At 42.4% G+C, this 132,035-nt stretch overlaps 5 protein-coding genes across 5 annotated transcripts in view; 4 read left to right on the top strand and 1 right to left on the bottom strand.

Moving 5' to 3' along the window:
* LOC310875590 (uncharacterized protein) overlaps window positions 1-6,085 on the top strand; it is a gene marked incomplete at its 3' end in the record, with an annotated part of 16,546 nt that extends 10,461 nt beyond the window's left edge. The window contains exons 12-16 of the mRNA XM_083788882.1: window positions 1-74; window positions 793-960; window positions 1,857-2,851; window positions 4,432-4,533; window positions 5,882-6,085. The exon at window positions 1-74 is cut by the window's left edge and continues 636 nt beyond it. Of these exons, the coding sequence (XP_083645008.1) occupies window positions 1-74; window positions 793-960; window positions 1,857-2,851; window positions 4,432-4,533; window positions 5,882-6,085 (1,543 nt within the window). The remainder of the gene's footprint in view (window positions 75-792; window positions 961-1,856; window positions 2,852-4,431; window positions 4,534-5,881) is intronic.
* A 32,561-nt stretch (window positions 6,086-38,646) lies between these two features.
* LOC310875354 (O-phosphoseryl-tRNA(Sec) selenium transferase-like) lies at window positions 38,647-56,970 on the top strand. Its single transcript, XM_083788559.1, has 12 exons — window positions 38,647-38,735; window positions 40,018-40,149; window positions 41,023-41,177; window positions 42,950-43,068; window positions 43,726-43,884; window positions 45,634-45,787; window positions 46,375-46,477; window positions 46,579-46,708; window positions 47,613-47,704; window positions 52,622-52,715; window positions 54,047-54,137; window positions 56,589-56,970. Exons 2-12 carry the CDS (start codon window positions 40,036-40,038, stop codon window positions 56,878-56,880), a joined length of 1,503 nt encoding a protein of 500 aa, XP_083644685.1. The 5' UTR covers window positions 38,647-38,735; window positions 40,018-40,035; the 3' UTR covers window positions 56,881-56,970.
* Window positions 56,971-61,886: 4,916 nt separating this feature from the next.
* lgi2a (leucine-rich repeat LGI family, member 2a) lies at window positions 61,887-78,393 on the top strand (the record flags this gene model as incomplete). Its single annotated transcript, XM_083789235.1, has 8 exons — window positions 61,887-62,113; window positions 67,263-67,334; window positions 70,897-70,968; window positions 72,128-72,199; window positions 72,637-72,708; window positions 74,388-74,557; window positions 75,948-76,112; window positions 77,576-78,393. Exons 1-8 carry the CDS (start codon window positions 61,899-61,901, stop codon window positions 78,391-78,393), a joined length of 1,656 nt encoding a protein of 551 aa, XP_083645361.1. The 5' UTR covers window positions 61,887-61,898.
* Window positions 78,394-83,639: 5,246 nt separating this feature from the next.
* On the bottom strand, window positions 83,640-86,687 carry LOC310875588 (uncharacterized protein; the record flags this gene model as incomplete). Its single annotated transcript, XM_083788880.1, has 8 exons — window positions 83,640-83,806; window positions 83,975-84,012; window positions 84,210-84,270; window positions 84,498-84,618; window positions 84,750-84,946; window positions 85,157-85,206; window positions 85,298-85,360; window positions 86,498-86,687. The coding sequence occupies 8 exons, from the start codon at window positions 86,685-86,687 to the stop codon at window positions 83,699-83,701; spliced, it is 828 nt and encodes a 275-aa protein (XP_083645006.1). The 3' UTR covers window positions 83,640-83,698.
* Window positions 86,688-93,424: 6,737 nt separating this feature from the next.
* LOC310875587 (uncharacterized protein) lies at window positions 93,425-120,212 on the top strand (the record flags this gene model as incomplete). Its single annotated transcript, XM_083788879.1, has 12 exons — window positions 93,425-93,499; window positions 96,838-96,999; window positions 98,013-98,051; window positions 100,807-100,914; window positions 101,712-101,828; window positions 103,860-104,032; window positions 104,674-104,746; window positions 105,177-105,255; window positions 105,790-105,934; window positions 108,975-109,051; window positions 115,710-115,868; window positions 119,170-120,212. The coding sequence occupies exons 1-12, from the start codon at window positions 93,434-93,436 to the stop codon at window positions 120,210-120,212; spliced, it is 2,241 nt and encodes a 746-aa protein (XP_083645005.1). The 5' UTR covers window positions 93,425-93,433.
* Between the last annotated feature and the right edge of the window lie 11,823 nt (window positions 120,213-132,035).

Genomic DNA, 132,035 nt, shown 5'->3' with positions numbered 1-132,035 from the left:
TGCTGGGAAGAAGGGAACGGAGGAGAAGAAGGAGGAGAAGAAAGAGGAGAAGAAGGAGGAGAGGAGGATCATAGGTGGGGCTGCGGCTATCGAGTGTCTTGTTGGCGATTATTCTATCAATTATTATTGTGATTAATCGAATAATCGTGTTATTAGTGTGGTTGGTACTCCTCCCACAGATTTGGCAGCACGCACTTGAGCCATATCTCAAATTGACCGGCTTCATCGGGAATGGTGTGCTTGTATTTTGTTAAGGGAAATGTTCTATAGTTTAATTGATATGAATTAAATTTCCCCATTGACATGAATGGGAAAATGCAAAAAATCCACATTCAAGTATTTTTTCCTCAGAGACTGTAAGCACTATAGTTACAAAACTTGGAGGGTAGGTTCATAATAATTACTAAAATTAATTAACTTATAATGTTATTGGTCGGCCTCATGTTGGCGCTATAACAGCCCACTTTACGTTTTGGCTTATAACTCTTGAACCGTAGGTCGTAAAATCAATTAAAATTTTTCCCTGGATTCCTTGGGTTTTTATTATATCAATGGATCGACGCATGCGTCGCATAGTCGATTCTTTCTTTTTCTTTTTTATAATTGACTAAGATTGGTTTTATCAACCACTTAATACCTGTTTTATATACAAAATTAGTTGCAGGACAGCTCACTATTTTGTGGCAGGAAAAAAAAGTAAATTTAAATAATATCCTTGAAAATCGATTACATAAAAAAAAGTACATTCATTATATTTTATGTTGATTATAACTGTTGCACGACTCATTCTAGGCATGATCGTTAAAGCATCTCCTGGTCAGGGAACCAAAGTGAAGAAGATGGGAGGAGGACCGGAGGAGAGGAAAGAGGACAAGAAGATGGCAGGAGAACAGAGAAAAGAACGAGAGGAGGAGGAGAGAAAGAGAGAGCGAGAGAAAACCACAGTGGAAAAGACTGACAGTAAGTCTAAGAGATTATCCCTTCTCTTTAAAGTCATTTATCGAGTATCTTTATCTTTTTTATCTTCTCGGTTGACTATATGTATATATTTATTTTTCTTCATGTCATGTGAAAGCAGGGAATCATAGCTTCAAATTGACATATTGGTTGTTCAGTTTGACCAACCAGTTTTGGAGATATGGCTTATAGAGTAATGTCTTGCAGAAAACAGCGAGTTGAGAAAACAGGCTTGAAAGGTTCACTTCTGTGGACTCTTAACATTACACCTAGCTACATGTTTAATCATTTATTTCATATTTACATGTCTTCTGTGGTCTCTAACATTACACCTAGCTACATGTTTAATCATTTATTTCATATTTACATGTCTTCTGTGGTCTCTAACATTACACCTAGCTACATGTTTAATCATTTATTTCATATTTACATGTCTTCTGTGGTCTCTAACATTACACCTAGCTACATGTTTAATCATTTATTTCATATTTACATGTCTTCTGTGGTCTCTAACATTACACCTAGCTACATGTTTAAGCATTTATTGCATATTTACATGTCGATTTCAGCTCTGACATTTATTGCAGACATGCTCTAGTATGTGAAGAGTCTGCCTGTGCTATTAACTCATTTTGGATAAAAAATAATATAATAAAATAGTTTTTCTCTTCTGCTGAACAGTTAGTCTTGCCGCCATGACTGTCTCTGTATCAAAAAGAGTCATTCACACAGCGACCATTTTGCTTTCATGTCATATTTGTTGGTGGGGAAGAAATTCCACCCAGGGTGGCCTTGTCATTATAACGGCAAGGTGTGTGAATGTGGGTAAGCATTGTGCAATGGACTAAACCTAGATGAACCCAAATTAACTTCACTTACTGTGTCTTAACTCATCTCAGAGAAGACGACGGAAGAGAAGAAAGCAGACAAGAGGAAGACGAGGGGGTCAGAGGAAGAGCGGAGGGAACAGGAAAGGAGTGAAAAGGGAGGGAAAATGCCAGAGGAGACGGAGAGAGAGAAGACCGGAGGAGAGACGGCGAAGAAAAACGAGAGAACCAGTGCCGTAGAGGAAGACAATAATAATAAAACGGACAAACCTCCCAAAATGACCGCAGGAGAGAAGACGCATGAAAAGAGGAGAGCAGCCGAAGACGCGGTGACGACGTCGCCCCCGAAAACGGCGAAACAACTCCGGACGCCAGGAACGACCACAGACGAGATGAAGACGCACGAAAGGAAGAGTGCAGAAGACGAGACGTCCGCCCCGAAAGCGACGACGCGGCATCTCCGGACGTCAGCCACGGGAGAGAAGACGGACGAAAGACAGAGTACAGAGGACTCCAAGACGGCCCCGAAGATTACAAGACAGCTCCGGACACCGGGACCAGTAGAGAAGACACCGGGACCAGTAGAGAAGACACCGGGACCAGCAGAAAAGATGGATGAAAAAAAGAGCAGTGCAGAAGAGAAGAAACCAGAGAAGAGGAAAACCAGGGTATCACAGTTGGAGAAGAGAGAACAGGAGAGAGAAGAGAGAGAGAAGACCCCGAAAACGACAAGACAGCTCCGGACGGCGGGAACGAGTTCTGGAGAAAAGACCGACGCTGAGCGGAAGACCGCCGCAGAAGGCGGCGCGGCGGCGGCGGCGGCAGCTACGGCCCCGAAATCGACGAGCCAGCCTCAGTCGCCAGGAAGGTCGCTTGCTGCGCGAGGAGAGAAGGATGAAGCGCCGGTGAGGGGGGGAGGAAGTGTGGAGGAACGACAGAAGAACATGCAGCCGGTGGTGCAGCTGCAGAAGAAACAGGCCGAGGCCAGACCGGTCGTCAGTCTGACCGACTCCACCCTGCACAAGATACACGGAGACATCAGGATCGCTCTGAAGAACGACAAACCTGTGAGCTGAAGCACATGCATGCAGGCTCTCTCTCTCTCTCTCTCACACACACACACACACACACACACACACACACACACACACACGTTCGCACACCCATACATACATACACAAGCCCACATTAGAAAGTAACTGGGTAAGCATCAATCCTAGAACCAGTGGTTCTCAAAGGCTTTTTGCCACAGCGGGCCCAGATAACTCTTAAATGTACAAATGGAACCAAATGCACACTTATTCCATGTAGGCACTCTGTCGAGTGCCTACTTCACTCTGTCGAGTGCCTACTTCACTCTGTCGAGTGCCTACTTCAAGAAATGCCCTGCATTTCTTTCCCCCACAGTTTTGTTTATTCAAGATTTCAGGGTATACAGTTAATCAGATAACATAACAATACATGTGACACACCCATACGGGACATTACCAAAAAGATAACATATTGTGGTAGCAAAAAATAAAAATAAATTGTATAGTCCTATACTAACAAGGAAGTGACACTGACCGTTAGGAACCGGAATCTAGTTTTGAAACAAGACAAACATACGACAGCATACAACAGATGCAGTACTTAGTTTAGACAGTTTTTGGTTAAGACTAGTCATTGTTTGACCAGTCATTAGTCCTACAACTACCACCTATCTCAAACCCTCACCCTAAACCTAACCTCCCACGTGGCAGCACACCTAAACCTAACCTTAACCTGGCCATGTCTAACCAATGACTAGTCTAAACTAAGTATGCACCCCCCCACGACAACATGGCATGGTCAGTTGGTCACCCCTCCAAAACATAATGGACAGTGAGTGGGGGTGCATACTTATTTTAGACTAGTCATCAGTTAGACGTGGGTTAAGGTTAGGTTTAGGTGTGCTGCCCCGTGGGAGGTTAGGTTTAGGGGGTGCATACTTATTTTAGACTAGTCATTGGTTAGACATGGGTTAAGGTTAGGTTTAGGTGTGCTGCCCCGTGGGAGGTTAGGGTTAGGGTGAGGGTTTGAGATAGGTTGTAGTTGTAGGACTCATAATGACTGGTCTAACCAAATGACTAGACTAAACTAAGTACAGTCTAAACTAAGTACTGCACCCCTAATAATAAATATACTGAACAACCCCCAGCTGCGTCGGAGGTCGCGTCTATCATGATCAGAGTCGGGTTTAAAACTAATCCAATCTGGAAGATCTTGAAACTAAGTTATTTACCAGGTGCCCCAGGTGTCCTCAAATTTGGATACCGAGCCTCTCAGGGTACATATTTTTTTGTTTAATAAAGTAAGAGTACATCTCTAATCCAGTGAAGAAGATGGGTTGGGGGAGCAGAGGACTTCCATTGCATCAGAATTAGACGCCTAGCTAAGCACAGTGCTGCTTTAATCTGATACACATTAAATCTGTCATTCTTTGTTTTACGTGTGTGTGTGTGTGTGTGTGTGTGTGTGTGTGTGTGTGTGTGTGTGTGTGTGTGTGTGTGTGTGTGTGTGTGTGTGTGTGTGTGTGTGTGTGTGTGTGTGTGTGTGTGTGTGTGTGTGTGTGTGTGTGTGTGTGTGTGTGTGTGTGTGTGTGTGTGTGTGTGTGTGTGTGTGACAGGACGTGAGCGGGTGTCTGCTGGCCTTGGACCAGCTCAGCATGGTGTACGTGACAACGCAACACGTCCAGAGACACAGTGAGCTGATCGCTACGCTCAGAAAGGTAACGACACACACAGTACATCCATTACACACATACAAATACAGAGAACACACACATCAAATAGTGGAAATAGCAAACGCATTGTGTGTGTGTGTAGATTATTGGTGGAAAATAAAATTGATTCTTGGATTAATTGCGATAAAGTAATAGTGATTATTGATAGATTCACAAATGTCAATCTATTATTTAAAAATATATATTTGATATTATTTTACAAAAAAGGACTAGTTTTCTGCAATTGTTGATGTTGTCAAATATGACCTTCCTAGTTGACAGTGACACATCTCTTCTCTTATTAGCAATACAAGATGATGGAAGTAATATATCCATCGTACCTAGGCTGCCAGGATTGTATTATTACCTTTTGGAGCATAACGCCGAAGTATTTGCAGCTTTAATCCATGAAAATCCCCTTGAAAATAGTCCCATGGGTCCCATAGTCCAACAGGCTGCGATGGCTCGCAGAGCCCAGTCTAAACCACCGTCCACATGCATTGAACTCATTTTCCCAGAAGCCCTTGCAGCCCGGAGCACTGCTCGATTTGCGGTTTCGTCGTCATAACGCGACGGCCTCGTCACCGGGCCAAATTTCGTTTTAATAATAAAAAACGGCAAAATTACCGGTAAACACATTAAACAAATAGCGGGTTTAGCGTAATAAGCGGCACCGAAACATGGATTAAATAGCGGGGAACACGGGTTATGCAGTAAAACTGTTTTAACCCATTTTGGGCGGGAACCCCTTTTGGTGTTAGCATTATGTTATGCTTTAGCTATTCAAAAACAGCAGATCTACAAGCTCATAGCGCGCTACGAGCTTGTAGGTCTGCTATTTTTTTTAAATCGAAGAACGACTGACATAGAAACATAGCTTTTTCAAAAAACTGTCAGGATGTAGAAGACATTTTTTGAATCTGATCTCAGGTCATCGGTAATCAAATCGTCATCTGATTATAGCCCAATTAACCGGAATTAATCGAATCATAGCTCTCTGAATCGGAATAGAATCGTCAGCTACTTAGCGATTTCCGCCTCTAGTGCAGATTGTCTATGTTCACTATATTTGTATGACAACCGCCGTGGTGGTCTTCAATTCGGTTCTTATATAAAAAAAGTTATGTGTTTCTCAGTTATTCTATTAATTGGAAAAGTAGGAACTGTCGAGAATAAATAAAACTTGAATGAATGAATGAATTATATTAATTGGAAAAGTAATCAAAAGAATGTCAAATAAAAGAATCAATTGTCCCAGCACACACACACACACACACACACACACACACACAGTGATAAGAGACAGACACACGTTGACATGTGCGTGTTTGTGTGTGCCTGTGTGTGCGTTCAGATGCGTAGTTACCGTGCCAACCAGGCGGTGATGGACAAGGCGTCCATGCTGTATCACCGCTTCAAACACACCTACCTGTTGGAGGAGAAAGAGATCGTCAGCCCCGCCTTCCTCCGCTCCCTATTGGAGGAGAAGGAGCGGGAGGAGGAGCAAAGGGCGGAGAGGTGGCAGGAGAAGAAGAGGAGGAGAGAGGAGGAGAAGAAGGGGAGGAGAGAGGAGGAGAAGGGGAGAAGAGAGGAGGAGGAGGGGAGGAGAGAGGAGGAGGAGAAGGAGGGGACAAGAGAGGAGGAGGGGAGGAGAGAGGAGGAGAAGGAGGGGAGGAGAGAGGAGGAGGAGGGGAGGAGAGAGGAGGAGGAGAAGGAGGGGAGGAGAGAGGAGAAGGAGGGGAGGAGAGAGGAGGAGGGGAGGAGAGAGGAGCAGGAGAAGAAGGAGAGGAGAGAGGAGGAGGAGAAGAAGGAGAGGAGAGAGGAGGAGGAGAAGGAGGGAAGGAGAGAGGAGGAGGAGAAGGGGAGGAGAGAGGAGGAGGAGAAGGGGAGGAGAGAGGAGGAGGAGAAGGAGAGGAGTGAAGGACAGAGTGAAAAGGTGAAAGAAGAAGTAAAGAAAGAAGCAATGGTTGTTGGGGAAGGAGAGATGACAGCAGGTGAGTCTGTCTGAGTTTCTTTATTCTTTATTATTCTGAGTAGCAGCTACTCTTCCTGAGGTCCACAACAAACATGACAATACATACAATTACAACACAGTCCAAACGTTTGCAGCGATATTGGGCTAATAGAGCTACCAATATGTACGACACAGTAGTCGGCGACAGAGCCAAATATCAAACCTGCTAGATATTCAGAAACGCTCGGGAAGGAGTCTGCGAGCGCTTTTATCTGCGCTGGATCTTCTCGCAGCTCCTTTCACACACAGCCAGCAAAAACTCGCCGATCGAAGCCCCGATCTTGCGTCAGATCTGGAGTTTTGTCGGCGAGCGCCAAAAACAGCATAAATATCGTGCAGTTTGTACGAGCCATAAGGAACCTCTTCAGTGATCATAGTGGGTAATGTGTTCCATATTGTAATGGCCCTAAATCATTACATTATATCTGCAGTGCATACTGCATTTTCTTCTGGGATTTTCTTTAACGTGACCCCTAGTAGCCTGCCTGGCAGCATCATGACTATTATATGACCATCTCTCACATGCTGTACATGTGAATACATGTACAGACAAACTGATCGTTTACTGTGACAAATATTCCTAAAGAAACTGTTGTTGTCTTTCCTCTGTTTCAGTGGAGTGTTCCTGATGCTGCAGTCTGGATTGGTGGGACAGACTGAGGAAGGTCACACCTCTGTGGAATCATACTGTGTGTGTGTGTACACACACACACACACACACACACACACACACACACACACACACACACACACACACACACACACAGTATATTCCACAAAATGTATAAATATACATTTATATATATAAATGGTGCATTTATATAGCGCCTTTGTCCAAGGCGCTTTACATAGATTCACACACACATTCATACACCTCTACATAGATTGTGCTTTACATTCACCCATACACACACACGCGCACACACACACACACATTCATACACAGATGGTGGAGGAAACCATGCAAGGAACCAACCTGCACATCTGGAGCAATTATGGGTTCGGAGTTTTGCTCAAGGACACTTCCACATTAACTCTGGGGGAGCCCACAGGGATCGAACTGGCAACCACACAGTTCTCATTCCTGAGACACTGCCGCCCCCAAAACGTATTGTTTTATCTGAGGGAGAACCACTTAACTCATTTTATTATTTTATTATTTTTTCATAAATCAACTCTATTGAACACCTTTTAAGTCTGTGTGTTGGTTAAGAAAATATGTAACCAATTAAGTATTAAAAAGCACTTCTTAACAAACCTCTGAACTCCATTGGATCCTCAAACTATCTGCAAAGGAGAAAAAAAAAAAAAAAAGGTGGTTTCCTCCTGACAGCAACGATATATTTTTATATACACAGATAATATAAAGCAAATCCTTTGCACACCAACATGGTGCTTCAAGTGCTTCAGATGTGACCAAACTAGAGCTGATAAAAGAGAAGAATTCCCCCACCACATTTCCCCCACTTTAAAAAAAATCATTTTCAAAGTTAAAGTATTCAAGTTTCTGTGAGTTTTATATATGTTACCAATGAAAAGTTTGAATAAGTTCTAATTATGTTGGATAACATGTCCAACAATGTCCTAAAAAAAGTAAGGCTTTTGGACATACACGGTGTGAGTGTGAGTTTTTATGTTTTCTTCAATGTTCACAAATCATGGCAGAAAGAGTTCTTCCTTTTTAAGGTGGTCCTACAAGTGGTACACATTTTAAGAAATGTACAAAAGACAACCGGGTGTTGAAGTTATTTTCTTTTTTTTCTTTTTCTGTTAGAAGGCACACCACAGATCAGCCAAATTATGTAAGTTCAATTTGATTGTACTGTAATTTTGTGTTTAGGCTCCATGTTTTTTTTTTTGATGAGTAACACACACACACAATAACTGCAAGCCTTAACTGTAAACTGATAATATTTAACGTTGGCAGTATTATCTTCTCTCAAGTCAACACATTATATTGATCATTCAAATCACATGTCCTATTCTTGTACATTTGAGATCTTTATACTCTGTCTATGTTTTATATACAGGTGTCGTGAGAGTTCCACCACTGTCTTTTTAGAGACGGACAATAGGAAAGGTTTTTATTTACATTTGAACACGTTTTCGTCTGTACAGCTGTTTTAAGGACTAACTCTGTGAAGAAGTTGGTCTCGGGATCAATAAAATGTGATTTGTTTAAATGTTGCGCTTTTTGTGAACATTTCTTACGTTTTCACGTGGCTGTCATTCCCTTCTGTGACCAATATCTCCTTTGAGTTAATTCTCATCTACTTTAACATTCAGTGCCACCAGGTGGACACCAGATTTAGCCACCGAAGCCCATTATAAATAAAAGAAAGAAAATGTAATTCTATTGTGCATGTAATGTGCATATCATCACCTGCACACCAGATTAGTTGAATTTTCAAAATATGGATTCATATTTTTTTAGGCGCCATTGACACTCTTGGCCACCAGGGGGAGGCGTCCAAAGGCGTCATGTGGCACTGAGACAGTTTCAAGCCTTGATATCATAGCTATGAGCTTGTAGATCTATTTTTGAAAAATCGTCAACATCTGGCGCAAATGTGAATGTTTTCAACTCAAATCTTTGTTTCTGATGGGGGTCAGTGGCCAATTTCATATATTTTTGGACATAATTATTAACAGGGTTTTTCAGAAAACTGTCAGGATTTAGAAGACATTTGTAGAATCAATCTCCGGTCTAAATGGGTTGACTTGTGAGTATGAGTGGCTAACTTTTAGGAGGAGCCAGGCTGGCTGCTGATTGGCTGAACTATAAAGCAGGCTGGAAGCAGCATTCCGATGTCTTCGGCCTCCAAACACCGGCGTTGTGTCTTTGGTTTGATTCAGGAGGGATGGAACGCTGCGCTATACCATACACTGCATCACGAAGGTAACTAAACATCAACCTTTAACTTTGTTTAACCCATTCTGACCTGAGATCAGATTCTAAAAATGTCTTCTACATCCTGACAGTTTTCCATTCTGACCCGAGTTCAGATTCTAAAAATGTCTTCTACATCCTGACAGTTTTCTGAAAAAGCTATGTTTCTATGTTTGTCGTTTGTTCCCCCCCCTCTGCCTCCCAGGTGGTAGAGCCATCACTGCATGCCTGGCTGACATCTCACAGTGGATGACTTCCAACCACCTCAAGCTGAACCCAGACACGACTGAGCTTCTGTTCTTCCCAGCTAAGTCCTGCCCTATGCGGGAGCTAACTTTTGCTCCCATCTGTCCTGTCACCCCCATCTCTCTCCCCATTTCCTGTCAGCCTACTTTCTATCCCTCCATAAAAGCCACAAAAAAACCCATTAAAAAATAAAGTTCTCAAAGAGTATTTACGGGTGGCTGCAAATTGAAACTCAAAAATCTCAAAAGTCCCCCCCCCCCTCTTCTGTACTTCTGGGGGGGGGGGGGGGGGGGAATCACACCCGTGTGAAGTGAAGGGCTCTCTTATCATCGTACATCATCCAATATTGACCATATACCGACCTTGAAACAGTTACGTCACCAATAATAGTGGTCCCTTATTGGCCAAGGGTCTCCACCGACATACCGACAGCTGCAATGAGATGTTGAAGTCTCAGTTCAACATCTCATTTATGATGAGTTGATTGTTTGTTTTTGTCTCCTATAACCTCACCTGTTCCTGTTACTTAGCAGCCTTTATTCTTTATTCAGATACAGTAGTTCCCCATTAGCTGCCACAGAAGTAGAAGTAGCAGCTATTCTTCCTGGGGTCCATGACAAACAATACATATAGAACATATAATAAAATACATACATAAATGGATGCACCTGGGACGTATCCTCAGTGATGTATCCCAAGGTCATCGGGGTTTCGGGTCTCGCAACATCATACCCCTCACTCAGGTGACCCAGCCGGGAGTGATCAAGTCCCGACTTACGTCCCAGTAGCTACCCTCGATAAGTCCCATTAGGGAAAAACCAGGGCCACACAATCCATTCCTCCTGAACTACTCTGCCGGGACTGGGAGGTACCATTCTGGCACATGGAAGGATTAGGCTCTGTGGGTTGACACCTGTCCGGGCCCCTCCTACGTCTCACCAGGTCCACTCCTGCTCTCACCAGGTCAGGCCCTGTGTGTTGCACCAGACTCCCAGCACCAGGCACTTCATTCAGGAATGGTGGATTCTCAAGCCGCAACAGTTCCGCAGGCTCCACCTTGCCCTTGGTGGTGCCGCAGGCTCCGCTTGAGGCTTGCATGGCCCTCCTAAAGGCCTCACCGTGGGTTTGTTGGGCTTCTTCCTCACGGAAGACACAGGCTGGGGCGCTAACCCATACTGCTCCCGGGTGCCGTCTAATTTCCGGCTGCCACCCGTCTCTCCGGTGGTCACCAAACTATTCCTGGTTGTCACTTAGTCTATTCCTATGAGTCACTATAAATAGAAGAACTAAATACATACATAAATGGATGCACCTGGGACGTATCCTCAGTGATACAACACAACACAATCAAAAAATAACACTGCACAATAAAAACAGGTGCAATCTTGAAAAAAATACATTCATCATACAAATGCATTTAACCCATTTAGGCCTGAAAAAAATGACAGTTTTCTGAAATACCTATATGTTTCTAGGCCTATATCACTCAATATTTCAGGTCAAGGACCCCAAAAATTATCTGTAATTGGCCTCCGACCAACCATCTGAAAATATGTTGTTCCAGGGACCCTCCAGAAGCAAAGATTAGTTAGTTAATTAGTTAAAAAATATATTCCAAATTTGAGGCACATTTTCACGATTTTTCAAAAATAGCAGACCTACAAGTTCGTAGCTACGAGCTTGTAGATCTGCTATTTTTCAATAGCTAAATTATAACATAATGTTTAAAACACCAAAAGGGGTTCCCGCCCAAAATGCATTTAAGACAGCCTCCTGCTGTTGCAGCTATACACACATTGTTCCCATGCGGGGATTAATAATACGTGCCGGTTATGTTATCTAAATTACACATACTTGATGAGTTTATTGGTGTGAGAAACTGAACAAGAGAGAGAAACATGACGCAGGCGCCATGCACGACAAACAAGCCCCTCCTTTAACCCATTTTGGGCGGGAACCCCTTTCTGGTGTTGTAAGCATTATGTTATGCTTTAGCTCAGGGGTTTTCAACTGATTATGAACCAGGGACCACTACCCTGACTGAGAATCAACCTGGGGACCACTGTTGTGTTGGGAGGGGGGATAATATGGACGTGGTGTGGGGGGGAAATTAACCTTCCATATTAAAATCATGTTGCTGTTCATTGTAACTTACTGTATGTATGCGCGAGCAGACCACCTTATAATGGTGACTCAACCAGGCAAACCGGTACAGTTTCCCTTGAGATTCTACCTCCCTGACAACTGACAACATCGATCGAGCGTCATCGTATGTCACCACGTCATTTACTGCATTGTTTCTCAACTTGTGGTCAATACAATAAATTAAAATACAAATCTTCACTTTCCTACATTAGGCCTACTAAATGCATGGTCAGGGACCACATGCAATACCTTCACGGACCACCAGCGGTCCACGGACCACCTGTTGAAAACCCATGCTTTAGCTATTTAAAAATAGCAGATCTACAGGCTCATAGCGCGGCACTATGAGCTTGTAGGTCTGCTATTTTTTTTTTATCGTGAAAATGTGCCTCAAATCTATATATTATTACAGAGTGAACATTTTAACTCAAATCTTTGCTTCTGGGGAGGGGGTCCCTGGAACAACATATATTCATATATTCAGATGGGGGGGGGGGGGGGGAGGCATATTACATATAATTTTTGGGATCCTTGACATGAAATATTGAGCACCACTGATACACAAACATAAGGTTTTTCAGAAAACTGTCAGGATTTTTGAAGACATTTTTAATGGGCTAAATGGGTTAACATGACTTTTATTGTTACCCTTACCCCTGGCAAATATTTGCACAAGATGTTTCCAGTGCAAGGCCTTTCCCATGTCCAATCCATTCAGGACTCAGATGTCATATATATATATATCTTGTGCAGTCCATTATCAAATCAAATTTCTATAGCACATTTAAAAACGACTCTCATCGTACCAAAGTGCTTCACAGGTCAAAGAAAACAATATGATACAGTGCAATACAATACATCAGTGAAACAATAAAAATAAAAAAATAAAAAAAAATAGAAGAGAGCAGTTAAAAGGCAGTACGGAGAACGTATCCTATAAAGTGCAAGAGTAAATTAGGGGGACTGGAAGGCTTGAGAGTAGAGGAACGTTTTGAGCCTAGACTTAAAACTCTCAGTGGAGGGGGCAGATCTAATAGTCTTATAATAGTCCGGCAGTCGAGGTGGACGGGTGGGAAATTTGGTACAGTATATAGTCTTTTTTTTTATTGGCCTAAAATATTGTCTATATTATATATACTGTGACGGCCCCTGTACCTTTAAGGAGTCTGCATGCTGTTCTGTGTCAGGCATGCTTAACCCAATCCCTTTGCAGTGTCGGATTGAGAGGGCGGAGCTTGCAATCTGCAGAAGGGGAGACACCTGGCCAGTGTCCTCCCCAAACACTATTAAAGCACCTGCTGTGATAATGTTCTGGTCTCCCCATTCCTCCTCAGGCAGGCTGCAGGGTAGCCACACCAGGGCAACTGTAATTTTGGTTACCTTTTGTTAATTGGGCAGTGTTCCCTGCCAGCTTAATTTGGAACGTTACAATGACTTGTTTGTTTACCTTTATTAATTAATTATTTAAATAAATATTTTTTTCTGCTTAAAACTCCGTCTGGTCTCCCCTCTTTGTTAAGGCCCAAGAGCCAGCCTTAACAATACACACACTGAATCCACTTGCTGAACGGCTGTCAGTATTGAGCAATGTTTTTTATAGGGGTTTCTTGTGACCCTACCATAAACAAACTTTCCTTATGCTTTAATATTTAATAATAATAATACATTTTATTTATAGCGCACTTTACGTTACGATACTTATTTAAGTATCATGTGACAAACTAGGGGGGTTTCATGATTCTGACCTCATCACATTTTGTGCTGACCGCATCACATTTGTCATGACGTCTACGAGTGTTTTTTGTGCAAAACTAATGCTTGGAATGGATTCAGAATCATGAAAACGCCCTAGTTTGACATGTCAGATGCTACTTAAAGCTAAAGGAAAGTTTGACATTTTTACCTGCCATAGGATGTTAATGGTAGGGTCACAAGAAACCCCTATAAAAACATTGCTCAATACTAACAGCTGGTCAGGAAGTGGATTCATGAATGTATGTATTATAGACAATATTTTAGGCCAATAAAAAAAGACTATTATTCCAAATTTCCCAACTGATTAACTTGAATAATTATGAACCTCCCCTCCAAGTGTTGTAACTGTTGGCCAAGCTCCGACGGTTTCTGAGAGAAAAATACCTGATGTGAATATGTGATGTGAGTTTTCGCATTTTCCAAGTAGATGGCAAATTTTAATGCACTAATAAATTAGTGCATAAATCAATAATTTGTTAAAGTGAAAAAAGGGCTTTGTTAAGACCTCCGTAATATTGTGGTCAATGACAGACAGACATTGAGTGAATTATAGTATGATGATTATATCAATTGTTTTTAATTATTATTCATGTCATGATTGTGTGTGAGTGTGTACTGTATGGGACCCGAATGGAAACAAGACAAAGGTCTTTCTTCGGTGAAATCCTTTTGGACAAAACGCCTGACTGTACATTGTGCTGTTTGCATTTATATGTAGTCTAATAAAATATTAAATCAATCAATGTTTATACATAAAAATAAAAAAATGACTACATCCTTTTTTTTTCCAGGGCTGGTATGGTAGATTTGACTGATTTAACTAAATTTAGAAACTTTTAGCTGGCTGTATTAGGGTCTTTGCCTATGCGTGTTCCAGTGTTGTTTTCGTCGACTAAAACTAAGACGAAAAATGTTCGTCAACTACCTTTTTCCACTGACGAAAACTAAATGGAAACTAAATAAAAACTAAGCTATGATGACTAAAACTAAGACTAAATATACTGACAACAAATAAAAATAAAAACTAGACTAAAATGACTAGTAGACAAGAGATCCACTATAAGTCATTTTACAATTAGTTGCATGCTGAAAATAGCCGATCTACAAGCTCACAACGCGTTGTGGAATGTAGATCTGCTATTTTCAGCAAGTGTAAAAACAGTCTTTATACGACGGCATCAAGGCCCACCAAAATACATTTTAGTCGACTAAAATCTTATGATATTTAGTTGACTAAAACTATAACACTAAAACATTCCAGGTGACTAAAATGTGACTCAACTAAGTGAAAACTATTCAAGAGACTAATGAGACTAATGACTAAAATCAAAATCTGCTGCCAAAAACAACACTGGTGTGTTCTCCGTTTTCCTGGGAAACTGGTTTAGCTTTACCTTTGTCTGAGTCATAATTATGGAAAATAGTTTTGCATCTGAACGCGCCCCCGTATCGTAAAACTGGCGAGCAGTGCATAATCCAGCAGCATCATCTCTGTCCTACAACTAGTGCTCGTTCCTTGTTACTTGTTCCTTAAATTCAGATATACCTAGAGCTACGTCTGGATTAAATGACATCAACCAGAACAGATTACCTTTTTTTTGTTTACCGACAATTGGACTATACTTTCCTGAACCAGACTGAGCACCACTCTCCTCCTGCAAGGCTCCTTTATATGTGCCATTCAGTAAGTTGCATTTTTTTTATATAAAGTTTGGACGCAACCTTCCATTCAATGGCTTTTTCTTTATTTGTATGTTATATTTTCTATGCGTAGATTGAAAGTCCTACTGAACACATCAAAAGTATGACAGAACATATCAATCAGAAACCAACTAAATACTCAAGTAAAGTGCAAATATTGTGATTTGTGCGGTCCCCCTTATTTTATCTACTTGTGGAAGTACATTTTATTGGTGTATTTGACTACTATTTTAGCGGTGCATTGGAATACTTATTAATTTATTCATGGATTGAGATGACTTGACTGGACTGGACTATGACGGACTAACAGTTTTATGCCAGTTTTATGCCCATCAGTGTTTTTCTTTGTCTTTGTGTTCTCTCTGTTGATACTGTTATATGTTGTGGTTGCACTAAACGGAATTTCGTTGTATGTCTCATACAGTGACAATAATTTAGTTTAGTTTATTTGATCATCCTTCAGTTTCAAATACAATATTTAAAGACAATGAATAGAATAGAATAGACTTTTATTTGTCATTGCACACAAAGCATACACTGAGCATACAAGGAAATTTCTAGGGAGCTCCCACATAACCGTAGTACATAAAAACACTGTATACAAAACAGAGTAAAGTGCATGGTGATATTTAAAGTGCATGATGGATTAATGAAAGTAAGCTGTTATGAAAACAAACCAAAACATGAAGATGATCAAAAGGAGTAGGCAGAAGCTAAAAGCTTATAAATGCCTATCCTACTTACATTTAATCGTATAATACTCATTACATTAACAGATTCACAAAACAAAAGTCAGATACGAGAATTCCACCCAACACAAAATCTTTCTCAAATGTCATAAATACCTAACATCTGAAACAAGTACTGGTGCCTTAGTTTACTCATATGTGAATCTAGATCATGAAATGTAGCAAATTTGTTAAAGAAAATGCTTCAACTTAAAAGGTATATTCAGTGATTTCACTTAATTCAAATATCACTTATTTTTTTGTTTTGTTGTGATAATCCTCCCTACTATAGAGTGTGCTGGCCATATAAGGAGTTCCTCCCTGTCCCCAGTTAACCCCTGGGGGTCAAAAAACCTTAGGTTTCGTTTTTGACTCTCTATCCTGATTGGACGAAAGGCTGGGTCCCACAGCCAAAAACGAAACCTAAGGTTATTTGAGTGAAATCACTGAATATGCCTTTAAGTCAGGGATTTTCAACAGGTGGTCCGTGGACCACTGGTGGTCCGTGAAGGTATTGCATGTGGTCCCTGACCATGCATTTAGTATTGTAGCAAAGTGAAGATTTTGTATTTTCTTCCACGGAACGATGCACTACTTTTGGCGGACGTGGAAGTGCATAAATGTTATCAGTTACTGGGAAGTCTGAGGTTAAGACATTCCAGTTCTCAAGAAGGGTGCAGTCTACCAGCTTACCTGATGGAGTCATCATTATTAGGAAATGTGCCCATTTGTCTGCTCAAGTGTAACCGTGGGATAGGAATAGATCAGTGGTTCTCAAAAGATATATCTTTTGGCTCTACAATTTGTTGCACATATATAGTATCGTGCAATGAATGGAATCAAGCCCTTAACGGTCATGATTTAATTTAAATATTTTTATTAGCTATCGATTCAAATATTTTCTTACATTTGATGGACTTTTGAAATACTGTATTATTTAAACATATTTTAATACATCTAACAAAGACATTTTATTTATATTTTAAAACATTTCCCATGGACCACCTGCAGGCCTATTATGCCATGGACCACTAGTAGTCCGTGGACCATCTGTTAAGAAACAGTGGTATGGATATATTGCATAGCATTAGCAAGTGTTATGAAAGGGCTAAGCTTAGCCCATATACCCTCCCAACACAACAGTGGTCCCTAGCTTGATTCTTAGTCAGGGTGGTGGTTCCTGGTTCAGTTTCAGTTGAAAACCCCTGACTTAAGTGATTGGCACATAGCATACACATAGTAAATTTAGCCAAAAGCTTATATTTCATACATAAACATTGTCACAACCTACTGTGTAATGAAAGGTAGAAAAGAAAAGCAGTGCACCTCGGCCCACAAAGGCTACAAATCTATCAAATTGTTACCACACCCCCCTAAATTGAATGGTTACTTTGGTCCGACATAGGTTCAAGTTCAAGTTTATTGGTCATTTAAAATAAACACACCTTATACAATGTATTCAGGGTTATTCTTTTGTTGACCAAAAGGGAGTGTTTGGCAGAAGCCTCAGCTTATAATGCCAGCCCTTTTAATATTCAAAATAGCTATAAAAAGGATGAAGATACAACAAAAAAACTAAACAGACAGAAAAACAAAACAAGCATAACAAAAAAAATCAAGACAAAACAAAAACAAAACATACAAACAAGGACAACAAAAATAATAATAATGATAAACGCAAAGGAGGAAGGAGTATTTTGGTTATCCTTTTGATATCAATCCACTTTGTAATTGTCTATCATATTGTTTTTAAGAGTTTTTTTAAATAAATGTAATGAGCTGCTTAATTTTACCTCTTTATTGAGGCTGTTCCATAATGTTACTCCTGCGAATGTTAAAGATCTTTGTTTGCCATTTGTTCTGTTTTCAATCAGACCAGAGCCATTGAGTCATTTAGATGCTACTTTAAATGCTTAGCATACTAAGCATACTAAGCATCACTGCTTCGTCTCAGCCATTACTCAATGGCTCTGGTTTCAGACCCCGCGGTGGATATTTTGACATTCTGTTTTTTTTCTTCCTTTTTGGAATGTTGTCACTGCTGTTAAAGCAGCCATAAACTAAACAGGTTCATCTCGATGTTCTGGGCATCTTTGTAATTATAGTGTATAGAGTAAAAAGCAGGTAAAAGAGTAACGTTTGACTTGAGGCAGACTAACATCAGTCACTCTACCGTTCACTGTAGTAGAAGAGCTGCGCCTGGTGAGGGTTTAAACCCTGCAGCTATGTCGATCTATGTCGAGAATAATAATTCTTCTTAACCGTGCACTTGCACGACAGCAAACCTATTCATGGGGAACATTCACCAAAAGCTGTCATGATGTTGTGCAGCCTATATATTTTGGTTATTTGATTTTATATAGTGCTTAAATTAGTCCTTTAATGCAGACCGATACAAATAAGGCAACATAAACCCATAATAATTGAATAAATCTGGAAAACATCATTGGTTTGTGATCAGTTTGACTGCTTAATGAACAGTAAAGACATCAGGATTAGGTTAAACCTGGCTGTTAGCCTGGTCCGGAGCAGGCTAAGTCCAAAGCATTAGTTTCCATGGTAACTAATGTAGCATCACTTTCATGAAACCAAATCAAGCCTCAACATATCCAGGTTAACTGGTTAAGTTAATCTGGCAAGATCAACCAGCTTTCATGAAACCGGTTAATCACTGATCCAGGATATATTAAGCCAGGATATGTGTTAAAGCCCGGCTTAATCCCTAATCCAAGTTTCGTGGAACGGGCCCCTGGGCTACATCCGGGCCAAAATATTGTCATGTGTATGTTTCATTGTGCTGGGTGCCAATAGCGTTAATTGAAGCGGTTTCTTTTAAACAAATTTGCTACATTTCATGATCTAGATTCACATATGAGTAAACTAAGGCACTTGTTTCAGATGTTAGGTATATGTATTTATGACATATAAAGATGTTGTGTTGCCAAAATCAATATAACACATTTTACAAGCAAAAACAGCAGCACAAGATTTTCGTTTTTTGGTTATATACTTTTATATACATTTCTGGCCTGTGACAAAATACTGCAGGATATTATGAGTAGAGCTTTTAACCCAAAGTTCAGAAGGGTATTATCTATGAAAAAATACATTGAATGAGTAGTGCCCATGACGTGGGAACGAAATTCATTTTCTAGGCACTTTTTCTGGGGTCCCAACACGGCCTAACCCTACCTTATGCACTAATCTTATGGCTCTCTTTTGTATTATGACAAGATCTTATCTTATCTTAAAAATAACCTATCTCAAAATTGTACTTAACCCATTCTGGGCGGAAACCCATTTTGGTGTTTTAAGCATTATATGTTATGCTTTGTAAGTCTGCTATTTTTGAAGAATCGTGGAAATGTGTGTGAACCACTGACATAGAAACATAGGGTTTTTCAGAAAACTTTAGAAGACATTTGTAGAATCGTCCTCAGGTCTAAATGGTTAAGTACAGTATAATGTACTTAGTAACTTTCCACCACTGCCTGTGTGTTCGTTTTATCCTCCCTGCAGTGCTGCTTTGACAGTATAAACATGTTGCAGCCCAAACTGAGGAGCCTGAAGTGGCTGATGTGCCTGAGTCCCGTCCTCGCTCTCCCTCTGCTGCTCTGGGCGTACGGGTATGTCAAACACGGGCGGCAATGTGCAAATCATAATGAATATCGACATTTTGAGGCAGTGTTAATTTTGAAGACTTAAGATTTTAATATTTAGTTGACCAAGACTATACTATAAACAATTTCAGATGACTAAATAGGACTAAAACTAATTGGTGTGTCATTCAAAGAGACAAGACCATCTGCATTTGCTGTCAAAATTAACACTGGCTCGAGGAGACATACTGTACAGTACACGCGTATACAGAAAACGGTTGTTTTAGATCAGGGGTGTCCAAAGTGCGGCCTGCAGGCCAAATGCGGCTTCATGTACCTCAATTGTATTATGAACGGCCCCGCCCAACAGTATAAGTACCTTTTTTATTTTTTTATCCCGTGATTTTGTAACCCATTTTTCACCCCTGTGACAATTATCTAATGTGATCCTGGTCTCTACACACCCTCCACCAACCTAGTCCCCATATATGGGGGACAAGGGGAGAGCAACGGACTTGAACTCGTTGCTCCTTTACACCTGACAGGGGGGAGTTTCCCTGGTTGGACGTAGTGCGTGGAAGGAACCAGTTCCTTTCCCCTCCATCAGGCGCCCGGCTGGCTAGAGGGAGGCATTCAAGTTTTTTAACCTGGGCCTTTCCAGAATATAATTTGTTTGTATGTTCCTTGTTCCTTCTTCCTTGTATTATTATTTCTACGTTGCTCGTCTGGTTACATTTGGTAATGTGACATATGGCTGAAAAAAGGCTGAGAGACACTTTTTGTTCACAGCACACACCCGACAAAAGACCATTGATATGAAATATTGATGATGATATGATGAGTTCAATAGAATCGTTTAAATGCAATGCACATGTACAGTATGTGACTTTGTTATAGACTAGTCTGACGCTACATTATGACTTTGTTATAGACTATAGTACGACGCTACATTATGTCAGGAGATATAGTAAGGTTGGCCCTTGGGTGTTTTAATATTTTCTAATATGGCCGCCTTTGGAAAAAGCTTGGACACCCCTGTTTTAGATGGTTTGGCCTATAGTGTTGTAGTCCAGACAGTCCACCTAAAGCCAGTACAAGTCCAGACCAAGTCCTATCATCATTCTAAGCCAGCGGTCCCCAAACTTTTTTGGCCGTGCACCCCCGCGGGTTACCTCCTCCTGACCTATAGCTGACGCACCCTCCAGCGCTCATGTCTCGTTGTATTTGGCCACAAATTATACATTTTTTATATGATTATGTCAAATAATCACAGAATGTCACTGCACTGAGAGACATGCAGATGCTCTATACATCTCCTTACAACCATGCTTTACGGGATTTTGCCGTTTGTGTTAAATAACACCATAAAACCGCCATTATCCTTCATGTCACGCACCCCCTAGAGCACGCGTTCGCACACCACACGAGGTGCACGCACCACAGTTTGGGAACCCCTGATCTAAGCTATATAATATGGATATTAGATGATTTTGATTTATATTAGGATAAATTTTGCGCGACTGTAAAGACGGAACGGAAGTGGGGAGGAGGCTCCACTTCCGCTTTATACTTTACTCATGATAGAACTCCCATTGCTCCAGACTGTATATAAGGGGTGGGCAACTGGCGGCCCGGGGGCCACATGCGGCCCCCACCTTCACTTAATGCGGCCCGCATGTTAATACCAGCAAACTGATAGTACTAGTACTATCAGTAATGATTGAAATAGTATTGATTTCAGCTGTTACAATTCCAAACCCGCTTTAATTACTTCACGACTAGTATTAAATGACTAGTACTTAATGACTAGTATTAGTCTTTTTGTGTCCAATGTAGTTATGTTAACAGTTCATAAAGTTAACTAATATAACTAAATGCATTTGAAATTCAATAAAAGGTAACTTTTCAGGATTCCAATTCAAAAATAGCAAAAAAATATTCAACTTTTTAATTCAAATATAGCAAAAATAGCTGATCTACAAGCTCAAAACGCGTCGCAATGCTTGTAGATCGGCTAGAATTATGCAACAGTAATATGCAATGTGGCCCCTCTGGAGTTAGAGTGGAAATATAGTGGCCCTCTCCATCGTCAATGTTGCCCACCCTTCAAATTGCGAGAAAGGCAACAGTCTGACAACGTGAGACTATAGTTTGGCCTCAACTCAGACGTGTTCTCATTGGACCTCCTGTACTGTATTTACAGTCCTCCTAGAACTGGCTTCCTACAGGCCATGCAGAACCCAGCCACGTTACCTCCAGGACCGGTCCCTCCTCGGGAGGTCAATGGGACACACACACTGCTGCTGTCGGCATACATGGACCACCGAACACAAAAGGTAGGTCAGGCTGTCAGCAGACTATGTTTATGTTTATTTATTTTAGCATGCTCATAAAGCACAGAGCACTTTATGAGCATGATAAAATAAAGGGAAAAAATATTTTCTTAAAGGACCACTTCACCACTTTTCAACCTATCGTCATATAATAGGTCCTCACTAATAATCTTGAAAGAATGGTGCAAACTTTTTTCTACTCTGTCTGTGTCTCATAGGAGGGCTGTGGGCAGTTCAGAAACCTTCTTCCAGTGACATCATTGATGGGGAATACAAGCTAATAAAAACTCCAGGCTTTCTAGTCCTGAAATGTTGCAATGCGAAAATCCGAAGCCATCGTTCTCACGATAATGAAAATCTGAACATTTTTGTAAAGAAATCTTGTTTAAAAAATAATATGCCTAATGATGATGTCACTGGAAGACGGTTTCTAAACTGCCCACAGCCCTCCTATGAAACACACACCGAGTAGAAAAAAATCGTGCCATTTTATCATGGTTATTAGTGAGGACCTATTATATGAAGATAGGTTGAAAAGTGGTGAAGTGGTCCTTTAAGTCTCAGTCTAAGGAGTTTTACTTCTATTTTCTATACGGTGAGCGAGTCTTTTCCTGTCAAAGTTTCCCGTATGTTTTTGAGACCACCGCTACCGTAGTCAAGTTTGAAAAAAAGGACGAAGAAAGGCGCAACAGTTTTCTCAGTGCTTCTTTATTTGATATGGACATAACAATTACATTGCTCATTGCACAGTACAAATTGTATAGATCATGTATAGAGCATCGTTTACAGTGTGCTAGTTTTCACAGGAGACTTTTCAAAATAAAAACAGTGACACTATAGTTTATAAAACAACCAATCAAATACAACAAAATATACATTCTAATAATATTTACAGCAACATTACAATACCCATTACATAATCTCTCTATAGACAAATGCTTGTTTTAATTTCTTACTGAAAGACAATATTCTCTGTGCCAAATGCAGTCCTCCTCCTCCTATATGAATGATTTTATGTAAGCGTTATGCTGCCACCTTGTGGCCCATCATCCCTCACGACACCTCTTCATGAACCCATTCTGACCTGAGATCAGGTTCTAAAAAATGACAGTTTTCTGAAAAAGCCATGTTTCTGTGTCAGTCGTTCTTCGGTTTTTCAAAAATAGCAGATCTACAAGCTCGTAGCACGCCACTCGGTGGCACGCTATGAGCTTGTAGATCTACTATGGACTAGGACCACAAGGCCTCATTCACACGTATGACGAATCATTACCAAACACCAATCAAGTAAATTTATTTGGGGTTTTTTTTTGGGCCACCCACCACAATGCTTTTCCAATGGGAGTCACATGGTTTGACCAAAACAAATTGTTTGAGGGGGGATGGGGCAGAACACCACCAGCAATCAGCAATGTGACAAACCATGTGGCACCCATTGGAAAAGCATTGTATGGTGGCCCCCAAAAAACGAAAAAAATAAAACGACCAAACATTTGCTTGATTGGTGTTTGGTACGTGTTGTGATTGTGAATGAGGCCCAAGGCCACTAGCTGTTGTATGAACTGTTTGAACTGTTTTATCTATAGGTTGTCACGTGACGTGACGACCTACATAAAAGGGAGGTTGTCACGTACTAACTAGCCTACTATCACCTGATGAAGGCCGCCTGCGGCCCAAACGTTGTGTCTTATTTATGGTTAAATAAAGGAAAACACCATTGGAGCAAACCTGTGTGCCTGTGGACTCTCTTCTCTTCACTGTTTGAAAAGGTGTCATGAGGGATGGCCCACGAAGCGGCCTGGACCTTAAATAATTTAGACCTGACGTCGAAATTTATAAAATGTCTTCTAAATCCTGACAGTTTTCTGTCAGGATTTGCGCCACATTTTCACGATAAAAAAATATATTTGCAGACCTACAAGCTCGTAGCGCGCCACTCGGTGGCGCGCTATGAGCTTGTAGATCTGCTATTTTTCAATAGCTAAATTATAACATAATGTTTAAAACACCAAAAGGGGTTCCCGCCCAAAATGAGTTAAATCATTAATTAATTAATTAATTCATTCATTCACTCATTCATTCACTTAAGTACATGTACTTAGTTACTTTACACCACTGCTAGTGCTACCAGTCAAATTTTTTGATTGATTGAAATATTTATTAACAGTTTGCAGAATTACAGTATACATTTCAAGCACAAACTCAATACAAAGACTGTTAACTGTGAGTGAGTGCATGACGACCCAATAAAAAGCATTACACTTGTTTACAAGAGGGTCCACCTTGTTCAATTAAGCAATATTACACGAGAGGGTGTTGTTTAACGTGGTTATTGCCACGACAGTGATGCGGTCAGGAACGAGACGAAGTCGAGTTCCGCAAGCATCACTGAAGTGGCAATAATCACGTTAAACAACACCCTCGAGTGTAATATTGCTATTCTACAACAGTTACCCTTAAAACAAAGAGAATCGCTGAAAAAATATATTTTTTTAATGACAGATGTAGTCACTACGACCACAAATGTCCAAAGAAACTAGCTAGCCTAGCCACCGAGTTTGCTAGCGCTCTGGGAGAACAGAGCAGCTGAATTCTTTGTTTTGATTAGGTGGTGGTGTGTGCTGGTTAAACCACCGGCTAGAAGGCTGTTTCAACCAATCAGATTGCTTCCTCTTAACGACCTGTTGTAGAATTCATCAAAGTGATGACTGCAGTCAGCTGGTTTAATTGGCTGCAGGGATGAAAGCCTCTTCATCGCATGTCGTGAACAGAGGACATGTAGCACTGAGCGAAACGCCTTCGTTTCATTCCGTCTCCCTCGTCCTCTCAGGTCCGGGTCATCGCCGTGGCGAAGCGGACGGAAGTCGTGGCCTATCGATGCATCCTCTCGTGCCAAAAGAGACCGGGGGAATGGAATACTACTGAGGCTATAATTCCCGCCCTGAGTGGGTACATATACTAATGTGTAATCAATGACTGCAACGCAATGTTCTATAATCTAGGCGGGCGAGGCTGTTCTCTTTAAATTAATCACAAAATAAATGCATGTATTTGAATTCATTCATTCAAGGACGGTATCACATCTCTGTGGGTGACAGCAGCTTCCACTCTGACCACTACGGCTTTGAGTATGGAACCGTGGACATCCTGTGTCCCCTCCCCGCCGGCTGTGGGTCCCCCTTTCACGTCGCCGTGACTTCTACTGGAAAAGACGGTACAAGAGTCATAATATGTGACTAGATTTGACTGAGAGACTGCCCATTGGACCTTTTTCTATTTTCGTTTTTTCATGTCATATATAAAAGCAGGGAATAATAGCTTCAAATTGACATATTGCTTGTTCAGTTTGACCCACCAGTTTTGGAGATATGGCTTATATATTGCAATGTCTTGCATAGAAACAGCGAGTTGAGAAAACAGGCATGAAAGGTTCACTTCTGTTACACCTAGCTACATGTTTAAGCATTTATTTCATATTTACATGACGATTTCAGCTCTGACACTTATTTCAGACATGCTCTAGTATGTGAAGAGTCTGTTTGTGCTATTAACTCATTTAAAAAAATTAAAAAGCTGGAATTTGCGCGATGGCAGTCTCTCAGTCAAATCTGGTCACATATGTCTTCAAGTGAACAACATACATTGTCAAAGTGATGCATTTTAACTTAACTAAATTTTGATTCAATTGAAAACAACAGTACGGAGCATGAACTATTACGAATTGGTCTTTAAAGGGACACTTCACCACTTTTGCAACCAGATCTTATTTTAGTTGTTTGGAAGACAAGAGACACTTTCCTGGGGTTTTTATGTGGGTAATTTGTGTTTCTTTAGACAAGTGTCCATGATGTCATGGACACTGGGCTCACAGCCCCTATCCACAAGGAGGAGCAGTGCACCAAAGCATTATGGGAATTGTAGTCCAGGAAGTAAAGTGACATCTGGACACTTATAATATAAAATATAAAATATCTAAAAACACATGATATTACCCACATAAAAACCCCATGCCGGAAAGTGTTTCTTGTCTCCAAAACGTTCAAATAACATTAAAATAAGATCTGGTTGCAAAAAGGGGTGAAGTGTCCCTTTAAATACTCCTTTAAAGATTTTAGCTGTAGAAAGTTGATTTGTTTTTGTCTGTCCTTCCAGTGAAGCATGGAGAGCAGCGTCCAGTGTTTCTGGAGGTGTTGAACCGGCAGATGAGAAATGACTTTCCTCACAATTTCACCGTCTGCTTCTCTGCCATGTTTAACTTCAACAACGTGCTGCAGGTATACACTGCCAGTGGCGGAAAGTAACTGAGTTAATTTACCTAAGTACTGTATACTGTACTTTACCTCAGTATTTCCAATTTCCAGTACGTTTCCTTCAGAGTGTAGAGTAGGAGAGTAGCGACACGCTTTGATCTCGCCGCAAAGCAGGTGCCGCTATAGTTCCAAACATTGGAACTATCCCATTGAGATAGAATGAGCACTTCCGCATTCAAATGTTATACAATGGGAGTCAACGCTATAGTGTCGCCACTCTCTTACTATATTACTCTGGTTTCCTTCTACTCCACTACATCTCAGATTGGCAAATATTGTACTTTTACTCCACTACATTTATTTGAAAACTTCAGTTACTTTGTAGATTTTTCATTTGTATTGTACAAAACATACGGTAACCAACTTCAGCCCTGTATACATTACGGGCCAAAACATAGGATTTGTACACATTTGGAAATGAGACATTCTGCATAATGGGTACTTTTGGTCAATACTTTTGTACTTTTACTCAGGTCCATTTTGAATTCCAGACTTGTAACGGACTATTCTATATTGCAGTATTAATACTTTTACTGAAGTAAAACATTTGAGTGCTTTTCCCCCAACTGGGTACTGCTCCTCAACACCCAGCGTAACTGTGGCACGCGGGTGAAATCACCCCTCAACGGCTTCTGACAGACATACTAGGGTTTGGAACATGCATCCAACAAGCCCAATCCAGTAGTCACTTTGAGTGGCACCACACAAAGCCACAAACGGACCCCTCACCAACCTTAATCCGGTCGTTTTAACGCACCCCTCACCAACCTTAATCCGGTCGTTTTAACGCACCCCTCACCAACCTTAATCCGGTCGTTTTAACGCACCCCTCACCAACCTTAATCCGGTCGTTTTAACGCACCCCTCACCAACCTTAATCCGGTCGTTTTAACGCACCCCTCACCAACCTTAATCCGGTCGTTTTAACGCACCCCTCACCAACCTTAATCCGGTCGTTTTAACGCACCCCTCACCAACCTTAATCCGGTCGTTTTAACGCACCCCTCACCAACCTTAATCCGGTCGTTTTAATGCACCCCTCACCAACCTTAATCTGGTCGTTTTAACGCACCCCTCACCAACCTTAATCCGGTCGTTTTAATGCACCCCTCACCAACCTTAATCCGGTCGTTTTAACGCACCCCTCACCAACCTTAATCCGGTCGTTTTAACGCACCCCTCACCAACCTTAATCCGGTCGTTTTAACGCACCCCTCACCAACCTTAATCCGGTCGTTTTAACGCACCCCTCACCAACCTTAATCCGGTCGTTTTAACGCACCCCTCACCAACCTTAATCCGGTCGTTTTAATGCACCCCTCACCAACCTTAATCTGGTCGTTTTAACGGACACCTCACCAACCTTAATCCGGTCGTTTTAACGGACCCCTCACCAACCTTAATCCGGTCGTTTTAACTGACCCCTCACCAACCTTAATCCGGTCGTTTTAACGGACCCCTCACCAACCTTAATCCGGTTGTTTTAACGGACCCCTCACCAACCTTAATCCAGTCGTTTTAACGGACCCCTCACCATCCTTAATCTGGTCGTTTTAACGCAACCCTCACCAACCTTAATCCGGTCGTTTTAACGGACCCCTCACCAACCTTAATCCGGTCATTTTAATGCACCCCTCACCAACCTTAATCTGGTCGTTTTAACGGACACCTCACCAACCTTAATCCGGTCGTTTTAACGGACCCCTCACCAACCTTAATCCGGTCGTTTTAACGGACCCCTCACCAACCTCAATCCGGTCATTTTCCCACTATTACTAACCCTACACCGTTGCTGCAACACATGTCGGACCAAAAAAATAAATTGTTTGCGGTGGACACAAAACCCCATCCCCTCCCATATGTCTGTCAGAAAGCCATGAGGGTTGATTTCACCCAACACCGTAACGGACGGTGCTGTCAAAGCTCAGGTGAGCCGTGTCTTGTTGCGAGTCATTAATTCATAAAGTGTGTGGTCGAAACCTTTCAGCTGGTCCAGAGCATGGAGATGCTGAGACTATTGGGGGTGACCAGAGTGGTCATCTATAGGACCAGCTGTAGCCCACACACACAGATGGTTCTGGACTACTACACACACACAGGTATGACCAACTGTAGCCCACACACACAGAGGGTTCTGGAATACTACACACACACAATTTATAATACAAGATAAAAAGGTTTAGGCACTATAAGCTACGGCTTCAGCCTACTCCTTTTCGGTCAAATATTCTATGTAAAATGTCTTGTAATTAACATTGTATACATGATTTAAGACCGAAATAAACCATTCATTCATTCATACATACCAGAGCCATCTAATAGAAGAGGTACGACATTGAGGGGCAGAAACCGAGCGCTCGAGCACTGTTCATGCAGCCTGAACTGAGACAAGCTGGAGTTGGAAATACATTGTTTTCAACAAGGGTGGCGCAAACGAGAGCTATTTTAAGCATCTGTGCAACATGACAACTGTTTTAAAGTATTGTACAGTAACAACTAAAGTCTCTTTAATGTTTATGTTGTACTATTACTACAAAAAAAATCTAAAATAAAGCGATTTAAGATCATTAAAGATGGGCTGTTGCCCTGAGTCCAATCCATTTCTGCCTACTTCCGGTCCAGGACTTGTCCCTATTTGTTGTTCCCCATTCTCAATAGAAGTCTATGTAGGAGAGCCGCCATTGGACTGAAGCCCCATGGAGTGAACACAGTTTGCGTAACTCTGTCTATATCTAAGGCTCTGATTCATACATAGAACTAAATATTTTTCTTTCTTTCCGACTCCCTCCACAGGACTGGTGGAGGTGATTCCTTGGTCTATGTCCAGCGTTCTGAACATGTCTGCTGGCTGGAACGCTGACCTCAGTCCCGGTCAGATGCATTACTACGGCCAGATCCCTGCTCTGAATGACTGCGTCTACAGATACATGTACCAGACACGGTACATCGCCCTGCACGACATAGATGAGCTCATACTGCCTCAGCAAGTGGACAGGTAATTATTTTTTAAATAATATGGAGTGCTGTGATTTTCTTCTGTTTTGTATGTGTCTATGGAGTTAACATCTTAACCCATTCTGGGCGGGAACTCCTTTTGGTGTTTTATGCATTATGTTATACTTTAGCTATTGAAAAATAGCAGATCTACAAGCTCATAGTGCTCATAGAGCTTGTAGATCTGCTATTTTAGAAAAAGCGCAAATCTTTGAATATATATTCTTTCAGAGTGAACTTTTTACGTCAAATCTTTGCTTTGCATGGCACTCCGTCTTTAAGCCTGGAACCAAGCCATCCAGAATCATGACCATACATTTATTTTTATTCTGTGTCGAAAGATATCTTAAAACCTAAAACCTAAAAAGGGGTTTTATTAAATGTATTAAAATATTCCAAAATTTGACTGAGAATCAAATGTTTTCTGGTCATGATTCACCAGGCGCCTGGATGGCATAATTGGTTCCAACCAGGCTTAAAATAATTATTATAAATATTTTCGGAAATCTCTATAGGAAGAATGAATGGACTTTCTATCTGTGGAACCATGCACTGCTACGCTCTATACTGGATCTCCACCTCCAGTCTCCGCGCTTCTAGTTCAGTTTCTCACATGGCTATAAAGTTAAACTGACATTAATTGCCTTGCTTTGGGTCTGCTCTTGTAATACTCATGGGGGGTTTCTGCATTGCTTTCCCTGATTTACTTTAGCATGCTGCTTGGCTAATTCAGGGAGCACCTTAGGAACAGAGCGATCAACGGCAAGTATATAACTGTATTCCATATATTCATTAAGATAAGCAACCTACCAGTATCTCAAAACAAATACAAATTCTCTCACCAGCTGGAGAGGAGCCAGGCAGGCGGAGACTCACTCCTTGTACACAGACCACCGGTTAAAGATGGAGTGCCACAATTCTTCCAGTTTTTCATGTGTCTATGAGGTGACAGTACTTCATTAGACACCCTGGAGTCGTTTTTATGTACAATTATGTCTTCCCTTTGTATTTAGGGTTTCTTCCTGGAGGTTGAACCCTTGACAGTCAAACGTGCCAATGAAAAAAAACAGTAATATAGTGACATCACATTATCAGCCCCTCCCCTAACCCCTCCCCCTTTATCATACAACTACAGCTGTGGGTGCGGCTTAAGTTTTGGTGGATCACCACCCACAGGGTTGGGAAGTAACGGATTACATGTAATCCGTTACTGTAATCAGAGTAAAAAAAACACGTAACTGTAACGTCTTAGAGTACATTTTAAAATGTGTAATCTGGATTACAGTAACGGGGGTGTTGTAACGGGGGTTACATGATGATTACATTCTCCCCTTCCCTTCATTAATTTGACAAACAAGTTATAAATTATTATAACACCAAACGGAATGGATTGGAGTTGAGCGCAGCGCGCACCTCTCTGACTCTGTGTAAAATCCTCACAGTGGAGGCTACTGCTGCGTCAGGGCGGTGTTGCCAATTTGCGAGAAAAACCAGGTCTATGAAAACAAGCCCAAAAGAAGCGACTATAAAAGGCCACACGAGCACTTCAAAGCTATATATATCGTCCATTAAACAATGTGCATATTTATATATGTTGGCTATTTGAAAATAGACGATCTACAAGCTCACAACCGTTCTACCATTATTTACAAGCAACTTCAGAAAAATAAGCCCAATGTGGCTTATAATAATCAGACCAGGCAACACTGCAGAGATACTAGATAGGAGAGCATATCGTCACCTTATTAAACAAATTGCCTAAGTCATTTTTTCAAGGTTTTCAGGAAACATGTAGAATATATTATATTTCTTAATTATTTAAATTCCAAAAAATATGAAAAAATATGACTATTGACATACAAATAATGGTGTATGTCAATCATGTAACATGTAGGCAGGGTTGGGAGGGTTACTTTTAAAAAGGAATCCCCTACAGTTACAAGTTACTTGCTAAAACATGTAGTCAGTAACGTAATCCCGATTACTAAAAGTAACTACAAGTTACTTTCAGTTACTTTTGGATTACTTTTAAGTAAAACTCAATTTAATTAGATAATACAAGTTTTACCATTGATAGACAAGAATGTTGAGCCTATGAAATTAAGATAAGGACAACTGAAATATGGTTAAGGTCATTTAATTAAGAATTTGACCTCTCTGAACAGTTACATTACTGTAGAGTCATTGTGTCAACTTATAACAATGCATCTTGACCTACAGAACCATTTTGATTGTTTGATTGACAACAACCAACAACCAACAACTTTGACAACCAACAACTCCATCCATGTGTGGTCAAAGTGGCAAATAAAAACTCTTTTTTACATTCCTGGCTGACACTCATTTAGATAGACATGGCATGAGTTTAAAACATTGTAAAGACTCATTTATATAGTCTACAAAGAACTCAGCCCTATACAATTATATTTATACCCCGTAGGCTACTCTTTAAATAAAAAGCCTCATTGTATTTGACCTAAAAGAGAAGACTGCGCAACCCATTATTTATCCCCAATCCAATATATCATATCGTCACCTTATTAAACTAATGGCCTAAGTCATTTTTTTGCTATGTTGGCCTGTCGCGTGTCCCCCCACTGTAGTGCGTGCATGTGCACATCTTGTTACCGGGGCGGACCGGGGGGTTTTCCCAATCACCCAAATCACTGAATGCTCCTTTAAAGATTCCATATTTGTGGTTTCAATAATTGGGTCTTATCACTATCAGTACAGTTAGTGCTTCCATCACACGTTACATAACATGAGAAAAGGGCCATTTAGGTGCAGAGGTGAGTGGGTGCGTGTCATACGGTTATTAGAGGTTGCTTGCTTTTCAGAGGACAGTGTTACTTGAGGTCAGGAGGAGATCAAGTTCTACCAGTTCTACCTTATCAAACCCAAACTATTTGGTTTGGTACGGTAGCTTCGATAGTTTGTGACATCTTGATGAGACATCCTAGAGACAGTCTTAGACCTTGCATAGTTGTGATGTCATGCATGAGAATGGACAATGGAAACAGAAAGATAAGAGTCAAAACCATCATGTGCATGTACGTACATGATGGGTGATTAGATAACGATAAAAAGAGCATGCCAGGATTTAAAGAAATGCACCGTCACACCTAGTTCCATGCTAGGGCTACTAACTTTGATCAGAGGTGAACAAGCTTCTAAGTGGATATTGTGGACGCCCAGGCTGCGGATCACTGGTCTCCACGGATTAGGATTGTGGAGAGTTATTATAGTTGGAGGTTCTGGGTCTTTAAACTCAGTGAGCAGATGGAGGTTCTGGGTCTTTAAGCTCAGTGAGCAGATGTAGGTTCTGGGTCTGTAAGCTCAGTGAGCAGATGGAGGTTCTGGGTCTGTAAGCTCAGTGAGCAGATGGAGGTTCTGGGTCTTTGCTGTTTTTCTCAAAGCCTGTATCTGCCTAAACTTAAGAAAAAAGAAGGAAACACTTTCTCTCAACGGTGAAATCGTTTTTCAGCAAATGTATTTGCTCTGTACTGCCCTCATTTGCTTTTGTAGCAAATACATCCTTCTGAATAGAAGTGTTTTTGCTGCACCATTTTCCACTGTAAATAATACATAATAATAGGCTACAGACACATGTGGCTGTGTACAGACATGTTGATGACCCCTGGTCAGGAGACTGATTATAATAATAATGTTGAGGCTGAGGTTGTGATTGATGTGCACTTTGAGATCAAAGTTAAGAGACTAGGGGCTCCATTTCCGTCACCGCTAAACCCCTTATCCCTAAACCCCTTATCCCTAAACCCCTTATCCCTCAACCCCTTTGCCTTTTTTAGTATTTTGAAAAACATTTTTGAATAGTTCAACTAGCCAATCTACATTGACACGTTGTGAGCTTGTAGACTGGCCATTTTAACTATTAAAAAATGTTATGCAAAATAGTTTAAAAAAAAGGCAAAGAAGTTTAGGGATAAGGGGTTTAGCGGTGACAAAAATGGAGCCCTATATCTCTAAAGAACTACATACATCATATTAGATTATGATCATCTTTACAGTGCTAGCCTATTACCAACTGCAATCAATGGCAAACCACTTCACCTGTGGGCAGTGTACAATTTGCAACTTGCATTCAACTGCATGTGGCATATTATCACATTATTCTGTTGTATCTGTTGTGAGATCTTAATTTTATTGCATATTAAAATAATAACTCTAGTTTTTGTATAAGGCAGTGAGGGCAGTACTGAGCAAATACATTTGCTGAAAAACGATTTCACCGTTGAGAGAAAGTGTTTCCTTCTTTTTTCTTAAGTTTAGGCAGATACAGGCTTTGAGAAAAACAGCAAAGACCCAGAACCTCCATCTGCTCACTGAGCTTACAGACCCAGAACCTCCATCTGCTCACTGAGCTTAAAGACCCAGAACCTCCATCTGCTCACTGAGCTTAAAGACACTGAACCTCCAACTATAATAACTGGGCGTCCACAATATCCACTTAGAAGCTTGTTCACCTCTGATCAAAGTTAGTAGCCCTAGCATGGAACTAGGTGTGACGGTGCATTTCTTTAAATCCTGGCATGCTCTTTTTATCGTTATCTAATCACCCATCATGTACGTACATGCACATGATGGTTTTGACTCTTATCTTTCTGTTTCCATTGTCCATTCTCATGCATGACATGCATACCGTACCAAACCAAATAGTTTGGGTTTGATAAGGTAGAACTGGTAGAACTTGATCTCCTCCTGACCTCAAGTAACACTGTCCTCTGAAAAGCAAGCAACCTCTAATAACCGTATGACACGCACCCACTCACCTCTGCACCTAAATGGCCCTTTTCTCATGTTATGTAACGTGTGATGGAAGCACTAACTGTACTGATAGTGATAAGACCCAATTATTGAAACCACAAATATGGAATCTTTAAAGGAGCATTCAGTGATTTGGGTGATTGGGAAAACCCCCCGGTCCGCCCCGGTAACAAGATGTGCACATGCACGCACTACAGTGGGGGGACACGCGACAGGCCAACATAGCAAAAAAATGACTTAGGCCATTAGTTTAATAAGGTGACGATATGATATATTGGATTGGGGATAAATAATGGGTTGCGCAGTCTTCTCTCAAATACAATGAGGCTTTTTATTTAAAGAGTAGCCTACGGGGTATAAATATAATTGTATAGGGCTGAGTTCTTTGTAGACTATATAAATGAGTCTTTACAATGTTTTAAACTCATGCCATGTCTATCTAAATGAGTGTCAGCCAGGAATGTCAAAAAGAGTTTTTATTTGCCACTTTGACCACACATGCCACTTTTGACCACACAAGTTGTTGGTTGTCAAAGTTGTTGGTTGTCAAAGTTGTTGGTTGTTGTCAATCAAACAATCAAAATGGTTCTGTAGGTCAAGATGCATTTTTCTTATGATCTGTTATAAGTTGACACAATGACTCTACAGTAATGTAACTGTTCAGAGAGGTCAAATTCTTAATTAAATGACCTTAACCATATTTCAGTTGTCCTTATCTTAATTTCATAGGCTCAACATTCTTGTCTATCAATGGTAAAACTTGTATTATCTAATTAAATTGAGTTTTACTTAAAAGTAATCCAAAAGTAACTGAAAGTAACTTGTAGTTACTTTTTAAATGGAGTAATCGGGATTACGTTACTGACTACATGTTTTAGCAAGTAACTTGTAACTGTAGGGGATTCCTTTTTAAAAGTAACCCTCCCAACCCTGACCACCCACCAGGCAAACCAGGCATACTTAATGAACTGGTGGGGGTGCCCACATAAAAGCATGATTTTAATAAACACCGTACACTTTTTTTTTTTTTTAACTCCTTATATAACAATATGACCTGATAATCATGTTTTAGGGTGGGAAAGAAAATAATGGCACTCCATCTTTAAGAGTAACATTCATTCATCTGATGGAGGGGAAAGGAACTGGTTGGAATAACGTGTTCCTTCCACGCGCTACGTCCAACCAGGGAAACTCCCCCCCTGTCAGGTGTAAAGGAGCAACTTGGACACTCAGGCATGAAGGAAGCATGAGTTCAAGTCCGTTGCTCTCCCCTTGTCCCCCATATATGGGGACTAGGTTGGTGGAGGGTGTGTAGAGCCCAGGATCACATTAGATGATTGACACGGGGGTGAAAAATGGGTTACAAAATCGTGGGATCAAAAAATATATATAAAAAAAAAAGATTAACATTCATTCCTTAATTCATTCCCTGACCATAATAATTTGTCACCACCACCAGCTGGCCAGAGCTCCTTCCACTGCTGGAGCAGAAACACGGCGCAGACTTCGGCTACATGTTTGAGAACAACGTGTTTCCTACCACTGTGGTGGTCGCCGCCGCCGCCACCGCGCCTCCCCCCGCCTCCGGACCCCGTGGACCTCTACACGCAGGTTGGTGGCGCCCCCAGTGGCGGGGCGTGCCCGGGGTCGACATCCTGGCACACCTGCTGCACGAACCCCCCCTCTCCCACACCCCTCCCAGCTTCAACAACTTCAAGGTCATCGTCAACCCCCGGGTGGTGGTCAGAGCCACGGTCCACGGCCTGCTGGACTCCCAGAAGGACTGCGTTTGGGTCGACAGCGCCATGGCAAAGATCTATCATACTAGGTTAGGAAGAAGGGTCGCTGCATGGCTTTGTGTGTGTGTGTGTGTGTGTTCTGTAATCTGTTATGTACTTCACACCAGTGGTGGAAAGTAACTAAGTACTGTACTTAAGTACAATTTTGAGTTATTTGTACTTTACTTGAGTATTTCCAATTTCCAGTACTTTAACTTCTACTCCACTACATCTCAGAGCCTCTCAGAAACTTTAGTTACTCGTAGTTACTTTGGAGATTTTAATTTTGATTAGAAAACATCCATTAACCACTTCAACCCTATACATTTCGGCCATTTGAAAATAGCCGATCTACAAGCTCACAATGCGTCACGTTGCGACGCATTGCGAGCTTGTAGATCTGCTATTTTCAAAATATTTTGTACACAGTTTGAACTTGTGAAATGGAACATTCTGCAATATGAGTATTTACTTTTAGTACTTTAAGTACATTTTGATGCCGATACTTTTGTACTTTTACTCAAGTGCATTTTCAATTCCGTAATTTTACTTTACAAAGTAGTTCTAAATTGCACTATTGGTACCTTTACTTAAGTAAAACAATTGAGTGCTTTTTCCACCACTGCTTCACACATTGCGAATTATGTGAAGACTTAAGAGACACTGCAGGGCCAGTGTATAAGTTAGAGAGTCCATTATGATGTGTAGCTACTGTACTTATACTGTATATGTTCTCTCTCTTCGCTGTAGATCTCCAGAGCAGACCAATTTAACAGCAGACAAGCTGGTGTATGATGGCCGACTGCTGCTCTACAGCACGCGTCTCATCCCCGCTGTTAACACTGTGCTCAGGGAGACTGGACTCATACCACTGGACCACAGCGAGTAGCAGGGACACAGACTGGACTCATACCACTGGACCACAGCGAGTAGCAGGGGGACAGACTGGACTCATACCACTGGACCACAGCGAGTAGCACGGGGACAGACTGGACTCATACCACTGGACCACAGCGAGTAGCAGGGACACAGACTGGACTCATACCACTGGACCACAGCGAGTAGCAGGGGGACAGACTGGACTCATACCACTGGACCACAGCGAGTAGCAGGGGGACAGACTGGACTCATACCACTGGACCACAGCCAGTAGCAGGGCGACAGACTGGACTCATACCACTGGACCACAGCCAGTAGCAGGGGGACAGACTGGACTCATACCACTGGACCACAGCCAGTAGCAGGGGGACAGACTGGACTCATACCACTGGACCACAGCGAGTAGCAGGGGGACAGACTGGACTCATACCACTGGACCACAGCCAGTAGCAGGGCGACAGACTGGACTCATACCACTGGACCACAGCCAGTAGCAGGGAGTGAGCTGTGTCCCAAATCCGGGACTGCATCCTACTATAAATGCGCCACGTCTCTTGTCTGCAATCTGCATGTGTGTGTAATGTACGTAAGTTGAGTTTAAGTTTACTTGTGTACTTGGCTCAGTGTTTGTATGGCCTGCAGTGCTGGCACTTTAAGAAGGGAGGGAAGGTGCCAAGTACTGTTGAGGAGTAGGGGTGTTTCACAATGTACATTATGAAAGTATGTCTATTATCTGGGGAAATGAATGTAACCCCATATGATGATTAATCTAAAATAGAACATATATGTAGGGGGTTACGTATTCATGTTCATCTGATATCTGTGAGCTTGTAGATAAGCTGTACGGTTAAGTGCTTCTCTGTGGGTGGTAGGATCCTCTCCTATAAAGGGGAGACTGCAGGCAGAGCTATATTCTTACACTATTATATTATATACTCTCTTGTAAACAACGAACATATAAGCGATGAGATTAACTAAATATTTCTTTGTATCAAAGTACTCTAATGCTAACCTAAACCAAATTAACTGCTGGCCATGGTATAGTGACAATATTTGACGGAACAAATGATCCATCTTGTTGCTATTTTGCGTGTAATAGCCTACCCTGTTTTTGTGTTGTTTTGTAACTGTTTTGTTACAAAAGAAAACCCCTGTTTTTTTCCTTTTGTTTTTTATGTTACAATTACCTTGTATTGACTGCCTATGTGAGGACCCTCTCTCAAATGCCGAATGAATAAAAATAATGGACCTTGATATGAAAAAGGTTGAAAACCTCAGTCTGGTCAGTTCAGTTCCATATGATGCAATATTACAATATTTGCATGCAAGCAGTGCGATCAGGTGACACAGCACACCTCCTCCACTCCAGAGCCTTAGATATAGACAGAGTTACGCAAACTGTGTCACTTCATGGGGCCAGTCCAATGGCGGCTCTCCTACATAGACTTCTATTGAGAATATAGGGACAACCAACTGGGACAATTAAGTCTCAATGCATTGGACTCAGGCAACAGCCCAGCTTTAATGATCTTATAAATCCCTTTATTTTAGATTGGTTTTGTATAGCACAACATAAACATTAAACTAGAGACTATAGTTGTTACTGTACAGTACTTTAAAACAGTTGTCACGTCGCACACATGCTTAAAATAGCTCTTATTTGCGCCGCCCTCGTTGAAAACAATGTATTTGCTATGTGTGTATGATGTATCATTGCATGTATGCCTCTTTAAAGTGTAATGCCAGTTAATTTTGCTTTAAAAAAAAAGATGAACTGCGAGAAAATGAACATGAACAAAATGAAACAAATTGCCTGTAAATAAGCTTATAATGGCAATAAATAAACACGTTTTAAAAAGAAAATAAGTGGATTTATTGCATGGTGGTTTCTGGTTTGACAGAGGAACTGTTTTAACTTGGCCGCTAGATGGCACTGTGACCCATGGTGTGTTTTGTAGTTCAGCTGGCTGTTGTTTACATGCAGCCCAATGCTAATGCTTTACCTTTCCCTTTGACAGACACAAGCACTGACGCACCCCATAATACTAAAGGTAAGACTACTAACTACACCATGACGCTGTCTGCCAGGGAACAGAAACGGTCTTTTAAACACGGTTATTTAGACTCGTTTATTTAAGCTCCATTCTGTGAATGGAAAGTTTAGCCTAGCCTCCCAGAGCTGAGCATGGTAGCCTTTATTGTTGCTTGCTAGCACGTTCAGCTGTCAGTGTCAGGTTCCCAAACGTTTTCATGTCAAGGACCCCCAAATCGACACTCATTGGCCCGTGGACCCCCATTACAAAATATATGGCAAGGAGGCTGGAGGACCCTAGATTTCTATGATTTCTATGAATTCAGAATCATAGAAGCATTAGGGCTATGGATGGACCAGAGCTAGGAGGAGCTAGATTTTCAACCATTTTCATTTCAAGGACCCCCAGTTTACTGTTCCAGAGACTGACATGCAATTATGCTACGGACGGACCCCCATCTAATGGCATTTCTATCTCTCGGACCCCAAATTATATCGATGTTAATGTGAGAGTGTACAAATGGAAGGAACCCATTTGTACACTCTTATTTGTTACAGACCCATGTCTGTAACGGATGACTCGCTCTCAAGGACCACTAGGGGTCCCCGGACCCCACTTTGTATACATTTGCTAAGGTGAAATTCTGCACAATGAACAAACATTTTGATGCCAATACCTAGACCTCTGTACTTTTGGTCAAGTACACATTGAATTCAGGACTTTGACATTTGAGTATGTTTTTCCACCACTGGCCAATTAATTACTAAGTAGGTTTCTAGCTGTCTGATATTGTGTGGTCTGTGGTTGGGCAACTTTACATTATTTTCTTAGAGATTATTCTATTGATTACTTTTCTGATTAATCGTATTATCAAGAAGTGTATTTTGAAGTGATTGATTATTAATCGATCAATTATCTTTTTTTTATCGAACAGTTTTCTGAAATACCTCATGTTTCTGTATCTGTGGTGCTCAATATTTCATGGCAAGGACCCCCAAAAATTATATGTATTTGGCCGCCGACCCATCTGAAAATATGCTGTTCCAGGGAACCCCCCAGAAGCAAAGATTTGAGTTAAAAACTTTCACTCTGAAAGAATATATATTCAATGATTTGAGGCACATTTTCAAGATTTTTCAAAAATGGCAGACCTACAAGCTCGTAGTGTGGCACTCGGTGCCGCGCTACGAGCGTGTAGATCTGCTATTTTTCAATAGCTAAAGTATAACATAATGCTTAACACACCAAAAGGGGTTCCCGCCCAGAATAGGTAAATTATGACATGTTATGTCATTGACAGCCCTTAAAGTAAGCAGAGATGAACGCTGACAACTTCACCCTGAGTGAGAAGATAGTCTCGCCTTCCTACGTCCGACAAGGGAGTCAGGCACGTCGCGGCCATGAGCAGCTGATCAGGCACTTATTGGAACAGGTAAAAAAAATCAATCCATAAGAAAATCATGAATCGCTTCCCCAAGAGAATGAAGAGATCATGATGTGACCGTAATTAATAATGTGTCATCATTTCTGACTTTAATGCTAAAATGAACTACTGTATGGCAGGAATGCATTTTATTTGAGACATCGAAGAGTGCATGTGATGCTTTTCAGTTCAATTTGAAAACCTCTTTATGAAAAAGGCATATCACGTCACATTTATCCCAGAAGCAGCCCCATCTCTTGAACTAGACTTCAGCACACCATAGGTGTAATATATACTTTCATATCATTCTTAGTTCATCACAGTTTTTTTTTCTTGGTCTGGGAACAAAAGAAGGTATAGACTGAAGCCTATAAGCTTATTACGTCTACCCTTTTGTCATTTAACTTAAAAAATTAAATATATACTTTTACAAGTTTTCAAACTAAAACAGTTCATGTGTCTCATTTCTACGGAATTTGTATTTGTATTTATTTATCCAGCACAGTATAAAAACAACACAGGGAACATATAAATATAAGAAGGGTAAAGTGCTAGGCTGAGGCAAAAAACCCAAGGGGCTTAAACATTGTACATATATAGATATAGAATATCCAGAAAACATGATTGCAGTATATAAAACATGATCAAAACAACAAAACAAAAACACAACAAGAACATGATTAGAATTTTTGGTTATCTATTCTACATGATTAGAGAAAAGAATAGATGATACAAAGAAATAATAATTAAGTGATCTGGTCAATTAAGTGGGTCCTGAACTTATGTTTGAAATGTTTTAATGAAGAAGAGTTTGCTGTAAAGGTGTTCCATAGCTGAACAATGTCATATTCAAATAAAATAAAAGTGCTTCCATGCTTCCAGGGCAAGTGTCCAGAGGAAGGCTGGAACGAGAGCACCATAGAGCTCTTCCTGAACGAGCTGGCCGTGATGGACAGCAACAACTTCCTGGGAAACTGTGGCGTGGGAGAGCGGGAAGGCAGGGTGGCGTCCAGCCTGGTGGCAAGACGACACTACAGGTCAGTCGTTTGACCCCCCCGACGTCTTACTGTGGTTCAGTACTAGAGTCTTACTGTGGTTCAGTACTAGAGTCTTACTGTGGTTCAGTACTAGAGTCTTACTGTGGTTCAGTACTAGAGTCTTACTGTGGTTCAGTACTAGAGTCTTACTGTGGTTCAGTACTAGAGTCTTACTGTGGTTCAGTACTAGAGTCTTACTGTGGTTCAGTACTAGAGTCTTACTGTGGTTCAGTACTAGAGTCTTAGGTCACATTCTCACCTAATACTTCGGTAGACTCATGCGTATGGGCGGAGATTTGGGGATTCTTGCATATTTAATTTGCTGCGGTTTGCCTTCACACTGTCATCCGTAGCAATTGGAAACGCAGCAGGGGGGACCTTTATCAATGTGTTCCATTCATAAACCTAGCCTACAACACAGCCTACAACACAGTGAAATCTATTGTGATAAAATTATACTCATAACGTGCATGTGTCGTGCCGTCTGGGACTGGACCCCCCCCCCTCTCTCTCTCTCTCACTATACGCACGCAGCCACAGTGTCACACACTGTTCTTTTGGGCATGCAGGCACAGTGCTGAGCGCACTGATATAACAGACAGCAGCAAAATGTTTACACGTTTATTGAGATGAAAGTTCCAGTCCCCACTAGTCCCCACACAGTGACAGCACTCCATGTTTACGGCACGCACAGACAGACAGAATATTCTGTAGGCTATAATACTATTACACTGCACTGCAGTGTTCTTCTTTCTTAAGCAATTGATTAATGTACTCGTCCTCATTTCGATCAGGGCTTCAGTCTCCTCATTCGACCACGTCTAATCGTCTATCCACGGTAACGGGACATCTTTGCGCTGCGTAAAAATGCTTTCTCTGTCTCCAACTGTGTTCAGCTCCTCACCCGCCACATTGTTTGCTTCATTTCCTTTATTTACTGCGGATTGCATTCACACCTGCACCGAATCGTAATCAAGTGCGATTGGAAGCGAAGCTAAACCCCCGAGTATAATGCGGTTCTTTGATACGCATTACGATTCGAATGAGCCTTCACACCTGCCAAACGAAGTGCACTTTCTGAAAATGCGCAGCAGAATTCGTTTTAATCGCAGCAAAGCTCTCTGGTATGAATGTGACCTTACTGTGGTTCAGTACTAGAGTCTTACTGTGGTTCAGTACTAGAGTCCGGGAGACGTTCTAGAGCGTCGCAGTCCCGCCAACCCTTTCATGACGACGACGAGAGACCCGGAAAATAACTCCCTGACGATCAAATAATTTGTAAGAAGAAAAACGAAACAAAAAGTGTTGTATCCTGCCTTTTTTCTGATCTGCCTTCTTTCTAATTATTTGATCATCCCAAAACATTAAAGTTGATTTATTGTCATGATTTGTCACAACTCAAGTTGGCTTTGTCTGCGGCGTAAACGTCTTTAAATAAATACTTTTCTGAAAAGTCTATGAGGAAAATTAACGGGGAATTATTTTCCGTGTCTCTCGAGGGGGCGGGACTGCGACACTACTTTGTCGATTGAGCAGAATAACTGTCTTTCAGTTGGAAAAACATTTGTACTTCATACAATGAAGTACAAATTAAACTTTAGTTTATGTTCTCATATCATATCTGTTCAAAACTACTGTATATGCTTGTTTTTTTTCCAATTCCTCGCCAAGGGAGGGCCCAGATCTGTTCAGAAATTATTATTATAATTATTATATTGCTCAACATTTTAACATTTGATGGCTCTAACAAGGACCTGTGCATTGCAACGCAGGTTGATCCATGGCATAGGTCGATCTGGAGACATTGCTGCGGTTCAGCCCAAAGCAGCAGGATCCAGCCTGCTTAATAAGTTGACCAACTCGGTTGTGTTGGACATTTTAAAACTGTCAGGTGTGTACTACAGATTATGTTGGGTGTTTGAACCGCCATCTTCACAGACAACCCAACAAGATTCAAATATCTGAAACCCTTCTACTTTTACTGTTTTTGTGGAAAAAAGCACTTTCTTCTTTCCTTTCTTTGTTTTCTTGGAAATATGATATGATGGGAACAATGACTAAGACAGAAAAGAGGCCGCACCGTTTATATAGTCACGATGCTAGGAACTTTATTTAACCAACGTTTCGGCGAGCAGGTTGCCTTCTTCAGGGTATGAATACCCTCTTTATACCCTGACCCTCTTTTCTCTCTTAGTCAAAGTTTTACCTCCTGCGGTCAGCAGCACCTCCCCACCACTGGTGTGCACTCCTACCTTTGTTTGTTCTATGATTGGGAACTAATGCACAAAACGAATTTCACCCACTTTCTTTTTGTGATGTGACAATAAAGATGATTCTGTTTCTGAACATTGCCACTCCAATGAAAGCATCCTGTTTTTTTTCTAGAATGTTGAAAAGCTGTTGAAAATCATCTGGTAAATGTTTCCTAGTTGAGCAAGATGTTAATAGAGCTCTCAATTCAGATTTTTAAACATCTCGGGTGCGAATGAAAAATATATGGTAAGGTTTTGTTATTTCACTGTTGATTGTTTTGGTTTTTTTGTAACAGGCGTGCGCAGTGTGGCTAGTTGCTTTGTGGTTCCCATGGCGACCGGGATGAGCTTGACCCTGTGTTTCCTGACCCTACGCCATCAGAGGCCCACGGCCCGCTACATCATCTGGCCGCGCATCGACCAGAAGTCCTGCTTCAAAGCCATGATCACTGCAGGTAAGAGCACAGCAGTGGTGTACTGTACTTACTTTTCTTTTATTTAACCCATTTAGACCTGAGGACGATTCTACAAATGTCTTTTAAATCCTGACAGTTTTCTGAAAAACCCCCTGTTTCTATGTGTCAGTGGTTCTCAAACATTTTCATGTCAAGGACCCCTAGAATTATATGTAATTGGCCGCCGACCCCCCATCTCAAAATATGTAATTCAAGGGACCCCCCCCAAAAAAGCAAAGATTTTAGTTAAAAACGTTGGCTCTGAAAGAATATATATTCAAAGTTTGCACTACATTTTCACGATCTTTCAAAAATAGCAGACCGCTACGACCTTGTAGATCTGCTATTTTTCAATAGCATTACTGCTCTACAAACACACTCTGTTACAACTGGGTAATGTATGTTTTGTAATAATAATCAAAAAAGTTAATTTGTTAACTAAAGTTTTTCTAATAATTGTAGAGGAGTTTCTTTTTTTTTTTACAGACAGACAGAGGCAAATATACAGACAGACAAGACAAGACAAGACAGACAAGGTAGATAGATACACAAATGGATAGATAGGTTGTTTGATCCCAGTGGGGAAATCCAGCTATGACAAATGCTTCTAATTCAATAAAAGCAAGGGAAGGTGTGTAGAGCCCAGGATCACAATAGATAATTGACACAGGGCTGAAAAATGGGTTACAAAACCGTATGATAAAAATGATATACTGTATCTAAAAAAAGAGTCTTTCTAATTATCACATCCTGCGCAGTTGTTTATTTTACAGAAACTCACAGGCTAGAATAATGCTACATAATAATGCTACACACTTTGTCTGGTTTGTACAGCAGATTACAGGAACGGATGAAAATGTCAGTCATTACAATCTGATCTCTACAGTGATGCACAGGATGTAATTTCACACGGTCATTTTCCGGTTACAAATCTGATCGCGTAATATAATGTTCTGTGTTAAATCTCACGTGGTTTTTATGACCAGACTTGCGATGAGATGACCTGGTGGAAGATCAACAGTGTGTGACCCTCCCCCTCACTGCACAGTGATCCAATTTACAATTTAGGCATTTATCAGACGCTCTTAATCCAGAGCGATTTACAAAAAGCATGGCAATACATCATACATAAAAACTAGTTATCATGAAACATGGGTAAGCTAAGAACATAACAGTGGAATATCTATATAATGAAACTATAGTATAAATATAAACTCAGGCATGAAGGAAGCATGAGTTCAAGTCCGTTGCTCTCCCCTTGTCCCCCATATATGGGGACTAGGTTGGTGGAGGGTGTGTAGAGCCCAGGATCACATTAGATGATTGACACAGGGGTGAAAAATGGGTTACAAAATCGTGGGATAAAAGAATATGGAAAAAAAAAATATATATAAACTATACATACTATACTATTCATATACTATAAAGTGCTATGACTATATAAAAAAGCAATTCTAGTGCGGTCTACATAACATGCTATAAGTCTGTATAAAGTGCTAAGGGGGTAGGGTAAGTGCTACGGGCCATGATGGAGTCTGAAAAAGTGGGTTTTCAGACTACGACTAGCTCATTTGGAACTGTATGGTCTCCACCGTTGTCAGGGTTCCAGCCAGTGGTGGTGGAGAACACTGTGGAAAGGGACAAGTTGTAACTGTATGGTCTCCACCGTTGTCAGGGTTCCAGCCAGTGGTGGTGGAGAACACTGTGGAAAGGGACAAGTTGTAACTGTATGGTCTCCACCGTTGTCAGGGTTCCAGCCAGTGGTGGTGGAGAACACTCTGGAAGGGGACGAGTTGCGGACGGACTTGGAGGCGGTCGAGCACAAGATCGAGGAGCTCGGTCCAGAGAACATCCTGTGTGTCCACTCTACGACGTCCTGTTTTGCTCCACGCGTCCCCGACAGGTAATTAGGAGGCTTTTTCACGTACATTTTTTTATTATGCAAGTTTTCCCTGAAAAACGTTCAATGCCTGCAATCTGAAACTAAATAAATTATGTAATGAATAGACAAATATTTTAACCCATTTCGACCTGAGGACGATTCTACAAATTCTACAAAAATATATGTAATTGGCCGCCGACCCCCATCTGAAAATATGTTCTTCCAGGGACCCCCCCCCCCCCCCCCCCAGAAGCAATGATTTGAGTTAAAAACGTCCGCATTCAAAGATTTGCGCCACATTTTCACGGGTTTAAAAAAATAGAAGATACAAGATATACAAGCTCGTATTTTTTAATAGCTAAAGTATAACATAATCCTTAAAACACCAGAAGGGGTTCCCGCCCATCAAACCTTGTGCCTGCTTCTAACAAAGTGTTACAGAGAGTGTTTGTTTCCGTGTGAAGCTTTACCGAAATGCCTCTCAAAGTGTATTGTGATCTGATCTCAGACAAAGTGTCTTTAATTTGCCCAATACAAGGTTATGTTGGGAATAATAATCATGTCTAAGAAGGTGAGTCCCATTCTCTTCTTGTCTTCTTGTCATGCAGGATTGAGGAATTGGCCACTATGTGTTCCAAATACAACATCCCCCACATCGTTAACAATGCCTATGGAGTGCAGTCGTCCAAATGCATGCACCTGATACAGCAGGTTGGTACTACTAAAAACTATTTAACTTGTTTATAAAGCCTGGGTATTGTTGTGTGTAGGCTATCTATCTAATCATTCCATTGAACTGTCTTCACCCACAGGGTGCTCGTGTTGGAAGAATTGATGCCTTTGTCCAGAGCTTAGACAAGAACTTCATGGTGCCAGTGGGGGGCGCCATAATCGCAGGTTTCAATGAGTCCTTCATACAGGAGATAAGCCAGATGTACCCAGGTTAGTGTCCGTTGTATTGTTCTTAATTAACTTTTAAAACGTTGAACTTTTAAATCTGTTTAAATCAATGACCCTTCCCTTCCTTGCATTGTATTTTTGTTCTTTGATATGTTATATGCTATTTTTTGTACTACGTGCTAAATAAATAAACCTAAACCTACACATTCTTCAGAGACATTTGTTGAGTTAGGAAGTCCAAGGTAGTTTCCTAATTTTACTTTTTGTTTATCGGGGTCTCTGGATTATCTGATAGCAGTAGTTTTTCCCATGAGAACTTACACTACACAGTGTCCGAATTGTCGAATTGCTGTTTTTCCAAAATTTTTCTGGGAGAGCAGACTGTTTATTATCAATTTCTACACAAAAATTATACTAGTAGTATTGACAAAAAAAAAAAAAAAGTTATGTTCTCTCACGGTTGTAGTGTGAGTTTGGGCCACAGAAAGAATTCAGCATAAACTTTTTATTTGGGGTTTTTTTAACCCATTTTGGGCGGGAACCCATTTTGGTGTTAGCATTATGTTATGCTATAGCTATTGAAAAATAGCAGATCTACAAGCTTGTAGGTCTGCTATTTTTGAAAAATTGAAGAACGACTGACATAGACACATAGCTTTTTCAGAAAACTGTCAGGATGTAGAAGACATTTTTTTTAATCTGATCTCAGGTCAAAATGGGTTATAAGAACCCCGGGTTAGCACAGACCTTACAGGAGAGGGAAACAACAACAATGATATAGTATACGTATAACATAATACATGTTTCTTTTTCTAGCAAAACAAATAAGACTCAGCATCATTTCTGAAGTGAACGCCAACACTTCCCAGATTGTCTTACGTAGTGTTTGAACATTGAGCTGAAGGTGAACCATGTTGTGTATTTGTTACCTCTGTGTTCCGTCCAGGTCGGGCGTCGGCCTCACCTTCCCTTGATGTTCTGATCACCCTGCTCACCCTGGGGGCCAGCGGCTGGAAGAAACTCCTGGCAGAGAGAAAGGTGACCAAATGCTGCACGCACACACGCACTAGGGTGGGGAAGTGATTGTCATCACTCACCCAACACCGCTGAAGTGCCCTTGAGCAAGGCACTGAACCCCCAACTGCTCCCCCTGGAGCTGCTTAGTGGCCAACAGTATAAGACTGTGGTTGTACTGGTCAGCTCCCAGGTTTGTGTGTGTGTGTGTGTGTGTGCGTGTGTTTCTATGTGCAGGGCGTTGCTGAAAATGAGCACCTGTGCTCAGCTACTTCCCTGGGTAAATAAAGAATAAAAGAATAATAATAATTTAAAAAAAAATCAACTAGTCGACTAGTAAATCCACTAGTCGACCTTGCTGGTACTAGTTGATAAGATGTTTTTTTGTAGGCCTATCAGCTAGAATGCTAGATTATAGTCACCAATGTAGAGTTTTTAAATGTACAAATATCATTAAAAAAAAAGTCGACTAATAAACTAGGCAACTAGTAAAAAAGTCAACTAGTAAAAATCTTAAATTTCGACGTCAGGCCTAAATGGGTTAAAGTACCAACGTACTCGTAGCCATATAAGAATACTAACAACAACAACAGCCGGGGCGCCCGATGGAGGGGAAAGGAACTGGTTGGAATAACGTGTTCCTTCCACGCGCTACGTCCAACCAGGGAAACCCCCCCCCCCCCCTGTCAGGTGCAAAGGAGCAACCTGGACACTCGGGCATGAAGGAAGCATGAGTTTTTTTGATTGAAATATTTATTAACAGTTTGTAGAATTTACAGTACATTTTAAGCACAAACTCAATACAAAGACTGTCAACTGTGAGTGGACGACCCAATTAAGCATTACACTTGTTTACAACAGGGTCCACATTGTTCAATTCATCAAAACATTTAAAGACATACAACCATTTAGAGACATACAAATAGACATTTCTATGTAGCTAAAGAACAGAACAGGAATTCATCATATGGGAAGCAAAAAAGGGAAAATATACAAGCACTGGGAAAATATACAATATACAGTGAGGGAAATGGGGTGGGGGGGTGGGGGGGATTCAGATTTTACAGAGGCCAGTTTCGAATTGCAGCCATCCGTAGGTGCCCTTTGAGAGCGGTTTTGAAGGAGTCAAGGGATTCACATGTCTTAATGACTGTTGGTAGGGCGTTCCACATTTTGGTGGCATAGGAGCGAAAATAATTTAGTCCCTTGTTTGTGCCGAATCTGGGTTGTACATGGTTTGTTGCACTCCCTCTGGTGTTGTGGGTGTGGACTTCGTTTACATTAAGGAAGTATTTAGACAGGTACATGGGTATCTTGGTGGTGTATCGAATCTTGTGGACCAGACCCATTGCAAGATGCTGTACTCTGTCGACGACCCTAAGCCATCCCAGCCTGTCAAAGTGGGCAGGGGTGAGGTGGGTTCGGGTCCGTTGCTCTCCCCTTGTCCCCCATATATGGGGACTAGGTTGGCGGAGGGTGTGTAGAGCCCAGGATCACATTAGATGATTGACACAGGGGTGAAAAATGGGTTACAGATAAAAAATATATAAAAAAAAAACAACAACAGCAGCACCACTACAGCCTGCAGCCATCCGGCTCAACGACCAAGCCTGATATAGAGAACTGAAGACCTGCACTGGCGGTCACCGACTATTGACTTCTTGACGGGGATTCTGGCACTCTTAAAATACAAACTGGTATAGGATGTACAGTACAGCTGCCAAACATTGACATTATGCTTATTAGGGCAATTGTTTTTATAGACTGTACGTATTGTCTATTCATTGGTGGTAGACTATACATAATATTCCTTATTTAACTGGTCTTAGTTTATAATCCATCGCTTGCGGAATAATTTGCCCAAAAGACCACAAGCTGACGAGGTGTCACGATGCTGCCATGTCGACTAACTCAGCTTGTAGATCTGCTCTTTTTATGATGAGCGGGTACAAATACAAACACATTATTTGCTCCACTGGGAGCCAGGGTGGCTCCCAGCGGCAGTGGCTCACGGGTAGAGTTGGGATGGTAAACCGCAAGGTTGCCAGTTCGAACCCTGTGGGCTCCCCCAGAGTTAGTGTCCTTGAGCCGGAGTGAAACAGGGGTGATGTTTTCAGACTTCTTTGGGTTTTAGTTCAAAGTGTGGCTGCTCGCTGCAGCATTCTCATCAAGCTGGTGGATTATGTAACACCTGATTTGTCAGACCAGCAGTGAGTGCTTTATACAGTAATCAAGTCTACTGGAAACAAAAAGCACAAACAAAGCTATTCGGAAACTGACTGTGAAAGGGAGCATATAACTTTATTATTATGTATCATTATTTTTAAGGCTTTATTTAATTTGGTACTTTTATTTAAGACTCTTCAGGGACTTAAAAATTGGTCACCAAGATTAGTTTTTGCTCGTTTTAAATTACTCCTAGTTACTGTTTATTAGTTATCCTGAACTATATCCAGAGCCTCTCACATAATAATATATCTAATGTAGGTTATTTTCAACTCTTCACCGGTGTTCTGACAACATGCCAAACTCCAGTGAGTGTGAGCCATTCGAGAGCCAGAAGAGAGACATATTTTTCAGCTTCCATTCCAGATCGTCCCCCTGTGGCATCCCTCTCTCCATAGCAGAGTTGGCTAACAATGCAGTATTCTGCTCTCCTCGTCATGCTGTTATGCACTGCACCAATCCCACACACACACCCTGGACCTGATGTAGAATATTAATATCTCTTTTTGCTAGACTTAACCCAGTTATGCCTGATGTTGGAAAAAAAAAAGGTTTTCTGAAATACCTCATGTTTCTATATCGGTGGTTCTCAATATTTCATGTCAAGGAGGACCCCAAAAATGATATGTATTTGGCCGTCGACCCCCATCTGAAAATATGTTTTTCCAGGGACCCCCCCAGAAGCAAAGATTTCAGTTAAAAACGTTCTCTTTCTGAAAGAATATATATTCAAAGATTTGTGCCGAGATTTTCACGATTTTTCAAAAATAGCTAAAGTATAACATAATGCTATAAACACCAAAAGGGGTTCCCGCCCAGAATGGGTTAAAAGAAAACAACACGAACTCTAGTTTTTCAAACATTTCGTGAGACCACAACTGCATTATGTATCTTTCCAGCTGACATGCTGTCGATAGATTCCACAGGACATTTGCTGTGTGTGTAAAGACTTTCTTAGTAAAATGCCTTTGAGCACGCAGTGTCCGATTACATAATTAATGTACATGGTATAAAGTGACCCTGTGGATATCTAAAAATGGCTCTCCCCACAGGCTGGCATGCAATACCCCAAATACTATTAGCCGAAATATACCGCTGGCCCCAAATGGTCTCGGAAATTCCTCTGGCTGGCGGTGTCACCTGACCCAGTACTGTCAGGTCTTATTGATTTTTGCCGGTCCAGATAATGCATAATTTAACCGGTTTGCCATAGTGTGTCTGCACAACTGAGTGACTTCCATAACCCCCCCACCCCCCGCTACATAGTCCATGGCTTTTAATAATTCAAGTCACAGATATGCTTTGCTTTTCTTTTTTTTCTAGCCGATGCTGTATGGCTATGCGGACATCACCACTTAGTCATCTTAGTAGTGGCCATCAGTGCTTGACCTGTGTCTCTGTCGTGGTCATCATATACCAGTGTAATCACTATCAAATCTGAATCTAGAAAATAAGGAGAATAAGGATAAGATCATTAAGTAAATTTTCAATTTAGGCATTTAGCAGACGCTCTTAATCCAGAGCGATTTTAACTAGAACATATCTATATAATGACACTATACATATATACTATACTATGCTATACATATGTACTATGAAGTGCTATGACTACATGCAATGCAGATACATTATTTATATCATTCTGTTAGGCATGCGACTTAACTATTACACAGTACAGTACACACGTGCGTGCGTGCGTGCGTGCCTGCATGCGTGCACACGCACTAAATTGTCTGTCGTGTACACCACAAGGAACAAATACATTGTTTTAAGTTTTCTTGCTATTCATTGTTCATCAAAGTCAAGTAATGTTTTCCAGCACTGCTCAACGCTGTGGCGAGATTTAATGCTCCCCAAGAGATGCTGAGAATATGACTCATATTGTATGTTTGCTACAACGAAGAACCTGCCACTGCAGTTAATATCTACTAATGTAGTACTAGATAAAAGCACCCCCCCCCCCCCCCCCCCACACACACACACACACACACACACACACACACACACACACACACACACAGTCAGCACTTTAGAGACTCATGTGCAAATCTAAGGTTAAAAGCCTGCTTTCTTCCTCTCATGCCTCCGTAATTGATCCCAGGGGCAGAACTAACTACAACCATGATCCCAACTAACAGCCAGATAGGGATTGGATGCAGGTCCAGATTTCTTCTTTTTTTTTAAGATATCTTTTTGCGGCTTACGCCTTTTATTGGTTTTTTGAAGGGACAGACAGTAGGCTGACAGGAAACGGGAGAGAGATGGGGGGGGGAAGACATGCAGTAAAGGCTGTGTCGGGCTCGGGAGTCGAACCCGCGGCACACTGCGACTTGGATCACCAGTCGGGTGCCCAGACGGTTACGCCACCGCCTGGGCCAGGGCCAGATTTCTGTCTATTTAATAGACAGGTGAGCTACTGCGTTGAAGCTTGGAGAGAGAGAGAGAGCAGGCAAGACAGGACAGGGGGGTGAAGAATGGAGGCAAGCTGCTCCGGGGCAGATTAGCTTGATTTGCAATAAACTGAAGCTGCATGCTGCTAAATTAAGCTTGTGGTGGGTTGGGGCGCAGAAGGGGAGCATTGGTGCTTCTATTAATAGTGCTTTGTGTGTGTGTGTGTGTGTGTGTGTGTGTGTGTGTGTGTGTGTGTGTGTGTGTGTGTGTGTGTGTGTGTGTGTGTGTGTGTGTGTGTGTGTGTGTGTGTTCCCCGGGCTGAAGGAGATGTACTCCTTCTTGGCTCAGGAGCTGAAGACTCTGGCTGAGGCTCACGGGGAGAGACTGCTGCACACGCCACATAATCCTATTTCACTGGGTGAGCTGGAAACAATGGATTACTGTACACTATGACATTTAAATATCCTCCCTACTGTATAATACTTGGCTTTGTGTATCATATATATATAATAAAACAAAGCTGAGCTTTGCGTCCACGTTACGTCCAACGACATGTTTCTATGTCAGTCGTTCTTCAATTATTTAAAAAATAGCAGACCTACAAGCTCGTAGCGTGCCACTCGGTGGCGCGCTATGAGCTTGTATATCTGCTATTTTTCAATAGCTAAAGCATAACATAATGCTAACACCAAAAGGGGTTCCGCCTAAAATGGGTTAATAACACAAAAAATGACACTACCTGTTGGTGACGGTTATACTGTATGGTGTTGCGTGGTACAGTACTAGCCCAGTGGTTCCCAAACTTTTTCGTGTCAAGGACCCCCAAATCAACATTTATTAGGCCGCGGACCCCCCATTTGAAAACGTATGCCAGTGACCCCGATAAGGGATCACGGCTCTAGTAGTGATTCCGAAACGTATTCATTTCATGGACCCCCTGCAGTTTCACACGCATTATGCTACGGACCCCCGATTTAATGGCATTTCTATCTCTGGTACCCCATTTATAATGTAAAACCACTGTTAATTTAACTCGGAGTGTTCAAATGGAACCAAATGGACCCATTTGTACAGACCCATAATGGTCCATTTGCTTCCCAACTATCTCTAATTGAGCTATAGGTACCCCCTGGAACTCCCTCAAGGACCCCTATAGGGGTCCCCGGACCCCACTTTGTGGAACCACTAGCCTACGTCACTCATAGTAAAAGTCATTTGTTTCGCGAGGCAGCATTTCATGAATGGAAGGAGAGAGAGGGGCTGAATGGTGGGAATGTCCAACTTTGTTGACCGCAATCGTTCCTCGCTAACCCGTTTGAAAAGCCCTTTAGGCTTGAGCACACCACCAGAGGCACGCAAAGATTGTAGTTGTGCACAAAGCCTGGCATGTCACACTTTTTTTTTTTATCTTTCAAATGACTTAAGGCTCATACATAGTCTGGATTTTCGGTGGTGGGGGTGACCACCGAACTACAACATGACGTCACTGAGCCGCGGTGAAGAGCAAACCACCGCCACCGCTCCAGCCCTTCTCTCTGTTTTTACTCACCACCGCTCAACGTTATTTCAGCTCCGGTGGTCAGCTCACCACCGGAGCGGTGGTCAGTTCACCACCGAAAAACCAGACTATGAATAGGCCTTTACTGTGTGTGTGTGTGTGTGTGTGTGTGTGTGTGTGTGTGTGTGTGTGTGTGTGTGTGTGTGTGTGTGTGTGTCTGTGTGCGTGTGTGTGTGTGCGTCCTCCTCCAGCCATGTCTCTGGACGGCCTCCAGTCCCTGGATAAGGAGGCAGTGACTCAGCTGGGCTCCATGCTGTTCACGCGGCAGGTGTCCGGGGCCAGGTAGGAAGAGAGACTCGCTCACGCAGCCGCACAAGCACCACGAACAGCCGGTTCCCTGTTAGGAAAACTGGAGGGCTTAATAACACTAAAAATGAGAGCTTTCCTAAAGTAGTTTTTTTTGCCTGCTCCCTTTTCGAACGCCCCACCCGCCCACCCACCCCAGCATCCTTTGTAATCTTGTCACCGAGTGGCGCGCTACGAGCTTGTAGGTCTGCTGTTTTTGAAAAATCAAGAAGAACGACTGACATAGAAACATAGCTTTTTCAGAAAACTGTTTAGGATTTAGAAGCACATTTTTAGAATCGTCTTCAGATCTAAATGGGCTAAGCAGACTGCTGTAGACCAAAGGCTTGCTGTGTGTGTGTGTGTGTGTGTGTGTGTGTGTGTGTGTGTGTGTGTGTGTGTGTGTGTGTGTTGAGCAGCGGATGTAATGCTGCAGTGCCTCGTGTGTCTTTCAGCTCTGCTGTTTGACACAAAGCACAAGGATAGCCTGCATAAAGAGAGAGAGAGGTGCGTTGCTGGGTGACTGACTGGTGAATTCACTTCCTCTACAGTCAAGCCTCATTCATAGTCTGGTTTTTCGGTGGTGAGGTGACCACCGCTCCGGTGGTGAGGTGACCACCGCTCCGGCGGTGAGGTGACCACCGCTCCGGTGGTGAGGTGACCACCGCTCCGGTGGTGAGGTGACCACCGCTCCGGTGGTGAGGTGACCACCGCTCCGGTGGTGAGGTGAGAGCTGTAATAACGTTGAGCGGTGGTGAGTAAAAACAGAGAGAAGGGCTGAGGGGCGGTGGCGGTGGTTTGCTCTTCACCGCGGCTCGTGACGTCATGTTGTAGTTCGGTGGTCACCTCAGTGACGTCATGTTGTAGTTCGGTGGTCACCTAAGTGACGTCATGTTGTAGTTCGGTGGTCACCTCACCACCGAGAATCCAGACTATGTATGAGCCTTCACGAGAACTATAATGGGACGAGCACGTTCGTTGACATGCTTGGACATAATTGGTTTTCAGGTTTTGTGCTACTGTCTAAAAGTCATTGATAAGAGTTGGTTCCGTCTTGCTGCCTTCTGGAGATCCTTTTTTTTACAGTTAATCCCCCCCCTCCCTGCCTAGTGGAGCTGCCATTTGCGTACGTTGCAGTATTTCTCATTGTACTTATTGTTCTTCTTAGATCCCAGAAGATCCCAGTGATCAAACCATTGAATTAATAAACCAGTGGACCTGAGTTTTCCCTTCCCTGTGTTGCGGACTCTTATTTCTTTCTCCGGTGCTGCACCATTTGTCCAGAACCAGAACCTGGTCGAGAGTGGATGTGCATATGCTCCGTTACCTTTGTTTACATCTATCCATTAACCAACCACTTGAACCCCAGCGTCACTATTCTGGGGATATAAACGTTCCATCTCCATCTACAGTCCAGCTCCGACTCTTAAGCTGTTTGCACATGGGACGCGTTTTTTCCGCGTCCCCCCCCCCCCCCCCCCCCCCTTTCCCCCCCAAAAATGTCACGCGAAACATCCCTGCACACTGAGTGCAGATGCGTAACTATTTATATTCCTAGCAATGTTCCCGCAGGACGAAATGGAGCGGAGAAGCACGATAAGTTGAACGTACAACACTGTTTTATAAGAGCCTTCAGTGGGTCCCTGCTTCACTAGAAGTTGATTAGATACGATGCCATCTCTCTCTCTCTCTCCGTTTCTCTCACTGTGTGTGTGTGTGTGTGTGTGTGTGTGTGTGTGTGTGTGTGTGTGTGTGCGCGTCCTTGCGTGTACACACACCCTTTCAATGTTATTTTACTTAAAGGACCACTTCACCACTTTTCAACCTATCTTCATATAATCGGCCCTCACAAATAATCATGATAAAACGGCACGATTTTTTTTCATGATTATTAGTGAGGACCTATTATAGGAAGATAGGTTGAAAAGTGGTGAAGTGGTCCTTTAACCCATTTTGGGTGGGAACCCATTTTGGTGTTAGCATCATGTCGTGCTTTAGCTATTGAAAAATAGCAGATCTACAAGCTCATAGCGCACCACCGAGTGGCGTGCTACGAGCTTGTAGGTCTGCTATTTTTGAAAAATCGAAGAGCGACTGACATAAGAAAGACATTTTTAGAATCTGATCTCAGGTCAGAATGAAAATTGTCAGGATGTAGAAGACATTTTTAGAATCTGATCTCAGGTCAGAATGGGTTAACTTCACTAGTTTTAATCCCAGTTATAACTAGACGAGTCGAAGAATAAAGAGCAGAAATGGCACTGTGCGTTATCGTCATGCTGCTCCAACCATAATGAATAATTGCTCAGCCCTGGTACTATACTACTAAACCATTATTTTATGTCTCCAGGGTGATCCCCCTGGTACTAAACCACCCTGCTGGTTATTTTTGTTTCCAGGGTGATCCCCCTGGTACTAAACCACCCTGCTGGTTCTTTTTGTTTCCAGGGTGATCCCGCTGGGCAAGGAGCAGACGGTGAACGGACACACGTTCCGCGGCTTCATGTCCCACTCGGAGGCGTACCCGTGCCCTTACCTCAACGCCGCCGCGGCCGTGGGCATCGCGCGGGAAGACGTGACGCTGTGCGTCAAGAGGCTGGACAAGAGCCTGAAGACGCTGAAGAAAGAACGCAGCGGTGCCGCTGCCGCCCGAAGCAGTTCACTGTCGTTGACCGCTGCCGCCCGAAGCAGTTCACCGCCGTTGACCGACACAGGCACGGAAGACTCTACTGGAGAGTAGAGACTCTGCCCCCGGGGTCTCCTCCCAGTGGGACGTGCCTCGAGGACCTCTCTAGGGAGACGCCCGAGAGGCATCCTAACCAGATGCCTCGAGGACCTCCCTATAGGTAGACGCCCGAGAGGCATCCTGACCAGATGCCCCCGGGGTCTCCTCCCAGTGGGACGTGCCTCGAGGACCTCACTAGGGAGACGCCCGAGAGGCATCCTAACCAGATGCCTCGAGGACCTCCCTAGGGAGGCGCCCGAGGACCTGTTCTTGCCAGCTTATAAGCGTAGACAACCGTTTAATCCATATATAAACACACCGTCCGTCTGTTTACCTTTCAGCATTGCTCTTGCTCGTGTGGAGTACCTCCTCCGACACCACCAGCGATGCGGGACTTTAAGAAGTTATGGCCCTATTAATAAATCTTCTCTTTTGATGACTTTTAACTAAGTCCTCTTTGTTCCTGTAATACTAGATTAAAGATACTAGGCAAGAAAACAGAAAGAACATGTATTTGAAATGAATAGTTGTCCATGTGATCCACACACACACACACACACACACACACACACACACACACACACACACACAAGTATCCATTTAATTACAGAGAATAAAATGTATTTATATAATAATGCTGTTTGTATAACTTTGTGTGTTCTGGTATGCCTCTCTAAGTCGTAATATGATACGAATGATCCCGTTGGGAACATTGACCCACATTTTATCACCACTCTATTGAATTCACTTATTCATTTTCCTCGTGTAACTGATATGACGTCTCAACAGAGGCAAATCAGGGAATCAATGACGCACACAGCCATCGTGGATCTGTACTAAAGCACGACAGAGCTCAGGGCAGTGTTGTTTTTGTAGACAAAAACTAAGACGAAAAATGATCGACTACCTTTTTTCACTGACGAAAACTAAATGAAAACTAAGCTATGATGACTAAGACTAAAAAATTGTCAATTTCGTCGACGGATGAAAAGTAGACTGAAATGTTAGGAAGGGACTAGAGGACAACAGATCCAGTATAAGTCATTTTACACTTGGTTGCATGCTGAAAATAGCAGATCTACAAGCTCACAATCGGCTATTTTCAGCAAGTGTAAAAACAATCATTACGACGACATCAAGGCCCGCCAAAATACATTTTAGTCGACTAAATCAACAGTCTAGTTTTATTCGACTAAATGTCATAAGATTTTAGTCGACTATATATACAAACACTAATACATTCCAGTTGACTAAAATGTGACTAAAACGAAGTGAAAACTATTCAAGCGACTACGACAAAAACTAAAATTTTAATTTGCTGCCAAAAACAACACTGGCTTCTCAGGGATGTGCTCACATAGACATCAAAGGGGGCTTCAGCCCCTGCCCTTTTATACCCGTCTGTAAAAACAACTGCCCTCTCCAGACCACGGATGCAGCATTAACTACATGGTGAAAGAAATGCTAAATGCCACTCCTTTCCTTTCCTTTCTTCCATGCCATGCCGGAAGGAAGGCAGCATTCAGAAGAATTGCTTTTTTTTTCTTTGTGAGCTTGTAGATCTGCTATTTTTGTACAAAAGTGCCCTCTTAACAGGATTTCTGCCCCTGCACCCCTCTTAACACTCTGCACGTCCCTGGCGGAGCTTATTCTCAGTGGAGGTCGCTATCTCGTTCATATCAAGAAATCGCAAAGCTTTCTCTTGCTATAAGTGTAGAACTGAGAATCTAGGTCTCGAAGTAGACCCATGTGGGGATTGTAGCTGTAACTAAAACACTGTCTGGTGTACTATGCGTAATCTTTCCTTCAATTAAGCCCAAGTTATATATATATATATATATATATATATATATATATATATATATATACTGCATCTTCACTATGTAAAATCTTCTATGTTTTCTATTTCTGAAAATAACTGAAAAAATTGATATATTGATATAGGGATGGCAGGTTGGGTGTCGGAACACACACTGCCTCACGAAAATAGACTCCCAAACTATATTTTGATGTTTTCGACTGCATTCACTACCAAAGTCGTCCATTTGTACGCAACTGCTGACATCTTATGGAGAGCATTGAGGTTGATTGTGCTTTGAGAATTCTAGGTTATTAATATGTGTTTGTTTGTTTGTATCACTCAGCCTCACAAGCAACCTTTCCTTTGTTAATGTGGTCTGCTTTCCCCCTGCATCATCAACACAAGCAGAGTGCATTGAAGTGGTTACTAGACTCACTGCACTGAGGTAGTATATATTCCTCGCTGTCTCCCAACTCCACCTTCCTCCTCGACTGGTGCTCTGCTGATGTTGCATTGGATGCTGTGAGGCACATTTTATTTATTTTTAAACCCATTTAGGCCTGATGTTGAAAAAAAAGTCATCTGAAAGAATATATATTGAAAGATTTGTGCCGCATTTTCACGAGTTTTAAAAAATAGCAGACCTACAAGCTCGTATGAGCTTGTAGATCTGCTATTTTTTCAATAGCTAAAGTATTACATAATGCTTGGAACACCAAAAGAGGTTCCCGCCCAAAATGGGTTTAAAGGTGACCTTATTGATGTATATAGGGCTGAAGTGGTTAATATGTTTTGTAAATGTACAAAGTCACTAGTAACCAAAGTTTTCAAATAAATGTAGTGGAGTAAAAAGTACAATATTTGCCTCTGAGATGTAGTGGAGTAGAGTTGTAGTGGCGCGCTACGAGCTTGTGGGTCTGCTATTTTTGAAAAATCGAAGAACCACTGACATAGAAACATAGCTTTTTTCAGAAAACTGTCAGGATGTAGAAGACATTTTTAGAATCTGATCTCAGGTCAAACATGTCACCTCCTCTAGATCTATAGCTGGCCAATGTAAATAAGAGCTTTGGTACCCTGAAGAAACCAAACAAAGCTCTTTACTCGCGTCATCCTCACCTAAATAGAATGCCCTTTAAAAATAGCGCACCTGGCACTAGGCTGGCACTACGCTGGCATTGTGCTGCACTCGATCATAAGGGTTAGGGTACCCCAGGGACACCATCGCCAGATTACAAATCGCCCCCAGCTCTGCAGTTGCCAGGTAGACTATAATACGGTTCAGTGACGATGCCCAGTTTGTGCAGTGGTGGAAAGTAACAAAGTACATTTACTTAAGTACTGTCCTTATAAATACAATTTGAGGTATTTGCACTTTTACTTGAGCTGACTTGACTTCCTCAAGTGATTTTCCTTGGTTAAAATAAGTGTTAAATAGCTCTATATTGTGACAGTACTCGTTGCGATAGAGTGTGTGTTCAGTAACAGTGTTAAATAGCTCTATATTGTGACAGTACTCATTGCTATAGAGTGTGTTCAGTAACAGTGTTAAATATCTCTATATTGTGACAGTACTCGTTGCTGTATAGAGTGTGTGTTCAGTAACGGTGTTAAATAGCTCTATATTGTGACAGTAATCATTGCTATAGAGTGTGTGTTCAGTAACAGTGTTAAATAGCTCTATATTGTGACAGTAATCATTGCTATAGAGTGTGTTCAGTAACAGTGTTAAATATCTCTATATTGTGACAGTACTCGTTGCTGTATAGAGTGTGTGTTCAGTAACGGTGTTAAATAGCTCTATATTGTGACAGTAATCATTGCTATAGAGTGTGTGTTCAGTAACAGTGTTAAATAGCTCTATATTGTGACAGTACTCATTGCTATAGAGTGTTTGTTTACTAGTATCAGGATCAAGTCTCCAAGTCTCTCCAGCTTCTTCAGTTTCTGAAACTGAAACTGGGATAGCAATTTTATCCAATCGGGATAGAGAACACAGTCAGGATACAGATTAAACAAGTGGAATTGTGATGACACAAAGAAGGTTAGGATTACTCCACTACATTTATTTGAAATCTTTGATTATTATTACGAAACATACATTAAACAGCTTCAACCCTATATACATTTTTGCCATTTGAAAATATGAAACTTTGAATTCTGGACTTTAGTATTTCTACATTGCAGTATTGATACTTTTACTTAAGTAAAAACAATTGAGTACTTTTTTCCACCACTGTGTTTGTGTCAGCATGAGGGGGTGCCCTATATGTTGGCTCCTGAATTATGTAACAGTGTATATAGAACGGGCTACATTTAACAGTGTATACCAGACGCCATCATTCTACAGGCCCTTCATATTAAATCATCACTGGATGATGTGATTGTTCTGGTTTAATAAGGTTGCCATGATGAACTGCCCACTTGGAACTGTCCATGGTGCTGAAATAATGCTGTGTGAGCCATGATCGGTTCATATAATACTTCAACGCAGGTAGTAGTAGTAGTAATAAAATCAGACCCGTCTGAAGTGAGTGGTACTGTACTGTACTGTACTGTACTGTACTGTACTGTACTGTACTGTACTGTACTTTAAAGCCCTCCTCCCTGGCCTGTGTGTGTCTGTCTGCGTACTTGTGTGTTAGGCTGTGCGACAGTGACACTTGGTGGTGAACAGACGCTATAACGCTATTTTCGTGCTTGCACAGACCCAGGGACCCACTGTCTAGGAGTGGTTGCACCGCTCAAAAACAGTACAATTAAGTAACTCTACGAATAGTAATGATAATTTCATCACGATGATGACTGCATGGTGGAGTCACCCAATCACATCATCTCCACCAACCAACATCATGGCACCAAATTGAACCACTGAAATATAGAAATAAAAAAAATAAGACATCTTGAGTGTTAAGGGAGGTATCGTGCCATGGCACACTCTTTCACCCACATTATAATATAGCCCTAAAGGAATATGTTGGGCCAAACACACTCTAGTCTAGTCTCTCTCCGACAAGCCTTGTTTAATAAATAATTAAATCGTGCGACGTACGGCTGGGGGGGGGGGGGGGGGGAGGAGCTGATTCGCTGATGTCAGGCATCCCACTTCCAGTGCAGCATTTCGTGGTGCAGGAGGAGGGTGTAAACGGCCCGGCGGTGCGTTCATCCTTTCCGTCTCAAAGCCTCCAGTGAGTCCACACACACACACATGCTGCGGCCGTCAGAAAGAAAGATGCCGCCTGCTTCACTGCTTCACGTCTGGACTCGGTTGTTCTCCTCCTCCTCGGCGTCATTGTTGTGCCTGCTGCTGTTGTTGTTGTTGTCTCCGCCGGTCCATCTGAAGAAGGTGTTCCGATGCCCGTCGGCGTGCAGCTGCTCCAAGGAGTCCATCATCTGCGTCGGGTCCTCGAACGTCCCGAGGATTTCCCCCAACGACGTCAATTCTTTGTAAGTAAACGTAAACAACGCCGACCTGTAAATGCTTTCAGCTATTAGGCTATAAAGGCTATATATAATGTTTGTTTGGTGACGACAAGCCGTGTAGTATAATAGGCCTATAGTGGCTAATTATTACCTGTATCTCAATATCTTGTTGACATAATGAAGTGACATTATTCCGGTAGTATAGTCCAGTGGTTCCCAAACTTTTTCATGTCAAGGACCCCCAAATTGACATTTCTTTGGCCCACGGACCCCCATTTGAAAAGACATGCCAGGGACCCCCATATGAGAAGATGTTTATGGCTCTATAGCAGTGATTCTCAACCCGTTTAGTTTCAAGGACCCCCAGTTTGACATGCATTAGTCTACGGACGGACCCCCATTAAATGGCATTTCTATCTCTGGGACCCCCAATTTATATTGTAAAATCAATGTTCATTTAACTCTGAGAGTGTACCAATGGAACCAAATGGGCCCTTGTGGGATTGTAACTCTACACATTTGGTTCCATTTGTACACACTCAGAGTTACAGACCCACAAGGGTCCATTTGGTTCCATTTGTACACTCTCAGAGTTACAGACCCACAAGGGGTCCAAACTATCATTTAGCTGGGGACCCCCTGGAACTCCCTCAATTACCCCTGGGGGTCCCCGGACCCCACTTTGGGGACCACTGCTCTAGTCTACAAGTTACAACTACAAGCTATCTCTGGTCCATATTGACTTGAGGGGGAAGTCCTAATGGAGCAGAGCTATACTACAAGCTAAAAATAAATAAATATTTAAAGACATTTCTAAACATTTTGAATATATCTTTTAAACAAAATAACACACATTTTGTATGGTGTCCCTGGCATGAAATGTTTTCAGATGGGTGTCGGCGGCCCGCAGATACATTTTGGAGTCCTTGACTTGAAGATCGAAAACACTGGTTTAACAATATTAGGAAACGAGCCCAAAGTCGCTTATTATATTAGCGGGCATGGCAACACTGATTAGAACACACAGGCATGCACACAGAGGCGGAGCGTATTGCAATCAGCGGTAGTAGATAAAGCCTGGTGAGGCTCAGGGAAGGTCACCAAACACCTGGTGAGGCTCAGTAACCTGACTCCGCCAGATTGCGGCAGTACTGACTTTAGCCCTGGTCCAGGGCTTGACTCGCTGTAAGCCCTGGTCCAGGTCTATACTGACTTCAGCAGTTCCCTCCTCCTGCCTGCATCTGGGATCTCTCAAGCAGAAACGATGAACCCGGAAGCAGCGGGACAAAAATCTGATATCTTCAATAATAATTTTGAGTTGTAGTCTTGTTGGGTTGTGTTTACATTAGAGTTGTAGTCTTGTTAGGTTGTGTTTACATTGCGCTGTGGCAGCGCTTCAATATGTCATAAGTCTCGCGTTACAGCCACGCATATCGCTCCGGCCAGAATTGGTCCGGACATCGTCTCTGCCTGGGAGATCCCAGACTCACCCTTAGCCGGCAGAATGCAAATGTTGTCCAGCAGGGAAAGTGGTTCCACCAGGCTAGAGGCTCAGGCGAGGTTACCAAACAACCGTTCAGGTTGAAATTCAAACGGCTGCAGCCAATAAGAAGCCTCTGAAGTCAGCCGGGCGTCGCCGACGACACTTTCAAGTCAGCACTGTTACAACAAGCAATACTCTGAAGCAAACACGGTAGGAAAACTTATTATTAATCTACTACACATTATTCACAACGGGCAATTGCGGTACTGATTTCTGTCTCATGTTGACGATGAAAATGTTAGTTTGTTTTTAAATGGCCTACTGTAACTGATGTACCGTATACTGTGTGTGTGTGTGTGTGTGTGTGTGTGTGTGTGTGTGTGTGTGTGTGTGTGTGTGTGTGTGTGTGTGTGTGTGTGTGTGTGTGTGTGTGTGTGTGTGTGTGTGTGTGCGTGTGCGTGTGCGTGTGCGCGTTCCCCTCCGGACAAGTGGGGCAAACGAGAAAGAGCTCAGATTTTGCATTTGTACAAGGTAAGAGTGATTTTGAGGCAAAATTGTTCGCCCGCTCCCAAAATTGGAAGTAGTACCACTTAGACTCTCGTAGTGCGATATCGTCAGAATCGAAAAAAACTAAATCTTGGGCTAAGATAGGCCTACAAACGAAAAAAATTGAGGTGGGTCACCGTTGGTGATGAATCTATTTATCCGACACAGTCTATCATGGTAACTTTTTTCGTTCTTAGCTCTAAGATTTAACTATCTTTGTGTATAATATACAACAGAACGTGGATCCGCCCACGTCCGTCCGTCGCTCGTCTCCCCTTCATGCCAATGAGCTTCACAAATGGACCGATCCTGGCAAACCATGAACGCCAGCCTGCCCAGGTTTATGTTGCAACTTGCAAACACTCGTCGGAACTATACCTGAAATGTGTCTTTTTGTAAATTTCCTGCTAAATATCACAACCACGAGGGCTGGGAAAAAGTTGTGGTTGTACTATTAATATGTTCTGACCCCTAACCCATTATGTTCTGACCCCTAACCCATTATTGATGCAGAAAGAAAGGCAGCGCAAGGAGCGTGAGGCGGTGGTCAGACCAAAGATCGTATACTCAACAAGAGACTCTCCCCCTCCAGTAAGTTGATTACACCCCAGCAGTAGCTCTGGGCGTCTGCCAGAGACCCATGTTGTCTTTGTGCTGCCCTGCACAAAAATAAGCCAAGCAACAAAATGGCCTAGCCTTAATATGCCTGAACTGTGGTTAATGGTTCCAACACCAAAGCCAACTTTTTGGCTTGATTTGCACTTAGTTAATTACATTGTTAACTTGCTTTCCCCACCCAAGGTTCGCAACTTCACATATGGTCAAGCCAAGGGTTCAAAGCCATGACAGCCTAGATTTAAAAAATCTAAATGCAGATGGAAGCCTGTATGAACCCATTGTTCTTAAAATGTCTCTCCGCTTCTCTCAAAGGAGAAGCTGTGTCTGTGGCCGAGTCCAGCCTGGCTTGTACACATGCAGATAGCACTCAGAGAGACAGAGGAGAAGCTGTGTCTGTGGCCGAGTCCAGCCTGGCTTTAATGTACACACTCAGAGAGACAGAGGAGAAGCTCTCCTCTTGCCAGGAGACTGAAGCCCGCCAGAGGGATGAGAGCCAGTCTGGTGAGATGGAGCGAAGGCGCCTACATGATGTCATGCAGGAAGTCTTATTTGAAAATGTATGTAAAATTGGAACAAAGGGAGTCTACCGACGCGCCTCAAGCCTGAAACGGCTGATCCGGTGTTTCACACTTCACAGGTACAAGGACATGAGTTGAGGAGAAGAGACTGGAGCAGCACGGACATTTAGAGCCTTTTATTTAGGTGCTGAGTATACAACAACGACTAACGTTTCGACCTTGCAGTCTTCATCAGAGTCATTGCTCATGATTCTATATTTGCTGATTCTATATTTGGGAAAACCCAACACTAAAATATATTAAGCAGATACATCTTTTTCCTTCAAAAAAAAAGAAAAAGTGAACCAATATGCTTCTTGTGTTGCTGCGGGGCTTGTTTTGACTTTTGTTCATTCAGTGTTGGTGGTCTTCAAATCAATGCAACATTCTGTTCTCTTTCAGGTTAATGACTGTCATTGGCCCGGCTTCAGCCAATGGGAAGTAGTCGTCGGACTCGTCTATGCCTCCGAGGACAGTCCAACACGACCTGTTGACTTTCCAAATGAACGTTTGCCTCCCTCCAGGAAGTTTTGACCTGAGATCAGATTCTAAAAATGTCTTCTACATCCTGACAGTTTTCTGAAAAAGCTATGTTTCTATGTCAGTCGTTCTTCGATTCTTCAAAAATAGCAGATCTACAAGCTCATAGCGCGCCACCGAGTGGCACCCTATGAGCTTGTAGATCTGCTATTTTTCAATAGCTAAAGCATAACATAATGCTAACACCAAAAGGGGTTCCCGCCCAGAATGGGTTAACTAGAGCGTCGCAGTCCCGCCCCCTACCAGGGCCCAGGAAATGATTCCCCGTTTTTTTCCTCATAGACATTTCAAAAAGTATTTATTTAAAGACCTTTTAAGCCTCGTACAAAGCCGACTCGAGTTGTGAGGAAATCATGACAACAAATAAAACTATTCGGGCCGAACAAAACGACGAAAACGGCAGGTTACAACACTTTTTTTCTTGTTTTTGTAATGATTTGTTTGGTCCAAAATGTGTTTATTGTCATGATTTGTCACGACTCCAGTTGGCTTTGTACGACGCTTAAAAGGTCTTTAAATAAATACTTTTTGAAATGTCTATGGGGAAAATGCATTGGGAATTATTTCCTGGGCCTGGCGTCGTCATGATGGGGGCGGGACTGCGACGCTCTATAGTGAGGGATTATTGTGCTTTATTTAAACCAAGCAACATTTTTGGAAATGGCCTGTGAACCATGTAGTTTAATACTTTCATTATTTTTATAAACATTTTCAATAAAAGTTTTTGACAAATGTTCAGTGTGTGTGAATGACAATAATGTCAAGTGCTTTAGATGAAAGCGCTATATAAATGCATTTAATGCACCATTACTGTCTGAATGGAAAGTTTTGTTTAATCAATTCAGTACACATATTTGCACAAATGCTATATGACGGTTAAACTTATATTTCTGGTGTGTGTGAACCCTTGGGTTGACAACTGGTTATGATGTATTGCCATATTTTTGGTGACTTTCTTTCTTGAATACCTTAAATATGACCTCAGCAATGATGCTGTGAGGAAATACCTTGGAAACAAATGGAATTCTTTAGAACTCCGACATGATGTTAGGTTTTAGTCCACTTGCCAGAATGTGAACCATTTTCAGCACCCGCCTAAAGTGTTGTTAGAAATGTATGTGTATGGGTCCCCAGCATTTAAAAACTGCCGGATGATAACTTGCATATGTTGGGCAATTTTCATAATTAGCATACAGTAATAAGCTCTGGGGAAAGCAGATGCCCTTTTCAAATGCCCTTTGCTGCAGCAAAGGGCATTAGGGCTACTGTACCCAGATTGGGGGTCCTTGCAATTAAATATCGCAAGTTAGGCTATTCTTGTCTTCTTCAGGTATAGCCTATACTAATGCTTTTCCTTTTTCAGTTCTTAAACGGTTATTAGAATATAACATTTAATTGTGTTCCTTCTTTTTGACTTGTTTCCCAACAGGAGCATCGTCAACGGGACGTTCTCTGAGGTCAAGGAGGCCATGTTCTCCCACATGCCTTCACTGCAACTACTGTAAGCCTCTTTCTCCCTCTCTATGATCCCTGCAGTGTTACTGATATTGTATAAACATAACGTTATTATAATTAACCTATCGTGCAGCATCTAGTAAACCTAGTTTCACCCCCTATGATCCATGTAGCATTGTTGTATAGCTTATATGCTAAATAGTTAGCATATGGACTGCCCTTTTCTTGTTTTCAAAGGCACACCTTTTCACAAACCTGGATTCAATTTAAAAACAACCAAAAAAAACCACATTGAGACTAAAGTCTCTTTTACAAGTGTGAACTGGCCAAGAGAAGAGGCGAAATATTAAGTAACACAGCTCTGCCAGTACCAATACATACGCCAATAAGACAATTATAACGAGGGCAGACATATATAATATTCATAAACACAATACCCACTCCTTGTAACGCCAATAAAAGCTAATGTAAAAAAAAGCTAAGCAACAAAATGAAATAAGAAACAGCAGATCTATACTGTTTGTATAACGGCTCACACAACGCACGACACCACACCACACCGCGCTGTGAGCTTGTAGATCGGACGTGAGTGGGCGAGTTATGCATTCTTCCACTGTAGCTGTAGTGGATTTGAGCTTGAGAGCAAGATCACGCCATACTCATAATCTTCATGCTTACAGTAAGCACAACAATATTGATTGTTATGTCAGCGTAAACATATAGGCGTGGCAGGTTATGCTAAGAGCATTTCACCCCCTTGCATCAAGGGGAAAGTGCAACATCTCTCCTTTCCATTTGTCAATTATTTTGCTATTAAAACCTTTACTTTTCCCCTCATACTATTCCCCCAGAACAATTATCTGAAGATTAAAGCGGGTGTGGGTCATATTTATTTTGTTAAAACACGTGTTGAATTGCTCTATATTGCGATAGCAGCCATTTGCTGAAGAGTGTTTGTTCCGTAACAGGGCTTTCCATGTCCCGAAAATTCTTTAATAAATATTCAGGTTAATTGGTATACCAGTTTTATCCAATCAGGAGTGGGAACTCAACTCATACAGCAGTGGTTCCCAAAGTGTGGTCCGGGGTCCCTGAGAGAGTTCCAGGGTGTCTCCAGCTAAATAATGATTAGCAACCAAATAATACCTTTTATGGGTCTGTAACTCAGAGACCGTACAAATGTAGCGCTAGAACAACACAGTCTCTTCAATGTTGAAGATTTGCTTATAGACGAAATGACAAAAAAACAGTGACATTAATTATATATAGGGGGTATCCATCCGTAGCTTGTACCTCTGAGGGAGGACATGCACAGCTTAATTGCACATTCTAAAACTAGGCCTTTTATTTTTTGCTTACAAGTAGTGTTGTGTAACTGGAGCATTCTGCTGATCACGACGTTTCACAGCACCAAAAATACAATGGAAAGGTTAAGCGTGGGCAGAAAGTAAGCATATGATATGATCGCCCTCTTCAGTCTTTGTCTAACAGCCAAGTATGAGAGCATTATCTCTGCTATTATCTCTGCTATTATTATCGGAAGCGATGGTTCTCTCCTGCAGTCCATACGAAACTCAGACTCATGTTTGGCCCTGTCACAATTATTACATCGCCATCTGCTCGCCTTTATTTGAGATAATCGCAAATAATTTTACATAATTATCGTTTCCATTAATCTCTATATAAAAATGGCTGGATTAAATTGACATAAATTACATATTTCCACCATGTTAAGTCAAAGTCAGAGTCGTATAATTAGTCACACGTGTTACTGCAGTGAAATTTGTTCTCTGCATTTGACCCATCTCTTGGAGCGGTGAGCCACAGCGTGCGCCGTGCTCCGGAATCATTTGTTGATTTGACCCCCCAATCCAACCCATTGGGGGGCCGGGGATCGAACCCCCGACCTCCCAGTTTCAGGGCGGACACTCTAACGGTTCACGAGTGTGAACAACAACATGACAGACAGTGGCCTTGTCTAACCTCAAGGCCACTGTCTGTCATGTTGTTGTTCATGAGCTGCTTACGTGACCTCTCTCCCAGTCTCTGGCCCTGCCCTGCCCTGCCCTGCCCGATAATGCAAGCAGGTGACTTTTGTTTGGGGGTCAGAGCAGCAAGATGGCGTTTAGCCCTTTGTAACACAATAGTCACTACAGGGACGGGACGTGCACACATAGACATCAAAGGGGGCTTCAGCCTCTGCCCTTTTACCCGTCTGTAAAACAACTGCCCTCTTACCCGTCTGTAAAACAACTGCCCTTTTACCCGTCTGTAAAACAACTGCCCTTTTACCCGTCTGTAAAACAACTGCCCTTTTACCCGTCTGTAAAACAACTGCCCTTTCCAGACCACAAATGCATTTACTACATGGTGAAAGAAATGCAAATGCCCTCCTCTCCTTTCCATGCCATGCCATGAAGGAAGGCAGCATTCAGGAGAATTCCTTTTTTTCCTGAAGTCTCCTGAACGTGAACACAGTATTTTGCGTTGAACTAATTAGTTTAGAAATCCATGTTGTTACACCGCATCTCCACTAGCTAAAGAGTGCTGGGTTGCGCCCCCAAAAATAGCTGATCTACAAGCTCGCAACGTTTCGCAGCGTTGCGAGCTTGTCGCAAAAGTGCCCTCTTAACAGGATTTCAACCCCTGCCCCTCTAACACTCTCTACACGTCCCTGGCAATAGTCACTGTATAGGAGACAATAACAAGTGTTCACCAGGATCGATAGGCTGTACATGCACTGCGATGCAGAATAGCGCATGAAGAGATGATGCATAGGTAGTTTTGTGTGCATCAGTGATATTGAAAGATGCAGACAACTTGTAATAGGCCTATCCATATTTCATCTTTTTATGACTTCGTCATATGACAGTGTGTTGCAAAAGTAGCTAAATAAATCACACCCGTGTGAAGTGAGGGGCGCTTTACCAACCCTTAATTATCATCTTACATCATCGCAATATATTATTATCATATTGCTTTATTTGTCATTCTTTCCAACTGCAGCAGCAGAAAAAAACTGAATTATTTTTCTCCTAGTTAAAAGAGAACACAGACTCGTACAAGAATAAATATATCAAGTGCAAGACAATACTCTGAATATAAATAAGTCCTACAAAAAATCCATAAAAAAGCACAGCCAGATAAAAAAAAAAAAAAAAACTGTCAGTTCATGAAACTGTCAGTTCATGTCCTATCTGCCAGGGAGACTAGAGTTCAAAAGTCTGATCGCCTGGGGAAAGTCCAGGCACTGATGCTCATTGTTGTTCATACAAGGCCTGCAAAAGCACACAGAGTGAGTAAAGTGTGCAAAAGAACATCTACAAATCAACCAGATGGTATCATTTGATCACCATGATGGGTGAAATTGTACACTAGCTCATGGGTGCTATACTGTATACGTTTGGCAAGGTGTGCATCTTTTGGACTATATAACGGGTGCCGAATTGCTAGGCAAGCAAAAGTGAACGACCTTCCAAAATAATGTTGATGATAATGTTGATGTGCATCCACTCTGTTCATCACAGGAAAACATGCTTTCAATGATCACGCTCATTAGGTCTTGTTGTGATACAGTATGTGATTTTTTTTCTCTCTCTTTTTTCCAGGCTTTTGAATTCAAATTCTCTTACAACTATAAGGGATGACGCATTCACTGGCCTTCCTCATCTGGAATACTTGTAAGTACTGGCTTAGGCTGTGTTCTTCTACCAAGACCTTTATACACTTTATACACTCTTTACATTTACATTTTAGTACTTATTCAGTGCTCTTGTATGATAACTTTGTTTTTTTTAATCATACCTTTAAAAATAAAGTTTGTGTTTTGTTGTCTCCGCCAGACCGAAGGCATGGCCGAGACTCTATTTTCGGCCCTGTCCCTCCATTCATGTATCCGTCCGTCCGTCCGTTTTTCTGCCCTCTATTATCACGATGTATCTCTCATGTTTGTTTCATTCTATTCTGATTGACTACGATTGGCTTTCAAAGTTTTGCCGGAGGAGCCTGTTTTGCACAACATGCTACAAGGCACCAATAGACTTGTCAGATCTCATTCCAATTGGCCATGATGACTGCCTTTCAAAGTTTGTATATGCAACCCGGCCTGGCGGAGACATGATGTGCTCACTGCTTCGAGGAGTTTTCACAGTTTTCTAGTTCTATACCTGTATGCTGGACTAAGCACAGTCTGGTGGGGTATGCTACACCAACATCTCACTGCACACGTATACTGTACTTGTATGAGCATGTGACAAATCAACTGTAGCCCCAGAATAGCTACGCTAGGGTCCATGTGGTTAAATGCCATGGCATTGTCAGCCAGCAAATTATAATGGAGAGAAGTTTATGAAAGTGGCTGTACAGTATATATATATATATATATATATAAATGTCTCTTCCAGGCATCTGAGTTTGGAGCTATACTCTCTGTGGTTGGCAAATGGCCCAAAGTAGAAAAGATCATTGCATTCTGATTACTACTGGGAATGTTATGTAAGCAGCGGATATTCTGGCTTTAAAGACCTTTTAAGCCAACTTTAAGACAACGTACAAAGCCAACTCGAGTCGTGACAAATCATGACAACAAACACATTTTGTTGGGGCCGAACAAATAATTAGAAAGAAGAAAAAAACGCTTTTTTGTTGCTTTTCTTCTTTGTAATTATTTGTAATTTATTTGTTTTACTGCTAGAGCATTGTCTCTTCAAATGGGGGTCCGCAGGCAAATTAGTGTCCATTTGGGGGTCCTTGACGTGAAAAGGTTTGGGAAGCACAACCACTGTGCTCCATAGTGTTTCCTCTGATTTAACTGTGCTGTTGTTGTGCTCTGCTCCACAGGTTCATTGAGAGCAATAAGCTGGAAACTGCTTCCAAATATGCCTTCCGAGGACTCAGAGACTTGACTCACCTGTAAGTTTCACATGCTGTCATCTCTCATAAAGAAGACTTAAAGGACTGTCACATGCTGTCATCTCTCATAACACATGCTGTCACATGGCACATGCTGTCATATAGCACTCTCTCATAACATGTCATATAGCACTCTCTCATAACATGTCATATAGCACTCTCTCATAACATGTCATATAGCACATCTCTCATAACACATGCTGTCACATAGCACATGCTGTCATCTCTCATAAAGACATAAAGGACTCAGGGACTTAACTCACCTGTAGGTTTCACATGCTGTCATCTCTCATAAAGAAATACAATGTGGGGAATGTTTTGTACTATAAATAGCTATTGAATATGAAGCCTTATATCCTATCCTATAGCAAGCATACTTGTTTGAAACCCAGCTGGATGCCATTGGTCACATTGACATAGCTGCTGTCTCACTGCAGGTCTTTGGCCAACAACAACCTAAAGGCGCTGCCCAGGGACCTCTTCACTGACATGGACTCACTCATAGAGCTGTAAGTCTGTCTTCTGGTCGCTCCTACACACCCGTACAATTGGCCATATTCAGACCGCAGCCATCTTGCCAGCAAGTGTGATACTTCCCATAGACAGCCCATTCATCCAAACAGAAAAGTCCTCTCTAATTATATTAAACAACGTCAAAATCACCAACATTGCACCTGTAGGGAAAGCTTGAATTATCCTCTTTCAATCTGTAAAGTTTTTGTTTAATAAAAATCCACCGTAGACATTGTATGAGCTACTGATCCTGTCAAGAAATGCCTTGCGGATGATGTCAGAGTATGGAAGCGCTCGTTATCAGTAAAACAACCTCCTGCATTATGTGCACATTCAAAACAGGTGGTACACACGGGCTGTTGAGTGATAGTCAACGAGCGCTTCCAAACTCCAGCACTTAGGAAGAATATCATCTGCAAGGAATTTCTTGATAGGGAGTAGCTCATAAAAGGTCTACGGTGGATTTTTATGAAACAAACACTTAGAAACGCAGATAGAAAGAGGATAATTCAAGCTTTCCCTACAGCTGCAATGTTGATGATTTTGACGTTGTTTAATATAATTAGAGAGGACTTTTCTGTTTGGATGAATGGGTTGTCTATGGGAAGTGTCACCTAGGTATCACCTTGCTGGCAAGATGGCTGCGGTCTGAATATGACTCTCCAGTTCATGAAGAAATCTGCTTAGAAAGGTTTGCATCGGGATGCACGGACCATGTTGTCAGTGTTGGACAGAAACGTTCTCCATATTTTTCAATATACTGTATGTTTTTTCATAAATGAATGCCCTCTTTTATGCTGTAGCGAATATAGCCAATCTACGGGAGGACTATTATTTTATTTTTTTATATCTCGAAAAAGATATGTAATGACATGACCAAAATATGGACACACCATATAGGTAGAAAGTGTGGATTGTATTTAAATATTTTTACCAATGCAAGCCTTTTTAAGTACATTGGATTTATTGGAACAAAGGTTCTCTTTTTCTATTTACTAAATGGTTTTATACATAAATAAATAATACAGTACAATCTGTGCCCCGACAGACAGTGATGATATGCACATTCTGGGTTTGAATCCAACCCTTCTTGTGTCTCGAATGTCTGTCCTCTCTGGCTCTCTCTCACTCTCTCTCTGTCTCTCTCTCTCTCTCTCTCTCTCTCTCTCTCTCTCTCTCTCTCTGCGATTGGTTTCCGGTCTCTCTCTGACATCTCTCCATGACATCCTAATTTGTTTATCCCATTCTGGACGGGAACCGTTTTGGTGTGTTTGTTTTATCCCACGATTTTGTAACCCATTTTTCACCCCTGTGTCAATTATCTAACTAAACCCTCCGCCAACCTAGTCCCCATCAGTTTTGGTGTTTTAACTAAGCATTATTTAGCTATTGAAAAATAGCAGATCTACAAGCTTGTAGGTCTGCTATAAATGTGGGCACAAATCTTTGAATATAATATCCTTTCAGAGGACTTTTTATTTATTTCAACGGGTGCAGTACTCAGTTTAGACAGTTTTACCCTCACCCTAAACCTAACCTCCCAAGGGGCAGCACACCTAAACCTATAACCTTAACCCATGTTTAAAGTCTAAATTAAGTATGCACCCCTTTTCGACGTCAGGCCTAAACGGGTTATCCGCCCACTGACAACATGCCCTTCCTTCCTTCTCTACAGTGACCTGCGAGGCAATGCCTTTGAGTGTGACTGCCGTGCCAAGTGGCTGATGCTGTGGCTAAAGAGCACCAACGCCACGGTGTCCGATGTCGTGTGCGTCGGGCCCGAGGACATGAAGGACAAGCGGCTCAATGATATGAGCAGTCTGCACAACGAATGCATCTCCACGGGTGAGAGAAAAAAATGACCTGAGCCAGCTGGAAAAGCTTTTTATTTATTTAGGGATGCACGGTTAATCTCACCTCTCCTCTGCAGTCTATTTATGAGCATGAGGCTACATTAAAACGGGCTCAAAAGGTCGTCAGTGATGTTAGCCAGAAGTTTGTACTTCTGCCCTCTGGGAGAAGATACAAAGAACCAAAGTGGAAGTACATTTACTTTGCTTTATTTGTTTATTTTGACAGGACAATGCATATTAATGGACGTCACATGGACGTGAATACACCGGATATAGCACAGTTGCTAATTTCCATCCGCAGTCCTCACAGGAAACACAAAACGGAAAAACAGACAGTCAAACAGTGGAATACATTTACATAACAATACATATATAATAGGGAACACAGCATAAAACATCAGATAAAAAAAATGTTTGTACCAGCATCAACTAAGATGCTGAACGAGGCTCTGAAACAGCAGTAACTGTCATCATGTGTGCAATGATGTAATGTTGTGTCTCCCTCTGTATTGTATTTTTGTCTGTCATTGATGTTTTATGTGTGGCTGTAGGCTAGCTGGGGTGATGTTTTATGTGTGGCTGTAGGCTAGCTGGGGTGATGTTTTATGTGTGGCTGTAGGCTAGCTGGGGTGATGTTTTATGTGTGGCTGTAGGCTAGCTGGGGTGATGTTTTATGTGTGGCTGTAGCTGGGGTGATGTTTTATGTGTGGCTGTAGGCTAGCTGGGGTGATGTTTTATGTGTGGCTGTAGGCTAGCTGGGGTGATGTTTTATGTGTGGCTGTAGGCTAGCTGGGGTGATGTTTTATGTGTGGCTGTAGCTGGGGTGATGTTTTATGTGTGGCTGTAGGCTAGCTGGGGTGATGTTTTATGTGTGGCTGTAGGCTAGCTGGGGTGATGTTTTATGTGTGGCTGTAGGCTAGCTGGGGTGAAAGCCCAAGACAAATTTCCCTTGTGGACATACTGGACAATAAAGTTTACCTTGACCTTGACCTTGAATCGGTAGCATAATCGGAATAGGCCGTATTATCGGCCATAAAAATGCCATATCGGTATCGGAATGGTCTCAAAATAATACAGATTATCTAATAGTTTTTTTACCAGCAAAAAATTAATTAAATCTAAAAAATATATATTCATTTAATTTGTGTACTCATCTCATTCAACCCTGTGGGCTCCCCCAGAGTTGGTGTCGAAGTGTCCTTGAGCAAGACCCTGAACCCCTAATTACTCCTGATGTGCTGGTTGGTGCCTTGCATGGTTTCCTCCGCCATCGGTGTATGAATGTGTGTGTGAATGGAATGAATTGATGCACAATCTATATGTGAAGCGCCTTGGATAAAGGCTCTATATATAAATGCACCATTTAACCTTTCTCTTCACAGATTTCGTCCTCCACCAGTCTGTGGTGTCTGAGTCTCTCTCTGTCGACACATTCAACTATAAGAACGATGTATATGTGGCGATCGCAGCTCCCACCGCAGAGAGCTGTCTGGTGTTCCAATGGGACCACATAGAAATGAACTACAGGACGTATGACAACATCACAGGTACAGTGGGGTACTTGTTGGGTACTTGGGAGTTCCAGGGGCGACCCAGCTAAATGATCATTTGGAACAAAATGGGCCCTTATGGGTCTGTAACTCTGAGAGTGTACAAATGGAACCAAATGGACCCTAACGGGTCATTTGGTTCCATTTGTACACTCTCAGAGTTAAATTAGCATTGATTTCACAGTATAAATTGTGGGTCCCAGAGATAGAAATGCTATTCAGTGGGGGTCCATAGACTAATGCATGTCAAACTGGGGGTCCTTCAAATTAAACGGGTTGAGAATCACTGCTAGAGCCGTAAAGATCTTCTCTTATGGGGGTCCCTGGCATGTCTTTTCAAATGGGGGTCCGCAGGCTATTTACTATCAATTTGGGGGTCCTTGACATGAAAAAGTTTGGGAACCACTGACTTAAAGCATTTGAACAAGTAACTCATGAATGGCTTATACCCAAAACCCTGTACTAATCGGTGAAGGAAGTATAATATACCTCCTTGGCCGGGATCCCCCAGGGGTCTATACTAGGCCCCCCACCTGTTATTCCTCTACACTCCAAATCACTTAATAGCCAAAACTAGTACAAGCTAATTTCACCAAATCCTCACCTACTATATTATGACATGCCTAGAACAGGAATGCAGGGGCACGGTGGCACAGTTGGTAGTGCTGTCGCCTCACAGCTAGAAGGTCCTGGGTTCGATTCCCGCTCGGGACGCTGTGGGTGCTGGCGGCGTGTTTCCTCCTCCTCCACGTCATCAGTGCCCATACCCGAGGCGGGGTTTGGCGAAAGGGCCTTTCTGTGTGGAGTTTGCATGTTCTCCCCGTGTCCCCTAGGGTAGGTACCCTCACAAAAAACATGCAGTAATCCTGGCCTGATGGAGGGGAAAGGAACTGGTTGGAATAACGTGTTCCTTCCACGCGCTACGTTCAACCAGGGAAACTCCCTCCTGTCAGGTGTAAAGGAGCAACTTGGACACTCAGGCATGAAGGAAGCATGAGTTCAAGGCCGTTGCTCTCCCCAGGTTGGTGGAGGGTGTGTAGAGCCCAGGATCACATTAGATGATTGACACAGGGGTGAAAATGGGTTACAAAATCGTGGGATAAAAATTATATTTAAAAAATAAAACAGTGATGCATTCATTAATTCATTCATTCATTCATTCAAGTTTTATTTATTCTCAAGTAATTAAACTCATTTTCAGTGTCGTCAAGTAATACAATATCATATAAAAAAAACATCACAATATATCAGAAAATCAGGAAAAGGAAAACAAATTTCAAAACAATCTAAAAACTGTTCCATATTGTGGGGATCTGTACTGTATGCTCACCAAGGTTTTGAAACGACTCATGGCTAGGGTTCATGTGGTAAATGTTTACATTCAAATGATCAAATGAATTCCCTCATGTCATTGATTATTGATTGATGTCCATGGCTGTCATTCCCCCTTTGCTCTTTAGGTCAGTCCATAGTCGGATGCAAGGCGGTGGTCATCCAGGACCAGGTGTTTGTCATCGTGGCTCAGCTCTTCGGCGGCTCACACATCTACAGGTTCGACGAGGACCAGAGCCGGTTCAACAAGTTCCAAGACATCGAGGTATCCAAGATCTCCAAGCCCAACGACATAGAGTCTTTCCAGATCAACAACGAGTGGTACTTTGTGATCGCGGACAGCTCCAAAGCGGGGCTGTCCACCCTGTACAAGTGGAACGACAAGGGCTTCTACTCGTACCAGTCCCTGCACGAGTGGTTCCGCGACACGGACGCGGAGTTCCTGGACCTGGACGGCAAGGCGCACCTCATCCTGGCCAGCCGCTCCCAGGTGCCGGTGATCTACCAGTGGAGCCGGAGCAACCAGAAGTTCGCCCTGCAGGGGGAGATCCCCGGCATGGAGGACGTGGTGGCCGTGAAGCACTTCCGCATCGCGGAGGAGCTCTACCTGGCCATGACGCGCTACATCGGCGACTCCAAGGTGCTGCGCTGGGGCGCCAAGCTCTTCACGGAGGTCCAGGCGCTGCCGTCGCGCGGCTCCATGATCCTGCAGCCCTTCTCCTTCAAGGAGCGCCACTACCTGGCGCTGGGCAGTGACTACACGTTCTCTCAGGTCTACCTGTGGGACGACGAGCAGAAGGTGTTCCAGCGCTTCAAGGAGGTCTACATCCAGGCACCGCGCTCCTTCACCGTGGTCTCCACGGACCGCAGGGACTTCCTGTTCGCCTCCAGCTTCAAGGGCAACACCCAGATCTTTGAGCACATCATCATTGACTTGAGCTTGTAAAGCTAGAGTTTTTTTGGGGGGGGGGCTGTGCCTTATCGCCCCATCCCATCCCGTCCCATCCCATCCCACCTCCCCCCCATGCATCCAATGTCTTCCACTTAAAAGAATATATATATATATCATTTTTTGAAGGGGAAACAGAGGAAGGGACGGGATATTTACTAATAAGTGTCAATTCTTCTTTGGTTCTTTCTGTTATTATTTATATTATACCTGGAGCGTTCAGCTGAGCTTGGCTGAGTGTGTCTTTCTTGTACAATCAAGCCTTGTTTTATGATCTATTCTCGTGGCCTCACGGACTTTGAGAAGTACAACAGCTTATTATACTAGGAGAGCATGTGAAAGACAGTCAAGCAGGGAAACGGTTAACCCATTTTGACCTGGGAACGATTCTGCAAATGTCTTCTAAATCCTGACTGTTTTCTTGAAAAAGCAGTTTTTTCTATGTCAGTCGTTCTCAAACACTTTCATGTCACTTTTCACTATTCTTCAAAAATAGCAGACCTACAAGCTCGTAGCGCGCCACTCGGTGCCGCGCTATGAGCTTGTAGATCTGCTATTTTTCAATAGTTAAAGCATTACATAATGCAACACCAAAAGGGGTTCCCGCCCCAAAATGGGTTAAGACATTTCAATTCCCATTATAGGCACTGTCTGTTGAAGGCTTTATTGAAACACATTTTGAGCTGTTTTCTGGATGTATAGTATATGAATTTTCAAATCTCAATTTCATAGTCCTGGTCCTTATTGTTTTATACTCATGAAAATCCCCAAAACAAAATTGTACATTAGACCCCCAATAACTAAACATTACTCACTTTGTATAACTCTGCTGGTAAAAAGTTAATCAGCATTTAGTTGTTCATCTGTATGCCATCATGTACCTCATATCCAGTGGTGGAAAGTAACTAATTACTTTTTTTAAGTACTGTACTTAAGTACAGTTTTGAGGTATTTGTACTTTACTTGAGTATTTCCAATTTCCAGTACTTTTAATTCTACTCCACTACAGAGTACTTTTACTTTTAGTACTTTAAGTACATTTTGATGCCGATACTTTTGTTCTCGAGTACATTTTCAATTCCGTACTTTTAACTTCTTGTAACGAAGCAGTTCTAAATTGCAGTATTGGTACTTTTACTTAAGTAAAAACAATTGAGTACTTCCACCACTGCTCATATCTGTGTGCCCATGTTGATGTGCGGTGGTATGTTGCCTTATCAGCATTGGGGTAAAATGTTCTGGTGGGCCTGTGGTGACCCCTTCTGGCCATAATGAGCGATCACACCCCTTTGCTTTTTAAATACAGGGATGTACATTTAATTGAAAGCACAAACCTTTAATTATGGACCCAATAAGTCAAATTTGATACTGTAGTTGCATAGATTATATTGCATACAGCAAAAAAAAAGTGAAATAATGGTTTGTTGTGTTAGGAAGATATCCCATTTAGAGATTGTTATATAGCCACTCCCCATTAATTAAAATGTATTTTAAGTCTGAATTAAATGTGATAATGTGTGTAGAAAGTCATCCTTTTCCATTCCATTGAGAGGACTTTGTCTCGGAAATTCAGGGAAATCTACCCCATGATAAAAGGCTGAATAGAAAATGGCAAATAACACATGGGTATATGTGTTATGAAGAAAAAGGCCACAGCGATATGAAAGTGTGATCTGAAGATGATCTCTGAGCCTGCATTGAAATGTTTTTTCCCCTTCTGTCTTATTACATCTCTTTGAAGGAAATTAATGTTGAAATACAAAAACTACAAACCTGTACATAATGTGAAAGACATGAAATGGCACTACCCATTCTGTGCCACACACACACACACACACACACACACACACACACACAAGAAGCTGAACAAATATTTGCACTTGACTTTGAAAATATCCCTGCAGCTTGCAAGAGCATGCCCTTCTAAACAGAATGTTTACCATATTGTTTTTCTTTTTTAGATTTATGTGACTAACAAACAAACTGAAGAATTCACAAAAGTGCTTCTACTTCTTTTTGGATGGAAGGTGTTGCCAAATCCATATCGTCGTTGTCGGGTGGAAACCTTGTCCAAAGATTCTTTCATTTCTTTCATCAAAATTGTGAAAATAGATGATCTACAAGCTCACAATGCATTGCATTGTGATGCGTTGTGAGCTTGTAGATCTGCTATTTTCACTACTTTTGTGCTAGACTCTTGTATGATGAAGTAGGGCATCAATTAACAGAAAAAGAAAACATACATAGTTGAAATTTTAAGATACAAGGTTTCTTCCAGACATCAATGATATGCAAACTGCATATGAGTGTCTTTTTTTTAAATATGCTTTTGCTTTAAAAAAACGAATAAAAAAATACATATATATATTGAATGTTAATCTCAAATTATATTGTAAGCTTATTCCATTGAGTACCAAAATAAAAAGGTGTTAAATAATATTTAAGCAGATGTCCATCATGTTTTATCACCTTCAGCAGGATGTCACTGAGTCGCAGCCCAATCACCTTAAAAAACCACACCCGTGTGAACTGAGTGGTGCAACTCCCCTCTCCCTAACGGGTCCATTTGGTTCCATTTGTACACTCTCAGAGTTAGATTAACATTGATTTTACAATATAAATTTGGGGTCCCATGCAGAGATAGAAATGCCATTAAATGGGGGTCCGCTCCGTAGACTAATGCATGTCAAACTGTGGGGGTCCTTTAAATTAAACGGGTTGAGAATCACTGTTAGAGAGCCGTAACTAATCTTCTCTTAATTATGGGGGTCCCTGGCATATCTTTTCAAATGGGGGCCTGCGGGCTAATTAGTGTCAATTAGGGGGTCCTTGACATGACAAAGGTTGGGAACCGCTGCTCTAAAGCAGAGGTTTTCAACAGGTGGTCCGTAAGGTATTGTATAATGTGGTCCCTGACCATGCAAAGTTGTGAAACAGAGTGCAGTAGTGCACTAAATCAGTGGCGTGCACAGACATTTAGAGGGGCAGGTGCTCAAGTGAAAAAAAGGGCACCTTGTGCAGCGCATTTTGGGGCGGGAACCCATTTTGGTGCTTTAGCTATTGAAAAATAGCAGATCTACAAGCTCATAGCGCGCCACCGAGTGGCGCGCTACGAGCTTGTAGGTCTGCTATTTTTCTTTAATCGAAGAACCACTGACATAGAAACATAGCTTTAGATTGTGGGGGCCTAAATAGAAGCGTTTTTTTTATCAAGATTTGATCAATGTCACCATGGTCCACACACTACAAATTAAGAAATTTAATTTTTAATTTTTATTTTTTTAAGAGCACATTGCCAAAAGGGCAGGGCTCTAGGACCCCTAGTGTCTATCTGTGCACGCCACTGCACTAAATGACCTGGTGATCTTTGTATGATGACACGTCAATGTTACACGAAAAAGGTACAAAAACATGCACATCCAACCCAAACTTGCCGAGCGGCGAGTAGGCTATACGCCCGGAGACGCTCGCACACGGTGGGCTCCGAATCCTCCGATGCTGTGACAAGTGCCTTTATTTGCACAAATAGGTGACTGTAACTGACATGTCAATGTTTACAATGTTTAATGTTTACATTTACTGGAAAGTTGGATGTCAGGAAATTCCACAGTTGACTTGTACGGGAATAAAGTGTATGCCCCTCACACTGTACGGTAAAGGAAAGGTACTATTGCAGGGTAACTGCAGGACTAAAGCTCAAGAAAGAACTTGTTTACAGCCAGGCCCTGCTCATAGAACATTTCATGGTATAGAGGTTCAAGATTGACTGGTTGTTGAGTCACCATTATTAGGATTAGGAAATGTGCCCTGATGTGAGTAAGGCTCACTAGTTCAGAGTTGTCGCTTCCGTGAGAGGGAGGCTGTTTGTTTGTTTGAGAACATGTCGCTTAAAAGGTTTGTTTGAACTGGGAGCGTGCCGTCAACAGCCGCAGGCAGCTTGGCCAGCTCCCTGAGCTGGAGACGGCGCCACCGGTTGGACAGTCTGATAACGGTAAGGCTTGATTGTACTATAAATGCATGCAACTTAAAACCCTACCCATTTTGTTCACATTCAAGATTATATTGCCGTCAAAACAGGAAATTTGGTTGTAACAATTTATTTTCTGCACAGACTCGGTTGTCACACAACGACAGTAGATGCTTAAAAGATGTTAGGAGACTAAGAGCTTAATAAAGGAGAAGGAGAAGAGGGAGAATGAACGTAAGGGGGCCTTTAATGCGGGCTTATTTCGCCCCACAGACTCATTCTCCCTAAAGCTTCTGGTTGCCAAAGAATCCTGTGAGGTGAGGGGGCATTCAAAGCCAGATAAAGTGGCACTACTGATTTTGTCACACTATGATCATGTATATAAAGCTATACTTGTTTTCAATGCATGCACCACACTTTTATTTGTTATGCTGAAAATGCTAACCGAAGTTGCACTGTTATGGTAATTAGTTATTGTCCCTCCTTCCTACCAGGCAGCAGTGAAAGTGCCACAGACCCATTTAACAAAGCTGGACCAGCTTAACCCCACCCAGCTCTATCGCGTCAATTTGCATGAGCATTGAATGACTTCTACTTATGCTTTTCTCCATATTGTCCCATAGCCAAACAAGCCTGTAGTAGGAAGAATGACCAGGAGCCGCACAGCTCTTGTCCAGCCACAGCGAGCCCAAGATACAACCAGCGCCAAAGTTGTCCAACCAGCTGTACAGTCTGCCAGAGCCAAAGTCCAACCAGCTGCTACCAGGGGCAATGCTGGCCTCAGAGGTAACTAATTGCAGTCTGAGACAGAAACCATGTTTGGGACTGAAATTATCTTGCTTTATAATGATGCATTCAAACTTTTCCAATTTCTTTTGTGTTTTTGGGTCTCCCATATGTGTTTCTATCCCCACAAATAACCATATCACATATCATATTGGTGCTTTAATGGAAATTGCTCTCAGGAACAGCTGATTTTGTCATCGTGATGTAATCAATGTCGCCCTACTTTGTATAATTCCTCTTCAGTCCCAAATTCACATCTCCACTTTGTTTACAATGTCCACCATTGTTGATTTTCCAAGCTGGAATGGCAACAAGCCTGGTTTTTATCTAGCATCAGTATTATAATGACTCAAATATAATTAATCTGCATATCGGCACTCCCACCACCTCAGGACATTGTGGTACTGGTTATATCAGAGTGGTGATTGAAGCTCAAACCATTAGTGAACTTTAAGATCAAATAAAAACACATCATGCAAATATATATTATACAAAATAAAGTTTATTATTGTTTACAAGCTCAGGTTTAAAAAAAAAAAAGAATCTCCATTAGTTAGGCGGTGTAAAGGCCATCAGGTCACTTGGGCAGACACTTTGCCTGATCCGATCCTTCAGGTTGGGGGTGAACAGGAGGAGGTCTGATTCAGCATTTTGGGCCTGAGAAACAAAGCAGAAAGACTGTCAAAATGGTCTCCACTGAATAGGCCTGAAGCCAACCTAGAATATGAAATAAGAGGCATGACAATATAGTTTAAAGTATAGATGTTGTACACCAAAGTAGTGCTTAAGTGGCTACTAGTTTTTGCAACAAAGAAAAGCGTTTACCTCAAAGGCAGCCTGTGGTGGCAATAGCTGGTCCAAATCTAAGTGAGAAACAGTGATCGACAGCCACATTCAGTGAATATGCAATTACATGTGCTTGATTAAGATTTCACACCATCACTTTAACCCATTTAGGACTGAAAGCCTGACCAACATTTTTGGAGAAACTTACAAAAACGAGTGAATTAAATTCTGCCTTAGCATCCATCCCAATGCGTTAATGGTGTAAAAACCTTACCTGTGGGAGGCATAGTGGCATCCTCCTGCAAGAATCTCGCCATATCCAAGCCAGGACCATCCTTTAATCACAAGAGATTTGGTTACTGAATGACAACAAGCATGTGCTTCAGAGTAATGATGAAGAATTTAATTGCATTTAGAGTAACTAAGATTAGGGTTAACAGGTGAAGACACAAATCTAAATATATAGCACAACTGAGAACTGGCTGGCCCATCTTTAGCTGCTGTCATTTTGTAGACAATGTAGAGCTAGCATTTAGAAATGGACACATTATAAGATGTTCACCTCAACAACTGAGCTGTCCGGAGTGTCATGTTGGGGCTCCTGGGGTGAGCGGAGAGGGGATTTAGGAGGAGACGGTCCACTCTTCTCAGGCTCCAATGGGGGAACAGGTGGGAAAATTGAGCTGGCAGGGGGAAAGCAGAGTTAAAAGTAGAATTCCAATCCATGGTTTGGGAACTGACTTTTCCCGCATAGCAAGGTCCACGAACCAGTCATGTGACAAGATAAAATTCTTGAGTCAAGGAAGGCACAAACCTGAGTCTGAGGAAGGCGTCCACTGCAGAGCGTGGAGTAAACGGCTCAAATTTGACTGTGTAGAGGCCAGCGGGGGTCACAAACACAAACCCTTTAGGGGCGAAGGAGGAGGTAACCTCAGTGGCAGGCCTGGGAGCAAGGGTGTCAGATTCCGCCACCAACTCCGCTTCCTCCTCACGGAGAGTTGATTCTGCACCCTGCTTCCGAGGTAATGAAACAGAACCAATTTACTCCCCACATTCAATATTTAGTTCAGACCCAAGGAGATCCAGAGCACAATTAGTCACCGTTAACATACAGCATGAATCCAAAAGAACACAATAGACAAATATTTACATATGTATTCAGCTCAGTGTGAAGCATGGAGACATAGGACCATTACACTCATTCTATAATTAGAATCTCACCACAGCTGCAGTCTCGTCAACCACCGCTGACACAGTCTTGACATCCACAGCTGAATTAGAACACAGAAATCAGGTATCAAGTACAGCAGGCAAATAAACAAAGTAAACAAGCAAAAGTCATAGTTAGGATATTGGGCATACCTTTGTTCTTGCCTCTGCCAGTAGAGGTTGCTACAGGCTTAGCATTGCCCCTTGTTGTCCTACCTAAAAAACACATTTTAAAAATGCATTAATTGACAAATACCCACATGTTCTATGCTATTATTGAGAAGGGTTAAAGTGCAAATAACATACATTTTAAAACAGTTTTTAATATCATATTGTCTATGTCCCTCAAAGTTATTACTAATGGTTTGAGCTTCAATCACCACTCTGATATAACCAGTACCACAATGTCCTGAGGTGGTGGGAGTGCCGATATGCAGATTAATTATATTTGAGTCATTATAATACTGATGCTAGATAAAAACCAGGCTTGTTGCCATTCCAGCTTGGAAAATCAACAATGGTGGACATTGTAAACAAAGTGGAGATGCGAATTTGGGACTGAAGAGGAATTATACAAAGTAGGGCGACATTGATTACATCACGATGACAAAATCAGCTGTTCCTGAGAGCAATTTCCATTAAAGCACCAATATGATATGTGATATGGTTATTTGTGGGGATAGAAACACATATGGGAGACCCAAAAACACAAAAGAAATTGGAAAAGTTTGAATGCATCATTATAAAGCAAGATAATTTCAGTCCCAAACATGGTTTCTGTCTCAGACTGCAATTAGTTACCTCTGAGGCCAGCATTGCCCCTGGTAGCAGCTGGTTGGAGCTTTGTTAAATGGGTCTGTGGCACTTTCACTGCTGCCTGGTAGGAAGGAGGGACAATAACTAATTACCATAACAGTGCAACTTCGGTTAGCATTTTCAGCATAACAAATAAAAGTGTGGTGCATGCATTGAAAACAAGTATAGCTTTATATACATGATCATAGTGTGACAAAATCAGTAGTGCCACTTTATCTGGCTTTGAATGCCCCCTCACCTCACAGGATTCTTTGGCAACCAGAAGCTTTAGGGAGAATGAGTCTGTGGGGCGAAATAAGCCTGGATTAAAGGCCCCCTTACGTTCATTCTCCCTCTCCCTTTTCTCCTTCTCCTTTATTAAGCTCTTAGCCTCCTTCCATCTTTTAAGCATCTCCTGTCGTTGTGTGACAGCCGAGTCTGTGCAGAAAATAAATTGTTACAACCAAATTTCCTGTTTTGACGGCAATATAATCTTGAATGTGAACAAAATGGGTAGGGTTTTAAGTTGCATGCATTTATAGTACAATCAAGCCTTACCTTTATCAGACTGTCCAACCGGTGGCGCCGTCTCCAGCTCAGGGAGCTGGCCAAGCTGCCTGCGGCTGTTGACGGCACGCTCCCAGTTCTCCTTTTTCGATTGTGATCTCCTCCGGGACATCTTCACCCTGAGCATCGGAACACCGACATCTCGCTCCCGCAGGTGAGAAAATTTGCCAGGTGCCTCCATTGTCTGGATTCCTGGTACAGTCAGGTTAACAGGTGAGAAGTTAGGTAAAGATACAACGTTAAACTCACTTTTTGCATGTTGCTTTGACACTCCTATAAGGTCGAAACATTGCATTGTAGCCTCTAAATAAAGTACGTCTCGGAGCTCGTGAAACTACCAGTGTGCGGATGTTCTCTCTCTTCCTTCTTAAAATACTAACCTTGGACCAAGACTGTCAAAAAGATATTCTTGGTACGAGTCGGGGTTAGTAAAATAAGTTCACTCGACACATTTGTGTTGAATGTGTCTTTCCGTGCTAACGGCTAGCCTAGCAAGCGAGCAACTTATTTTTTAACAAACTTGGTGACATTACGAAAATTAGTGGTAGTTTGTTTCAGATTGTTGGAACGGGTTTCAGTTCTTGGTTCAGTTGGTTGCATAACACGTCTTTACATCTTACCTTTAAAGAGTGGAAATTCTTGATCTAATGTTGATTGTGCAGCCGTCTTCAAACAACAATCAACAAAGGTGGTACGTGTTATCTTTGAAGCAGTCTAGAGGCTTTTATTGACTGCACATGCTGTGTGCTGATAGGCTGCAGCTGGGTGCCTATTCTGGCCACGCTTGATTGATTGATAGTCAAAGTTACTTTAAGCAACTCAACTCATATAAACCACTGTCCAAGTATCCCAAACCATTATAGTGTCACTCCCTTCACAGACGAGACAGGTTGCTTTCTTTACTGGTGGTTTATTAAGCACTTTCATCACTTTCATCACTTAAAGACCAATAACGTCAAACTGGTGAGGTGACACACAAAATAATAAAAGAATAATCGCCAACTATACAATACAAACTTGATGACATGGAAAATGTGCTTGACAAATGAATGTACCTCGCTGGCTGCATAGCGATGTAAAGGGAATGAAGTCCATGGAATGCCCAAAACAATCAATAAACTGTCTAAGTTACTGAAACAAAGGTAAATCGATCAATTAAACTCATAAACAAATATAATATGGAACTTATAATGTAGACTGAGATCTCAAAATGTTGACACAAAACAATCAAACAAACCTTTTAAGCGACATGTTCTCAAACAAACAAACAAACAGCCTCCCTCTCACGGAAGCGACAACTCTGAACTATAGTGAGCCTTACTCACATGACCATATAAGTTATCAGTAAACAAAATAATGACAGAAATAATAACTACAGCAGCAGTCATAATTAGCCTGCATACTGTTTATATATACATTATATAATACATTATAATACATTGAAACTGGGTGTTCACTTCATAAATGTGTGTCAACCCCCATCCTCTGCCAGAGAAATGCCTGCTGCCTCTTAAGGTTACATTCTATCCTTGATTCCTTATACTACAAACTTATACATCTTTGGGGTATTCCTGAATCTTATGTCATATTATGGTACATAATTATGCAATTCTTAACCCATAAGACACAGTACAAGAGGACATATTATACATTCAATCATTCCTGATTTTTATATAGAAGTGTATAATTGTAAGTCTCTAAATGTTCTGATGAATTGAAAATGGCGGGCCTTATTGTAAACAAGTGTAATGCTTCATCATAGTGTCCACAGTTTTTGTATTGAGTTGTACTTTTGTTTGAATTAAATGTACTCATTCTGCATACTGTTTATACATCAATACATTGAAACTGTCTGGGATTCAACTGATGCAAATTACAGCAATGTTATTCAATTGAGCCATTTACACGTATATTAATTGCATTTCTGTTATATTAAATATGCGGCTTACATTTATTTATTTATTTAAATAAACAAAACAAAAGGAAGTTCACATTGGTGCTGCATTATTTCATAGGCCAGTGGTCTACTTCAACAGGAGAACAGGAGCGCCACCAACAGGTGGATTTTTGAAAATGACTCAAATCATGAAGGCAATGTGCAATTTACATGGAATCTTTCACAGACTTTCATATAGGCTGATACACGGCTTGGGATAACCGTGGATATACACGGCTTGGCTACAAGCTCCAAGTGTACTTTCGTACACATGCAGCGCGTTGTGAGCTTGCAGATCGTCGATGCGCCACTCACCATGAATCATCATATCATAGTTTCTCTTGAAACGTTTTCATTTAGTTTTTGTCACATTTTAGTCACCTGGAAGGTTTTTATAGTGTTTAGTCTAGTTTTCGTCGACTACATCATAAGATTTTAGTCGACTAAATCTACAGTTGATTTAGTCAACTAAAATGTGTTTTGGCTGGCCTTGGTGCTGTAATAATGGCTGATTTTAATGGCTGATTTTACACTTGCTGAAAATAGCAGATCTGCAGCCCACGCGTTGTGAGCTTGTAGATCTGCTATTTTCAGCATGCAACCAAGTGTAAAATGACGTACTGGATCTCTTGTCCACTATAGTCCCTTCCTAACATTTTAGTCTAGTTTTTATTTGTTAACAGGCAGCTCGCAGAACCATCGCGGTACCACCGTGTCATTCTGGCGCCATCTGCTGGCCTGTGTGACTTTGAATTGAACTTGATGTTGAACAGGAGGACTAATCTAACTGCTTTTGGACATTTGTCACATTTCATACAATCAGCACGCAGTGAATGAATAGTTACGAGACGATCGTTTCCTTTATTAGGCATTTGGCTGAAGATATTCAAAGCAAATCATTTATAACAATTAATTTGATCATTGCATCATGACAAAAGACCACCTGGGTATATAAAAAGAAAATGCTGATTTTGACCATTTTATTCAAGCATACATCAGTCAGAAAATATAGACAAAACAAAAACATATATTAAAACAAATCCCTTCATATAGGCTATCAGAGAGTGCACTTAATAATATCAGTGTCAGGAGTACATGATAAGTTCATGATAGTGCATGAGTACTTGATAAATGACTTGGTGCAATCAGCAGTACTTCACGGAATACACATCCTACGTAGCATTATACCTTCCCTTTAAAAACGTACTTGGATTGGATGCATTTAAGACAAGGTAACACAACTTGACAAAGTTACACTTACAAAATGTTCCCCCATTTTGGAGTTCAGGAACCCCATGTACTAAAGACTGCATTGATACAAAATAAATCCCTTTGCTACAATAACCTGTGGCTGCCTGTCTGCTATCACATACAGTGCAAAATACATCTTGTAGAAAATACACAAACAATTAATTTGCTGTATTGGCATTCAGTTATAAGTAGTCATTGTAATACAAGTCAATAATAAGCAGGTGGTTAATAAAGTCATCTGATGGATGGATGGATGTCCCCTCGAGAAAAGAAAAGTTGGCATATTGTACATACTTTCCATGTGCTTTAAATCATGGGGTCACAAGAATTGTCTGAGTTTAAAATGGAGTCAAATATATATTTTTTTAAACATACTTTACCAACTTACACAAATCAACCTATACTTTATTCCACTAACACAAAACCACATTTACTCTGTTTAAACACGGCAGCTGACAAACACAGAATCCTTTGCGTCACATGCTCACACTTTACATTCTACTTTCAGCCTTCATTTTGTTCTTCATGAAGCTCTTTTCGATCTACTTCAATAAATACTGGTACTGGCATACATGGCCAAGAACATGTGCTCATTAGGTTCTCTGGAGAGCTACCTCAATGCAACAGAACAGTCACATCTATTAACCCATTCTGACCTGAGATCAGATTCATACGAGGTTTCCACTGGACACACACTGGTCTGATTAACCCATTCTGACCTGAGATCAGATTCTAAAAATGTCAGTCGTTCTTCGATTTTTCAAAAATAGCAGACCTACAAGCTCGTAGCGCGCCACTCGGTGGCGCGCTATGAGCTTGTAGATCTGCTATTTTTCAATAGCTAAAGCATAACATGATGCCAACACCAAGAGGGGTTCCCGTTCAGAATGGGTTAAAAGAGTATAGTTGACCCCAAAAATCAATGACCCCTTATTAATTTATTATTATGAAGAATTCATTTATTTATGGAGTCTTGAATTCACGGAGTTGTTTTTCTTGGGGTTTTTTGCATTTCCGAGTCAATCATTTGATGACCGGTGGAGTCTCTGGTCTCCTACTGAGTCTTCCTGTTGACCGATGATCATCAAATCCCCATGAATTCAAGGATCCATGCTACTACTCCTTTAACCCCTTTTGGACTGAGGTCGATTAAAAACAATGTCTTCTAAATCCTAACAGTTTTCTGAAAAAAAAACAATATTTCTATGTCAGTGGTGCTCAACCCTTTTCACGTCAAGGACTCCCAGAATGATCTGCATTGATCTGCATTGATCTGCATCTACAAGCTTGTAGAAGCTTGTAGATCTGCTATTTTCCAATAGCTAAAGCGTGACATAATGCTTAAAAACACCAAAAGGGGGCTCCGTTCAGAACGGCTTAAGGCCAGTGGTTTAATGATAAAGGGTCAGATGACACCCGTGGGAGAGGACTGGATGAGCACCTGAGCCAGATGTTCCAGAAGATTCCCTCTGGTCCGGACGGAGTCATGTGGGGTCACGGCGGTCAGTTGATTACAGCGTAAGGGTAGAAACCCCTGTCCTGCCAGAACTGGCAGTGGAAAGCAGAGTCGTTGTGGACGACAGACAAGTGGTGGGACAACAGGGCGATGTCTGTAGGGTACTCTGACCACGGGGCCAACATCTTACCTGGAAGAAAGAGTATCTGGTGTCATGTTGCAATTTCTGGGCTGGCTATTAAAAAAAAAAAAACAGATCTACAGCTGCTATTTTTGAACATTTTAGAAAAATCTTGAAAGTGTGAGAACTACTGATTTAGAAGGCATTATTTATCAGCCTTGTGGGTTAAACTAGTATTAAAAGTGCTGAAACAGGACTAAGGGCCGTTCACACCGCAAGCGCTATTATTACGGTTATTATAAAGATATAGATTTAAAAAAAATATCCCTCAAACTCAAGTGGATGGCAGGTCCACAACAGAACTATAACAAATATACAATATAGTTCAGACAGACAACTCACGAATAGATTTAACCAATATTTTTCCGGGCCTTAGTGCCCAGGTTACAATATGATGATTCATGGTGAGTGGCGAACCGACGATCTGCAAGCTCACAACGCGCTGCATGTGTACGAAAGTACACTTGGAGCTTGTAGCCAAGCCGTGTATATCCACGGTTATCCCAAGCCGTGTATCAGCCTATATGAAAGTCTGTGAAAGATTCCATGTAAATTGCACACTGCCTTCATGATTTGAGTCATTTTCAAAAATCCACCCGTTGGTGGCGCTCCTGTTCTCCTGTTGAAGTAGACCACTGGCCTATGAAATAATGCAGCACCAATGTGAAATTCCTTTTGTTTTGTTTATTTAAATAAATAAATAAATGTAAGCCGCATATTTAATATAACAGAAATGCAATTAATATACGTGTAAATGGCTCAATTGAATAACAACATTGCTGTAATTTGCATCAGTTGAATCCCAGACAGTTTCAATGTATTGATGTATAAACAGTATGCAGAATGAGTACATTTAATTCAAACAAAAGTACAACTCAATACAAAAACTGGACACTATGATGAAGCATTACACTTGTTTACAATAAGGCCCGCCATTTTCAATTCATCAGAACATTTAGAGACTTACAATTATACACTTCTATATAAAAATCAGGAATGATTGAATGTATAATATGTCCTCTTGTACTGTGTCTTATGGGTTAAGAATTGCATAATTATGTACCATAATATGACATAAGATTCAGGAATACCCCAAAGATGTATAAGTTTGTAGTATAAGGATAGAATGTAACCTTAAGAGGCAGCAGGCATTTCTCTGGCAGAGGATGGGGGTTGACACACATTTATGAAGTGAACACCCAGTTTCAATGTATTATATAATGTATATATAAACAGTATGCAGGCTAATTATGACTGCTGCTGTAGTTATTTCTGTCATTATTTTGTTTACTGATAACTTATATGGTCATGTGCCCATATATATAACCAATATAATAATACATAATGGCTGTTAAGGGGAACACAACAGTGGTCCACAGGTTGATTCTCAGTCAGGGTGGTGGTGGTCCCTGGTTCATAATCAGTTGAAAATCCCTGCTCTAAAGTGTAGTACCGTAGTAGTATGTCATGCTGTCCTCAGCTTTTGATGAATTGAACAATGTGGACCCTGTTGTAAACAAGTGTAATGCTTAATTGGGTCGTCCACTCACAGTTAACAGTCTTTGTATTGAGTTTGTGCTTGAAATGTACTGTAATTCTGCAAACTGTTAATACATATTTCAATCAATCAATCAATCAATCAATCAATCAATCAATCAATCAATCAATCAGCTGTATACAGACAGACAGAGTCAAGTGTGTAGTGCAAATGTTGATGAGTTTTATATTTGTGATCGGCAAAATAATTCTGTGTTTTTAATGGCACCTCCTCTGTCTTTTAAAACCTATGATCATGCTGAAAGCTGAATAAACATAAACAATGATAAATATAGTGTGTGTAGTTTAAGTACCGTAGTCATGCTGTCCAGAGTCAAGTGTGTAAAGTGCACTGTGCATGCACCACCACGCCCCCCCCCCCCCCCCCCCCCAGGCGGCCCCGCCCACCTTTCCACACACACAGACATGAAATGAATGACGTTGCCCCGGATAAACAACAAACGCAGTCACAAACGGTGGCGACTGTCTGGTCTCGTCTCAGTGGTCTGGTCTCAGTGGTCTGGTCGGACGAAATAAACCCCCATCGTGATCTGGTACTGTCTGAAGATGATGATGCAGTCAGATGAGTCTACCAGAAGGAGCGAGAGTGATTGGCAGGGGCTGGTAGGAGAGGTAGGTGGAGAACACTGTTCCATATGGCACAGAGAGAGAGAGAGAGAGAGAGCAGAGCGCAGCTCCATTCCATCTGTTGGTGGAAATGAAACATCTCTGTTTCGACTTATTTAGCAGGGAAGGAAGGACCGTGTACTGTAGGCTACTATGAATCTGTGATGATGATGATGGCATTTCTTTATTTTACTCTGAAAGTCTGCAGTCTGATCGCGATACGGAGGACTCCCACCCATCCACTTTAACTGTCTAAAAATCTTTTCGCGACATACAGTACGAGTCACGACTCACGACACTCCGCCTCTTCCCTCAGAATTCCAGATGAAACACCTGTTATGTATGTGCGCAGTTTGCTCGTCATAATTAAGGCCAAATACACGTATATATAAGAGACATGATGTGCACAAAATGCGGGTTTAATTGTGCTGCAGTCCTGTAAACGACGTGTTGAATTGGCTATGAAGTGTTTCTGACTGGAATACGAGACTGCTCGCCCCTTTACCAACTCGCCCCCGCGATTAACAGTTAATTTAGTATTTCCCTCCCTCTCTGAAATCTGAAATTGATCGCATAGTAGTCGATCTCGACGGCTTGGGATATCCGTGGATATGCTCCTGAGGAGGAGGATTCTAAAAACGACTTATAAATCCTAAAGCCTTAATGTTTATACTTCACTGTGCAACGGTCCTATGCTGGAAAATAGCAGATATGCAAACTCACAGCACATCTCATTCAAGACACTGAACTTGCAGATCTGCCATTTTTGCCATCCAAATGCATTATATGGTTAAATGGGCCCTAAGAGATGCAGAAATTAACTAGAAAAAGTGCCCTTCTGGGCACAGGTCTCCACCAGGAGGATAGGAGAGTGTGTGATGTTTGGCAAAATGTTTAGGAGTAATTTAAACTGGGTTTGTGTGTGTGTGTGTGTGTGTGTGTGTGTGTGTGTGAGAGAGACGCAACTTGGCCTGTTGTAGCGCCACCATGAGGCTGATTTGAAAACTGTCAAGTGGCATTTCTTCCCCAGCCTATAGTGGGAATGGGCATGCACGGCTTGGGAAGCCGTGGATATGCACGGCTTGGGAAGCCGTGGATATGCACGGCTTGGGAAGCCGTGGATATGAACGGCTTGGGAAGCCGTGGATATGAACGGCTTGGGAAGCCGTGGATATGAACGGCTTGGGAAGCCGTGGATATGAACGGCTTGGGATACTGATAGATAAAAAGGGTCTTATCTGTGTTTACAAACTAATGTCCAGTGGTCCATGTCACATATTCTCCTTCTCCTGAACTTTGACCCAGGCCGGATCATTGATATTGTCACCTTATTCATAATTTTACTCTTAACCTACTGCCTGTTGTTCTCCTTATCATCATAATGTCATGTCATCCATGTTTATGGTCAAAATATGTTTTCATCTGTCCCATTTAATATCTTGTTGACTCCTTATTCAGTCTCCATGGGGTCTGCCTTCAGCCACAAAACTTTCAATACTGTAGGCGCTGTTTTTAATTCAACATGCAGCTGCTGTGTTATCAGTCTAGTTTGACCTTGGCCAGTTGGCCTAGTAACTTGGTACAGGGAAAGAAGTTATCTACAGGTTGCCTCGCAACGCCTGCCTAGGCGCTGCCGCTCTCCAGGCCTCAATGGGCATCAATGACTGAACCAAGGAAGATGAACTCTGCGTCGTTACGCCATCCTCATCATCTAGGCGTTGGACTAATGAGGGACAGCCAACACTGGTTTTGTCATCTGACATTGCGGACATGAAACATCTCCAGCCAATGAACATTATATCAACAAATCCGACGGGATCTGCAGTATTTAGCCTGGAACAAATACTGTGAAGTTCAGTTCAGCTTCGGGTTCTTTTTGGAATCAACAATTGATTATTCTAAATTATATTGATGTAAATATATTCTGAACCATGTAGCACATTCTCTATGTAAATTGACTTTATACCGACTAAAATAATTATTAAACCTTAAGCTCTCTCTGAAACTTATTTCATCCTGCCTCCAAATCATTTTTTAAGGTATGTTTCTATTTTTGGTACAGTGATTGTCATTTAAAGGGCTAATCACTCATTTTTAAGGTACAGCACGGTATTTAATTGGTCTCCCAGCTGGGTTATTTGAAGTTATAGATTTACAATATGTTTTACAAATTATACAGTCCTTGCTTTCATTATAAAAGATGGATCCCATTTAAATTTATCCATCAGATACAGTGCCATGTCTTCCTTCTCAGAATGCATTTCTTTCATGTGGATTCCAAGGGATTCGATTTCCCAAAAGTTGCGTAACTGGTCTGACAGTGCCTGTTCCTCTCCAACGCTGATGTGCATCACTTCAATGTCCACAACTTCAGTTATGATATTTTTTTTAGCGTGGTGACTTCTCCTTGCACCAGCCATCCAAATACACTTTCCAGTGCAACTATAGTCCTTCATTCAGTCTCTCCATTTGTCCTGTGACCATTTTCCAATATTGGTCTCCGCCAATTAGGACTCCTAGTTATACTCTGTAAAATGTATAGAAAGAACAACATGTCACAGAGGCGGAGTCTGCTTAATTAAGTTAATTTAGGACCTTCTAGCAGTTAATGTATGTAGTCCTGTCTGTCCATGCAGTGTTACATATATATATATATATATATATATATATATATATAGGCCTATGATGGTGATCTGGGTTGCTGTTATAAGGTTCAGCCTGGCTGCACCATATATGGGGCTGAATGTTATCTTTACTCTTTCTTTACACAATACTGTTTACTATTCCTCCTGGCAGGACATATCCGGGTTGTGTGTGAGAGAGAGAGAGAGAGAGAGAGAGAGAGAGAGAGCGAGAGAGAGAGAGAGAGAGAGAATGATTGTGCTAATGGAATATGTCTCAAGGCCTGTCATTGTATTAGTCCAGAGTCCAATCTGACCACAGCATCAGTGCATCATTATAGTCTCTCTACCATGTCAGTTTCCTTGCACTCTGTACTCTCTCAGTCTGTAATTATTGTGACGCTGTGGTCAGTGGTGTGGTGTACATTTGATAATACCAGACCATAGTAATGAATCTGTCATATACTAATAATATACATGTGTGGTGTAGCTTATGATGTGTAAACAAGCAGTAAAAGCACATACATCATACAATGTGCTTTCACAGATTTTCAACAACACACAGGGTGTTGTGTGTGCGCGTGTGTGCGTGTGTGTGTGTGTGTGTGTCAGCTAATATAATTCTTCATCGTTGGTTTGACACAGCGTTCCATTTTGTTCTGTGTGTGTTCTGTGCGTGCGTGCGTGCGTGCGTGTGTGTGTGTGTGTGTGTGTGTGGTATAGTTCTTGGTGTGCAAGCGTAAGCTGGACAGTAAGAAGGAGGCTCTGCTCATCCTGTCCAAGGAGCTGGACACCACCCAGCAGGAGAGAGACCAGTTCAAACTGATGGCCAACCAGCTGAGGGAACGCCACCAGGGACTCAAGAACACCTACAGGGAACTCATCGTGAGTATATCAGTATATCAGTACAGTATATCAGTACAGTATATCAGTATGTCAGTTCAAACTGATGGCCAACCAGCTGAAGGAACGCCACCAGGGACTCAAGAACACGTACTGTACAGGGAACTCATCGTGAGTGGCGTTTTGTCAAAGTCACTTCTATGTTGGATTGAGGTCGATAAAAAAAAGTCTTCTAAATCCTAACATTTTAATGAAAAACCTATGTTTCTATGTCAGTTGTGCTCAACCTTTTTCATGTCAAGGACCCCCAGAATTATCTCTATTGGGCCACGGACCCCCATCTCAAAAGATGTAGTTCCAGGGACCCCCCCAGAAGCCCCATTTTCACAACTTAAAAAATAGCAGACCTACAAGCTCGTAGCGCGCCACTCGGTGGCGCGCTACGAGCTTGTAGATCTGGTATTTTTCAATAGCTAATGCATAACATGATGCTTTAAAACACCAAATGGGGTTCCCGCCCAAAATGGGTTAAGTAAAAGTATCAATACTGCAATGTGGAAATAGTTTTACTCAGTTATACAAGCAAAAGTCCAAAACTCTTTTGAAGCTTGTAGATCGGCTATTTTCAAATACATATAGTGGAGTAAATAAATATTGAACCAATGAAAAGTATCAACAAGAGCTTGTGACTAAATATTAAGTAACTAGTAAGTATTGCTATTATGTACTCTGCTCATTTTCATGGTTCTATTGTGCTTTGAGTATGCAGTTTTTTCCACAAGAACTCTGTTATCTATGGGTTGAATCGGTGGGATGGGAGTTGGGAGTGGCTATCTTTGGGAGAGCTTTTGTTCTGTTTTGTTCTGTGTGTATATATGGATGTATTGTTTGTGTACTGTATGTATTGTGTGTACTGTTCATTTGTGTTGAGGACCCCCTCTAAAATGAGATGAGGCATCTCAAGGGGATTATCCTTTCAATAAAGGTATATTATAAGTAATATTGTACAAAATGGGGTAGCTAAATCTGTATTGTGTGAATGTGTAATATTTCAGGATGGTGACCCTTCTTTGCCGCCGGAGAAACGCAATCAGGTAATTATGTTTCAAGTTTGAAATCAGTGGCTTATTAATGCATTGAAGATAATGTTGATGAAGGAACCATACTGTACTGCCTCTACTGGTTGATTGTAGGCGGGTTCACTTTGAGGGGTGGGGTGGTAAATGCTGCATTTATATAGCACCTTTATCCAAGGCGATTTACATAGATTCTGCATTACATTCACACACCGATGGCGATGGAAACCATGCAAGGCACCAACCAGCACATCAGGAGCAATTAGGGGTTCAGTGTCTTGCTCAAGGACACGTCGACACTAACTCTGGGGGAGCCCACAGGGTTCAAACTGGCAACCTTGCAGTTACCATCCAGCCACTCTACCTCTGAGCCACTGCCATTATGCTTTTATTATTTTTTTATTATTTGCATGAACTAAACTAAAACTAAAAACTTCACTCGAAAGGCAGTTTAGGTCTGGACATTTGGTTATTGAACCTGTGCCCAGCTGACTGAGTGGTTTGATCAAGATAGACATTATTACAGTTGATGTAAAGCATAATGGATTCTTGTCTAGCGGCCTGGCAATGCCAGCCCACAGAATGTCACTTTGCTGATTGTGAGTCTGGGAAGACTCCCAAGGCTGTTAACCAGCTGGGCCACAAACCATGTATTGATGTACAACCCGGTAAATCTAACTCTCGACGATTTTATTTTAGTAATGGACTTTAATTATATATAATAAAATAAAATTAAGAAATATTAAAGACAATACAAGATATATATATATATATATATATATATATATATATATTAAAGGTAAAAAAAAAAGAACGATACTTAATGGTTAGGATTAGGAATGTGTTAAGACATCCTTTTGTCCTCTTAAATTTAGTTTGCTGACTACTGGGCTGAGTCAATTCTCAGTGGATGTTTTCCAGCCTAATATATCTCATAGTTCAAAGTGAGCTTGTGAGATCTAGGATGACTATCAGCGCAGCTACACCTTCGCGCACAGCCGCGGACAGAAGAAGTTGACGCCCAACGTCATTCCGGCTTTTCAGACAGCTGGTGGATGGAAAAGAAGCTCCACCTCCGCGGCTGACTGACGCGACGGACAGATTCCCGGAAACGCTCTCCTCCGCGTCAGTCAGCCGCGGGGGTGGAGCTTGTTTTCCATCCACCAGCTGTCTAAAAAGCCGGAATGACGTCGGGTGTCAGCTTCTTCTGTCCGTGGCTGTGCGCGAAGGTGTAGCTGCACTGTATGCAAGCCTAGAAGAAAGCTGAAGCATACTACTTGCCTAAACAGAGTTCGGTGAGGTAATTAAGAACAAAATGACTCAATGAGGAAAAGAGGTTGCGCATCAGCAATGGGTTTCAGTGGAGTGCCAAACTCAAATCCAGTATACATCTAAAAAATAGTAATTAAAATTTTTCCAAAAAGGTATCACATCCAAAAATGAAACAAACGTCGGACAAAGTACTCACATTTCCATTTCTTTATTGGCACACACCAAAAAGGAACGCTTACACGAGTCAACAAAATGACTCATTGCGGTGTTACGGCCAGCCGTAATTAGGTTATTTTGTATTTGGTATTATCTGTTGTTTCCTGTGTTCTGAGGTGGAGAGTTGGGGTGCGTTCGTAAATGCGCACCGGGAATGTGGTCAGTTTGTTGAGTGTGGTGGGCGGTGACGTCACAGTGTGCCTTATTTACGAACGACCACAGCTGTGACACATTTACACCGCCGACACAGGCGAGAGTGCCTATTGGCTGCTGTGGGGAATTGCTCCTCTCCACAGATTGGCCGGCTCTGATGAGCCCTATGACACCAGCAGTGTGGATTGGGTGGTGGCCACACCCGATCTACTATAAAGCTCAGTCACAAACGACTCTGTTGAGAGGACTGTCGGCTTCAGGGCAGCAGGGAATCGATCCCCCTGTCCTCTCACCACAACCTGAGACCATCCTGGCAGTAAATAAACAAATGCACTGCCTTGACAAAGTTCTTTTCAGGCTTTCAGTACTTCTTGCATCTCCACAATGTTGTCTAAACCATGTGAATAACAGCACAGAGATTAGTTGCTATTATTTGTCAGAAAGTCATTTTTTAAATTTGCTGGCAGTGTACCATGGGGATAGTTTTGTAGAACGGTTCGCTGTGCAGGTGTGTTATGGAGGTACAAACCTATTTGACGGAATGCAAAACATAACCAGGTGGTGAATAATTAATAGAGAGACAGCGCGCACGCACGCACACATATGGTCCACTATGTCTATCGTCGGAAATTGAGAAATATACCAGACGGTGGCCTTGTGGTTAAAGGGAAACCTCCCTGAAACTTCGGTCGGGGGTTCGATCCCCGGCTGGGCCATACCAAAGACTGTAAAAATGGGACCCAATGCCTCCCTGCTTGGCACTCAGCATCAATGGGTTGGTCAAATCAACTAATCAAATGATTCCCGAGCGCGGCACGGCTGCAGCTCACAGCTCCAACTTCCAAGAGATGGGTCAAATGCGGAGAACACATTTCACTGCGGTGTGACAAAAACTTTGACTTTGAAATGCCAGAAACGAATGTTGTCACATCAGAGTGGAGAAAGATGCGGGTGTCAAAATCAACCGTTACAGCACTTGACTGGGCGGGCACTCAAAGCAAAGCCGCATCGAGTAGAATACAATTTTGTCAGCAGAGAGAACTTGTTCGGTTTCGGCAAGCCAACCTTTTTTCTTTTACTTCATTTGAATCACGCTCCCTCTCCTCCACCACCTCACTCTCTCCCCATAAAGGTGAACCTGGCTCAGCTGTTGAGAGACACGAGGGAGAGAGGAAGACGACTCGCTGAGGAGGTGAAGGAGTTGAACCAGAGACTGGCCGAGTCCCACGGGGATAACAAGGTCTGGTGTGTAGCGCACGCACGCACGCACGCACACAATCAAATAATAAATTTTATTTAATTGATAATTCATATGAAGAAAAAATAACACGTTGTGAGCTTGTAGATCTGCTATTTTCACTATATTTATTTTCTCTTTTTTATAATCATTCATTAATCGTAATCAAGGCAAACGTTTTAAATAATCGTGATATTGACTTGAAGTCCTATATCGCCCGGTACTACTACCCACCTTACCAAAGTACTTGTCTACACAGGACACTAACTTAATATAATGTAACATTGAGAGATGGGCAAAACGGCTGTCTAACCCTTACCCGTCTCTACGGTAAAAGAAAATGCAATAAAGAGTGTTTCTGTCAAACTCTTTCAGAAATTGGTCAAAATGTGAAAGATTTTCCGTGGCAGGCGTTGCACGTTTTCATGTTATGATGGACTGGGTCTGCGTTTTGGAACCGGAATGACAGACACATTCAAAACAAAACGCTGTCCAATTAAGTACAGTATAGTGGACGTTACTCTTCACCATCAAAAAGTGTGGCAAGTATTTGCATGTCCGTTTCAGGACTGCATTGAATATGACATGTCCTCTGCTCTCTGCTCTCTTCTTAAACCACAGCTCCTGAGAATGACCATTATCCGACAGAGACTAGGCGATGAAGAGCATTGAATGTGACATGCTCTCTCTCTCCTCTTAAACCACAGCTCCTGAGGATGACCATTACCCGACAGAGACTAGGCGATGAAGAGCATTGAATATGACATGTCCTCTTCTCTCTCTCTCCTCTTAAACCACAGCTCCTGAGGATGACCATTACCCGACAGAGACTAGGCGATGAAGAGGTCGGGTCACGACACTTCCCAGCGCACGAGCGAGAGGACCTGGTGCGACAGCTAGAGAAGGCAGGATTACAGGTGAGCACATTCCTGTCTTTGTTTTATGTTGTCCTCCTCGGGACGAACAGCTTGCTCTATCCCTTCCTAGAGGGACAGTTTATCCCATTCTAGACGGGAACCCCTTTTGGTATTTTAACTAAGCATTATGTTATGCTTTAGCTATTGAAAAATAGCAGATCTACAAGCTTGTAGTTCTGCTATTTTTGAAAAATCGTAAAAATGCGGCACAAATCTTTGAATATATATTCTTTCAGAGCAAACGTTTTTTTATTTCGATGTCAGGCCTAAATGGGTTATTGCCCATCATGTGTACTCCCAGGAACTTCCAGGAGGTGTCCTCCACCCATCTGCACCTCCTCTCCTCAATTTACAATTTACAATTTAGGCATTTAGCAGACGCTCTTAATCCAGAGCGACTTACATTTAAGCAAGAACAAAAGCATGGGAATACATCACATAAAAGCATTTATCATGAAACATGCGTAAGCTAAGAAGGTAACAGTGGAATATCTATATGATGAAACTATACATACACTATACATAATAAACTATACATATTCACTACTATGCTATACATATGTACTATGGCGTGCTATGACTATATACAATACAATTATAGTGCTGTCTACATAACATGCTATAAGTCTGTGTCAAATGCTATCTAAGCCAACAGAAATGCTATCTAAGGGGTTAGGGTAAGTGCTATGGGCCATGATGGAGTCTGAAAAGGTGGGTTTTCAGGCTACGGCGGAAGATTGGGAGTGATGCTGCAGTTCTGACTGCAATGGGAAGTGCATTCCACAGTTTTGGAGCCAGAAGGGAGAAGAGTTTGGGACGTGTGGAGCGTTGTCCCGGCGTTTTTAGTGAGGGTACTTCCAGTTTCCCTGCGTTGGCTGATCTGAGTGCGCGGGAGGGTTTGTAGGGTTCAATCATACTTGTAAGATATGGGGGAGCCATACCTTTGGTTGCTTTGAATGCCAGCATCAGAGTTTTGTATTCTGTGCGGGCAGCGACCGGGAGCCAGTGGAGGGAGCGGAGCAGGGGGGAGACATGTGAGAATTTTGGCTGGTTGAAGACCAAGCGAGCTGCTGCATAAAAAAGACAGGAGATGGGGATCTCATCGTGAGACCCTAGTCTTTGGTATTTTATTTTTTAATGTTTTGTTTTTTTTGCGGCTTTCGCCTTTATTTTTTTATAGAGGGACAGACAGTAGGCTGACAGGAAATGGGGGAGAGAGAGATGGGGGAGCTAGTGACATGCAGTAAAGGCCGTCGGGATCGGGAGTCGAACCCGCGGCACACTGCCAGAGTCAGGCTACCGGCCAAGGTGCCTGGACCGCTGAGCCACGGCCAAGGTGCCTGGACCGCTGAGCCACGGCCCAGGCCAGTCTTTGGTATTTCTGAAGTTGAGCTAGAGGGGTGGTTGTTATCATGCCTCCACCAGGGCTTCGGTAACACGCCGTGTTGCTCTACTGGCACGCGACTCTCTTTGGCTTGTTAGAACAGAAGAACACTGTGTTCTTCTGTTCTGAACACAAGCCCACATGGTAGGGTCTAATTTCTTGCCAGTTGGAAGTGTATACTCCTCAGGCAGCAGTGATGCTCAGAATATCCAGTCAAAAATTGTAAAATATGAATCTCCATTTTCGGTGAGTTTTTTCCCGCTGACATAGCTTGCTTTCTGCCCTTTTTTAAGTGGTGCAACCACTTCCTTAAGTGACTATGTGGCTGGCTGGGTGGCTGGGTGTGTCTGAGCACAAAAACAGCATGGTTTTATTTCACCACCTGTACACACAAACACACGCACATATTAACTGTATATATTGTACAGTACAGTACAGTACAGTACAGTACAGTACAGTAGAGGGACCCCCACACGGTAACTTTGTCATTTCTCAACCGTTTCGGACGCTGGGCGGCTCGCCGGAATCGGGCCGGCACCCTGGGTGCGTTCCTGTGGGTCTGGAACTCCCCACCCCCCCCCAGGGACCCCCACACGGAGTTGCACCACTTAACTTCACATGGGTGTGATTTTTCTTCTCCTTCCAAGATGGAGGAAATGGAGAACAACATCAAAGCTCTGAGCGACGAGCTCCAGGACACGAAGGCAGAAGGGGGCGTGTTCCGGGAGAAGGCCCAGCGCCTCAACGCGGAGCTCAACCACGTCCTGGGAGGACACGAGGGACGTGTGATCGACGTGGATGCGCTCTGCATGGAGAACAGGTCGGTTTGGATTGATTGATTGATTTATTAACAGTTTGCAGAATTAGAGTACATTTCAAGCACAACTCAATACAAAAACTGTTAACAGTGAGTGGACGACACCATAAAGCATTACACTTACACTGGTGGTACCGTAGCAGTCTTGATTTTGTCGACTAAAACTTAAGATGAAATATGTTCGTCGACTACCGTTTTTCAACTGATGACAAACTTAAATGGAAACTAAATGAAAACTAAGCTATGATGACTAAAACGTAAGACTAAATATACTGACAATTTCGTCAACAAATAAAAACTAGACTAAAATGTTAGGAAGGGACTAGTGGACAAGAGATCCAGTATAAGTCATTTTACACTTGGTTGTGAGCGACAGAGACAATTTGTTTGTAATTTTGTTCTACCCATTGCTTGCTGTCTGAATACCAAAAAAAAAAAAAGGTAATTAAAATGTTTGACATATTATTGCTTATAGCAGCTTTAAGTACAGTTCAATAAAATGTACTCTGTTACTTTCCACTGTATCTACTGTATCTCGGTTAAGATTGAACTCATAACTGTCATTCAGTTTAACATTTCATCCATATATACTGCCAGCATTGTCTCGTAGCTGTTATCTGCTTGTGGTTCTGACCATTGTTTAGGTATTTGCATCAGCGTTTCAACCAAGTCCAAGAGGAGGTGAACCTGCTGAAAGCAAACATCATGAAATACAAGGTAGAGACCTCGGGACCTTCTTCATGGCATTGTGGTGTGACAGAGTAAGGGTTAAATCACAACAATAATGTACTCAATTTTCCTCACCGCTAAACCCCTTATCCCTAAACTTCTTTGCCTTTTTTTTACTATTTTGAAAAACATTTTTCAATAGTTCAACTAGCCAATCTACATCGACATGTTGTGAGCTTGTAGACTGGCCATTTTAACTATTCAAAAATGTTTTTCAAAATAGTAAAAACAAAAGGCAAAGAAGTTTAGGGAAAAGGGGTTTAGCGATGACGGAAATGGAGCCTTATATATGTGCATATAGAGAGAAACACTTATGTTGAGTCAATTATAATGTTTAGTATTAATTAAACATGGCAGGCGTTATTTTCTTTTTTTTTCCTCCTTTCTTTCTGTTTTCTTTTTTTGCTTTGCTCTACAGACAGCTCTGGAGAGGAGGAAGAATATATATGGAAGCTCCCACAGCAACTCACTCACTGGAGTCCTGTCTGCCAAACAAGGTGGGATTCTACTGAATGAATTAAAAGATATGGATAGGAAAAAAAGCTTATTCGGACCCTGGTCTTGGAATGACCTAGCAAATTTTGTTGCTTAGTTTTTATTTATTAGTCCTTATTGGTTGCGTTACTAGACGTTCCTGTTGATCTTCTTCGGTAGTGGGTACTGTATTTATGAGCATTGTATGTCTGTCCTGTTTTTTTGTCGTGTATGTTTTGTTACTGGCAGAGCTGTGTCACTTATTTAGCCTCTTCTCTTGGCCAGTTCACAGTTTGTAAAAGAGACTTCAGTCTCAATGTGGTTTTTACTGGTTAAATAAATGTTAAATAAAAGAATTAATAGATGAGATCTAGTGGGTGTGTCTACTAAGGAGCATGCTAAACCTTTACTGTGCAATAAAGGTTAACCACTTTAAGCCTGCGGCATCCCTACGTTGGGCATGTCATTATCAGCTAATGTTCAGGCACTAATGTTCACGTTGCACGACCGCCTAACTTCCACCCCATGGTCTCTCCGTCTCTGTTCCACCGCTGCAGTCCAGGAGCTGCTGCTGGAGGAGCAGGGCTGCAGCCTGCCTGCCACCCCTCAGTCCATCGCTGACCTCAAGTCTCTGGCCACCGCTCTGGTGGAGACCATCCACGAGAAGAACCTGGTCATTCAGCACCAGAGACACACCAACAGGTAGGACCGTACAGGGGGCACACACACACACACACACACACCCAGAGACACACCAACAGGTAGGACCGTACAGGGGGCACGCACACACACACACACACACACACACACACACCCAGAGACACACCAACAGGTAGGACCGTACAGGGGGCACGCACACACACACACACACACACACCCAGAGACACACCAACAGGTAGGACCCACCCGAGCATGCACGCACACACGCACACACACACCCAGAGACACACCAACAGGTAGGACCCACCCAAGGTACAGGGGGCACGCACACACACACACACACACACACACACACGCACGCACGCACGCACGCACGCACACACAAGACTGAGTTGTGCTCTGAATGTGTTCGAATGCAACCACTCAAGAGACAGGAAGGCAGCTATAGGCACTTTAATGTCCAAATAAAGCAGGATAATGACAATGTATGGATTTATATATATATAAATCCATATCAATCCATAAATACTCTATAGCATAATTAGGTATATATGTATCTATGAGGACATATATAATTAAAAACTATACTTAGGGGAAATCCAAAAGAGTAGTCGAAGACGAGCTTGTAGATCGGCAGCCAAACAAACCAGTCCAGAACAAAGGCAAGGAGTGGGACTGCAGAGAGCCAGGTCTGGAGGATGAGAAGAAACACTGAAACACTGCAGAGAGCCAGGTCTGGAGGATGAGAAGAAACAAACGCAGCTAACACTGCAGCTAAAACACTGCAGCTACAACACAAGAACTGCTCGACAGAGTACGAACAGCAACCAAGTAGAGAGCAACTATACTTGCCAGGCGTTTCTATGGGAAGATCTGGCAAGGAGTGGGGTGGGGGGAAGGCAGGCTTTTTGAAGACTCTGGTGTTGATTGTAGAATGGGAACAAGTGCACCAGTGCCACACCCAGGCAGCTCGTCAGAGCGGAAGGAATGAGCGAGTGGCGTCAGGACTTTGGTGCTCTATTACTTGTGGAAAGGTCAAAAGCATTGTTTTACTCAACAGGCTGCCCCAACCCAACCTTAACCACAACCACCTAACTACAGTATATCCCTGAATCCCAATCCTAAACCCAGTCTGAATATTTTCCTAACTGTGGACCGCCACCATAAAAACTACCCACGAGATAAACCTATAGGGGATTGAGATTCCATGAGGAGAGAGACCACACACACACACATAATGATAACAATGATATACGAGTACAACTCAAGATTCGTGATTGTAGTTGTTATATGTCATGTACATGAGTAACATTCTTGTGTTTCGGTTCTATTATAGGCTATATAATATTATAGCAGCAGACAGTAAACGTGCGTGCGTGCGTGCTTGTTCATAAACCTGGTTGCCTGGTAGAAGTAAAGTAGAAAAGTATTGGTATCAAAATGTACTTAAAGTGGCTTCCGGTTGTTTTTAGGATTGATTTTAAAATTATTTTACTTGTCTATACAGCTCTCAATGGTCTCGCACCTTCCTACCTACATGACTGCCTGCCTAAATATGTCCCAAACCGCCCCCTAAGGTCTTCCACTGCTGGCCTGCTCGCTTTGCCTAAAAAAATGGCAACTAAAAAATACGGGGAAGCAGCTTTTTGCTTCTGCCGTCGGCATGGAACAAGCTCCCACTGTACCTTCGTCAGGCAGCCTCTGTAGACATTTTTAAAGCTCAGCTCAAGACCCACTTCTACAACATTGCTTTTAATTGATCTTTTATTTATTTTTGTTATTCATGACCTCACTGTATTGCATTACTGCTTGTTTTTTAATGTCGTTGCCTTGCTTTTCTTTTATTCTCCATTGTTCTGTAAAGCACTTTGAGCTGCATTTCATGTCATGAAAGGTGCTATACAAGTAAAGTTTTATTATTATTATTAAAAGTAGAAAGTACTCGTTATGCAGAATCTCCAATTTCAATGTTATTTTTTTGTTGTTGAAAATAGCAGATCTGCAAGCTTGTATATCTTTCAAATGGCCAAAATGTAGGGTCGAGGTGGGTAATGTATGTTTTGTAGTAATAATTAAAATCCACATAGTATCTAACTAGTAACTAAATAAATGTGGATTAAAAGTACAACATTTGCCCCTGAGATGAAGTGGAGTGAAAGTATTGGGAATTGAAAATACTCAAGTAAAAATACCAAAATTGTACTTAGTACAGTATTACTTTCCACCACTGGCCTTGAGGCTGTGAACCTGCTCTGCCAGACGGTAGCAGCTGAAACAGGCGACATCGTCACGACCACCATTATTACCACAGCTGGTGCAGGTGGCCGTTAGCTACCTAGCTCAGCACATTTTGCTGTTCCCATTTCCTCGCCTGGTGTATTCTGAACATGCATGCTGATGAACTTAGCAACCTACCTACCACTGTCGCCTGACCCTCTCACAGAGAGAAACATTCTGGATAAAGCCACCCTTCTAAGCCTCACTATCTTAATCCCCTGCATATTGTTTATCTACCTGTTGTGTGAGAATCCTCCTCCACCTCCAAGTCAAATATTGCAGCATACTGTACGCATACTGTACGCATACATGCACACATCCTATAAGTAACATGAGTTGATGCTCCACACGCTCCACGCGTCCCAAACTCTTCTCCCTTCTGGCTCCAAAACTATGGAATTCACTTCCCATCACAATCAGAACTGCAGCCTCACTCCCAATCTTCCGCCGCAGTCTGAAAACCCACCTTTTCAGACTCCATCATGGCCCGTAGGACTTGCCCTAGCCCCTTAGATAGCACTTTACGTAGACTTAGATAGCATTTGATACAGACGTATAGCATGTTACGTAGACGGCACTAGAATTGCATATTATGTAGTCATAGCACTTCATAGTACATATGTATAGTATAGTATGTATAGTTTATCGTTTCATAGATATTCCACTGTTACGATCTTAGCTTACGCATGTTTCATGATAACTACTTTTTATGTATGTGATGTATTGCCATGCTTTTTTTGTTCTTGCTTATTGTAAATCGCTCTGGATTAAGAGCGTCTGCTAAATGCCTAAATTGTCTCCGTAGGATTCTAGGGAACCGAGTTTCAGACCTGGAGAAGAAGCTAAAGACCTTGGAGCTGTCGGGCCTGTGGAGTCTTCCTGGTGAGTTTCAGGCATAATAATTATATCTAGAGCAGTGGTTTCCAAACTTTTGGGAAAGGACCCCCAAATTGACACTAATTAGCCCACGGACCCCTATTTGAAAAGATATGCCAGGGACCCCTCCATAAGAGAAGATTTTTACGGCTCTAGCAGTGATTCTCAATCCGTTTAATTTCAAGGACCCCCGGTTTCACATGCATTAGTCTACAGACCCCCGTTTAATGGCATGTCTGTCTCTGGGACCCCCAATTTATATTGTACCCTAACGGTGTCCATTTGCTTCCATTTGTACACTCTCAGAGTTACAGACCCATAATTGTCCATTTTGGTTCCAAACTATCATTTAGCTGGGGACCCCCTTAGGTACCCCTGAGGGTCCCTGGACCCCACTTTGGGGAACCACTGCTCTAAGCGGGTGCTAAGTAGGGCCTTTAGACTCTTGTTGAGCACAACATAGACCCAGCTGACCATCTGCGGGGGTCGGCAGTGATTAAAAAAAAAAGAAGTAATTTCTCAGACAGAGCATCGTCACTCCTGCCTCCTCATTTAGCGGTTCATGACATTACAGGCACCATAATTAAGCACTTCTGTGGAAAATGCTGCCTGTCGCCTCAAGTTCAACAGGTGATAGCCAATCGCAGATTTTTTCACTCTTCTTTGAGGTGCCACTAATACCTATAAATCACGCACACACATTCTCCCTCCCAAAAGCTCTGAACCCCGCCCCCACTGCCTTCAGCTGGCTGACAGCTTGATGCATTCTAATCATCATTCTTTCTATTTTTAGCTACTATAATGGCCTGTTTCCACCAGACCTGGCGTCTGGTGGAAATGAGCCATAAGCACCTCTGTTCCCAATTGTAAAGAGAGCGCAAACCGAGAGCTTATTTGTTATGCCTTTTTATTGATAGTGAAGTATGTCAGACAGAGAGAAGGGGATTGACACGCAGCGAAGAGCGTCAGGATTGGGACTCGAACCCGCAACGCGCTGTCAGGCTACATTGGAGCCTATTATGGGCTCCATTTTCGTCACCGCTAAACACCTTATCCCTAAACTTCTTTTCCTTTTTTTTTACTATTTTGCAAAACATTTTTGAATGGCCAGTCTACAAGCTCACGTGTCAATGTAGATTGGCTAGTTGAACTATTCAAAAATGTTTTGCAAAATAGTAAAAAATTGGGATAAGGGAAATCAGCAGAGAGTGATCGACGTTTGTGCTACTCTATGCCGAATTGAAGTGGTCTCAGACCCAGACTTTTTTTCTCTCCCTGGAAATAAAAACGTCTGGGTTTCCGAGGCTAATATACCAGTAACAAAACAGTTGTGTGTTGACTGTGCACAGTTCACATGGTTTTGCATGAATTAGACTAAACAAAATGATCACCACAGTACAATTACTACTGTATTTGTAGTAGTTAGTAGTTTAACATTTTTGTGGGGTTTTCTACCTTGAAATTTGTACTGCGTGACTAATGCCCTGTCTGAATTACATGCAGTCCCCGTGTTCGCCTAGTAGGACACCTAATAGTCCTCGTCAAGTTAGCTCAACTATCGAGTGACACTGAAAAATAATGATTCATTTTTTTTCTGCCAGCAAATGTCAGATGTTGTGTCATTAACAGTGTGTCTTTCTCAAAGCAAACGTCAGATGTTGTGTCATTAACAGAGTGTCTTTCTCTCAAAGCAAACGTCAGATGTTGTGTCATTAACAGAGTGTCTTTCTCAAAGCAAACGTCAGATGTTGTGTCATTAACAGAGTGTCTTTCTCTCAAAGCAAACGTCAGATGTTGTGTCATTAACAGAGTGTCTTTCTCTCAAAGCAAACGTCAGATGTTGTGTCATTAACAGAGCTGTGTCTTTTTCTCAAAGCAAACGTCAGATGTTGTGTCATTAACAGAGTCTGTGTCTCTCTCCCTCTACGGCTGCGTCCGTCTCAGGCCTGACCTACCACATATCTCTGGGAATTGGGAGTATGTGTTCCTTCTGCCCTCCTTACCCCCATCCCTGACCTCCACTGTGTCATGCCAGCACAAACCTGGGCACTCGCCCAGAAAGCACGCCACCACCGCGCCACCCCTCGCCACCCTCATGCCCACCTTTCCCAATGTGTCCACTCCATTGACCACCACTCCATTTGTTTGTGCTAGTACGTGAGATCGTTTTCCACTCAATGGGCTTGACTGCCAATACACAGATACGGATTGTAAAGTTCCTCTTGTTAAAATACCTCTTATATTGATTCAGATGCTGTGCTATAACTGATACATCTGATGAACAATATTTACAGGCACTGTAAAGTACTCACATTCTTTTTTTAATTTAACCCATTTAGACCTGAGCTCGATTCTACAAAATGTCTTCTAAATCATGACAATTTTCTGACGATGTCAGTGGTGCTCAAAATATTTCATGTCAAGGACCCCAGAAATGTATATAATTGGCCACCGACCCCCATCTGAAAATATGTTGTTCCAGGAACCCCCTCAGAAGCAAAGATTTGAGTTAAAAACATTCGCTCTGAAAGAATATATATTCAAATATATATTCAAATCTTTGAATATATATTCTTTCAGAGCGAACGTTTTAACTCAAATCTTTGCTTCTGAGGGGTTCCTGGAACAACATATTTTCAGATGGGGGGTCGGTGGCCAATTACATATCATTTTCGGGGTCCTTGACATGAAATATTGAGAACCACTGATACAGAAACATGAGGTTTTTCAGAAAATTGTCATCATTTAGAAGACATTTTTTAAATTCCGACCTCAGGCCTATAAAAGTCATTGTTCTAACGCTATATGGACCAGAGCTAGCTTGAAAGTAGGCCTATACGGCAGATGAAATATGGAATAAGTGAGTCAAACAAAATACTGAACAGAAAATGCAGGAATCTATAAAGTCACCAAACCTCACTTTCAGTCAGAAAATATCATCCTACTGAAACAATACACAAAGTATACCATCTCAAAAAGATTGTTCCGCTCTTAGGCCACTGGAGGGCGGTGTTACGCTGCCAATGAAGCCATCCGCAGTAGAAACGAGGGAGTGGGTGGCGGGGGGGCTGCGGCTGGATGGAGGTACGCTGTCATGAGACCGTCATTCTCACAGCCATAAAACTGACAAGCATCCATTACTGGAAATGATTGCCCACATTACAAACACATTTAGGGGAATGTGCCGTTATTAGGGAATTTGTAGACGAGGGCTCCAAAGTGCCTCCACAAACCAACGATGTCCACCAGTGAGAGAGAGAACGACGCCGAGAATGAGAACGTGGCGACTATAGTCTGCGGCCTTGATGAGACATGATGAAGTTGTTGGGACTGGCTTGAAATTAAGCCGTTTAGGCCTGACGTCGACATTTATAAAAACAAATGTCTTCTAAAATCCTGACGGTTTTCTCTGAAATACCTCATGATTCTATAATTATCTCAGTGGTTCTCAATATTTCATGTCAAGGACCGCAAAAATGATATGCAATTAATTGGCCGCCGACCCCCATTTGAAAATATGTTGTTCCAGGGACCCCCACCACCCCAGAAGCAAAGATTTGAGTTAAAAAAACACTCGCTCTGAAAGAATATATATTTAAAGATTTTCGCCACATTTTCACGAATTTTCAAAAATTGCAGATCTACAAGCACTCGGTGCCGCACTACGAGCTTGTAGATCTGCTATTTTTCAATAGCTGAAGTATAACATAATAATGCTTGAAACACCACAAAGGGGGTTCCCGCCCAGAATGGGTTAAAGCAAACAGGATGGCACTGAGGGGCCATGCAGGTCTATTACTATAGTAAAGCCAGGATGAGAGAAAAGAGAGAGAATGTATTGTTGTGGATAACGCTGTCAGGCTGACTGAGATAGAGTTATGATAGACTTACATCCTGGCTGTCCTCCCCTGCCACAGGACTCTGTGTGCTGAATGTATATTAGCGCAACTGACTGAAAACCTGTAGGAGCCGATCGAGGCGTGTTTGCGACGTGTTGGAGAGGATCGACTCACACGAGGCTGAATGCTGAATGTATGCGCGCGTGGCTGGCAACCGCCCGGTGGTTGGTTGCGTCATTATTACGGAGTCTGTTGTGGTCCAATAATGACACAGCTTTTTGTGTTGTCTTGGAACAGTAGACATGCTCACAGACACAGACAGCAGTGAGTACTCAATCTGCCACGACGAATAGTTGACAGTGGAGCTGCCTCCTTTTATTGTCCTTGGCTTTGTAATGTAAATATGAGGTCGCGTGTGTGACGTATGTTCAGCTCCTTCCCACTCAGGTCAGGTATAAATGGCTCATTTATATAGCAGCCTTTATCCAAGGCGCTTTTACATAGATTGTGCATTACATTCACCCACATATTCATACACCGATGGAGGCGGAAACCATGCAAGGCACCAAACCAGCACATCAGGAGCTATTAGTGGTTCAGAGTCTTGCTCAAGGACACTCCGACACTAACTCTGGGGGAGCCCACAGGGTTCGAACTGGCAACCTTGCGGTTTACCATCCAGCCACTCTGCCCCTGAGCTACCGCCGCCCCTTGATATGATGTACCCGTGCGTGTCAGCGTGTGTTTATATTCGTAAGTGTGAGTGTTCCAGAGAAGGCTGGACGGATGGACTGGCATCTAGTCTCTGGGTACTGAGTCTCTGGGTACTCCTCATGTATGTCGTCCTCTTCAATCATCTCAATGTCAACCAACTTTGTAACCTGCATAATATCAATGGTTATATATACTTTTTGGAACTGGGACAGAAATATTTTCAACTTGCGATCATCTTTAAAAATATTGTCCAGATGCGAGTGAGATCGAGCGACTAGGTCTGATCAGCTAAGATTAAGAACCATCAACTCAATCTGAGACGTACTATAGCTACCCGCCTCCCCCTGTGCCTTGTATGGCATGCCAGGCTATACCAACTTTCTATGTCAACGTAAAGCGCTGCATGTGCATTAATAACTACTGTATGTATGGCCAGCATGGTCTCCCATTCACACCATTCATGATTTTCCTCACATTGTGTCATCTTCTACTCTAGTCATCCATTTTCTCATTCTTCAGTTTGTGTCTGTGTCTCATCATGGTCCACTGGTCACAGAAACCGGGGGAGGTTTGCCTATTCACATCATTTGGGAGTGCAAACTGCAAAGTCCTATGTGCACGCTCGCAGGCGTGTGTGTGTGTGTGTGTGTTTGTGTATGTATGGCAGGCTGTGTGTGTGTGTGTGTGTGTGTATGGCAGGCTGTGTGTGTTTTTGGTGTCTAGCCCATTCAGGGCGGGAGAACCCCCTTTTTGTGTTTTAAGCATTACATACGTTATACTTTTAACTATTGGAAAAATAGCAGATCTACAAGCTCGTAGCGCGGCACCGAGTGCCGCGCTACGAGCTTGTAGATCTGCTATTTTTGAAAAAGAAAACTGAAAATGTGGCGCAAATCTTTGAATATATATATTCTTTCACAGCGAACGTTTTTAACTCAAATCTTTGCTTCTGGGAGGGGAGGGTCCCTCCCTGGAAGAACATATTTTGAGAAGGGGGACGATCGGCGGCCGAATACATATAATTGTGGCGCTCCTTGACATGAACAGGGTTTGAGCACCGACCGACACTGACAATAGAAACATGAAGGTTTTTCATGATTTTAGAAGACATTTGGGGTGTAAATGGGCTAGTATATAGTGCACGGTCCCCAGTGAGTAGCATATGGCGTCGGCCCAGGATCCGTGCAGCCATCACTAATGAAGACAGATGACAGCGGGCTGGAGCCACTTCCTGTGAGCACTGCTGTGCGCACACGCACGTGAATGTGTGTGTGTGTGTCCGCGCCGCGCGCTGTTATAGCTAATTTATACTTGGTTGCGCATTGTGTGACGCACATCGACACTTATAGGCGATCTACAAGTTCACGTGTTGCACCGTCCGTGACACGTTGTGTGAGCTTGTAATTCTGCTGTTTTTGATGCACGACGACAACCAACCGGGCAACTACGTATAAACCAGGGCTTTTTAGTTGTTTGTCTGCATCTTTCATGTTGCTTGGATTAGTTGGTGTTCATCTTTACAACTTGCATTCAGACATTTTTTACCTCCCGCGAACCTCATGAAATCCACTTCGTGAGACTCACGTTTCAAGCTGTTTCTCCCGGAACTCAATGCATAGATTCACGTGTCGCTTCATGGACGCGTCTGTGAATAGCGTCATCATCGTCAGTATAAATAAACCCTGTCAAAAGTAGCACGAAAATAACTAAAATATACTCCTCCGTTAAAATACTTTTTTTTATTGGATGTATTTTGTGTTTTCTATGGACCCTGAGGGGGCTATATCTTGCACCACCCCTTAACCCTTATCCCTAAACTTATTTCCCTTTTTTCTTTACTATAATAAAAACATTTTAATAGTTGAACTATTTTAAAATGTTTAAAATGTAAAATAAGTTTAGGGATGAGGTATTAGGGTGGCGCTGAGAGGGAGTCCTTAGGGTCTGCAATAAAGGCATTCATTCATTCATTCATTCATTCATTCATTCATTCATTCATTCATTCATTCATTCATTCATTCATCCATCCATCCATCCATTCTCTCTTTCTTGTGCATGTGTTCATTCAGTGACTGTTGTCCTTTTATTCTCTTTGTGGGGGGTCTATCCAGGGGGTCGAGACGACAGCATCATCACCCTCACTGAGAACCTACGGCCGCCGCCGGAGCCCCCCCTTCATCATCATCACCATCTTCATCATCGTCATGGGGCAGGTGCAGCGCCTCTTCAGCCCCGCCACTGCACACCGCCAAGAACCCAGCCAACCAAAGGTGAGTGTGTAATTGTGTGTGACGGAGGATTCATCGACAACAACAGTGCCCACACCCACGATGGTGTACACACTGTAATTAGCTGGCGCCCGTTAAGCCATTTTGACCTGAGATCAGATTATAAAAATGTCTTCTACATCCTGACAGTTTTCTGAAAAAGCTATGTTTCTATGTCAGTGGTTCTTCAATTTTTCAAAAAATAGCAGACCTACAAGCTCATAGCGCAGCACTCGGTGCCGCGCTACGAGCTCGTAGAACTGCTATTTTTTCAATAGCTAAAGTATAACATAATGCTTAAATTAAAACACCAAAAGGGGTTCCTTCCCGTCCAGAATGGATTAAACAATTCCCGCCAACCCTCCCTTGTTTTTTGACCCAGGATCCCATCTTTTTCTCTCTCTCTCTCTCTCATCCTCTTGGTCCTTGTCGGTGTCTCTCTCTCATCCTCTCGGTCCTTGTCGGCTCCTCAGTGGAGCAAGCTGTCCAAATGCCACGGCATTTTGGAAATGTGAAGCCAATTCTCCCCGCGCTGACATTCAGAAAACTTCTGCTGTGTTCTCTGTTAAAGGAGGGGAGGAGGGGGGGTGGGGGTCATAAATATGGATGCTAATTCATAAAATGCTTCCCTCTTGTTTCTTCGTGTGTATATACCGTTGGTGCTGGGTTGGTCTATGAGCAAAGTCTTTAACCTTTTTGGGCTCCACATTCAACAAATATGGGTCAAGTGAGAGAGCTTATTTTCAGCGTCGGAAGGAAGGCAGAACTAAGCTGTTGCCGTCGTCGTCACCGAGATCCGGGGCGTCACGCTTTGTGTCCCCTTGTCTGGGGCGTAGAGGTGCTATATTTAGCCTGTTGCCAGGGAAGGCATTTCTGTCATAAAGTATAATTGAAATAACTCTCCGCCCGCTCTCAGTGGTCAAATTCCAGAAGAGGAGGAAACGTACGTGTTTCCTCCTTCTTGCATTAAATTACATTTTCGGGTCCTCTCGTGATTTTAAAACATGGCTTTGGGTGAGGGTGCAGTACTTATAGTCAGTTTTTGGTTTAGACTAGTCATTGGTTAGACCAGTCATTAGTCCTACAACTACAACCTATCTCAAACCCTCACCCTAAACCTATAACCTCCCACGGGGCAGCACACCTAAACCTAACCTTAACCCATGTCTAACCAATGACTAGTCTAAACTAAGTATGCACCCCTTGGGTGAAGCAGCAGCACATCCAGAGACATTCCCGGATGTTACAGTCGAGGCCCAAACTCTTTCAGAAGAGCTACAGTGTGGACGACCTTATTTATTTACAAGCCTCGACACTTTTATGGAGTTCATGGAGGTTAGCCCCTTAGCCCTGAGAATCTACCTCAATCTACCTCTAACTTTAACCCATTGATTTAGACCTGAGGAACGATTCACAAATCTCTTCTAAATCATATATGTATGTGTAAGGGCGACCCTCAGTTGAAAAATATGTTGTTCCAGGGAGGGACCCCCCCAGAAGCAAAGAAGTTAAAAATGTTCACTGTGAAAGAATATAATTATATTCAAAGATTTGCACACGTTTTCAAGATTTTTCAAGAATCTACAAGCTCATAGCTAGCTCATACAAGCTCGCGGCACCGGGTGCCACGCTATGAGCTTGTAGATCTGCTATTTTTCAATAGCTCAAGTTTATAATGGTTAAAACAGTACATAGAAAAAACAATTAAACATGTCGACACAGAACAATACAAGTACAAGTACAAATGGGTTTCAGGTCTACAAGCAAAGAAGCCTTGAAAATGTCAAATGATGTAATTGATCTCAAAGAAACGGACAAGTTGTTCCAATCAGATGGAGCTTTAAACTGAAAAGCACGTCTCCCAATATAGTGTATGAATGTAGGTTCATAATAATATGTGAGCTCTAGGACTATTCTGGCGCCTGAAATGTTTAGACCAGCTATAATTCACAGAATACTTGACATTATTGCCAAACCATTCTCTCCGCTTTTATTTTATTTCAGTATAAACTTAGTTGCAAGGACTTGCTTGAGATACAACCATAGGCAGTCCAACACACTATATTTCATTGTGCCGTTTTGGGGGTTTGTCAAAGTTATATTCCCATTTAGATTTTATGCATTTTAAAGCACAGATTTATTTGAAATGTCTAGCCAAAAATGGTCCCTGGAGGAAAGACTGATTTACATATGGTATTAAACTGTCCATCAGTCAATGTGTCGCCAAATTGACTGTAATTATTCAGACAAGTCCAGTAACATTTTAATGACTATTGAAAAAAGAAGAAAGGGGGGCACGGTGGCACAGTTGGTAGTGCTGTCGCCTCACAGCTAGAAGGTCCTGGGTTCGATTCCCGCTGGGGACGCTGTGGGTGCTGGCGGCGTGTTTCCTCCTCCGCGTCATCAGTGCCCTGATGTAGTACCCTAGGGTAGGTACCCTCACAAAAAACATGCAGTAATCCTGGTCACTAAACTGCCTCCCCCTGGCCAGCCTGATGGCGCCTGGTGGAGGGGAAAGGAACTGGTTGGAATAACGTGTTCCTTCCACGCGCTACGTCCAACCAGGGAAACTCCCTTCTGTCAGGTGTAAAGGAGCAACTTGGACACTCGGGCATGAAGGAAGCATGAGTTCAAGTCTGTTGCTCTCCCCTTGTCCCCCATATATGGGGACTAGGTTGGCGGAGGGTGTGTAGAGACCAGGATAACATTAGATAATTGACACGGGGTGAAAAATGGGTTACAAAATCGTTCATATAATTCAAAATGGTGGTCAAAAGTCAGCCCATGATAGTTGTTTGGCTTGAGGAGACGGCGAGACGCATATGTGTATCGAAGTTGTATTGCTGACAGCCAAACGGTTCATGAGCTATGCCTGTTCAAAGTTTGCATTTTTCAATTGAGTGCTATAGCGCCACCCTTTGGCCAATGGTCGTGGGCTTCGCGTCTCACCTTTTTCGCATAGCCCTCTACCATATTGGCACGTTTCGCGAAAACCGACTGCATGGTTAAGCCAGAACTGCTACAGTATATTTGACAGAAGAAGGAGAAGGACATAAACAGGACAAAAACAGACAAATACAATAAGGGACCAAGAAGTCCCTTCGGGCTTGGTCCCTTAATAAATGCAGTAATGGGAAAATGTTTACATACAATATATATAACTGTGTGAATAGACAATGACATGGACAATGTGATTTTGCCTTTTAAAATGACCTGCTCTCCATGTCTCCTGTTCTCCCTCTCGTATCAGACGTTTAAAATGACCTCCTCTCTCTACGTCTCTCCCTTCTCCCTCTCGTATCAGACGACAGGACAGGAAGCGCCCTCGCGTCGTCATGGGAACGCAACGCAGCTGGCGGCGGCGCCGGGGCAGATGGCGCCCGCGGGGGGGGGGAGGACACACCTGCGCCGCTCGGCGAGGAGCCCCGAGAGGGAGCCTCCCAGACGAGCGTGATGATTGACAGGCGAGGAGGGGTGCCACACCGCCGTGCCGAGCAGCGGCGGCAGCGGGCGGCGGCCTCGGACCTGGAGCAGGGGGGGTGGAGTCCCGTGGAGGAGGAAGGACGCGAGGCGGCGGAAGGCGACGAGGACGAAGACGAGGCGCTGGGGGGATCCGCCGAGCCGGTGGAGGAGGGGGAGGAGGCGGCCCTGGCGCTGGAGGAGGACGCCGCCGCCTCGCCCACGGACGTGGCGTGGCTGTCGGTCGTACGGGCCGCGGTCCGGAACTCGACCCAAGAGACGACCGGTCCTCTGCTGCCCTGCCACGCCCAGGAGGAGGAGGAGACTGGTCCTGTGTTACCCTGCCACTCCGCACAGGAGGAGGAGGAGACTGGTCCTGTGTTACCCTGCCACTCCGCACAGGAGGAGGAGGAGACTGGTCCTGTACCCTGCCATCCCCACTCCCAGGAGGAAGAGACTGGTCCTGTACCCTGCCACTCCTCACAGGAGGAGGAGGAGGAGACTGTTCCTGAGGAGACTGGTCCTGTGTTACCCTGCCGTTCCCAGGAGGAGGAGGAGACTGGTCCTGTGTTACCCTGCCGTTCCCAGGAGGAGGAGACTGGTCCTGTGTTACCCTGCCATTCCCAGGAGGAGGAGACTGGTCCTGTGTTACCCTGCCATTCCCAGGAGGAGGAGACTGGTCCTGAGGAGACTGGTCCTGTGTTACCCTGCCGTTCCCAGGAGGAAGGGTCTAATAATGGCGGACCTAAAGGCAGCAGGGTCTCGTCATCGGACTCCGTTCCTACGTGCCGGTCGTCACCAGACTTTACGAGCGCAGAGGGAGGAGGGTGGGACATTCACTGTCAATCGAGGCAAAGTGACGGCTGCCATAGTGACAACTTGGCGTAGTATAGTCGCATAATTTACTGAATGATGGATGCCGTTAGGTTTATTATTCGAATCCTTTTCTATTCCTATTTGGTGATTGCATTGCATTAACCCATTTAGACCCGAGACCAGATTCTACACAAATGTTCTTCTAAATCCTGACAGTTTTCTGAAAAGCCCGTTTCTATGTCAGTGGTTCTCAAACATTTTCATGTCAAGGACATGTAGGACATATATGTAATTGGCCCGCCGACCCCCAATCTGAAAATATGTTGTTCCAGGAAATAGCAGATCTACAAGCTGCTATTGTGCTGCATATTACCTATGAGCTTGTAAGTATAACATAATACTTTAATGCCTCCCAGACACGTATACACACACACACACACACACACACACACACACACACACTAACACACACACTAACACACACACCTTGCGACACACAGCTCACATATCCAACGGTTAGGGCCGTTCTGTTTTAGTCAATGTAATGTAATGGATAAAATGCTTTTTCAGCTGCCTTTTGACAGAGCCTGAGGTGCACTTTGCATCCAAACAGGCTTGTTTGCTGCGCAGACCATCTTGAAATCAATCCAGTTACACGCTTTGTGCCCTTCGGGGGGGAAGTTTAGCAAGGAAAATATCAAATATGGCAGGTTCCACTTCTCTCCTTTCCTTCCATTCCCCATGTGGTGAGATAATCCCCAAGTTATTTGCTTTCTGCTTCTAACCGAAAGCCTAATTTTTTTTACATTATTGTGTAAACTACGGCTTATAGGCTTCTGTGTCTTTTGATTCTTGTATGAGATCCTAGAAACATTTCTTATGAATGTTTTCATGTGTGTGTGTGTGTGTGTGTGTGTGTGTGTGTGTGTGTGTGTGTGTGTGTGTGTGTGTGTGTGTGTGTGTGTGTGTGTGTGTGTGTGTGTGTGTGTGTGTGTGTGTGTGTGTGTGTGTGTGTGTGTGTGTGTGTGTATATGGCCAAATGTCATCCGTTGGGCCATTAGACATGGTCCATGTGTATGTGTTGTGTATGAATGTGTGCACACACGCACACACACACACACACACCTCTGCTGTGTGCAGAAAATGAAGAAAACTCTCTCTCTAGTCTACGTCGTCCTCAGAGGAGCCCTCCAGCGGCGTCTCCAGTCATCTCGGTTCTCCATACATCTGGCCAGCTCGACTGTGCTTTCTGCAGCAGCATCTTTCTTTAGTATAGAGTTCTTGGTGTCGGTGGCAGCTAGTGGTCAGCTAGTGTCATCCTCCTCACTGCTATCTCCTCTGATACACTTGGTAATGCCCCGTACAGTGGTCAGCTAGTCTCATCCTCCTCACTGCTATCTCCTCTGATACACTTGGTAATGCCCCGTACAGTGGTCAGCTAGTCTCATCCTCCTCACTGCTATCTCCTCTGATACACTTGGTAATGCCCCGTACAGTGGTCAGCTAGTCTCATCCTCCTCACTGCTATCTCCTCTGATACACTTGGTAATTCCCTGTACAGACGCTTGTTGGTGATGTGCTCATCCTGGTTGATGTTCAGAACCACACGTTAACGTTCTGGTGTAGCAGGACTTCTGTAGGGCTTGTGTTGGTGTCCAGCATTCACAGCCATAGAGGAGGACGGACTCCAACGGTAGCAGAGAAGAAAAATGCGATACTACTGCCTCATCAAAGTTGTTATTGTGACTATACGTATATTGTCAGTTACTTGCATGAGATGGGGTGGCTGTGGCTCAGGAGGTAGAGCAGGTCGTCCAATGATCCATGGGTCGGCAGTTCGAATCCCGGCTCCTCCTGTCTACACGTCGAAGTGTCCTTGGGCAAGACACTGAACCCCAAATTGCTCCCGATGTGCTGGTTGGTGCCTTGCATGGCTTCCGCTGCAATCGGTGTATGAATGTGTGAATGTAATGCACAATCTATGTAAAGCGCCTTGGATAAAGGTAAAGGCGCCATTTACCATTTATGGGGAGAGGTAGTGGAGTTATGTGGTTTCCACCAGACAGTGACGATTATATATATTGTCGCTGTCAGGTGAAAAAGTTATACTATAATGTCCAAAACATATTTTGAGTGGTGCAACCACTCCAAGGAACAACCTACCTATGTGACATTAAATTAATGAGCACCAGTTGACTATTAGTACCAGTAGGGGCGCTGTTGTGCCAGAAACAGAGAGAGCGATAGTGCTGCACTGTTGCCTGCTAATGAGAGAGAGAGAGAGAGAGAGAGAGAGGAGGAGGAGGGAGAGAGGGGGTAGTTGCACCACTCAGTTCACACAGGTGTGATTTTTGTATTATGTTGAATGTGCCTTAATTCCCTTATGCATAGTAATATATACACTGCTGGTATTTCTAAAGTCTTTGAATCATAAAGATACATGAACCTGAAGCAATGTTTGTTCTTTTTATTCTCCAACAAGTTTAACTCCACAGGTAGGATGTGTTCTGCCAAGGGCAGAATCATCTCAAATGATGCGTAAAAGGGTTATTCAGACAATTAGCATTTCACTCAAGTCAGGAGAAGAAGAAAAAAAAGGGTAAAATAGGATGAGACATAAAATTCTAGCTTCTCATTCTACCCCCACAACACACCATCCTCACACACACCCACCCCACCCGATGTTATACAAATAAATATTCATCAAAATAATCTGCTCTCTCTCTCTCTCTCTCAAAGCTAGAACTCAGAAACCCCAAAGACCTGCATTGAATCGTTTCCGGTTTCATTAAAAGACTGCATAATTACGAGGCCGCCCCACTATAGCGATCAATGGGAGGCTGACTTTGAGCACTCATAAAATGTTAGTTAGTCGGGAGCCTTTCACGCACAAATGAGGTTTATTTACCTGGAACGTTCAGAGGCAGAAAATGTGCCCATAAACCCAGAAAATCACCCTGAGCAATGTCGTGTTCTCAAAGCCGCGCTCCCGTTAAGTAGAAACAGCTCATTTGAGGACATTTGGTGGATTAAATTGGTTTAACTATTTTCTTTACTTTTTTACCTTGGGGGCCACTGACCAAAGTTAAGTATAGGTGCAGACCAACACAAATTCCCAGGCTGCAGGTATTTGCTTTTGACAGATGGGAGCATAATAAGCAATTACCTTTTGAACAGGAGGGAGGTTGCGCTTATCATCTGCTTCACATTTAATTGCTTTAAATCCACAATTGAGTCAAACGATTCCTTATCCACATATGCTGGCAATGAAAGATTCTCATCATCACACTTCATTGTTAACACTAGTTAGCCACCCAGAAATATTGCAAAATAAAGTTTGAAGCTTTAACCCATTTAGGCCTTTTAAAAGAAAAGTCTTCTAAATCCACAGTTTTATGGGGGAAAAAACATGTTTCTATGTCAGTCGTCAAACATATTCATGTCAAGGACCCCAAATGTATGTAATTATGGCCGCCGACCCCCATCTGAAAATATGTTGTTCCAGGGACCTCCCAGAAGCAAAGATTTGAGTTAAAAACTCGCTCTGAAAGAATATATGTATTCAAAGATTTCAGGCACATTTTCACGAATTTTAAATAGCTACTGTATAAAGTATAACATAATGCTTAACCCATTCTGGACCCTTTTGGTGTTTTAACTAAGCATTATGTTATACTTTAGCTATTGAAAAATAGATCTACAAGCTCATAGCGTGCCACCGAGTGGCGTGCTACGAGCTTGTAGGTCTGCTATTTTTGAAACATCGTGAAAATGCAGCACAAATCTTTGAATATATATTCTTTCAGAAGACTTTTATTTTTATTTCGATGTCAGTATATATGGGGTCATATTCATGCCAGGCCTAAATGTGTTAAAACACCAATAGGGTACTTCCCGCCCAGAATGGGTTAAAACATACAAACGAACTGGACACACCCCATTGGTTGTCTCGTAGCCAAAGTCCAATAAACCTGCTGTGTTCGGCCAATCAGTGTTGAGCCCTCCACCGTGTACGGCGAATCAGCGCTGAGCCCTCCACTCCTCCCGCCGTGCAGGTTGACAGCTGGCCTCTCCAGGCAAACACAACGTCAACGCCAGAATCCACCAACTGCTTATTCTGCAGATAAGGCTATACTTGCTATTTTTAATCTTTGACACAACATAGAGGCAAGGAGAGAGAGAGAGAGAGGGGGGGGGGGGGGGGGAGAGAGAGAGAGAGAGAGAGAGGGAAAAAAGTCAACACTGTCGGCCCACTGCCAGGCAAAGTTCATAAAGCAGATGGAATCTGAGGTAATGGAGTTGTAAAGGGAACACCAGTGTGCCTTTGGGCACCTCATAAAGTGTCTATCCTGTTAGTTTTGGGGCTTTGCATGAGAATTAATATTTTCATCAAATTAGTCAGCGTTGCTTCTTTATTCCATTTTGACCTGAGCTCAGATTCTCTAAAAATGTCTTCTACATCCTGACGGTTTTCTGAAAAAGCTATGTTTCTATGTCAGTCGTTCTTCGATTTTTCAAAAATAGCAGACCTACAAGCTCATAGCGCGCCACTCGGTGGCGCGCTATGAGCTTGTAGATCTGCTATTTTTCAATAGCTAAAGCATAACAATGCTAACACCAAAAGAGGTTCCCACCCAAAATGGATTATCTGAGAAGTCAGTACATGGCAGAGATATGTATTGTGTGAGTGTGATATTAGTGGGTATGCAGTCCCCCCCCCCCCCCACTGCATTATGCCTGGCGATCCAACAGACTGACGCTGTTCTAGAAGTGAACAGGACTGGCTGCCCTCCTGGGGTTGTTTGAGATGTGATATGCATTGAAGTTGACAATTCTCTTGTTTTTTTTCTTTTTTCCCCCTGCTCTGTATTAGACTAGCGCAGAATATTTCAGGAATATACCTCCAAACCATTCTCTGCTGCTAGCCTGTTACGTACAGCCTGCCACTTTGAACAACGGGATGGATGTCAGCTAGAGTTCACTTCAGTGGTTCAGCCTGAGTTTACAATTATAACAATTTTCAATCTACACAAATTTCAATCTTATGTGTTCGAGGTTGATGCTCAACTACACACACACACACACACACACACACACACCCACACACACACACACACACACACGCACACACGCACGCACGCACACGTCAGTGTGCCTCTGCATACATACATACATACGGTACCCTCATTTATTTATGTCTGTGTTGTTTAGTAAAACGCATTTTTTATTTTTTTTACTATTAGCTGGTATACTTCTTAACCCATTTTGACCTGAGATCAGATTCTAAAAAAGTGTCTTCTAGATCCTGACAGTTTTCTGAAAAAAGCTATGTTTCTATGTCAGTGGTTCTTCGATTTTTCTAAAAATAGCAGACTTACAAGCTCGTAGCGCGCCACTCGGTGGCGCGCTATGAGCTTGTAGATCTGCTATTTTTCAATAGCTAAAGCATAACATAATGCTATAACACCAAAATGGGTTATTGTGTTACAGACAGTACATCACTCGCATCTGCCTAATCTTATCCATGGGACAGTTTTCCGCGGTTTTATAATTCCCAGCCTTCACTCTGCCTCCCTGCCAGTAGAACCTGGATGCGTGCGAGACAGACAGCGCTGTGCAGAGCAGAGGGTCACAGCAGTATCTGCTGACTCTAATAAGTGTGATCAAAGCGCCACGGGACCGCCTAGGTGTGGGATGGTTTGACACCCCCATCAGCTCCGGGGGTCCTCCGAAAAGAATCAAGCGATGGGGTCGAACAGGGGGCACCGGGAGCCACCGCGTTTCCAGGCCAACCACTTGGTTGAGGTTAATCCATTTTAGACGGGAACCCCTTTTGGTGTTTTAAAAAGCATTATGTGACGTTATATACTTTAGCTGTTGGAAAAATAGCCAACAGCAGATCTACAAGCTCATACGAGTATAGGTCTGCTATGTTTTTGAAAAATCGTGAAAATGTGCCCTACTTTTTTGGAATATATATTCTTTCAGAGTGAACATTTTTAACTCAAATCTTTACTTCTGAGGGGTCCCTGGAATAACATATTTATTATTTTCAGATGGGCGGTCAGCGGCCTATTACATATTATACTTTTTTGAAATGCTATTTTTGAAATATCGTGAAAATGTGGCGCAAATTTTTGAATGCATATTCTTTTTTAACTCAAATCTTTTTCTTCTGGGGCCACGGGGGTCCTTCTTGGGGTCCTTGACATGAAATAGTATGAGAACCACTGATATATAGAAACATATTGTATTTCAGAAAACTGTCAGGATTTAGAAGAACATCTTGTAGAATCGGTCTCGGTCGAAAAGGGTTAATTACTCTACCAAGCCAGAGTACCCCAGCTATAGAGGTGACCTGTGACCCTCCGTAGCCCACCCTTCAGTCTGTTCCCTTTTTTACGCTTACCTGGGTTTTTATCATGAGGTGTCTCATGGATGCTCAAGTTCACCAAACCCTGCGGGTTTTGCTCTCCTGGTTTGATGTGATTTGAACGCTGTAACTTTCCACTCGGGTGCGTGACAGGGCTGTTATTATCTTCGGATAAAGGTGAATAAATTTGGCAAAGTGTGTCAGTCATCTCGTTTCCTATACGCATGTCTAGTGAAGGTTATAATTTTGGATGGTGTCATGGATGCTCAATGCATGTTCGCATCATTTATTTTTAAGGGGCGCTAGCCTCCTTCTATAAACAGCTTTTGTCCCCACACGTCTCAAGATTTGCCATTTTGACAATGAAAGGGGAATTCCGGTCAATCACCGTTTTTTTTAGTATATATAGAGGCACCTGCATAAAGAAAACCCTAGAAGCAGGTTTCCACTATGGCGCCCGTACTGCCATATATTTAGTCCTTCAGCACTTCTGACCTACCGCAGTTATAGTTTCCGAGTTTAATGGAGGAAAAAAATTGATACAGTACAGCAACGACATGGGTCCGCAGGCGACCTGCTGAGAAGCAAAAGGCCCGGTTGAAGTCTGCATCAAGATGCTGGAAGGAAGGTGGGGAGAGCTTGCGTGGGATGGACGCGGAAGATAAGCGGAAAAAGGCCATGCTCGGGGTCAGCACGTAGCCATGGCGAACAGTCAGATCTCTATTAAGATTGTAGATGGTGGGCCAGCGTGATAAGGGCAGACGAGGCCTGGTGATATCAGCGATGGGACAGCAGCTCAGCGGCAGTGCCGTGCTGCTAGCTGTCCTCTATATAGCGACATGGGGGGCTCGGACGGAACTAAATGTGTTCACAGTCTTGCTAGATGAGGTTAGGTTGGCCCCGCGGACATAACCTGGTGGAAATACCACTGGATTTATTTTTTTTGCAATGACATGCAGCCATTTTTGCTCGGTTGGTTGTTTTATATACTGCTGCAGCAGTGGTTCTCAAACCTCAGACCTGACATCGAAATAAATAAATAAATACTTTTTAAAATGCATTTTTCATGTTTCTATATCAGTGGTTCTCAATATTTCATGTCAAGGACCCCGAAGCACTGAGAAAACTGTTGCGCCTTTCTTCGTCCTTTTTTTCTCTCTTCAAACTTAACTGCGGTAGCGGTGGTCTCAAAAACATAAGGAAAACTTTGACTGGAAAACACTCGCTCACCGTATAGAAAAAGAAGTAAAACTCCTTAGACTGAGACTTGAATGAAAAATATATTTTCTTTTATTTTATCATGCTGTGCTCATGGTGCTCTGTGCTCATGGTGCAATTAAAAAGCAAACGTTTCGGTCCTCAGACCTTCGTCAGTGCTATGTCAAGGACCCCAAAAATTATCTGTATTTGCCTGCCGACCCCCCATCTGAAAATATGTTGTTCCAGGGACCCTCCAGAAGCAAAGATTTGAGTTAAAACTGAAACGATTTAAAAAAAATAGCAGACCTACAAGTTCATAGTGCGGCACTCGGTGCCGCGCTATGAGCTTGTAGATCTGCTATTTTTCATGGACCCCCAGTTTCACACGCATTATGCTACGGACCCCGATTTAATGGTATTTCTTTCGCTGGTACCCACTCTCTGAGTTACAGACCCATAAGAGTCCATTTGCTTCCCAACTATCTCTAATTGAGCTAGGTACCCACTGGAACTCCCTCAAGGACCCCTAGGGGTCCCCGGACCCCACTTTGGGAACCACTGCTGTAAGAGACACTGACAGATAATATGTTGTAAAACCTCTCCTGAGTCCTGACCCATGCAGTGACTGACACAAAGTTGAACATATTTTAAGATGTAAATGTCTTCCAGTGTCTTGAGAGAGAGAGAGAGAGTGAAGGCTAACTCATTTACATTTGGTGAATGATGACACGGTGGTTTTCCTCTTTTGTTGTTTGCATCAGCCTTGACCTTTGAAGCTGTACCGAATGCAGGTAGAACTTTGTGTCATTTGAACTTGCAGATACAGTAAATATAATATCACTAATAACACAAACTCTGCAAGTAAGCATTAGTAGATTACATCTTCTTTTCAAAGCACCACAGAATTTTGTGCTGATCACGAATACATAGAAGTATAGAAGTTTTAATGAAAATGTATTGAATGTTTGCACATAGGAATTAGTTTATGTACAACTATTTACATTAAATATAAACATCAGCTGAAATAACCACAAACAATATACAATGTACACTATAGAGTGTAGAATAGAATAGGTAGGTAAATAATTATTGTGCATGTTTAATGCATGAATGAATGAATAAAACATTGCTCTTTAATTGAGTACAAATTCAACTGTAGTCCGTCACAGGGTATATGAATATACATTCACTCATTACAGTATACCAGGAGGTAGAGCGGGTCGTCCAATGATCCCTGGGTCGGCGGTTCGAATCCCAGCTACTCCTGTCTACATGTCGAAGTGTCCTTGGGCAAGACACTGAACCCCACATTGCCTCCAGTGAGTCGGTCGGTGTGAGCTCGCCACCATTGGTGTGTGAATGTGAGAAGTGAGGACGCTGGCGTCGACTGTTCGCTGCTTCACCTCCCAATGTATGAATGAATGAACCATTGTAAAGCGCTTTGAGCAGTTGGAAAAGCGCTATAAAATGCAATTCATTATTATTACCACAATGAAGGTTATAAAACATCATAAACACGTAATAGTTCTGTATTTTGAGAAAACTGTCTTCTGAGAGCCTATTGAGTTCACTGTATTCTACAGGGTGGAACCGCTGCCCTCTCATGGAAAACTACTGTTTGTAGTCCCAACAATGGTGGAAGAAGTACTCACATGTTTTACTTAAGTAAATCAGTCATAGACTTGGCTGCCATATGACGTAATTTCCTAGCGACCCTCAAAAAAAAGAAACACACTTTTCAAACCCATGAGCCTCGCTTGCAGTGAAACGTGCTGTGGTGTCAAAGAGACTCCGAATGAAGACAAATCAAAGCATATTATTAGTGCTCGCTGCTTCTCACAGCGTGGCATGTTAACGTTCTGAGCCTTCTGAATGATCCCTAGAGCAGTGGTTCCCAAAGTGGGGTCCGGAGACCCCCAGGGGTCCTTGAAGGAGTTCCAGGGGGTCCCCAGCAAAATGATAGTTAGGAACCAAATTGACCCTTATGGGTCTGTAACTCTGTAACATTTGTACACTGAGAGTGTAGGCCTACATTTAAATGTACACTCTCAGAGTTAAATTAACAGTGGTTTTAAAATATAAATTGGGGTCCCAGAGATAGAAATGCCATTAAATCGGGGTTCCATAGCATAATGTGTGTGAAACTGGGGAGTGAGGGGGTCCATGAAATTAATATGTTTCAGAATCACTGGCATGTGTTTTCAAATGGGGGGTCCGCGGCCTAATAAATGTTGATTTGGGGGTCCTTGACACGAAGAAGTTTGGGAACCTGCCCTAGATAGAGCCTCACCCCCTTTTCACGTATGCCACATGTTCCACGTGATCGCATAGAGAACGGAGCCTTGCCTTAGAGTTCTCACCTCGATTCCCCTCATCCTAAACCTCAGGGTGGGACGACTCGTATAACAAGCTGGAATGCAGAGAGGGCTGACCGATTGTTGTCCAGAAGAAGAAAACTGAATGAATGCATGGGGTTTTTGAAGAGAGCGAAGCAGAACTGTCAGGAATTCAAATGTGCAAAAATATTTGATGAAACTTTCCAGCACCATGGACAGCCACCCTCGAGAGGCCTTAACAAGGGGTGTGTATGTGTGTGTTTGCATATCAAACTGGTGGTCTTTTCAATTAAATTGAGTTTAATGCAACACACCATTGTTTTCATGTATACTTTTGGCTTTGTCTCATACATAATTACTGTAATTTATATTAGACATCCCCATTGTATTCTATATCATTGTCTCCACCAGGCCGAAGGCATGGGGAGAGAGTATGTTTTGCACTCTGTCCATCCGTCCGTGTGTGTGTGTGTGTGTGTGTGTGTGTGTCCGTCTGTCTGTGGACAGCTAATCTCCGGCACTGTTGGCTTGATCGCAGCCATACTCTGCACACACACTCCCTGAATGCCACAGCTGAACCTCTGCCTCAAGGTTTTCACATTGGCCTCTTATAGCGCCACCGGGAGGTCGCTTTGTGCAAAACATTTTTTTGGACAGTGCACCTACAGATTTTGTCCAAACATCACGCAAATTGGTACACAGTCATACTGTCATACAACTAGAGCCATTCAACAAAACGGGTCTTTCAGAGTAGTGTCGTTACTTACTCGTGACCGTTAAAAGTAGTGTAATTACAGTAAGTACACTACAAGTAGTGTAGTTACATTACAAGTAGTGTAGTTACACCCAACTCTGATTATGAATATACTGTTACGTCACAAACGATCATATCCTGGTGGAGACCTGTGTCCCGAGGGGCACTTTTTCTAGTTATTTCTGTTTCATCAGGCACCAATTTACAATGTTATCAAATGAGCTTATTTGCATTTATCACATTCCATCTCTCGTGTACAAAACTCAATGACCCAGTGAAGGAGGAGGCATGCATGGACAGCAAAACACTGCTTCTTGCTTCTCTGTAATGAGAATTATAGTATTATAATGCAGTCTTCTAACTTCTGCTCATTTGAAACTAGAAATCAAGTTCCAGTTCCTATATACAGTATGTGCAACAATCTAAGTGCATATTCCTTTACGGCAACCCTGTTTGGCAGAGCCATTTCACACACAATTGGACTGTTATTTAATAGCCTGTGAAAGAGAGACAGATAGAAAAAAGGCTGGTATTTTAAATTATCTTTGAATATCAGAGCATTAATATGGCTTTGTTGTAGCGCTGACTTCTCCTTGGCCATCACCATCAATCCCTTGGCTATAAGCAATGAGCCATTTGCCATTAGGCAGCTTGTTAGCAATGTCCAGGCTGTGTAATTACCTGTGTCAATGGCAATGATTGTCTTCAGTGACAGATTATTCATCACCTTATAATCGCAGAGGCTGAGAAAGGGGATTTAAACCATTCTAAGAGCTTTGAATTATCACTTGCAACCGTATATTCGCTCTGGTATACACTCGGTAGGCCATGCAGGCCTGATACAGGAAGAGTGGGCATTATAAACAATGTTAAACTGGCTATTTTTTTCCTAAAATGTAAAAACTGAAGCATCCAACTAGGGGGCGAGGTGCATACATAATGTGTGTAACTGTCAGACAGGGGTCATTGTCATGCTGGCTTGGCTTGTAGTGGACATTTTTAGCTATAGCTAGTGTTCAAATGGAGCATTTGTAGCATTTGTAGCCTATATACACTATATACACTAAAAAAAATAAAATCTAAAATTTGTCTTTTCCACAGACACATTCATTTTGTGTGTATGGACGGACATATTGATTGATTGATTGATTAATTGAGGTATGTATTAACAGTTTGCAGAATTACAGTACATTTCAAGCACAACTCAATATACAAAAACTGTTAACTGTGAG

The sequence above is a fragment of the Protomyctophum parallelum genome (assembly GCF_964188405.1).
Source record: "Protomyctophum parallelum genome assembly, chromosome: 18".
NCBI classification, from domain to species: Eukaryota; Metazoa; Chordata; class Actinopteri; order Myctophiformes; family Myctophidae; genus Protomyctophum; species Protomyctophum parallelum.
The sequence above is the reverse complement of the archived record's forward strand: the minus strand, read 5'-3'. Positions and strand labels throughout refer to the sequence as shown.

Bases quoted from the DNA above. Each gene is read 5' to 3' on its own strand.
- LOC310875354 (XM_083788559.1), top strand. From the start codon at position 40,036: ATGAACGCTGACAACTTCACCCTGAGTGAGAAGATAGTCTCGCCTTCC. The intron at 45,788-46,374 runs GTAATTAGGAGG...CTTGTCATGCAG, and splicing joins GCTCCACGCGTCCCCGACAG to GATTGAGGAATTGGCCACTA. The intron at 54,138-56,588 runs GTAGGAAGAGAG...TTTTGTTTCCAG, and splicing joins CGGCAGGTGTCCGGGGCCAG to GGTGATCCCGCTGGGCAAGG.